Raw genomic sequence first — 121,801 nt, 5'->3', positions numbered from 1 at the left:
TGAATTTCATTCATTTCTTCTGGAAGACTATTTATCATTTCAAATAGATTAATTACTTTTTTTTTTGTCGTATGCTCCAGTAACATTTTGATGAATCTTAATTTATCTAACTGCGTAAATGCTTGAACAAAGTGATCAGCATTATCAATTAAGATATCATCATTAAATTTACATTCCAAGGTTGTTAAATTTTTACAATGATTACCAACAAATGGCATGATCCTTGAATCGAAAATATCTGAGAGAGACAATTCGTTTAGGTATTTACCACATCTTAATAATATTTTCTTGAGGTATGATTGTGTCAACAAACGGTTATCATAACAAAGTCCAATTGATGGTTCACATTTGTATTTCTTAATGTCATACCAGGCTAGTTGACATGCTTCGTTCCATTTGGTACAAACTAGAATAAAACGTATATCAAATTTAAAAATTAATAATACAAACATTGATATTTTATCAACAAAAAAGAAACTTTCTTTCGATGATAATATATACCTTTCTCCATTTCCATCCTTTCTGGTATTGGCAACAGCATAAATATTTTTGCTAATGAGTCGTTAGTCAGTGAATTGATGACAACTTTTTTTTTATTCTTGTCACTATCATCATCAGAGATTCGTTGGTCTTTCACAACACATCTTCTTTTTGGTCCTTTTTTATTATTGTCACCGTCATCAGAGATTTGTTGGTTTCTTGCAACACATTTTCTTTTTGGCCTCATTTTAATTGAATTCTAAAAAATGTATATTTAAAAAACTAATGATGTATACTTAAATTATTTTAACCAGATAATAATAAAAATAAACTAAAAACTTGAATAAAAAATGGAATCAAATAATAATGGTGACTTCACCAAAGTAAATTACTAAGAAAAATTAACATCAATACGTTAACATATGTATTAAATAATATTAAATGTCATGCAACAATTGAAACACGTGTTTATTTTATAAATTTACTTAATATTGTTAAAATCATAAATTTTGATTTACCTCAATTGATCCTTGATTTTTTATATTTTTAAATAAATGTTTTAATTTAATGATGAATTTTAATTAGACAATTTCGTTCGTTTGACCGCTAATTTTGCTATTGTTATCCTTGATCATACAAGTCTGATATAAGGATTGATATTTGGATAATATATCAGGTTATCTCAATTCACTTGTTATATCTATATGTATCTATACATGTATAGGTATATGTATTTTTTATATATATAATTTATCAACAAAACAAACGCACATGGATAACATTGACGTAGCGTGATCGAAGCGAGATGTCTACGTTACCAACATGGTTTTGATGACGGTTTTGTTAACTGTAGTCTTGAGTTTTGTTTTTTATAAACAATTATTAAAATAATATAATTATTGTTAATTGATATTGTTGATGAATAATGGATGTTGTATAATTATTATAAATCTTTAATGGGAAATATTATTATTTATCACGGAACACGGCCATTTTCCCCCCACTCGAAATTGACAAAAACTACTAGAGTCAAGAAAAAATATATATCCTCCAAAATTCGAATCATGCATATATTTGTAGAATTTTATGTTTAGAAGTTATAGTTGATTTTAAATGTTTCTTTTGTCATTTTTATTTTACTAATAACTTATCGTTATTAACGATCATAAGAACGTCCAATTGATGATTTACATTTGTATTTTTTAATGTCACACCAAGCTAGTTGGGATGCCTCTTTCTATTTGGTACAAACTAGAATAAAGCGTATATCAAATTTAAAAATTAATAATACAAACATTGATATTTTATTAACAAAAAAGAAACTTTATTTCGATGATAATATTTACTTTTTTCCATTTCTATCCTTTCTGGTATTGGCAACAACATGATGATTTTTGCTAACGAGTCATGATCCAGTGAATTGATGACAACTTTTTTATTATTGTAACCGTCATCAGAGATTTGTTGGTCTTTCACAACATATTTTTTTGTGGTATCATTTTAAGTAAACTCTGAAAATATATTGTATTAAAACTATAATGATAAATACATGTATAAAATGTATATATTACAACCAGAATAATAAAATAAACTAAAACATGTTCCAAAATGTAAATTAAATAGAGGTTGATGATTTGCCAGTAAAATTATCATCAATAAAATTATATTTAATGTTAAATAATATGTGATATCACAACAAAAGAAAAAAAAACTAAGTTAGATATGACACTAAAAATTCAAGAAAGAAATATATATTTTAGACGCATGTAATTAAGTCTGAACCAATTAAAAAAAAAAAAAAAATTAAACTTGACCCCACCTGATGTAAAATATATGTCTTAACTATTGAAATCTTATGTCAATTGTCGGCTAACTGATTACAACCATTTGAGATTTATTTAGAAAAAAAAATGAGCATTGTTTTCTATTGTATCACTAACTTATTCAAAGCCAAGTATTCAAATGCATCTAAGATAATAAATTGTTGAAAATTACCAAATTGATCTGATATATACGCCGAAAGGTTTGATAGTTTTAATTATAAATTTTAATTAATTCCAGGTGTTTAATTGGGATGATATTAAAATAGCTGAAATTTATAAAAATCAAAAAGTCCATTATCATGAATGTTTGTTGAAAAATAAATATAAATAAATTTAAAAAATATTTTTAATTTTATAATTATATTTTTTAAGATAAGAGCTGGTTTTTTTTTTTTTTTTTTTTCCAAAAAAGTAACACTTACCAACGTCTATAATCAGAAAATAATTTTGTCATAGCCTATGACTCATGAAGATAAGTCATGTCTATTATTATTATTAACAAAAAAAAAAATTTATTGTAGTTTTTTCATTTAGACTATGCGATCATAGCTTACATATCTGGCTATCGGCATTCTGGGCTCATATACCTACTGCACGTGGTTCCAAAAGGTTCATTTTATTGAGATTGGTGCAAAGATTAACCATACATATAATAATCAAGTATTATCAATTAAATTATCAGATTTTTTTTAACTGAAAATCACAAATGGAAAATAGTCCGAGAGATACAATGAATATTTACCAAAACCTGAAAAGATTAGTAAGTGAAAATTTATATATATTGTAGCAAGATCAAGTGAATATTGTCAAATTAATTAAGTTTTTAGCTAATGCAATTATTTATTGTTGATTATAATTTATAATCAATAATAAAAAGCCAAATTAAAAATTCTATTCATCAGTACATCAGTATTAAATATTAATAAATTAAAAGTTTTCAAAGTAATATATTAATAAATTTATTTCAGCTGATTAATATTCAAATTAAAATAAAGAATAACGTCATTAATGTATAGTCAAACTTGTAAATTCTAGCTATAAAAATTACGAAAAAAATAAGCCAAATTTATAAAATAAATATTATTTTTTTTTTATCTTATATAGCCTCTTGAAAATGACTGGGAGGATTCACGCAATTATATCAATATTGGTAGTGATAAAATTTCCGTTTTAACTAATGACAATCATCACAAAGATATAGTAAATAATAATTTAGATAAATGCAAAATGAATCGTCTACACAAAGCAATGGAATTCATATATTGGCTGGGGCTTGAAAATGATGGACTACGGATTAGTGAACCACGACTCAAAGAAAGTAAGAATATAACGACACCTTAATTTTTTATGATCAAAAAAAAAAAAAACTTTGTAATATATATTTTAAATATACTCATGATAATATTTAATTAATTTTTCAGTATGCACAGATGACCAGAATCATTTTTTCTATTCCTGTTTCAAATCATATAGATTTAAAAAGGGTAAAGCTCATTCGGATAATAAATTACATGAAAAAGTAAATGATTTTAAATACTTAATTAATCTTCATGGATCTCGCCTTAAATTTCTGAATGTACAAGAATATCCTTTTTCGCAAATAATGCCATTTATTAATACTCATTGTTGTAATCTCAAAGAACTCGTATTACAATTCAAAGAATTTGAAAATCAAGATTTTGAAAATGTTTTTTCTAACATGCCTCATCTTGAAATACTGAGGATTCATTGGCAATGTGAAAATTCAACTTTATCATTGACTTTAGTCAAGTCATTGAAACAATTTGGTGGAACTTTGAAAGAGTTATGTCTTTCACGTAATCAAAATAAAAAATATCTCGGCTTGCCAGATTCATTGGCTGAAGTAAGTTTAAATTTTTTTAAATATTATATTCCAGTTAATAATTTTATTGGATTTTTAATTAATAACTTATTTGTTTTTACAGGTACTACCTCGATTAATCACTTTGAAAAAGTTAAATATAATTAATTTTGAACCAAGTCAATCATTAGTCCAGTCGATAGGTGGAATAAAAAATTTGGTACATCTAAGATTCATGTGTTCCTGGCTGAACAATCATCCAGTGTTTGATAAAACAATCAACATGTATCCAGTTGGGAATTTGCAACATCTTGAAACGCTGTATATTGATTTTGATTGTGGCGTTACAGATGAATTTTTAATTAATCTTTGTAATAATGCTACAAAATTGACACATTTAGACGTAATTGGTAAAAATATAACAGATAATGGTATGATTGCACTTAATAATTTAAAACAATTAGAATCACTGAAATTTAATTTAAATGGATTAGAAAAAAATGACTTTATCACTGATCAATCAGTTCAATGTTTAGTTTATGCAAAATGTGAATACTTGCATTTATCTAATTGCACTTGTATCACCAATACATCAGTAGTTAAACTATTTAAAAATTTGCCAAATTTAAAAATTTTATATGTTAGAAATACAAACGTAACTTTCAAAATTGTCACAGATATTTTAGAATCAACTCGGGATCATAAAAAACCAATATTTGTTTATGTATCTTTTGAAGATCGTGATGATATTTTTAAATCATTAGCGTTATCAGATGTTTTTTTCAAGTCTAATTTTAATAATTATAAATATATCGATATACTGATCTAGATATACACTATTTTTAAAAATAGAAAAATAAAATATTTCGTCTATTTACCGTGTATTTATAAACAATGTATTTATATGTCTACAATTTTTTTCTTGTAAAAAAAAATAAAAAACTTACAATGATTTGTTTATAAATGTAAAATTATTTTTTCAACTGGTTAAAATTTATTTGTTTAATTTTTTGGGTAGATTAAAATTCTGTAAAAGATTAGTCCTAGAATCCTTTTCTCAGCTATAATTGATGAATAGACAAGCTGTTGGCTATTGTTTTCAAGAAAAGGATGTAACTAAATAAAATTATTCGTAGTCTGAATTCATTACTCGGCAATATTTTCTCAAATAAATAAAAAAAATTTTGTTTCTACTTTCTATTATTTAAAGTGTTTAAATGCATTGATAATATGTTCATACAAAAAATGTTCAATACAAATAATTATTTAAGAAAGTATTTTTATTATTGAACTTTGTTTTACAAAAATATTAAAATTAACAGTTGAATTTTAATGATTTCATGTAATATAGAAAACAAGTTATAATAATAGTTTTAATAATAATAATGATAATAATAATATTCTTTTACAATGTCTTTGACTTGGTAACGTATTTTGTATGTGTTTGTAAAAATACATTATAGAAAGACATTAAGCGGATCAAATAAGAAAGATATACGATAAATTTAAATTAATTTGAAGAAGAGATCTAGATAGATCTATGCTCTAATCAGTAACAGTCAACCATTGTGATGTAACTATTGACTTAGAAGCTTCAATTATTGACGAATCATTTATTTCTATGTGTAAAATTATACCAGTGGTACGATTTTTAGTCGCCTGATCAGCACCACTAACCAAGTTAGTTGTAATATTATCTATATCGTTGACATAAATATTTTCAAGATCTGGGTTATTTTTTATAAATTGAATAACACCAACATCAGTAAGTTTTTCGCAATTATCACAATTAAATTTTTTTAATCCTTTTAACCTGATAATGAAGTTGTCTGAAATATCACGAGAACCTACGTTTAGTATTTCCAATTTTTCTAAATTTGTCAAAGCAACGAGAGCTGTTTCAGAAATCGTACTGCCTCCTTGGATACCTAAACTTTTTAGGTTTTTACAATAATTAGCAATAGCAAGAATTGTATGATCATCAATATTTTCTACATCATTCAAGCTTAGATGTTCAAGATATTGTAATTTTGATAACTCATTTAAAACAGATGGAGAAGAAAGTTCCTCACCATCAATAGTTGATAATATAGTGCAACCATCAAGTTCTAAACGTTCAAGTTTTTTACAATTGTCTGAAATTGAGATTATTGCCTCCTCACTGAGCTGGCAACTATTATTCATCTCTAAACTTTCAAGATTTTCCAATTTTGATAACTTTTTTACAACATTTGCTTTTATAATATCGCGTACAGGTTTCACGCACAAGTGTTTTAAATTTTTGCAATATTCAACAATTGTATCTGCTAAGTCAGGTGATACTTCATAACAAGATAAAGTAAGATATTCTAAATTTTTAAAGTTTTTCCATTCTTCTAAAGGAATTTTAGCAAGATCATAAAAGTAATTTGAAATATCAAGATGTTTTAGATTTTTGCATTTACAAAAAATAGTGTTGAGTACTTTTGTAGAGCCTTTCGTCTTTTTACCGGCTCTTTGAATCTCTACTTCAATATATTCCAAATTAACGAGTTTATTGAATAGAGGAAACATTATGTGTGTATTATAGAATTCAATTTTAAGATGAACAAGTGTTGTTGCTTCTGCTATTTCTTGAAGAATTAGCTCGTCTACGCAGAAGCCATGCAAAGTCAGTTTTTGAAGATTTTTGAATCTTTTTAAAGTCTGAAAATAATAGAAATTTATTAAAATAATTTGTATTTATTTGATTGATGGTATTGTTCGTCACTGATGATAAACAACTAGTTGGTATTCAGTAACAACTTACAAAAAGAACTGCTCGTTCACAATGAAACCAATATTCATAAAGTATATGAATTTCATTAATTTTTTCTGGAAGACTATTAATTATTTCAAATAGATTAACTGCTTTTTCCGCTGTCGTCTGGTCCAGTAACATTTTAATGCATTTTAATTTATCCAATTGTGTATATGCTTGAACAAAGTGTTCAGTATTATCAATTAAGATATTATCATCAAATTTACATTCCAAGGATGTTAAATTGTTACAGTGGTCACCAACAAATGGCATGATACTTGAATCGAAAATATCTGAGAGAGACAATTCTTTTAGATAATTGCCACATCTTAATAATATTTTTTTAAGGTATGATTGTGTCAACAAACGGTTATCATAAGAACGTCCAATTGATGATTCACATTTGTATTTTTTAATGTCATACCAAGCTAGTTGACATGCCTCTTTCCATTTGGTACAAACTACAATTAAAAGTATCAAATTTAAAAATTAATAGTACAAACTTTGATATTTTATTAACAAAAAAGAAACTTTATTTTGATGATAATATATTCACCTTCCTCCATGTCTATCCTTTCTGGTATTGGCAACAGCATAAAGATTTTTGCTAATGAGTCGTTATTCAGTGAATTGATGACAACTTTTCTATTATTTTTGTCACTATCATCAGAGATTTGTTGGTTTTTTGCAACACATGTTCTTTTTGGTCTCATTTTGAGTTAATTCTAAAAAATATATATTTAAAAAACTAATGACAAATTTGAATGTATATTACAACTAGAATAATAAACAAAAACATGTTTTAAAATGTAGATCAAATAAAGGTTGATGATTTACCACTAATCACCAGTAAAATTAACATCAATAAAATTATATTGAATGTCAAATAATATTGAATGTCATGCAACAATTGAAACAAGTGTTTATTTTTGCTAAATGTACTTAATTGTTAAAAATTTTGATTTACCTCAATTGATCCTTTGATTTTTTTTTATTTTTAAATAAATGTATTTATCTATTAATGAATTTCAATTAGACAATTTTGTATATTTGACCGTTAATTTTGCTATTGTTATCCAAGGATTTTGTTATGACACGAATTACCCAAGTTAGTTTTTAGACAACGGAATAAGCTTTCTCCTACTCTTCCTTAAAAACATCTGATGCCGTGTCCCCTTCTTCCAGACTAACTTTGGTAAATTTTGCTTTATCAAATCTGATAAGGATTAATTTTGATAATAAGTATATCAGATTATCTCAATTCACAGTGATTCACAGGTTATACCCATATATATAAACAAAAAAAAAAACAAATAACAAACCCACATGCCCACATGGAATAACGCATCAACGTGATCGCAGCTAGATGTCTACGTTACCATCATGGTTTTGATACTTATCAAATAATTATATAATTATTTTTTCTTGATAAGCAATTATTAAAATCATATAATTATTGTTAATTGATATTGTTGATGAATGTTAAATAATTATTATGAATATTAAATGGAAAATATTATTATTTAACTCGGAACACGGCCATTTTCCCTACTTGAAATTGACCAAAACTACTAGAGTCAAAAAAAAATATATATCCTTCAAAATTCGAATTATATATTTGTTGAATTTTATGTTTAGAAGTTAAAAGTTTAGACGATTTTCAAAATTTCTTTTGTCATTTTTATTTTCTTAATAAGTCATCTCATATTCTGAAAAATATAAGGAACATAAAATTGTACCTTATAAAGCAATAATTTTGTTGGTAACTCTAATTATTGATCATTGTACAAATAAAAAAATTAATGATTTATTTATAACATTAATAGAATAATATTTACGACAATAAAAAATTCTTGTTACAAGTAAATATTTTAATCATCACTTTGCAATACATATTCAAATCCAGATTAAAAGTTTTATATTTATTATTTAGTCAAAAATAATATTGATTAATTTATCAATTTTATATCATTCAATTTGGGATATTTTAATAATTTTTCAGTCAACGAAAATAGTGTAAAACTTACAACTTTAATTTCACTACACATAATTTGAATTAAAGTATAAAAATTGTACTCTTACAAAAAAAGTTTTTGTTTATAATTTTTTCTATTGAACTTCTTTTTTATAAAAATATTAACAATGACATTTAAGTTTTTATGATTTGAAGTAAAATAGAAAACAAGTTATAATAATAATAGTCTTCTTTATAATGTCTTTGACTTGATAACGTATTTTGTACGTGTTTATTTTAAGAATACATGATGGAAAAATATTAAGCGTATGAATAAGAGAGGAAGAGATCCAATAAACTTAAATTAATTTGAAGGATAAATCTATGCTTTAATAAGTAACAACCAACCATTGAGATTCAATTATTGACTTATAAGCATCGATTATTGACGAATCATCTGTTAATATGTGTAAAATGATACCATTTGTACGACTTTTAGTTGCCTTATCTGCACCAATAACCAAGTCCATTGTAATATTATCTATACAGGCGACATTAATCTCTTCAAGATCTGGGTTATTTTTTATAAATTGAATAATACCAGTATCAGTGAGATCCTGACAATATTCACAATCAAATTTTTTTAATCCTTTTAACCTGATAATATAGTTGTCTGAAATATCACGAAAGTCTACTCGTAGTATTTCTAAATTTTCCAACTTTGTTAAAGCAAGGAGAGTTGTTTCGGTAATATCACTATTATTACCACCAATATCTAAACTTTTTAGGTTTTTAAAATTATCAGCTATAGCAATAACTGTATTTTCTCCAATATTCTCTGCATTATTTAAGCTTAGATGTTCAAGATATTGTAATTTTGATAGCTCACTTAAAACAGATGGAGAAGAAAGTTCGTCACCATCAGTACCTGTTGATAATATAGTGCATTCATCAAGTTCTAAACGTTCAAGTTTTTTACAATTGTTTGAAATTGCGATTATTGCTTCCTCACTAAGCTGGCATCCCTTATTCATCTCTAAAATTTCAAGATTTTCCAATTTTGTCAACTTTTTTACAACATTTGCTTCTATATTCTCGCATACAGGTTTCACGCACAAGTGTTTTAAATTCTTGCAATATTTAACAATTGTATCTGCTAAGTCAGGTGATACTTCATAACAAGATAAAGTGAGATACTCTAAATTTTTAAGGTTTTCCCACTTTCCTAAAGAAATTTTAGCAAGATCATAAAAGTTATTTGGAATATCAAGATGTTTTAAATTTTTGCATTTACAAAAAATAGTGTTGAGTACTTTTGTAGAGACTTTCTTGTCTTCATTTCCTTCATTAATTATTATTTGAATATATTCCAAATTAACGAGTTTATCGAATAGAGGAAACTCTATGAGTCTATCATATATTTTAATGTTAAGATGAATAAGTGTTGTTGCTTCTGCTATTTCTCGAAGAATTAGCTCGTCTACGCAGAATCCAACTAAAGTCAGTTTTTGAAGATTATTAAATTTTTTTAAAGTCTGAAAATAATAGAAATTTATTCATATAATTTGTATTTATTTGATTGATAGTATTGTTTGTCACTGGTGATAAACATAACTAGTTGGTATTCAATAACAACTTACGCAAAGAACGGTTCGTTTGCCGTACCACCAACGTAGATTAAATATATGAATTTCATTAATTTCTTCTGGAAGACTATTTATTATTTCAAATAGATTATATACTTTTTTTCTTGTCGTAATATAGTCCAGTAACATTTTAATGCATTTTAATTTATCCAATTGTGTAAATGCTTGAACAAAGTGATCAGCATTATCAATTAAGATATTATCATCAAATTTACATTCCAAGGTTGTTAAATTTTTACAATGATCCCCAACAAATGGCATGATCCTTGAATCGAAGACATCTGAGAGAAACAATTCGTTTAGATATTTACCACATCTTAATAATATTTTCTTAAGGTATGATTGTGTTAGCAAACGGTTATCATAACAACGTCCAATTGATGGTTCACATTTGTATTTTTTAACGTCATACCAAGCTAGTTGACATGCCTCTTTCCATTTGGTACAAACTAGAAATAAACGTATCAAATTAAAAAATTAATAATACAAACATTGATATTTTAATAACAAAAAAAAACAATTCATTTTGATAATAATATTCACCTTTTTCCATTTCTATCCGTTCTGGTATTGGCAACAGCATAAAGATTTTTGCTAACGAGTCATGATCCAGTGAATTGATGACAACTTTTTTTTTATTCTTGTCACCATCATCAGAGATTTGTTGGTCTTTCACAACACATCTTTTTAGCCTTTTTTTATTATTGTCACCTTCATCAGAGATTTGTTGGTTTCTTGCAACACATTTTCTTTTTGGCCTCATCTTAATTGAATTCTAAAAAATGTATATTTAAAAAACTAATGATAAATTTACATGTATATTACAACCAGATAATAATAAAATAAACAGAAACAAGTTCTAAAATATATTAGATCAAATAATAATTGATGATTTACCAGTAATTACTAGTAAAATTAACATCAATAAAATTATATTCAATGTCAAATAATATTGAATGTCATGCAACAATTAAAACAAGTGTTTATTGTATAAATTTACTAAATTGTTAAAATTATAAATTTTGATTTACCTCAATTTTTCTTTTGATTTTTTTTATCTTAAAATAAATAGATTAATTTATTGATAAATTTCAATTAGACTATTTTGTACGTTTGACCGTTAATTTTGCTATTGTTATCCTTGATCATACAAGTCTGATATAAGGATTGATATTTGGATTTACAATAATATATCAGGTTATCTCAATTCACTTGTTATATCTATATACATATATGTGTATATTTTATATGCAATTTATCAACAAAAACAAACGCACATGTGACATGGATTACATTTACAATAGCGTGATCGCAGCTAGATGTCTACGTTACCAGCATAGTTTTTATGACTGTATTGTAGAGTACTCTTAAGTTTTGTTTTTTTATAAACAATTATTAAAATAATATAATGAATAATTATTGTTAATTGATATTGTTTATAAATGTTAAATAATTATTATAAATTTTCTATGGGAAATATTTTTATTTATTACGGAACGCGGCCATTTTTCCTACTCAAATTTGACAAAAACTACTAGAGTCAAAAAAAAATATATATCCTTTAAAATTCGAATTATATATATGTTGAATTTTGTGTTTAGAAATTATAGTTGATTTCATTTTAAAAGTTTCTTTTGTCATTATTATTTTTCTAATAAGTCATTTTATTTTCTAAAAAATATAATGAACATAGAAATGAATTATAAACACTAATATTGTTAGTAACTTTCTACTTATTGATCATTCTGTTAAATAAAAAATTAAATATTTATTTATAATATTAATGAAATACAATATTTACGACAATAATAAATTTTAGTTACAAGTAAATATTCAATTCATCACTTTGCAATATATATTAAAATCCAGATTAAAAGTTAAATATTTATTATTCAATTTGGAATATTTTAATAATTTTTCAGTCAACGAAAATAGTATAAAAATCATAATTTGTATTTCACTACACATAATTTATATTGAAGTAATAAAAATTGTACTCTTACAAAAAAAGTTTTTGTTTCTAATTTTTATTATAGATCTAATGTTTATTGAAACAAAAAATTATTTAAGAAAGTATTTTCATTATTGAACTTTGTTTTACAAAAATATTAATGCATAGCTATGTCTAGACATTTAACTTGTTATGATTTAAAGTAAAATAAAAAAAAAGTTATAATAATGATTATAATAATCTTTTACAATGTTTTTGACTTGGTAACATATTTTGTATGTATTTTTAAGGATACATTATGAAAGAATATTAAGCGTATAAATAAGAAAGATATAAGATAAATTTAAATTAGTTTGAAGGACAAATCTATGCTCTAACAACCAACCATTGAGATTTATTTATTGACTTAGAAGCTTCAATTATTGAGAAATTATCCATTATTATGTGTAAAACGATACCATTTGTACGATTTTTAGTTGCCTGATCAGCACCAATAACCAAGTCAATAGTAAAATTATCTATATCGTTGGCATAAATATTTTCAAGATCTGGGTTATTTTTTATAAATTGAATAATACCAACATCAGTAAGCTTCTTGCAACTATCACAATCAAATTCTTTTAATCCTTTTAACCTGATAATGAAGCTGTCTGAAATATAAAGAAAACGTACGTTTAGTATTTCTAAATTTTTCAACTTTGTTAACGCAACGAGAGCCGTCTCAGTAATCATATTGCATCCATGAATATCCAAACTTTTTAGGTTTCTACAATTATTAGCAATAGCAATAATTGTATCATCATCAGTATTATCCGCCCCACTTAAGTTTAGATGTTCAAGATATTGTAATTTTGATAACTCATTTAAAACAGATGGAGATGAAAGTTCGTCACCATCAATAGATGGTACTATATGACAATCAGCAAGTTCTAAATGTTTAAGTTTTTTACAATTGTTTGAAATTGCAATTATTGATTCCTCAGTGAACTCAAAGTACTGATGATTTATTATGAAACTTTCAAGATTTTCTAATTTTGTAAACTTTTTTACAACATTTGTCTGTATAAAATGACATATAGGGTTCACGAACAAATGTTTTACATTCTTGCAATATTTAACAATTGTATCTGCTAAGTCGGGTAGTATTTCATAACAAGTTAAAGTAAGATATTCTAAATTGTTAAATTTTTCCCATTCTGCCAAAGGAATTTCAGCAAGATCATAAAAGTAATATGGAATATCAAGATGTTTTAGATTTTTGCATTTACAAAAAATAGTGTTGACTACTTTTGCAGAGGCTTTCTTGTCTTCATCTCCTTTTTCAATCTCTATGTGAATATATTCCAAATGAACGAGTTTATCGAATAGAGGAAAGTCTATGTGTTCGTCATGTAGTTCAATGTTGAGATGAACAAGTGTTGTTGCTTCTGCTATTTCTTGGAGAATTAGCTCGTCTGCGCAGAAGCCACGTAAAGTCAGTTTTTGAAGATTTTTAAATTTATTTAAAGCCTGAAAATAATAGAAATTTATTAAAATAATTTGTATTTATTTGATTGATAGTATTGTTTGTCACTGGTGATAAACAACTAGTCGGTAGTCGATAACAACTTACGAGAAGAACTGCTGGTTTACTGTTAAACCACCAATATTTATAAAGTATATGAATTTCATTAATTTCTTCTGGAAGACTATTAATTATTTCAAATAGATTAACTGCTTTTTTTTCTGTCGTATAGTTCAGTAACATTTTAATGCATTTTAATTTATCTAATTGTGTAAATGCTTGAACAAAGTGGTCAGCATTATCAATTAAGACATTATCATCAAATTTACATTTCAAGGTTGTTAAATTTTTACAATGATCACCAACAAATGGCATGATCCTTGAATCGAAAATATCTGAGAGTGACAATTCTTTTAGATAATTACCACATCTTAATAATATTTTCTCGAGGTATGATTGTGTCAACAAACAGTTATTATAACAACGTTCAATTGATGATTTACATTTATATTTTTCAATGTCATACCAAGCAAGTTGACATGCCTCTTTCCATTTGGTACAAACTAGAATAAAACGTATCAAAGTTAAAAATTAATAATACAAACATTGATATTTTATTAACAAAAAAAAAAATTTATTTTGATGATAATATTTACCTCTTTCCATTTCGATCCTTTCTGGTATTGGTAACAGCATAAAGATTTTTGCTAATGAGTCGTTATTCAGTGAATTGATGACAACTTTCTTTTTATTTTTGTCACCATCAACAGATATTTGTTGATCTTTCACGACACATCTTCTTTTTGGCTTTTTTTTATTATTGTCACCATCATCAGAGATTTGTTGATTTTTCGCAGCACATCTCCTTTTTGGCCTCATTTTAAGTAAATCCTAAAAAATATATATTTAAAAAACTAATGTTAAATTAAAATGTATTATAACCAGAATAATGAAATAAACAAAAACATGTTTTGAAATGTACATGTATATTTGACGTCAAATAAATTGAATGTCGCATGCAACAATTGAAACACGTATTTTTATTTTATAAATGTACTTTATTACTTTTCAAATGATATAAACTTTGATTTACCTATTGATCCTTTGGTTTCTTTTATTTTTAAACAAATGTATCAATTTAATGATGAGTTTTAATCAGACAATTTTGTATGTTTGACTGTTCATTTGGCTTTTGTTATCCTCGCTCGTATCAAGTTTGTTATGAATTGATGATAAATATTTGATATGTTTAATATGGATATATTAGATGCAATTAGATGTATCAGGCTATCTCAATTCACAAGCTATATATGAAAAAAAAAACAAAAACAAAAAACAAAACATATGTAACGTATCCACATGGAATAACGCATCAACGTGATCGCAGCTAGATGTCTACGTTACCAGCATGGTTTTGATACTTATCAAATAATTATACGGTATTTTTTCTTGATAAGCAATTATTAAAATAATATAATTATTGTTAATTGATATTGTTGATGAATGTTAAATAATTATTATAAATATTTAATGGGAAATATTATTATTTAACCCGGAACGCGGCCAATTTAACCCAACTTGACATTGACAAAAACTACTAGAGTCAAAAACAAATATATATATACTTCGAAATTCGAATTATATATTTGTAGAATTTTTATGTTTAGAAGTTATAGTTTGAAAGGTTCTTTTGTCATTTTTATGTTTCTATTAAACCATTTCATTTTCTGAAAAATATAATAAACATAGAAATGTACTTGGACTCCTCATAAATCACTAATTTTGTTGGTAACCCGATTCATTGATCATTGTTTTAAATAAAAAAATGAATAATTTATTTATAATATTGATGGAATAATATTCATGACAATAATAAATTTTAATTACAAGTAAATATTTAAATCATTACTTTGCAAAACATATTTAAATCCAGAATAAAAGTTTTATATTTATTATTTAGTCAAAAATATTTCTTGATTAAATTTATCAATTTTATATAATTTAATTGCGAATATTTTAATAATTTTTCAGTCAACGAAAATAGTATAAAAATCATAGTTTATATTTTACTACACATAATTTATATTGAAGTAATAAAAATTGTACTCTCACAAAAAAAGTTTTTGTTTATAATTTTTTCTATTGAACTTTTTTTTTACAAAAAAATTAACAATGACATTTAAGTTTTTATGATTTAAAGTAAAATAGAAAACAAGTTATAATAATAATAGTCTCATTCACAATGTCTTTGACTTCGATTTTGTATGTGTTTATTTTGATAAATTTAAATTAATTTAAAGGATAAATCTATGCTCTAACTAGTAACAACCAACCATTGAGATGTAATTATTGACTTAGAAGCTTCAATTATTGACAAATTATCTATTTTTATGCGTAAAATAATACCATTTGTACGATTTTTAGTTGCCTGATCTGCACCAATAACCAAGTCCATTGTAATATTCTCTATACCGTCGACATTAATCTCTTCAAGATCTGGGTTATTTTTTATAAATTGAATAATACCAGTATCAGTTAGATCCCGACAATAAGAACAATCAAATTTTTTTAATCCTTTTAACCTGATAATGTAGTTGTCTGAAATATAACAAAAGTCTACTCGTAGTACTTCTAAATTTTCCAACTCTGTTAAAGCAAGAAGACCTGTTTCCGTAAAATCACTATTGACACCACCGATATCTAAACTTTTTAGGTTTTTAAAATTATTAGCTATAGCAATAACTGTACTATCTTCAATATTTTCTGCATTATTTAAACTTAGATGTTCAAGATATTGTAATTTTGATAACTCACTTAGAACAGATGGAGTAGAAAGTTCGTCACCATCAATACCTGTTGATAACATAGTGCAACCATCAAGTTCTAAACGTTCAAGTTTTTTACAATTGTTTGAAATTGCGATTATTGCTTCCTCACTGAGCTGGCTTCCATTATTCATCTCTAAAATTTCAAGATTTTCCAATTTTGTCAACTTTTTTACAACATTTGCTTCTATATTATCGCATAGAGGTTTCACGCACAAGTGTTTTAAATTCTTGCAATATTCAACAATTGTATCTGCTAAGTCAGGTGATACTTCATAACAAGATAAGCTAAGATATTCTAAATTTTTCAAGTTTTTCCATTCTGTCAAAGGAATTTTAGCAAGATCATGAAAATCATTTGGAAGATCAAGATGTTTTAGATTTTTGCATGTACAAAAAATAGTGTTGAGTACGTTTGTAGAGTCTTTCTTGTCTTCATTTTTCCCTTCAATCTTTATTTGAATATATTCCAAATTAACGAGTTTATCGAATAGAGGAAACTCTATGTGTTTATCATATAGTTCAATGTTAAGATGAACAAGTGCTGTTGCTTTTGCTATTTCTTGAAGAATTAGCTGGTCTACGCAGAATCCAACTAAAGCCAGTTTTTGAAGATTTTTAAATTTTTTTAAAGTCTGGAAATAATAGAAATTTATTAAAATAATTTGTATTTGTTTGATTGATAGTATTGATTGTCACTGATAATAAACAACAAGTTGGTATTCAATAACAACTTACGCAAAGAACGGGTCGTTTGCCGTACCACCAACGTAGATTAAGTATATGAATTTCATTAATTTCTTCTGGAAGACTATTTATTATTTCAAATAGATTAAATACTTTTTTTTCTGTCACATGGTTCAGTAATATTTTGATGTATTTTAATTTATCTAACTGTGTAAATGCTTGAACAAAGTGATCAGCATTATCAATTAAGATATCATCATCAAATTTACATTCCAAGGTTGTTAAATTTTTACAATGATCACCAATGAATGGCATGATCCTTGAATCGAAAATATCTGAGAGAGACAATTCTTTTAGATAATTACCACATCTTAATAATATTTTCTTGAGGTATGATTGTGTCAACAAACGATTATCATAACAAAGTCCAATTGATGATTTACATTTATATTTTTTAATGTCATACCAGGCTAGTTGACATGCCTCTTTCCATTTAATACAAACTAGAATAAAACGTATTGAATTAAAAATTTAATAATACAAACATTGATGTTTTATTAACCAAAAAAAAAAATTTATTTTGATGATAATATTTACCTCTTTCCATTTCGACCCTTTCTGGTATTGGCAACAGCATAAAGATTTTTGCTAATGAGTCGTTATTCAGTGAATTGATGACAACTTTTGTTTTATTCTTGTCACCATCATCAGATATTTGTTGGTCTTTCACAACGCATCTTCGTTTTGGCCTTTTTTTATTACTGTCACCGTCATCAGAGATTTGTTGGTTTCTTGCAACACATTTTCTTTTTGGCCTCATTTTAATTGAATTCTAAAAAATATATATTTAAAAAACTAATAATAAATTAATATGTATTACAACTAGAATAATAAAATAAACAAAAACATGTACTAAAATGTAGATCAAATAATGATTGATGATTTACCAGTAATTACCAGTGAAGTTAACGCATCAATAAAATTATATTTAATGTCAAATAATATTAAATGTCATGCTACAATTGAAACACGTATATTTTTATTTTATAAATTTACTTAATATTGTTAAAATTATAAATTTTGATTTACCTCAATTAATCCTTTGACTTTTTTTAGTTATAAGCAAATGTATTAATTTAATGATGAATTTTAATTAGACAATTTCGTATGTTTGACCGTTAATATTGCTGTCAAACGATATTGTTATGACACGATTTATCAAAGTTAGTTTTTACTTTTTAGCCAAGGGAATGTAAGCTTTCCTCTACTCTTCCTTAAAAACATTTGATGCCGTGTCCCCTTTTTTCAGACTAACTTTGGTAAATTTTGCTTTATCAAGTCTGATAAGGATTGATATTTGATATATAGACAACAAGTACATACCTATATCAGATTAATGATCATCTCAATTCACAGTGATTCACAGGTTATACATACCTATTATAAACAAAAAAAAAAAAAAACAAATAACAACAAACCCACATGCCCGGGTGGAATAACGCGTCAACGCACGTCAACGTGTTTGCAGCTAGATGTCTACGTTACCAGCATGGTTTTGATAACAGTATTTCAGACTGTAGTCTTAAGTTTTGTTTTGAAGGGTTTTTTCTTTATAAACAATTATTAAAATAATATACATAATTATTGTTAATTAATGTCGTTGATGAATGTTAAATAATTATTATGAATATTTAATGGGAAATATGTTAATATTATACAACCCGGAACACGGTCATTTGACAAAAACTACTAAAGTCAAAAACAAATATATATACTTCAAAATTCGAATATGTAATATATTTGTAGAATTTTTATGTTTAGAAGTTAAAAGTTTAGTTGATTTTGAAAGTCTCTTTTGTCATTTTAATTTGTTTAATAAGTCGTTTTTTTTTTAAGAAATATAATGAACATAGAAATGTACTTGTACTCTTCATAAAGCACTAGTCTTTCTAGTAACTCTATTTATTGATCATTGCTTGAAATAAAAAATAAATTATTTTATAATATTAATGGAATATAATATTTACGGCTATAATAAATTTTAGTTAGAAGTAAATATTTAAATCATTACTTTGCAATACATAATCAAATCCAGATTAAAAGTTTTATATTTATTATTTAGTCAAAATAATATTTCTTGATTAAATTTATCAATTTTATATAATTAAATTTGGAATATTTTGGTAATTTTTCAGTCAACGAAAATAATATAAAAATCATAATTTGTATTTCACTACACATAATTTATATTGAAGTAATAAAAATTGTACTCTTACAAAAAAAGTTTTTGTTTATAATTTTTTCTTGTGAACTTTTTTTTTCACAAAAATATTAACAATGACATCTAAGTTTTTATGATTTAAAGTAAAATAAAAAAAAATTTATAATAATAATAATAATAATAATAATAATAATAATAATAATAATAATAATAATAATCTTTCTTTACAATGTCTTTGACTTGGTAACGTATTTTGTATGTGTTTTTAAGAATACATTATGAAAGAATATTAAGAGTATAAATAAGAGAGAAAGATATTCGATAAATTTAAATTTATTTGAAGGATAAATCTATCCTCTAACAACCAACCATTGAGATTTAATTATTGACTTAGAAGCTTCAATTATTGACTTATCATTTATTAATATGTGTAAAATGATACCATTCGTACGATTTTTAGTTGCCTGATCAGCAGCAATAACCAAGTCAGTTGTAATATTATCTATTCCAAAGGCATAGATTTTTCGTAGATCTGGGTTATTTTTTATGAATTTAATAAAACCAGTATCAGTAAGATTCCAACAATAACCACAATAAAATTCTTTTAATCCTTTTAACCTGATAATGTAGCTGTCTAAAATATTATGAAAGTTTACTCTTAGTATTTCTAAATTTTCCAACTTTGTTAAAGCAACGAAAGCTGTATCAGTAATATCCTCACTGTTACCACCGATATCTAGACTTTTTAGGTTTTTACAATTATTAGCAATAGTAATAATTGTATTATTTCCAATATTTGTTTTATTCAAGCTTAGATGTTCAAGATATTGTAATTTTGATAACTCATTTGAAACAGATGGAGAAGAAAGTTCGTCATCATCAATATTTGTTGATATTACTGTGCATTTAGCAAGTTTTAAACGTTTAAGTTTTTTACAATTGTTTGAAATTGCGATTATTGATTCCTCACTGAGGCATCTATTATACATCTCTAAACTTTCGAGATTTTCCAATTTTGTTAACTTTTTTACAACATCTGCCTTTATATCAAGGCATATAGGGTTCATGAACAAGTGTTTCAAATTCTTGCAATATTTAACAATTGTATCTGCTAAGTCAGGTAGTATTTCATAACAAGATAAAGTAAGATATTCTAAATTTTTTAAGTTTTTCCATTCTGCCGAAGGAATTTTAGCAAGATCATAAAAATCATTTGGAATATCAAGATGTTTTAGATTTTTGCATTTACAAAAAATAGTGTTGAGTACTTTTGTAAAGACTTTCTCGTCTTCATTTTCTTCCGTAATCTTTATTTGAATATATTCCAAATTAACGAGTTTATCGAATAGAGGAAACTCTATGTGTTTATTATACAATTGAATGTTAAGATGAACAAGTGCTGTTGCTTTTGCTATTCCGCGAAGAATTAGCTCGTTTAAACAGAGGCCATGTAAAGTCAGTTTCTGAAGATTTTTAAATTTATTTAAAGTCTGAAAATAATAGAAATTTATTCAAATAATTTTTATTTATTTGATTTATAGTATTGTTTGTCAATGGTGATAAACAACTAGTTGGTATTCAATAAAAACTTACGAAAAGAACGGCTTGGTTACCGTACCACCAACATTCATGAAGTATATGAATTTCATTAATTTCTTCTGGAAGACTATTAATTATTCCAAACAGATTAATTGTCTTTTTTTTTGTAGTATAGTTCAGTAACATTTTAATACATTTTAATTTATCCAAGTGTGTTAATGCTTGAACAAAGTGATCAGCATTGTCAATTACGGATTTATCATCAAATTTACATTCCAAGGTTGTTAAATTTTTACAGTGATCACCAACAAATCGCATGATCCTCGAATCGAAAATATCTGAGAGACACAAGTCTTTTAGATATTTACCGCATCTTATTAATATTTTCTCAAGGTATGATTGTGTCAACAAACGGTTATCATAACAACGTCCAATTGATGATTCACATTTGTATTTTTTAATGTCATACCAAGCAAGTTGACATGCCTCTTTCCATTTGGCACAAACTACAATAAAAAGTGTATCAAATTTAATAATAAAAACATTGATATTTTATTAACAAAAAAGAAACTTTATTTTGATAATAATATTTACCTCTTTCCATGTCTATCCTTTCTGGTATTGGCAACAACATGATGATTTTTGCTAACGAGTCATGATCCAGTGAATTGATGACAACTTTTTTTTTATTCTTGTCACCATCATCAGAGATTTGTTGGTTTTTCGCAGCACATCTTCTTTTTGGCCTCATTTTAATTAAATTCTAAATAATATCCTATATTTAAAAAATTAATGATAAATTAAAATGTATTTACAAACTTTAAAATAAAATAAACAAAAACATGTTCTAAAATGTACATCAAATGAAGATAATTACCAGTAATTACCAGTAAAATTAACAACAATAAAATTATATTTAATGTCAAATAATATTAAATGTCATGCAACAATTGAAACACGTGTTTATTTTATGAATTTACTTAATTGTTAAAATTATAAATTTTGATTTACCTCAATTAATCCTTATTGACTTTTTTTAGTTATAAACAAATGTATTAATTTAATGATGAATTTTAATCAGACAATTTTGTACGTTTGACCGTTAATTTTGCTATTGTTATCTTTGATCATACAAGTCTGATATAAGAATTGATATTTGGATAATATATCAGGTTATCTCAATTCACTTGTTATATCTATATATATGTGTATATTTTATATGCAATTTATCAACAAAAACAAACGCACATGGATTACATTTACATGATGTCTACGTTACCAGCATAGTTTGTATGACTGTCAATGACTGTATTGTAGACTGTAGTCTTAAGTTTTGTTTATTATAAACAATTGATAAAATAATATAATTATTGTTAATGATAAAGTTGATAAATGTTGAATAGTTATTATAAATCTTTAATAAGAAATATTATTATTTATCCCGGACACGGCCATTTTTCCTACTCAAATTCGACAAAAACTACTAGAGTCAAAAAAAATCTATATCCTTCAAATTCGAATTATATATTTGTTGAATTTTATGTTTAGAAATTATAGTTGATTTTAAAAGTTTCTTTTGTCATTTTTATTTTTCTAATAAGCCATTTTTTTTTCTAAAAAATATAATGAAGATAGAAATGAATTATAAACACTAATATTGTTAGTAACTTTCTACTTATTGATCATTCTTTTAAATAAAAAAATTAAATATTTATTTATAAGTTTATAACATTAATGGAATATTATTTACGACAATAATAAATTTTAGTTACAAGTAAATATTCAATTCATCACTTTGCAATACATATTCAAATCCGGATTAAAAGTTTTATCATTATTATTTAGCCAAAAATATTTCTTGATTAAATTTATCAATTTTATATAATTAAATTTGGAATATTGCAATAATTTTTCAGTCAACGAAAATAGTATAAAAATCATAATTTGTATTTCACTACTACTTACAAAAAGAGTTTTTGTTTCTAATTTTTATTATTTACTTGCAGACTTGTACACGTTTTAATGCATATTGATAACATGTCCACACAAACATTAATTAAAATTATTTTAAGTTATTTTTTATTAATATTAAACTTTCTTTTACAAAAATAGTAATACATAGCTATGTCTAGACGTTTAACTTTTTATGATTTAAAGTAATATAGAAGAAAAAGTTATAATAATAATAACAATAAACTTTCTCTACAATATCTTCGACTTGGCAACGACGTATTTTGTATATGTGTTTTTAAGAATACATTATTATGAAAGAATATTGAGCGTATTGAATGAGAAAGATATACGATAAACTTAAATTAGTTTGAAGGATAAATCTATGCTCTAAGTAGTAACAACCAACCATTGAGATGTAATTATTGAAATAGAAGCTTCAAGAATTGATAAATCATCTATTGTTATGTGTAAAATGATACCATTTGTACGATTTTTAGTTGCCTGATCAGCACCGATAACCAAGTCAGTTGTAATATTTTCTATATCACAGGCATTGATCTCTTCAAGATCTGGGTTATTTTTTATAAACTGAATAATGCCAACATCAGTAAGTTCCGTGCAACTTTCACAATCAAATTCTTTTAATCCTTTTAACCTGATAATGTAGCTGTCTGAAATATCACGATAACCTACTTTTAGTATTTCTAAATTTTTCAGCTTTGTTAAAGCGAAGAGAGCTGTTTCAGAAATGGTACTGCATCCTTGGATACCCAAACTTTTTAGGTTTTTACAATTATTAGCAATAGCAATAATTGTATTATCATCAATATTTTCTACATTATTCAAGCTTAGATGTTCAAGAAATTGTAATTTTGATAACTCATTTAAAACAGATGGAGAAGAAAGTTCGTCACCATCAATATCTGTTGATACTACTGTGCATTCGTCAAGTTCTAAACGTTTAAGATTTTTACAGTTATTTGAAATTGCGATTATTACTTCTTTTTCAAGGCTTCTATCATTAATCTCTAAACTTTCAAGATTTTCGAATTTTGTTAACTTTTCTACAACATTTGCATCTACATCGGATAAAGGATTCATGCTCAAGTGTTTTAAATTCTTGCAATATTTAACAATTGTATCTGCTAAGTCAGGTGACACATCATGACAAGATAAGCTAAGATATTCTAAATTTTTAAAGTTTTCCCATTTTGTCAAAGGAATTTCAGCAAGATCATAAAAGTCACTTGGAATATCAAGATGTTTTAGATTTTTGCATTTACAGAAAATAGTGTTGACTACTTTTGTAGAGACTTTCTTGTCTTCATTTAATCCTTTAATCTTTATTTGAATATATTCCAAATTAACGAGTTTATCGAATAGAGGAAACTCTATGTGTTTATCAGATACTTCAATGTGAAGATGAACAAGTGTTGTTGCTTCTGCTATTTCTTAGCTTCGTCTAAAGAAGGCCAGTCAGTTTTTGGAGATTTTTAAATTTATTTAAAGTCTGAAAATAATAGAAATTTATTAAAATAATTTGTATTTATTTGATTGATAGTATTATTTGTCACTGGTGATAAACAACAAGTTGGGTATTCAATAACAAGTTAACTTACGAAAAGAACTGCTCGTTTATTGTCCCACCAACGTTTATTAGTTATGTGAATTTCATTAATTTCTTCTGGGAGACTATTTATTATTTCAAATAGATTAATTACTTTTTTTTCTGTAGTATGGTTTAGTAACATTTTAATGCATTTTAATTTATCCAATTGTGTAAATGCTTGAACAAAGTGGTCAGCATTATTAATTAAGACATTATCATCAAATTTACATTCCAAGGTTGTTAAATTTTTACAATGATCAGCAACAAATGGCATGATACTTGAATCACAAACATTTGAGAGAGACAACTCTTTTAGATATTTACCACATCTTGATAATATTTTCTCGAGGTATGATTGTGTCAACAAACAGTTATCATAACAACGTCCAATTGATGATTCACATTTGTATTGTTTAATGTCATACCAGGCTAGTTGACATGCCTCTTTCCATTTGGTACAAACTAGAATAAAACGTATATCAAATTTAAAAATAATAATACAAACATTGATATTTTATTAACAAAAAAGAAACTTTATTTTGATAATAATATTCACCTTCTCCCATTTCTATCCTTTCTGGTATTGGCAACAACATAAAGATTTTTGCCAATGAGTCGTTATTCAGTGAATTAATGACAATTTTTTTTTTATTTTTGTCACCATCATCAGAGAATTGTTGGTCTTTCATAACATATCTTCTTTTTGGCATTTTGTTATTATTGTCATCATCATCAGAGATTTGTTGGTTTCGTGCAACACATTTTCTTTTTGGCCTCATTTTAATTGAATCCTAAAAAATATATATTTAAAAAACTAATGATAAATTTAAATGTATATTACAACCAGATAATAATAAATTAAACAAAAGCATGTTCTAAAATATATTAGATCAAATAATAATTGATGATTTACCAGTAATTACCAGTAAAATTAACATCAATAAAATTATATTTAATGTCAAATAATATTGAATGTCATACAACAATTGAAACACGTGTTTATTTTATAAATTTACTTAATTGTTAAAATCATAAATTTTGATTTACCTCAATTGATCCTTTCTTTTTTTATTTTTAAATAAATGTATTAATTTATTGATAAATGTCAATTAGACAATTTTGTACGTTTGACCGTTAATTTTGCTATTGTTATTCTTGATCATACAAGTCTGATATATGTAAGGATTCAGGATTTGATTGATATTTGGATAATATATCAGGTTATCTCAATTCACTTGTTATATCTATATATGTATATATGTATTTTTTATATACATATATAATTTATCAACAAAACAAACGCACATGGATAACATTGACGTAGCGGGATCACAGCTAGATGTCTACGTTACCAGCATAGTTTTTTTTTTAAAGTTTTGTTTTTTATAAACAATTATTAAAATAATATAATTATTGTTAATTGATAAAGTTGATAAATGTTAAATAATTATTACAAATCTTTAATGAGGAATATTATTATTTATCCCGGAACACGGCCATTTTTCCTACTCGAAATTGACAAAAACTATACTGGAGTCAAAAAAAAATATATATATCCTTCAAAATTCGAATTATATATTTGTTGAATTTTACGTTTAGAAATTATAGTTTATTTTAAAAGTTTCTTTTGTCATTTTTATTTTTCTAATAAGTCATTTTATTTTCTAAAAAATATAATGAACATAGAAATGAATTATAAACACTAATATTGTTAGTAACTTTCTACTTATTGATCATTCTTTTAAATAAAAAAATTAAATATTTATTTATAACATTAATGGAATAATATTTACGACAATAATAAATTTTAGTTACAAGTAAATATTTAAATTATCACTTTGCAATACATATTCAAATCCAGATTAAAAGTTTTATATTTATTATTTAGTCAAAAATATTTCTTGATTAAATTTATCAATTTTATATAATTAAATTTGGAATATTTTAATAATTTTTCAGTCAACGAAAATAGTGTAAAACTCATAATTTGTATTTCACTACACATAATTTATATTGAAGTAATAAAAATTGTACTCTTACAAAAAGAGTTTTTGTTTCTAATTTTTATTATTTACTTGCAGACTTGTACACGTTTTAATGCATCTTGATAACATGTCCACACAAACAATGTTTAATACAAAAAATTATTTAAGAAAGTATTTTTATTATATTAATATTAAACTTTCTTTTACAAAAATAGTAATACATAGCTATGTCTAGACGTTTAACTTTTTATGATTTAAAGTAATATAGAAGAAAAAGTTATAATAATAATAACGATAAACTTTCTCTACAATATCTTCGACTTGGCAACGACGTATTTTGTATATGTGTTTTTGAGAATACATTATTATGAAAGAATATTAAGCGTATTGAATAAGAAAGATATACGATAAACTTAAATTAGTTTGAAGGATAAATCTATGCTCTAAATGGTAACAACCAACCATTGAGATTTAATTATTGACTTAGAAGCTTTAATTATTGACAAATTATCTATTATTATGTGTAAAATGATACCATTTGTACGATTTTTAGTTGCCTGATCAGCACCAATAACCAAGTCAGTTGTAATATTTTCTATATCACAGGCATAGATCTCTTCAAGATCTGGGTTATTTTTTATAAACTGAATAATACCAACATCAGTAAGTTCCTTGCAACCTTCACAATCAAATTTTTTTAATCCTTTTAACCTGATAATGTAGCTGTCTGAAATATCATGAAAACCTACTTTTAGTATTTCTAAATTTTTCAACTTAGTTAAAGCGAAGAGAGCTGTTTCAGTAATCGTACTGTGTGCTTGGATATCTAAATATTTTAGGTTTTTACAATTATTAGCAATAGCAATGATTGTATTATCATCAATATTTTCTATTCTATTCAAGCTTAGATGTTCAAGAAATTGTAATTTTGATAACTCATTCAAAACAGATGGAGAAGAAAGTTTCTCACCATCAATATCTACTGTGCATTCGTCAAGTTGTAAACGTTTAAGATTTTTACAATTCTTTGAAATTGAGATTATTACTTCTTTTTCAAGGCTTCTATCATTAATCTCTAAACTTTCAAGATTTTCCAATTTTGTTAACTTTTCTGCAACATTTACCGTTATAACATGGCAAGTAGGTTTCATGCACAAGTGTTTCAAATTCTTGCAATATTTAACAATTGTATCTGCCAAGTCAGGTGACACAAAATAACAAGCTAAACTAAGATATTCTAAATTTTTAAAGTTTTCCCATTTTGTCAAAGGAATTTTAGCAAGATCATAAAAATCACTTGGAATATCAAGATGTTTTAGATTTTTGCATTTACAGAAAATAGTATTGAGTACTTTTGTAGAGTCTTTCTTGTCTTCATTTAATCCTTTAATCCTTATTTGAATATATTCCAAATTAACGAGTTTATCGAATAGAGGAAACTCTATGTGTTTATCATATAATTCAATGTGAAGATGAACAAGTGTTGTTGCTTCTGCTATTTCTTGAAGAGTTAGCTCGTCTACGCTGAAGCCAGCTAAAATCAGTTTTTGGAGATTTTTAAATTTATTTAAAGTCTGAAAATAATAGAAATTTATTTAAACAATTTTTATTTATTTGATTAATAGTATTGTTTGGCACTGATGATAAACAACTAGTTGGTATTCAATAACAACTTACGAAAAGAACTGCTCGTTTATTGTCCCACCAACGTTTATTAGTTATGTGAATTTCATTAATTTCTTCTGGAAGACTATTAATTATTTCAAATAAATTAATTGTTTTATTTTTCATCGTATAGTTCAGTAACATTTTAATGCATCTTAATTTATCCAATTGTGTAAATGCTTGAACAAAGTGATCAGCATTATTAATTAAGGAATTATCATTAAATTTACATTCCAAGGTTGTTAAATTTTTACAATGATCAGCAACAAATGGCATGATACTTGAATCACAAACATCTGAGAGAGACAACTCTTTTAGATATTTACCACATCTTGATAATATTTTCTCGAGGTATGATTGTGTCAACAAACAGTTATCATAACAACGTCCAATTGATGATTCACATTTGTATTTTTCAATGTCATACCAGGCTAGTTGACATGCCTCTTTCCATTTAGTACAAACTAGAATAAAACATATATCAATTTTAAAAATTAATAATACAAACATTGATATTTAAATAATGAAAAAACTTTATTTTGATAATAATATTCACCTTTTTCCATTTCTATCCTTTCTGGTATTAGCAACAGCATAAATATTTTTGCTAATGAGTCGTTATTCAGTGAATTAATGACAATTTTTTTTTTATTTTCTTCACCATCATCAGAGAATTGTTGGTCTTTCACAACATACCTTCTTTTCGGCATTTTTTTATTATTGTCACAATCATCAGAGATTTGTTGGTTTCTTGCAACACATTTTCTTTTTGGCCTCATTTTAAGTAAATTCTAAAAAACTAATGATAAATTTTAATGTATATTACAACCAGACTAATAAAATAAACAAAAACAAGTTCTAAAATATAGTAGATCAAATAATGATTGATGATTTACCAGTAATTACCAGTAAAATTAACGCATCAATAAAATTATATTTAATGTCAAATAATATTGAATGTCATGCAACAATTAAAACACGTGTTTATATTTGCTAAATGTACTTAATTGTTAAAATTGTAAATTTTGATTTACCTCAATTGATCCTTTGATTTTTTTTTTATTTTTAAAAAAATGTATTTATTTATTGATACAATTATTTGTATATATTTTTGATTAATTTTGCTATTAATTATTGTTATGACATTGTTTGACTGTATAAGTTATCTTATAAATGTTATGCACTAGATTGAGTTAAATTATTATTATGTGTAAGGAATGAATTGTAATTTTTACATTATTATTTACAGATATACTGTCATACATTTTAAATGTATTTTTTTTTATGATATGATAATAAAATATCATAACATGCGTATACACCATATATTTTCAAATAGCTAGTAATTTTAGTAGATTTTATAAATAAAAGTTTGCCTTTTCTCTTATAAATAAAATATTAATATTCATTTTATAAATATATATAATCGTAATCAATATTATTAAAAATAATATATGTTTTTATAAATTGATTTCTTTGATTGATTTTGAATAATTGAAAATCAGAAGTTAAATCAACAATTAAAAATCTCAATGGGAAATATTATTTCTACTAAAATATTAACAAAACTACCATAGATTACCCACTAAACTAAATACTAAATTTAGTAAAAACTAATCTATGCAAACACTATGAATGATTTACTAATATAATTTTGAACAAGAATAGATTGTCGTTTCTTTAATACATATAGTTTTTAACTAACTTTTATTTTATTCTGATATATGATATTTGAAATAACAATATATCAATTCTAATTAATACATTAATTATACCTATATATGAAAAACAAATAAAAATACATATAATAATAATATTAATAATGTCTATTATATGTTAATATACGGTATTTTTGATACAATTATTAAATAATTATATATTATTGTTAATTGATATTGTTGATGAATGGTAAATATTATTATAAATTTAATGGGAATAATATATTAACAACATATTACTAGTTAGTCAAAAACAAATATATATATACTTCGAAATTCGAATTATATATTTTTAGAATTTTTATGTTTAGAAGTTATTTAAAGGTTCTTTTTGTCATTTTATGTTCTATTAAACCATTTCATTTTCTAAAAATATATAAACATAGAAATGTACTTTTCCTCATAAATCACATTTGTTAACTTATTTATTGATCATTTTTTAAATAAAAATTAAATATTTATTTATAATATTAATGGAATAATATTTACGACAATATAAATTTTAGTTACAAGTAAATATTCAAATCATTACATATAAATACATAATCAAATCCAAAAAGTTTTATATTTATTATTTAGTCAAAATATTCCTTGATTAAATTTATCAATTTCATATCATTTAATTTGAAATATTTTAAGAATTTTTGTCAAGGATATAAAACTCATAATTTGTATATCACTACACATAATTTTATAAAAGTATAAAAATTGTACCTTACAAAAGTATTAACAATGACATTTAAGTTTTTATGATTTGAAGTAAAATAGAAAACAAGTTATAATAATAATTATTATTATAATAATAATAGTCTTCTTTACAATGTCTTCGACTTGATCACGTATTTTGTATGTGTTTATTTTGATAAATTTAAATTAATTTAAATCTATGCTCTAACTAGTAACAACCAACCATGGAGATTTAATTATTGACTTAGAAGCTTCAATTATTGAAATATCATTTATTCTTATGCGTAAAATAATACCATTTGTACGATTTTTAGTTGCCTGATCAGCACCGGTAACCAAGTCAATTGTAATATTTTTTATACCACAGGCATAAATCTCTTCGAGGTCTGGGTTATTTTTTATAAATTGAATAATACCAACATTAGTAAGTTCATTGCAACTATCACAATCAAATTTTTTTAATCCTTTTAATCTGATAATGTAGCTGTCTGAAATATCACGAAAACCTACTTTTAGTATTTCTAAATTTTTCAACTTTGTTAAAGCAAAGAGAGCTCCATTAATCGTACTGTATCCTGGTATATTTAAACTTTTTAGGTTTTTACAATTATTAGCAAGAGCAATAATTGTATTATTATCAATATTTCTTACATCAAACAAGCTTAAATGTTCAAGATATTGTAATTTTGATAACTCATGTAAAACAGATAGAGTAGAGAGTTCTTCACAATCAATACTTGTTGATAATATAGTGCAATCATTAAGTTGGTAATGTTTGAGTTTTTTACAATTGTTTGAAATTGCGATTATTGCTTCCTCACTGAGGCATTTATCATTTATCACTAAACTTTCAAGATTTTCCAATTTTGTTAACTTTTTTACAACATATGCTTCTATAATATCGCATATAGGGTTCATGCACAAGTGTTTTAAATTCTTGCAATATTTAACAATTGTATCTGCTAAGTCAGGTAATACTTTAAAACAAGATAAACGAATTCGTATCTTAAGATATTCTAAATTTTTAAAGTTTTCCCATTCTGCCAAAGGAATTTGAGCAAGATCACAAAAGTCATTTGGAATATCAAGATGTTTTAGATTTTTGCATTTACAAAAAATAGTGTTGGGTACTTTTGGAGAGGGGTTTTTGTCTTTATCTCTTAATTCAATCTCTATTTGAATATATTCCAAATTAACGAGTTTATCGAATAGAGGAAACTTTATGTGTTCATCATATGATAGAATGTCAAGATAAACAAGTGTTGTTGCTTCTGCTATTTCTTGAAGAGTTACTTCGTCAAAAAAAAGGGGTTTTAAAGTCAGTTTTTGAAGATTTTTAAATTTTTTTAAAGTCTGAAAATAATAGAAATTTATTAAAATAATTTTTATTTATTTGATTGATAGTATTGTTTGTCACTGGTGATAAACAACTAGTTGGTATTCAATAACAACTTACAAACAGAACTGATCGTTCACTGTCCCCAAAGTTAAATTAGTTAATTTTATTAATTCCTTCTGGAAGACTATTGATTTCAAATAGATTAATTATTTTTGTCCTGTCGATTCAGAAATTTTAATGCATTTTAATTTATCCAGCTGTGTAAATGCTTGAACAAAGTGATCAGCATTATCATTAAGATATTATCATCAAATTTGTTGTTGTTGTTACAGTGATTGATCAAGAAATGGAATGATACCTGAATCGAAGATATGAGAGAGACAACTCTTTTAGATATTTACCACATCTTAATAATATTTTCTCAAGGTATGATTGTGTCAACAAACGGTTATCATAACAACGACCAATTGATGTTTCACTTTTGTATTTTTTAATGTCATACCAGGCTAGTTGACATGCTTCTTTCCATTTGGTACAAACTAGAGTAAAACGTATATCAATTTTAAAAATTAATAATACAAACATTGATATTTAAATAAAAAAAAACTTTATTTTGATGATAATATTCACCTTTTTCCATTTCTATCCTTTCTGGTATTGGCAACAGCATAAATATTTTTGCTAATGAGTCGTTATCCAGTGAATTGATGACAACGTTTTTTTCATTCTTGTCACCATCATCAGAGATTTGTTGGTTTTTCGCAGCACATCTTCTTTTTGGCCTCATTTTAATTAAATTCTAAATAATATCCTATATTTAAAAAATTAATGATAAATTAAAATGTATTATAACCAGAATATTAAAATAAACAAAAACATGTTCTAAAATGTACATCAAATGAAGATAATTACCAGTAATTACCAGTAAAATTAACAACAATAAAATTATATTTAATGTCAAATAATATTAAATGTCATGCAACAATTGAAACACGTGTTTATTTTTATAAATATTTATTGTTAAAATTATAAATTTTGATTTACCTCAATTAATCCTTTGACTTTTTTAGTTTAAAACAAATGTATTAATTTAATGATGAATTTAATCAGACAATTTTGTACGTTTGACCGTTAATTTTGCTATTGTTATCTTTGATCATACAAAAGTCTGATATAAGGATTGATATTTGGATATACAATAATATATCAGGTTATTCAATTCACTTGTTATATGTATATCTATATATGGTAGTATATTTTACATATAATTTATCAACAAACAAAACACATGGATTGACATTGACATTAAGTGATCGCAGCTAGATGTCACGTTACCAGCATGGTTTTCATGACGGTATTGTAGACTGTTCTTAAGTTAAGGTATTTTTTTCTTGATAAGCAATTATTAAAATAATATAATTATTGTTAATTGATATTGTTGATGAATGTTAAATAATTATTATAAATATTTGATGGAAAATATTATTATTCAACCCGGAACACGGCCATTTGACAAAAACTACTAGAGTCAAAAACAAATATATATATACTTCGAAATTCGAATTATATATTTGTAGAATTTTTATGTTTAGAAGTTATAGTTTGAAAGGTTCTTTTGTCATTTTTATGTTTCTATTAAACTATTTCATTTTCTAAAAAATATAATAAACATAGAAATGTACTTGGACTCCTCATAAATCACTAATTTTGTTGGTAACTCTATTTATTGATCATTGTTTTAAATAAAAAAAAAAATAATTTATTTATAATATTAATGGAATAATATTTACGACAATAATAAATTTTAGTTATAAGTAAGTATTCAAATCATTACATTGCAATACATAATCAAATCCAGATTAAAAGTTTTATATTTATTATTTAGTCAAAAATATTCCTTGATTAAATTTATCAATTTCATATCATTTAATTTGAAATATTTTAAGAATTTTTCAGTCAACGAAAATAGTATAAAACTCATAATTTGTATATCACTATACATATAATTTATATTAAAGTATAAAAATTGTACTCTTACAAAAATATTAACAATGACATTTAAGTTTTTATGATTTAAAGTAAAATAGAAAACAAGTTATAATAATTATTATTATAATAATAATAGTCTTCTTTGATAACGTATTTTGTATGCGTTTATTTTGATAAATTTAAATTAATTTAAAGGATAAATCTATGCTCTAACTATCAACAACCAACCATTGAGATTTAATTATTGACTTTGAAGCTTCAATTATTGAAAAATCATCCGTTATTATGTGTAAAATGATACCATTCGTACGATTTTTAGTTGCCTGATCTGCAGCTATAACGAAGTCCATTGTAATATTATCTACACCGCCAATATCAATCTTTTCAAGATCTGGGTTATTTTTTATAAATTGAATAATACCAACATCAGTAAGTTCCTTGCAATCATCACAATTGAATTCTTTTAATCCTTTCAACCTGATAATGTAGCTGTCTGAAATATCACGACAACCTAACTTTAGTATTTCTAAATTTTTCAACTTTGTTAAAGCAAAGAGAGCTATTTCAGTAATTGTACTGTATCCTTGGATATCTAAATATTTTAGATTCTTACAATTATTAGCAATAGCAATAATTGTATTATCATCAATATTTTCTACATCATTCAAGCTTAGATGTTTAAGATATTGTAATTTTGATAACTCATTTAAAACAGATGGAGAAGAAAGTTCGTCACCATCAATACCTGTTGATAATATAGTGCATTCATCAAGTTCTAAACGTTCAAGTTTTATACAATTGTTAGAAATTGCGATTATTGCTTCCTCACTGAGGCGTTGATAATTCATCTCCAAACTTTCAAGATTTTTTAATTTTGTTAACTTTTTTACAACATTTGCTTCTATAATATCGCATATAAGGTTCATGCACAAGTGTTTTAAATTCTTGCAGTATTTAACAATTGTATCTGCTAAGTCAGGTGATACTTCATAACAAGATAAAGTAAGATATTCTAAATTTTCAAAGTTTTTCCATTCTTCTAAAGGAATTTTAGCAAGATCATAAAAGTAATATGGAATATCAAGATGTTTTAGATTTTTGCATTTACAAAAAATAGTGTTGAGTACTTTTGTAGAGTCTTTTATCTCTTTACCTGCTCTTTGAATCTCTATATGAATATATTCCAAATTAACGAGTTTATCGAATAGAGGAAACTCTATGTGTTTATCATATAATTCAATGTGAAGATGAACAAGTGTTGTTGCTTCTGCTATTTCTTGAAGAGTTAGATCGTCTACGCTGAAGCCTAGTAAAGTCAGTTTTTGAAGATTTTTAAATTTATTTAAAGTCTGAAAATAATAAAAATTTATTCAAACAATTTTTATTCATTTGATTAATAGTATTGTTTGGCATTGATGATAAACAACTAGTTGGTATTCAATAACAACTTACGAAAAGAACTGCTCGTTTACTGTCCCAATAGTTATAAATTATATTAATTTTATTAATTCCTTCTGGAAGACTATTGATTATTTCAAATAGATTAACTGCTTTTTTTTCTGTCCTATGAATCAGAAACATTTGAATGCATTTTAATTTATCCAACTGTGTAAATGCTTGAACAAAGTGATCAGCATTATCAATTAAGATATTATCATCAAATTTACATTCCAAGGTTGTTAAGTTGTTACAGTGATCACCAAGAAATGGAATGATCCTGGAATCGAAGATATCTGAGAGAGACAATTCGTTTAGATATTTACCACATCTTAATAATATTTTCTTAAGGTATGATTGTGTCAACAAACGGTTATCATAAGAACGTCCAATGAATGATTTACATTTGTATTTTTTAATGTCATACCAGGCTAGTTGACATGCCTCTTTCCATTTGGTACAAACTAGAGTAAAACGTATATCAATTTTAAAAATTAATAATACAAACATTGATATTTAAATAAAAAAAAACTTTATTTTGATGATAATATTCACCTTTTTCCATTTCTATCCTTTCTGGTATTGGCAACAGCATAAATATTTTTGCTAATGAGTCGTTATCCAGTGAATTGATGACAACGTTTTTTTCATTCTTGTCACCATCATCAGAGATTTGTTGGTTTTTCGCAGCAGATCTTCTTTTTGGCCTCATTTTAATTAAATTCTAAATAATAGCCTATATTTAAAAAATTAATGATAAATTAAAATGTATTCTAACCAGAATATTCAAATAAACAAAAACATGTTCGAAAATGTACATCAAATGAAGATAATTACCAGTAAAATTAACAACAATAAAATTATATTTAATGTCAAATAATATTGAATGTCATGCAACAATTGAAACACGTGTTTATTTTATAAATTTACTTAATTGTTAAAATTATAAATTTTGATTTACCTCAATTAATCCTTTGACTTTTTTTAGTTATAAACAAATGTATTAATTTAATGATGAATTTTAATCAGACAATTTTGTACGTTTGACCGTTAATTTTGCTATTGTTATCTTTGATCATACAAGTCTGATATAAGGATTGATATTTGGATATACAATAATATATCAGGTTATCTCAATTCACTTGTTATATGTATATCTATATATGTGTAGGTATATTTTACATATAATTTATCAACAAAACAAACGCACATGGATGACATTGACATAAGCGTGATCGCAGCTAGATGTCTACGTTACCAGCATGGTTTTCATGACTGTATTGTAGAATATAGACTGTAGTCTTAAGTTTTGTTTATTATAAACAGTTGTCAGTTATTAAAATAATATAATTATTGTTAATTGATATTGTTGATAAATGTTAAATAATTATTATAAATTTTCCATGGGAAATATTTCTATTTCTTACGGAACGCGGCCATTTTTCCTACTCAAATTTGACAAAAACTACTAGAGTCAAAAAAAAATATATATATCCTTCAAAATTCGAATTATATATTTGTTGAATTTTATGTTTAGAAATTATAGTTGATTTTAAAAGTTTCTTTTGTCATTTTTATTTTATTAATAAGTCATTTTATTTTTTAAAAAATATAATTAACATAGAAATGTACTTGTTCTCTTTATAAGGCACTAATTTTTGAGTAACTCTATTTATTGATGATTTTTTTTAATAAAAAATGAATAATTTATTTATAATAAAATTGATGGAGCACGACAATAATAAATTTTAGTAACAAGTAAATTTTTAAATCATCACTTTGCAATACATATTCAAATCCAGATTAAAAGTTTAATATTTATTATTTAGTCAAAAATATTTCTTGATTAATTTATCAATATTTTATATAATTAAATTTGGAATATTTGAATGATTTTTCAGGCAACGAAAATAGTATAAAACTCATATCTTTTATTTCATTACACATAATTTATATTGATGAAGTATAAAAATTGGACTTATACGAAAAAAAGTTTTAATTTCTAATTTTTATTATCTATCTAATGTATATTAATACAAAAAATTATTCAAGAAAGTATTTTTATTATTGAACTTTTTTTTACAAAAATATTGACAAGAACATTTTAATTTTTATGATTTCAAGTAATATAGAAAACAAGTAATAATGATATAATGTATACAACGTATTTTGTATGTGTTTGTGAGAATACATTATGGAAGAATATTAAGCGTAATAATACGAATCAAAAGTAAATAAGAAAAATATACGATAAACTTAAATTAGTTTGAAGGATAAATCTACGATTTAACAACCAACCATTGAGATTTAATTATTGACTTTGAAGCTTCAATTATTGAAAAATCATCTATTATTATGTGCAAAATGATACCATTTGTACGATTTCTAGTTGCCTGATCTGCAGCTATAACGAAGTCCATTGTAATATCATCTATACCGTCAATATCAATCTTTTCAAGATCTGGGTTATTTTTTATAAATTGAATAATACCAACATCAGTAAGTTCCGTGCAACTTTTACAATTAAATTCTTTTAATCCTTTCAACCTGATAATGTAGCTGTCTGAAATATCTTGATAACCTACTTTTAGTATTTCTAAATTTTTCAACTTTGTTAAAGCAAAGAAAGCTTTTTCAGTAATCGTACTGTATCCTTGGATATCTAAATATTTTAAATTTTTACAATTATTAGCAATAGCAATAATTGCATTATCTTCAATATTTTCTACATCATTCAAGCTTAGATGTTCAAGATATTGTAATTTTGATAACTCATTTAAAACAGATGTAGAAGAAAGTTCATCACCATTAATACCAGCTGATGCTACTGTGCAATCATCAAGTTCTAAACGTTTAAGTTTTTTACAATTGTTAGAAATTGCAATTATTGCTTCCTCACTAAGGTGGCATCCAGTATTCATCTCTAAACTTTCAAGATTTTTCAATTTTGTCAACTTTTTTACAACATTTGTTTCTATATTATCGCATACAGGTTTCACGCACAAGTGTTTTAAATTCTTGCAATATTTAACAATTGTATCTGCTAAATCAGGTAATACTTCATAACAAGATAAACTAAGATATTCTAACTTTTTCAAATTTTTCCATTCTGCCAAAGGAATTTTAGCAAGATCATAAAAGTTGTTTGGAATATCAAGATGCTTTAAATTTTTGCATTTACAGAAAATAGTGTTGAGTACTTTTGTAGAGTCTTTCGTCTCTTTAACTCCTCTTAGAATCTCTATTTGAATATATTCCAAATTAACGAGTTTATCGAATAGATGAAACTCTATGTATTTCTCATATATTTCAATGTGTAGATGAACAAGTCTTGTTGCTTCTGCTATTTCTTGAAGAATTAGCTCGTCTACGGAGCAGTCAATTAAAGTCAGTCTTTGAAGATTTTTAAATTTATTTAAAGTCTGAAAATAATAAAAAATTTATTTAAACAATTTTTATTTATTTAATTGGTAGTATTGTTTGTCACTGATGATAGACAATTAGTTGGTATTCAATAACAACTTACGAAAAGAACTGTTCGTTCACAGACCCAATAGTTACAGAGTATATGAATTTTATCAATTCCTTCTGGAAGACTATTAATTATTTCAAATAGATTTAATGCTTTTTGTTTTGTCGTGTTGTTAATTAACATTTTGATGCATCTTAATTTATCCAATTGTGTAAATGCTTGAACAAAGTGATCAGCATTATTAATTAAGAAGGTATCATTAAATTTACATTCCAAGGTTGTTAAATTTTTACAATGATCAGCGACAAATGGCATGATACTTGAATCACAAACATCTGAGAGAGACAACTCTTTTAGATATTTACCACATCTTGATAATATTTTCTCGAGGTATGATTGTGTCAACAAACAGTTATCATAACAACGTCCAATTGATGATTCACATTTGTATTTTTTAATGTCATACCAAGCCAGTTGACATGCCTCTTTCCATTTGGTACAAACTAGAATAAAACGTATATCATTTTATAAAATTAATAATACAAACATTGATATTTTATTAACAAAAAAGAAACTTTATTTTGATGATAATATTTACCTCTTTCCATTTCGACCCTTTCTGGTATTGGCAACAGCATAAAGATTTTTGCTAATGAGTCGTTATTCAGTGAATTGATGACAACTTTTTTTTTATTCTTGTCACCATCATCAGAGAATTGTTGGTCTTTCACAACATATCTTCTTTTTGGCATTTTTTTATTATTGTCACCATCATCAGAGAGTTGTTGGTTTCGTGCAACACATTTTCTTTTTGGCCTCATTTTAATTGAATTCTAAAAAATATATATTTAAAAAACTAATGATAAATTTAAATGTATATTACAACCAGATAATAATAAAATAAACAAAAGCATGTTCTAAAATATAGATCAAATAATAATTGATGACTTCACCAGTAATTACTAGTAAAATTAACATCAATAAAATTATATTTAATGTCAAATAATATTGAATGTCATACAACAATTGAAACACGTGTTTATTTTATAAATTTACCTAATTGTTAAAATCATAAATTTTGTTTTACCTCAATTGATCCTTTCTTTTTTTTATTTTTAAATAAATAGATTAATTTATTGATGAATTTCAATCAGACAATTTTGTACGTTTGACCATTAATTTTGCTATTGTTCTCCTTGATCATGCAAGTCTGATATAAGGATTGATATTTGGATAATATATCAGGTTATCTCAATTCACTTGTTAATTGTTATATCTATATACATATGTACATATATATTTTACATATAATTCATCAACAAAACAAACGCACATGGATGACATTGACATAAGCGTGATCGCAGCTAGATGTCTACGTTACCAGCATGGTTTTCATGACGGTATTGTAGACTGTAGTCTTAGTTAAGTTTTGTTTTTTATAAACAATTATTAAAATAATATAATTATTGTTAATTGATATTGTTGATAAATGTTAAATAATTATTATAAATTTTCCATGGGAAATATTTTTATTTATTACGGAACGCGGCCATTTTTCCTACTCGAATTTGACAAAAACTACTAGAGTCAAAAACAAATATATATATCCTTCAAAATTCGAATTATATATTTGTTGAATTTTATGTTTAGAAATTATAGTTGATTTTAAAAGTTTCTTTTGACATTTTTATTTTTTTGATAAGTCATTTTATGTTCTAAAAAATATAATGAACATCGAAATGTACTTGGACTCCTCATAAAGCACTAAGTTTGTTGGTAACTCTATTTATTGATCATCGTTTTAAATAAAAAGATAAATAATTTATTTATACCACTAATGGAATAATATTTACGACAATAATAAATTTTAGTTACAAGTAAATCATCACTTTGCAATACATATTCAAATCTAGATTAAAAGTTTTATATTTAGACAAAATTATTATTGATTGATTTAAATTGATAGTTATCAATTTTTTATAAATTAATTTGGAATATTTTAATAATTTTTCAGTCAACGAAAATAGTATAAAAATCATAATTTGTATTTCATCACACATAATTTATATTGAAGTAATAAAAATTGTACTCTTACAAAAAAAGTTTTTGTTTCTAATTTTTATTATAGATCTAATGTTTATCAAAACAAAAAATTATTCAAGAAAGTATTTTTATTATTGAACTTTGTTTTACAAAAATATTAACAATGACATTTTAATTTTTATGATTTCAAGTAATATAGAAAACAAGTTATAATAATATAATATTTTTTTACAATGTCTTTGATTGGGTAACGTCTTTTGTATGTGTTTTTGAGAATACATTATGGAAGAATATTAAGCGTAATAATACGAAATAAAAGTAAATAAGAAAGATATACGATAAACTTAAATTAGTTTGAAGGATAAATCTATGCTCTAAACAACCAACCATTGAGATTTAATTATTGACTTAGAAGCTTCAATTATTGAAAAATCCCCCATTATTATGTGTAAAATGATACCATTTGTACGATTTTTAGTTGCCTGATCAGCACCAATAACCAAGTCCATTGTAATATTATCTATACCGTCAACATCAATCTTTTCAAGATCTGGGTTATTTTTTATAAATTGAATAATACCAACATCAGTAAGTTCCTGGCAACCTTCACAATGTAATTCTTTTAATCCTTTTAATCTGATAATGTAGTTGTCTGAAATATTACGAAAACCTACTTTTAGTATTTTTAAATTTTCCAACTTTGTTAAAGCAAAGAGAGCTGTTTCAGTAATTGTACTGTATTCTTGGATGTCTAAATATTTTAAATTTTTACAATTATTAGCAATAGCAATAACTGTATAATCATCAATATTTTCTACATCATTCAAGCTAAGATGTTCAAGATATTGTAGTTTTGATAACTCTTTTAAAACAGATGGAGAAGAAAGTTCATCACCATCAATAGTTGATAATATAGTGCAACCATGAAGTTGTAAACGTTTCAGTTTTTTACAATTGTTTGAAATTGCGATTATTGCTTCCTCCTTGAGACTTCTATTATTCATCTTTAAACTTTCAAGATTTTCCAATTTTGTTAACTTTTCTACAACATTTGTCGCTATATTCTCCCATATAGGATTCATGCACAAGTGTTTTAAATTCTTGCAATATTTAACAATTTTATCCGCTAAGTCAGGTGATACTTCATTACAAAATAAATTAAGATATTCTAAATTTTTTAAGTTTTCCCATTCTGCCAAAGGAATTTTAGCAAGATCATAAAAGTTATTCGAAATATCAAGATGTTTTAGATTTTTGCATGTACAAAAAATAGTGTTGAGTACGTTTGCAGAGTGTTTCGTCTCTTTATCTGCTCTTTGAATCTCTACTTGAATATATTCTAAACTAACGAGTTTATCGAATAGAGGAAACTCTATGTGTGTATCATAGAATCGAATTGCAAGATGAACAAGTGTTGTTGCTTCTGCTATTTCTTGTAGAATTAGTTCGTTTACGCTGAAGCCAGCTAAAATCAGTTTTTGGAGATTTTTAAATTTATTTAAAGTCTGAAAATAATAGAAATTTATTTAAACAATTTTTATTTATTTGATTAACAGTATTGTTTGGCACTGATGATAAACAACTAGTTGGTATTCAATAAAAACTTACGAAAAGAACTCCTCGTTGACTGTGCAACCAATATTTATAAAGTATATGAATTTCATTAATTTCTTCTGGAAGACTATTGATTATTTCAAATAGATTAAGTGCTTTTTTTTCTGTCCTATGGTTCAGTAACATTTGAATGCATTTCAATTTATCCAACTGTGTAAATGCTTGGACAAAGTGATCAGCATTATCAATCACGAAATTATCATCAAATTTACATTCCAAGGTTGTTAAATTTTTACAATGATCACCAATAAATGGCATGATACTTGAATCACAAACATTTGAGAGAAACAATTCCTTCAGATAATTACCACATCTTGATAATATTTTTTCAAGGTATAATTGTGTCAACAAACGATTATCATAAGAACGTCCAATTGATGATTCACATTTGTATTTTTTAATGTCATACCAAGCTAGTTGACATGCCTCTTTCCATTTGGTACAAACTACAATAAAAAATATTAAATTTAATAATTAATAATACAAACATTAATATTTTATCAACAAAAAAGAAACTTCATTTTGATAATAATATTCACCTTTTTCCATTTCTATCCTTTCTGGTATTGGCAGCAGCATAAATATTTTTGCTAATGAGTCGTTATCCAGTGAATTAATGACAACTTTTTTTTTATTCTTGTCACCATCATCAGAGAATTGTTGGTCTTTCACAACGCATCTTCTTTTTGGCCTTTTTTTATTATTGTCACCGTCATCAGAGATTTGTTGGTTTATTGTAACACATTTTCTTTTTGGTCTCATTTTAAGTAAATTCTAAAATATATATATTTAGAAACTAATGTTAAATTAAAATGTATTATAACCAGAATAATAAAATAAACAAAAACATGTTTCAAAATGTACAACAAATGAAGATTGATGATTTACCAGTAATTACCAGTAAAATTAACATCAATAAAATTTAATATCAAATAATATTGAATGTCATGCAACAATTGAAACACGTGTTTATTTTATAAATGTACTTAATCATTGTTAAATAAATTATAAATTTTGATTTACCTCAATTGATCCTTTGATTTTTTTATTTTTAAATAAACGTACCAATTTATTGATGAATTTCAATTAGACAATTTTGTACGTTTGACCGTTAATTTTGCTTTTGTTATTGCTTGATAACCTTGATAATATCAAATATTAATTGATATTTCATCACTTGGAATAACGTGATCGCAGCTAGATGTCTACGTTACCAGCATGGTTTTGATGACGGTAATCGTGGGTAATCGGTATTAAGCCTGGATGACCGATGACGTTTGTTTATGATGATGAATGATGAATGATGATGATTCTTCAACTCCACCAAAATATTTAACTCGAGTCTTCTAGAGACAATCAAATAAACATAATTGACATTTTTTTTTTTCATCAATAAGATTCATTAATATTAATATTTTAATCACTAGTCTCCAGGATGTGGGTTACCATTTTTTCTTGTTGTGATGTACCACTTGATTGTTCATCAATAGTACTCAGTTATGATAGAACTATCAATGATTATTGCAACAAAAAATTTGAAAATTATTTATTATTACTATACATAACACACATAAAATTTTGAATGTTATAATTAATACCAAATAAATAAATTTTGCTGTAATTCATTGTCAGCTGTTAAAAGTTAAACCCAGTGTATCATCAAACTACATCAAATAACTTGACTAATTACTTTATTTGTTCAATTCAATCTTCTTGTATTTATTTTTCCATTATTTTAATTAAGATACTCAACAAGATAATTGTCATGTTCATGAATTTACTTTACCTATACAAACTTATAAGTATCTACAATAACTGACATATTTATCAAAAAAATATAAAATGATTTTTTAAGCCATTTTAAAATCATCAAAGCTGTAATGTCATATGTACGATTAAATGTAAAAATAATTGTCTGATTCGAAAAATTATTTAAAAAAGTATATTCATTTTTTAACTTAGTTTCACAAAATTATTAACATATTGACATTCAAATTTTAGATGATTCCAAGTCATATAAAAAACTAGTTATAAAAATAATGTTCTTGTACCATGTTTTCATAATGTCATTTGAGATTAAATTATACGATATCCAACATTTAACAATTGAGATTTATTTATTGATGTAAAATACGACGGATATCCTGAATTTATGTGTAAAATGATACCATTTGTAATATTATCTATGCCAAGGAGTAATCGAATTGTAAATTTTCCAAGCTTGTTAAAGCAATGAGAACTGTTTCAGTAATATTATTTCCGGCACCATAGATTTTTAAACTTTTTAGGTTTTTACAATTATAAGCAATAGAAATAATTGTACTATCTTTGAAATTATTTGTCCCACTTAAATTTAGATGTTCAAGATATTGCAATTTTGATAACTCATTAAAAACAGGTGTATAAAAAAGTTGCCGACCACTAACAGATGATACTATCTTGCAATCGATAAATTCTAAACGTTTAAGTTTTTTAAAATTGTTTGAAATTGTAATTATTGATTCTTCAATGAGGCTCATGCAAGGAAGCAATATTAAACTTTCAAGATTTTCCAGCTCTGTTAGCTTCTTTAAAGCAGTTTCATTCATTAAGTCATCAGGATTATGTAATTTTAAATGTTTTAAATTCTTGCAATATTCAACAATTGTATTTGCCAAGTCAGGCATTATGTCACAAGAAATACCAAGATATTCCAAGTGTTGAAAGTTTATCCATTTTTCAAGAGGAATTTTAACTAGATCATAAGGACCAGGTGGCATATCAAGATGTTTTAGATTTTTGCATGTACAACAAATAGTATTGAGTATTTTTGTAGAGAGTTTATTCGCTTCCTTCCTTGCAACCATCGTTAAATCGATGTATTCCAAATTAATGAGTTTATTAAATAGAGGAAACTCGTGGTTTATATCACATGGTTGAAGGCTGAGATAAACAAGTGTTGTTATGTCTGATATTTCTTGAAGAATTATGTTGTCTAAATTGAAGCTATGTACTGTCAATTTTTGAAGATTTTTAAATTTTTTAACACTCTGAAAATAATAAAAATTTATTTAAATAATTTATATTTATTTAATAGTATTGTTTGTCATTATAGTGATGATCAACAACTAGTTGGTATTCAATAACAACTTACCATAGAAATATTTTGTTTTTGATTTAACCGAGGTTCAGAAATTAAATGAATTTCATTAATTTCTTCTGGAAGACTATTAATTATTTGAGAGAGATTAATTGTCTCATTCGAGTAGTTGTGATCCACTCTTATTTTGATGCATTTTAATTTATCCAACTGTCTAAATGCTTGAACAAAGTGATAAGCACGATCAATAAAGGAATTATCATAAAATTTACATTCCAAGGTTGTTAAATTTTTACAGTGATCACCAATAAATGGCATTATCTTTGAATTGCAAACATTTGAGAGAGACAATTCTTTTAGATAAACACCACATCTTAATAATATTTCCTTGAGGTATGATTGTGTCAACAAACCGTTGTCATAAGAACGTCCAATTGATGGTTCACATTTGTATTTTTTAATATCATACCAAGCTAGTTGACATGCCTCTTTCCATTTGGTACAAACTACAATAAAAAGTATCAAATTTAAAAATTATTAATAAAAACATTGATATTTTATCAACAAAAAAGAAACTTTATTTTGATGATAATATATACCTTTTTCCATTTCTATCCTTTCTGGTACTGGCAACAACATGATGATTTTTGCTAATAACTCGTAATCCAGTGAATTGATGACAACTTTTTTTCTATTCTTGTCAACATCATCAGAAATTTGTTGATCCTTCTCAACACATATTTTTTTTGGCCTCATTTTAAGTAAATTCTAAAAATGTATAATTAAAAAACTAATGATAATTTTAAATGTATCACAACCAGAATGATAAAATAAACAAAAACATGCTCCAAAATGTAGATCAATTAAAGATTGATGATTTACCAGTAATTACCAGTAGGTAAAATGAACATCAATAAAATTATATTTAATGTCAAATAATATTAAATGTCATGCAACAATTGAAACACGTATTTTTATTTTATAAGTGTACTTATAATTATTGTTAAAATTATAAATTTTGATTCACCTCAATTGATCCTTTGATTTTTTATTATTATGGAAATATGGAGTAAGTAACAACGTATTGATTAACGTGATCGCAGCTGGATGTCTAACATGGTTTTGATAACAGTATTGTAGTCTGAATGACGTTTTAAAACTGTTTTGTTATGATGATTCTTTTTTAAAACAATTGTTTGTGATGATGATTCTTCAACTCCACCAAAACATTCAAATCGAGTCTTCTCGAGAGATAATTAAATAAACATAATCAAACATAATTAATGGTATCTTTTGATCAATAATAGATTTATCAATAAAATCCCTCTAAAATCTTCTTATCACTATAGTACTCCAAAATGATGATTACCATTTTTTCTTGTTGTGATGTACCACTTGATTGTTCATCAAGAGTCCTTCGTTATGATGGAACTATCAATGATTATTGCAACAAAAAATTTGAATATGATTTATTATTACTATATTAATCAGATTAATTACTCGAAGAAAAGGTGAAAAATTTAATTTTTTATTAATAATTGTTAATAATTATTAATAAAAATATTTAGGTATTAACAGCTAGTATACCTAGTGATCGAAATTAGTATTAATAATTTTTTCAAAAAGCCTAAAGAGGTCTCTAGTCTTCTTTGAATTTGCCTCGTGGTGTCAGCCTGAAATCTGAATTCCCCTTTTCAGCAAAAACACTCCATCAAGATGGTTAGTTTGTAATTTTTTTAATAAAAAAGTTTGGTTATGTTTCATTGACATGTATGTAAAATATGGTATTAATTATGACATAAATTATTTTCCAGGGTAAAGTTAAGTGCTCAGAACTCCGCACCAAGGACAAAAAAGAGTTGCAAAAACAACTTGGTGATTTAAAAACTGAATTGACCAATTTAAGAGTTGCCAAAGTAACCGGTGGTGCTCAATCAAAATTATCAAAAATGTTAGTATCATTAATTAATTTTGATTATTAAATTAATTATTAATTATTTACTTTGTTTAATTTTAGATGTGTTGTACGTAAAGCAATTGCCCGTGTAAATATTGTTATGCATCAAAAACAAAAAGAAAATATTCGTCTTCTTTATAAAAATAAAAAATACAAGCCTCTTGATATTAGACCAAAAAAGACAAGAGCAATCCGCAGAAAATTGACTCCATTCCAAGCTGGTCTTAAAACACTTAAGACTGTCAGGAAAATGTCAGCCTGGCCACAAAGAAAATTTGCACTCAAGGCCTAGGTTAACAATTATTTCTTAATTCAATAAAGAAATATTAAAATATATTTCTCTTGTTTATTTATTTATTTAACAATCCAGTTTATTTTATACATTATTACCCAACCTAAAAAATAATATAAATGTTGATAAGTTTGAATGACAGATCTATTTAAATTGCCGCCATATTGTTTGTTGTTTATAAAAAAATAAAAAAGATAATTAATAGAAATATTAATTTATTTAATAATCATCAACTAGCTAAATGCAATCTCCAACATTTCTGATACATCAACAATTTTTTCTCTTGGTTTACCGACATCTTTACCACGACTTATTTCGATTTTATCAATTTTTTCCCAATCATCAAAACTAACAGATCTTATATTTTTAGCTTCAAGTATTTTTAATATTTCATATGAACCAGATTTAGCTGTTGTTAAATCAAGATCTTTTGATATTTTACCACCAACATAAATAGCATCATTCATAGTTGACAATATAACACCAACTGGTCCAGTTGATAACCATCCAGCAGCATATAAATTATCATTAACAAAACCATTTGAACTAATTATTTTACCTTTTTTAATATCAAATGGTATTGATTGATCAATTTGTCTTGATTTATAACCAATACTTCGAAGAACTAAACCACAATTAATATCTTCAATATCAAGTGTATCTTTAGCTTGTTGATTTTTGTAATCAGTACCTTCAAGTACATTAATAGATAGACGTATTTTTTCAACAAATTCATTACCAATAATTTCTTTAGGTCCTCGTAAAAATATTGGAGCAAATTCTTTGCTCAAATTATCATGATTATTTGTTGAATCATTCAAGTTATTAATCATCAATTCAGTAAGACGTTTTCTTGGTCTTGGAAGATTTGGAATCATTTCTGAAACTCCATTAAAATCATCCATTCGCCAAGATGTTTTGCAATTTTTTAGCTTTGTCATTTCACGTAATTCAGCAATTGTAAATGCTGCTTGAAGTGGTCCTCTTCTACCAATCATCCATACTTTTTTAATTTTACTTTTAGATAATTGTTCCAATGAATGAGCAGTTATATCTGTTTTCTAAAATTAATCATTGTTATTTAAATAAAATTTATGTCATTTATTTTACACTTTTTTTTTACTTACTGCAAGTTCATCAATTGGAGTTAATAACATTCTTGCAACATCAATAGCAACATTTCCTTGACCAACAACAACAGCTTCTTCAACATCTAAATTTATTTTTAAATTTTTATCACTAGGAAGTCCATTGTACCAGCCAACAAATTGACGACTTGATAAAACATTTGATAAATTTTCACCAGGTATACCAAGTGATCTATCTTCTTCAGCTCCATATGTCTACATTAATAAAATAAAAAAAAGAATTAATCATCTTGTTTTAATAAATTTATATCAATTTTTTTTTACCAATAATACAGCATGATAATTTTCTTGAAGCTGCTTAACAGTAACATCTTTTCCAATATCAACATTTCCTAAAAATTTAACACGTGAATTAACAGCAATTTTTTTGAATGTATTTATAACATTTTTAACATCTGGATGATCTGGAGCAACACCAAAACGAACAAGTCCATATGGAACTGGAAGTCGTTCATAAATATCAACATGAACATCACTCGATGACTGTATAAACAAATTTATTTTTCCATTAATTAACAATCATATATTATTTTTTTTTTGATTAATTACTTTTAATAATTGTTGAGCTGCATAAAATCCAGCTGGTCCAGATCCAACAATGCAAACTTTTGGTGTAACTGTCGACGTACAATAATTACTAATAAATTTTAATAAATTTATTCCATTCATTGTTCCACCTGTAACATTTTTATTAAAAAAAAAAAAACAAATAAATATATATTTTCTAAATTAAATTAAACAGTTTTATAAAAATAATATTTGTCATAAAATAATTCAAGTATCATTAATTTATAAATATTATATTGATAAAAATACAATTAATACAATTTTTTTGCATGTATTAAATTATGTTCAATGAATTTTTTAATTATCCAGTGATTAATCTGCATTAGACTGTGATACATCTTGCAGTCTGAAAAATAAAAAAAACAATTAATTTTAATAATTTAATAATAATATTTTAAATTAAGAAATTTTAATAAACTTACCACATAATTCTTTAATTGGTACAACAGACAAAATAGTCTGTTTATTTTGTTCAATGCTATTTGATGTATCAAATATAATTTTAAAATAATCAATAATATATTCATTATTATTAAAATTGGACAATTTAATAATACATCCTAAATAATCATTTGTTTTCATGATAATATTATCAAATGTATGAGCAAGTAAATACAACAATCCAACATTAAATTGACTCAACAATGAATAGCCAATTAAAATAAGTTCATTATTTTTTTTTAATGTCTTTAATGTATCATATAAATTTTTAATTATCAAATTATTATTAGCCATTGTTGTATATTGAAATAGTAAAAATTTAGTATCATCATTTTTATTTTCTTCAATGTATTTATTTGTTTGTTCAATGAAGGGATAATCAATGACAATTGATAGTTCTTTTTGTATTTCAAATGTTGAATTAAATGCTTTTAATAGTTTTGTTATACAAAATCTTGAGCTTTGTATTATTTCATATGACAATCCAAGTGTTATTTTAATATCTTCTAGCTTATCAGTAAACTAAAATAGAAAATAAATTGATTAGAAAAAAATATATAAAATAATTATGATTAAATTTCTTACTTGATAATTAAATTGTATTTCATCAGATGTTATAATTGAATGTAATTCTTCAGAAATAATTGTCAAACGTTGAATTGGTGATATATATTCTTTTTTTTTTCTATTATTATATGATTCATGTGAAAATTTTGAATCTAATGTTTCACAATGTGATTGTGCAACATTATTACCAATAATTTGTTTTTCATTATCTAATTTATTTAATTTATATATACGTATAAAATTATCAGCAACAGAACGTCTTATTTTTTTAATTTCCCAATCATTATCATTTGTTTTAAATGTTCTAATATTATTTGATATAACTTCACATTGATGTGATTTAAAAAATTCTGATATTTGTATTAATTGTTGTAAAAAGCTATTTGGTATATCTTGTAATCTAAACATTGTAAATTTTGATTGTTTTTCATAATAATAACGTAATTTATTAATATACAATGATATAAAATTTTGTCCTTTAAAATCAAGACATATAAGATATATTTCTGAATTACCTTCTTTACTTGTAACTGGTTTATTAAATATAATACGTTTAAATGTACATGATAATAAATATATTAAACATATTGTTTGATGTTCAAATATTGTAAATAGTTTTAATAAATAACTACCACCAATATTTAGAATATTAAGTGCAGCAATTGTTTCACAATAATGTAAATGTGATACAACTAATTCTTGTTCATCTGGTGAATCCATACAATTAATACTACCATCAGCTGTTACTAACATAACATCATCACCAACACGTTCAATAAGACCATCTAAATTATTTAATTTCATTAAATCACCAGTATTATCAACACCAAAATACCAATTATTCATTGTATGTAATATAAAACGATCATCTTTAATCATTGTTGATAATGAATTACCCTCATAATGAGGATTTAATGTTGTACCAATCCAATTCCATTTTATATTTGGTGAATTTAATTTTAACCAATGATTTAATGATGCAATAAATGCACCTGGTGCTTCACATAAATGTAATGATTTAAATTTTTCATTACTTATTGATACATCTGGTACTAATGGAAATGATGATACATTTTCATAAAATTTACACCATGCTTGTGTTAAAAATTCTGGTGATATATCACGTCTTAAACGCCATTGTACATCACCAGCTTGATTACGTTTACGTGTATGATATTGCCATTCCATTAAATTATAATCATTTAAACGACTTTTCATTTCATTTAAATTTTTTTTTATTAATTTTAAATCATTTATTTCCCATGGTTCTTCAATAAACATATTATCACATAATGGTAATTTATAATTATCATTATCAATTATTAATTCATAATATTTTGTAAATAATTTATTAACTGTTATTGATACTGTTGCACTTGGACGATCAAAATTTTTCCAACTACGTGGATAATTTAATTGTTTATAATACATTTGTTGTTTTTCTGGTGACAAATGACGTTTTTTACTATCTATTTTTTTATTATCCATGATTTATTTTTGTCAATATTATTAATTTAATTATGTTATTATTTTTTACCTTGTTGGATTCGTTGATCCACTCTTCGATAATTGAGTTTGCCACAAACTAATTTATCTCTTTTTTTTTTTTTTAATTTTTAAATATTATTGTTGTTTTTGTTGTTGTCATTTTACTATTGTAATTATTTTTTTTTCGAAACATAACCTCAATTACGATTGAGACTTGAGAGAGTGTGTATGAATTTGTGTGTTAGAAACATTGACCTATTTTTTTTTTTTTAACCAGCTGATTTATTTATTGCATGATCAACATTATACTCCATCAAAACAGTAAGTAATCTTTTATTTTTTTTTAATTATCTTATTTTATATTTATCATGTAACTTTAATAAAATTATAAAATTTAATTGTTAAATTTATCAAAGTATGGTGTAACCTACATTTGTTTTTTCATCATCAGGTACAACAACAACAAGGTGGAGTTATAAAAAAACAAAAAATAAATTTAAAAATAAATAATAAGACATGTTGGGACTTGTTATTGGAGCTAAATTAATTAATCCAAGTAAAAATTGCATTTGGACATCAAGAAGATACTCAATATCACATTCAATAATCAAAAAAACGATTAATCATCATAAAATTATATCATCACTTGGCATTAGGGTAATTTGTTAAATTTTTATTTACATAATTTATTAATATTAATAACAAAACAAATAAAAACATGGGTCGTACATCAAGAAAACGTCAAAAATTAAAAACCCAATTATCATTAAAATTACAAAAAAATCATGTTAATTTAATAGAAATGGAAAATTGGATGAAAAGTTTAGGTTGGTCACCAGTATGTAAATTAATTCCTCATATATTTAAAGATACAGGAAGAGGTTTAATGTGTTTAGAAAAAATCGAAACAAATACAAGTATAATTAAAATACCTAAGAAATTATTGATAACAATTGGTCTTGTTTGTCAAACAAGCATTAAAAATATATTTGATAAAAAATTATATTATGATTCACAAACAGTACTTGCTGTATTTTTATCATATGAAAAACATATTGGTATATTATCTGATTGGAAAATATATATTGATAGTTTACCTTTATCATATACTGTTCCAGATTACTGTAGTTATAAAGAAAAATTAAAATTACCAAATTTTATAAATGATGAATTACAGCCACAATCAAGAAATCTTATTAATCAATATAAATTAATTATTAAATCAATTAATAAACTTGATGATGCAAATAAAATTTGTAATCATTGTGGTGAATTATTGATAAATATATTGAATTTTAATTTATTTAAATGGGCATTTTATACTGTTAATACAAGAGCAGTTTATATTGACTCTTTAAAAAGTACAAATAATTATATTAATATTAAAAATTCTGATAATCTTGGACTTGCACCATTCCTAGATTTATTTAATCATTCTTATGATGCATCTGTTGATGTAGATCTCATCATGGATGACAGTGATAATTCTGAATATTATCAAATTATAACATTAAAATCATTTGATAAAAATTCACAAGTCTTTATCAATTATGGTTCACATTCTAGCTTAAAATTATACTTGGAGTATGGTTTTTTTATTCCAAATAATTCACTTGATGAAGTTTACATTGATTATGATGATGTCAAAGAAATCCATCATGTTAATAAGAATGATAATGAATTTATTATTACAAATGGTTTTCATAAAAACATTGGATTTACCTGTAATAATTTAAATTACAATGCTAAAATTTTATTATTTATATTGACAAGTAACAGCAAAAATTATGATAATATTAAAATTAAAATATACAGTAATGAGGAATTTAATAATGATGAAGTTTTTAATATTAATCAATTAGCTAATAAATTAATTGTTTTTAAAAAAAAAAATTTAATTGATACATTAAATAATATGAGTTGTATAATTAATAAAACTGAGAGTTTTAAAATGGCTATTAATTTAATTAATGAGCATTTAAAAATCCTAGATAATTGTTTAAATTATTTGGAGAAAAAATTAGATTAGCTTCTTTAAGATTTGTAAATATATTTTCCTTTTTTTTTTCATTTTTTTGTTAAATAAAAATAATGTTTTTCGATTGATAGTTGATTTGTTGATTTAATAATTTCCATTTTTTTTATTTACATTTTTAGAGTTGCAGTGGAAATGTCATTGATCGTGCACAAAAAAAGAAAAATGTACCACAAGCAAAAGTGTGTATTACACCAATTAAAAATCAAATGGTTACTGATGGTATGACTGGTAGTAAATTGGGTCAACAAAAACGTAATTGTTTTCATCCAGGTGGTTTATCAATGAGCAATGAGCCACTAAATTTAAAAGAAAATATAACAGTTACAAGTGGAGATATGATTAAAGCAATGTTATCTTACATATGGCCAAAGGTAAATAAAATAATCTATATTTAAATTATTATAGTAAATTGAATTACAATACTTTTCAGGATGATCCAAGTATTAAAAATCGTGTTAAACTAGCAGTTGGTTTACTTGTTGGTTCAAAAGTATTAAATGTCAGTGTACCATTTTTATTTAAACATGCTATTGATCATTTAAATGAAGCAGCAATTGCTGCTAATGGAGCACCAATTTTAGCAATGGATACAGCACCAGAAACAATAACAACAGTTGCAACATCATTATTAATTGGATGTAAGAAAAAAATAACAAATTATATTTTCATTTAACAGATAATTTTATTTATTTCTTTTGATATTTTTATAGATGGTGTTGCTCGTCTTGGTTCAGCTGGTTTTAATGAATTGCGAAATGCAGTATTTGCAAAAGTTGCACAAAATTCAATAAGAAAAATTGCAAATAATGTATTTTTACATTTACATAATCTTGATTTAGAATTTCATCTAGGACGTCAAACTGGTGCATTATCAAAAGTAAATTTAACATCATTAATTTAAATTATATTTACAGCAAAAAAATGTAAATTAATATATATTTTTAATTACAGATGATTGATAGAGGAAGTCGTGGAATTAATTTTGTATTAACAGCAATGGTATTTAATGTTGTACCAACTGTATTTGAACTAGCATTAGTTAGTGCAATACTTGGTATTAATTGTGGTCCAGAATATGCTGCTGTTGCATTTAGTTGTGTTGGTATTTATGGTGGTTTTACACTTGCTGTAACTCAATGGAGAACAAAATTTCGTGTTTATATGAATAAAGCTGAAAATGAAGCTGGTAATAAAGCCATTGATTCACTTATTAATTATGAAACAGTTAAATATTTTAATAATGAAAAATTTGAAGCACAAAAATATGATGAATCATTAAAAAAATATCAAGCAGCATCATTAAAAACAAGTACAAGTTTAGCTATGCTTAATTTTGGACAAAATGCAATATTTAGTGGTGCATTAAGTTTAATTATGGTTATGGCTGCTAAAAATATTGCAAATGGTAATTTATTTAAATTTTTTTAACATATTTTAATTACAAATTATTAATTATTTATTTATTTAGGCACAATGACAGTTGGTGATTTAGTAATGGTCAATGGATTATTATTTCAATTATCAGTACCATTAGGATTTTTAGGATCAGTTTATAGAGAAGTTAGACAAGCACTTATTGACATGCAAACAATGTTTTCATTAATGTCAAGACCACCAACAATTGCAGTAATTAATTAAATTATAATATATTAATCATTATTTTATCTGGCATTAAATGATAAAGCTTTTTTTTCTAATTTTTAGTCAAAAGAAAATGCAGTTCCATTTGTTATTACACCGACAACATCAGATATTTTCTTTGAAAATATAAACTTTCAGTATATTCCTGGAAAAGCAATTTTAGATAACATGAGTTTATCAATTAAAAGTGGTAAAAAAGTTGCTATTGTTGGAGGTTCTGGTTCTGGGTAATGATAAATATATAAATTTAATAATTTTATTAATAATATGAGTATTTAATTCACGTTTTTTTTATAGAAAATCAACAATTGTTAGATTATTATACAGATTTTTTGAACCACAAAGTGGTAATATTTATATAAATGGACATAATATTCAAGACGTTGATCTTGATGATTTAAGAAAATCAATTGCAATTGTTCCTCAGGTATAGTTAAATAATTTCATTATGATTGAGATGATGTATAATAATTTTAATTGATTATTTAACAAAATATAGGATTCAGTATTATTTCACGAGTCAATTTTTTATAATTTACATTATGGAAATTTGGAAAGTAGCAAAGAGGATGTTTATGAAGCAGCAAAAATGGCAAATTTACATGATTCAATATTGAAATGGCCACAAGGATATGATACACCTGTTGGTGAAAGAGGATTAAAATTAAGTGGAGGTGAAAAACAACGTGTTGCAATTGCAAGAGCAATATTAAAAAATAGTCCAATATTAATATTTGATGAAGCAACATCATCATTAGATTCAATAACTGAAAGTGTAAGTTATTTTTATCAAATTGTACATTTATTCTTTTTATATTTTATCAATGTATAATGTTTTTGTTAATTGTTGTTTTTTAAAGAATATATTGGAAGCTCTAAGACGAGCAACATGTGGTCGTACATCAATTGTAATTGCTCATCGTTTATCAACAGTAATGGATGCTGATGAAATTCTTGTATTAAATAATGGTAAATTAGTTGAACGTGGTAGCCATGAAGAATTAGTATCAATACCAAGTTCAATGTACAACAAACTATGGGAAGCTCAACATTCAGGAATGAAAAAATTAATTGAACAAAAAAAGAAAGTTTTTTAATTTAAAAAACCAGTTTGTTTTAGTTTTTAAAAAATTCAATTTTATTTTTTTTTTTTAATTGTAAATATATAATACGTAAATCACTGCAGGTGACAGTACTTACGTGATGTATATAAATTTCACCATAGAAAAAAACAAAATAATAATAAAGAATAAACAAAGATATATACACAAAAAAAGATGCACGAATAAAAAAATAGTATTCAATTGAATTTTCATTTGAAATTTGTATGATAATAATAAATTTTATTGATTAATTATATTTGTTTTTATGTAATTTAAATGTTACGTTGTCATAGTTACCATTTTAAAACAATCATGGATACCACACATTCACGATAAACTAAAAAATATTTATATCATTAAAATAAATAAATAATGAATAATTTAAAAGAAATATAATAATTGTTTATATAATTATAAAATGCAAACTGATGTGACAAAGTTACCAGTTGTTAATTGTGATTCAAAAAAAAATAATAAAAATAGGTAAAATAATAATATCAATTGATTTGTATATATTTAAAATTAATAATAAATTTAGAATATTTTGATAAAAATAATACGAAATTTTGTGAAGGATTTTGAATTATTTGTTTTAGAGAAATTTTTGAAACACCAATTGAAATTAGTAATCATACAAAATGCAAGGGTACACTGTTACTTCAATCAAATCAAAAAAAATTAAATCCATTACTTGGTTTGTAAAGTTATTTATTAAAAGTAATTGTTTAATTTATTTTATAAATATTTATTTTAGCTGGTGGACCATATAAAACAAGTATGAAATCAGCAAATCATTTAATTGGTGATTCTAAAAAATCAACAACTAAAAATCCAGTTGGTCAAAGAATAATATCAGCTAAAAGTTTAAGAGTCAAAGAATTACAAAATCAACTTGCAGATGCTCATTATCATTTAAATGTAATTAAAAAAAATATAAATTTTATATATTAATTTGTTTAATTAATATTTAAGTATGAAATTAATGTTTTTTTCTTTTTTGAAAAAAAGGAATTAGCAAGTGAAAATAGATTATTAAGATCAATACAAAAAAGACAAGACTCTGCATTAAAAAAATATGAAGGAACAAATGCTGAATTACCAAGAATAATAAATTCTCATCATGAAGAATTAAAAGTATTACAAATAAAATATAAAAGTTTAAGATTACAATACAAACAAACATGTGATTTATTAAAAGAAAAAGAAAATGAAATTCGTTCATTACAGGTAATTAAAATTACTTTAATAATTAATCATAAATCATTAATTTTTTTATAATTATTTTAGAGTCAAAATAGACATTTATTACAATTGAGTAAAGATCGTCATTTAGGTGAAAGAGAACAATTAAAAATGCAAGTTTCAGATTTAAATTTAAGGCTTGAAAAACAACAAGAAAAAATTCAGGTAAAATATATTAATTAGCATATATTTATTAAAAAAATTTTTGATACTTAATTATTTAAATTTATTTAGATGTTAAATAAAAAATTAACACTAGAAACAAAAAGTTTAAAGCATCAACTTAATAGTGAAATAGCAAAACATAAAATAACAGAAAAACAATTATTTGATTCATTGGAAAAATTAACAGCAATGGAATATTTAATGGATAATCGTGAAAAACGTTTATATCATAATAATGGACAAATTCCAACAGGTATTAATAAAAAAAAATCAATGACAAGTCAATCATTGACAAATTTACAAACGACAATTAAATCTTCCACTAAAAATCGTGATACAATAAAAAATGATTTTAAAAATCAAAGTTTGCCAAAATTAATGATTAATGAATCAAATGATTTAAAATTATCAAATAAAAAATCTGAATTACCAATTAAAAATGAAATTGAAAAACCTAAAACTGAAACAATGACAAGTTTTCAACAAGTTAGAAAATTTAAATTACAAAGATCACCATTAAGTCGTCACAGTTCAGCTCGTGCAATGTTAACTGATTATGATAATAAATCATCAAGAATACAGTATAATAAAAATTTTAATAATTCAACACCTGATGATATTAATAGGCTAAATGATTATCAAGATGGTGCTGATGAAGAGATACAAAATATCATGAAAAATTATAATTCAAGTCAATTTGATGATAAAAGAATTCATCAAATATCAGATGATGATTTACTTAAACAATATAATTATTCATCAAGTGAAGATGATGTTGAGGAAGATGCTAATGATGATGATGATGACGATGATAATGACGATGATAATGATGATCCAGTTGATCCAGTTGAAAAACATGAAATAGCAATGTCAACAAGTAAATCAAGACAACTTCATGCAAGGTATGTTTATAAATTTGTCTTTCTTGATGAATTATATTAATTTATTATTGTTTTTCAGACTGATTAATGGTAGCATTGAATCATTGAGCCAACAAGTATCATTTAATCATGAAAAGATATCAAATAATTATCATAGAAAAATTACAAGAATAAAAAATAACACAAGTCCATTAACAAATGATACAGAAAATCGTGATAATATTGATGATATATTGCTGAAAAATAAGCTAACTGATAATATTGATGATAAAAAATATCCATTGAATTATGAACATGAAAGTAGTCGTGAGAGATTATTAAATTTAACAAAATCATGGACAGAAATGAAAGAAAATATAAAACGAGAACGTGAAATATCAGAAAAACAATTACAATTACTTGATAATCATGATGATCATGATGATAATAGTAATGATAAAGATGATCAAAAATTATTACGTTATTTTGAAAGAGACATTGACAATGATGATGTTATGTATGAAATACATCCAGCTGTTAAAAATTCAGATGATAAATTAAAAAATAATAAAGTTTTACGTGATGATAATGATGATAATTTGAGTATTGATAGTTCATCAAAAGAAGGCAATACACCAGAAACAGTTATTGAAAATAAAAGTGCAATAAAAACTGATGATAATCATGATAATTCAATAATTAATTTTGATAAAAAAAAATTATTAGATGCTATGAAAGCCATTGATAATAATGAAAATGTTGAATTAATTAATAATCAAAAAATACGTAATGATAATATAACAACAAGATCACAAGTTACTGAAAATCTTTATCGTGGATTACCAACACATGTTAGAAAAAGAGATGATATTATCAAAGATATATTTGGTGAGACAAATAAAATTGATAATAATCATAATAAAATACGTAATCGATGTAGTAAATTACATTGATATTATTTATTTAAAAATAATTATTTTTTATTAATTTAATTTGTGTCAATTTTGATTATTTATATTTTATATTTACTGAAAAAAAAAAACAAATGATTAAGTAAGAATAAAAATTAACAATTAATTGACAAGGTTTTATCTAATTTTGCTTTTTTTTTTTGTTAAAAAATAATTAATTAGAGATTTTTATTTTCTACAAACAGTATAAAATTTATTAATCAAATATATATATTTTTTTTTAAATTTATCTACAAATAACATTATTGTTTAATTAAATTTTTTTAATCAAAAGTTTAATCTTTCATAATTGACAAACCAGTGTCAATAATAAAATTAAATTTTGTACAAATATTTGTGGATTAAGTGAAGAAAAAAAATAAACCAGTTAAATAAAAATTAATATACAAATAATATATATTTATATAAAATTAACTGGTTTTATTTAACAATGATGATTAATTTTTTAAAATAAATATGACAATAAAATATCGTGAATTTAAAAAAAATAAAAATTTAATTTTAAACATATTTATTTTTAAATAAGTCATTTTAAAAAAAAAGAAAAGAATTTTTAACTAGTCAATTATTATAGCTGCCAATTAACAGATAATTAAATTTTATTTGTGTATAAAATCAAAAGAAAAAAATTTAAAAAAAAATTTAACTGGTTATACCTCGCAGCCCCCGAATTTTTGACCTATTAAAAAAAAAAAAATAAAATTACAATGCTAATGGTAAGTTTAAAAATAAACTAACAATAGTTTTTTATTTAAAAAAAAAAATTGAGCACTTGTTTAAAAGTTAATCGAAATGAAAATATATTGAGTTAACAACCTACTAAAAAATTCCCAACAATAATAATATAAATTTAATAATAACAAACAAATATATATGTTAAATATAAAATCAACAATAAGTACACTTTGAAATGTTGAACTGAATGATGATATGAAACTCGTTCATTAATTATTCTACTCACGTAAATAAATATTAACGTCAGAAATCTCCCATTGCAATAATAATATTTGTCAATGCTTGTCTAGCATCATTGTCATCAAATACACTCAATACCTCCAAAGCTTTTTCTGCATGATCTCTTTGTAATTGTTTTGTAAGTTCAATACCAGGACCATCAATAATTATGTCATGTATCTAAAAAAAACAAATCATTATTATCATTAAAAAAAACAATCAATCAGTTGTAAAATTTATTTAATTTACCTTTTCATAATCAACATTATCAATTGATTTTAATCCTTTGTTTATTTCAATTAATATTGATGGATCATGTTCAATATGAAACATAACAGGTGCTGAACAAAGATTGAATGATAAATTTTGTGTTTGTACATTACCAATAAATGGACTAAGGTCCAAACATGCCTTGAAACAACAAAAATAATATTTAAATTAAAAACAATAACAAGATAATAAAAATAAATTAAATAAATGATAATTAATTTACCTGCCAAGCAAGTGCTAAATTTTTACCAAATCTAAAACCTTGTCTTTGCATTTGTTTATCATGTCCAGCAAGTATCAATGTACCTTGACATGATTTACCAAGTAATGCAGCACCACTTAATAAATTTTGTATTGTCCATTCTCTAATAGCATAACCATCAATATTTTTTGGTGGTATTGATGGTAATGGATTATTTTGTAAATCTCTACGACCCATAAATTCAGCTTCAGATAAATCTCTAACAGAACTTGACATTAATTCAATCAATTCTTGATTTCTTAAATTTGCCAATTCAGCACTACTATTACCCAATAAATAATCACCACTTAATAGTGCAATTTTATTACCAAATGTTAAATCATCAATTTCATTATTTGTTTTTTTTGTATTTGATTGAATATTAACAAGTCCTTTATGTACTAAATGACTTGTTCTAATCATTTCAGTAACTTCAGCAAGACCACGTTGTTTATTTAATACACCAGATGATTTATCATCATCTAAATCTGTTGAATTTAATTGTCCAGCTGCTTTTGATACAAGCAATACAACAAGACCCCATGCTTGCATATTATTTCTTCCATTGTACATCAAGCTTCTAATGAAAAACAAAAAAACAATTGATCAATTAATTAGTTAATAAATTAAGCTAATAATATTAAAATTATTTTATTACTTTGCTGTTTTTAATAGTGGATGATGTGAACCAACTAGTTTACGCAAATGTAGAGCAACATTTGCTATTTCATCACTCAGTAACCATCTTAAACTTAAAAATGATGTTGGATATCCAACAACTTTTTCAGCTTCAGTTACAGCACGATTCCAATCTGGTTTATCATTTGTTAATTTTGTACCATATAATATTGGATATGTTTTTGAATAATCAATTTCACTTTTACTTTTAGCTGTTGAATAATTACAACTTTTTTTTTTAAATAATAATGAATATTTATCATTTAATATTAATAATTTATTATTAATTATATTTGTTTTTTTAACAATTGAATAAACTGCATTATTTATTGACATTTTTATTTATTTATTGAAAACAAAAAATTATTAAATCAATAAAATAAAATTAGTGGTTTTTATTTATATTAAAAATTGTTACTCTTCACTGACACTTGTTTAATGAAAGTGGTTAAATTATACTTTACAATCAACAACATCAAGGAATTTTTATATATGTTATAAAGAAATTTCTGTGATTTCAAAAAACTTTCACCTTTGGCCTGAATTTCTATATGAGTTTTGTGTATATATAACCAAAAACTCTCGTGCTGCAATTCATGGATTATTATTTTTTTTATCATTATTATGATTTATTTTTAATTATTATTGTTGTTGTTATTTTAATTATTATTGTTGTTGATGCGCAATTATAATAATCATTAAACGCCATCTCAATAACCTTCCCTGAATTTTATTTTGTTTAATTATCAAAAGATGGTGACACTGGCTAATTTTTTGTTTAAATAAATAATTTTTTTTTTACTTAAAATTAATTATTTTACGTAATTTTAGGTGATTTTAATCAATAAAATCTATGTAAATAAATAATAAAAAATATATTTATATTAATTCAATTGTTAGAAATTTATTTTTATTATTAATTTAATTAATATTGTAATTTATTGATAAAAAAATAGAAAATGGCGGCAATAGAATGACGGTTACCGCCCGGCTTTTTCCCGCGCCTAATTATCAAAGTGCCGGCGAGTGACTGTGTGCACACACACACTGAAAAGGAGAATCAAGCAATCAAGTTGATACTCGTTAAAAGCAAGCAAGCAAATCAAGATAATATTAATAATAATATATTAATTTTATTAAATATATATTACGCGATATTATTTAATTAATCAGCCTAATTAAAGTATTTAAAATACTCATTTTATTAAAATAATTGAGTTGCTATTTTTTTTCTTTAAAATTCAAGCAACATTATTTGAGAATACAAAATGGCCAAACCACGACAAACAAAGGTTAGTAATTTTCATTTTTTTTTTTTTTTTTTTTTTTCTCTCTTGAAAATACATTGAAAAAATTAATTCATTTATTTAATAATTATTGGGGAGATGGATTGATTTTAATATGTGAATATTTTAATTAAAATTTCAAAAAAAAATTATAATTTATATTAATTTATTTTTCCACATTGTTTCGCCCGCCAAAAAAAAAAAAAAAAGGTTACTTTGATAAATGCGTTTTATTTTTTGTTTTATTATTATCTCCATATTTTTACTAATGCATTTGCTTTATAATTTAATCTGTTAAATAGGCAAACAAGGCTGATAAAAATACTGAAGCTGAAAACGACAGTGAAGCAATGGAAGTTGAAGTAAAAAAGCCAGTTGGACGTGGTCGTCCACCTAAACCAAAAGAAATTGTACAAGATGATGTTGTTGAGGAGGGTCCATCAAAGCCAAAAAGAGCTCGTAAAACCAAAGCTGATGAGACTGAAGAGCCAACAAAAGCACCAGTTGTTACAAAAGGCAAAAAAAAAGTTGCACAAAATAAAAATGAAGATATTGATGTAGATGATGAATCAACAAATAAAAAAACAACCAAAGATGATGTAATTAAAAAAACTGGTCCAAAGAAACAAGTTGTTGCACAAAAAAATGATGTTTCAGCTGATGATGAAGAAGAAGTTGTTGATGACGACCAAGAAGTTGATGATGACCAAGAGGAAGAAGCACCAAAAGCTAAACGTGGTGCTAAAAAACCAACAGTTAAAGAACAAAAAAAAATTATTAAAGAAAAAACTCCAGAAGAAGATGGTGATGAATTAACACCACCAACATTACCAACACAAAAAGTTGCAGGTAAAAGAGGTCGTAAAGCTGCAACACCAGTTGTTGAAATAGAAAATGTAGATGACGAAGTTGTTGCAAAAGTAATTCCAAATAAAAGAGGAAGAAAACCTGCAACACCAGTTGTTGAAATAGAAAATGTAGAAGACGAAGTTGTTGCAAAAGTAATTCCAAATAAAAGAGGAAGAAAAGCTGCAACACCAGTTGTTGAAAATGTTGTTGATGATGATGCAGAAGAAGAAGAAACTGTTGCTAAACCACCTCCAGCTAAACGTGGTAGAAAACCAAAAGAAACAAAAGTTGAAGAAGAAAAAGAAGTTGTTTCTAAACCAGTTGCTAAAAGAGGCAGAAAACCAGCAGCAGCAGCACCTGTTGAAGAAAAAAATGAAAATGATGATGAAGAAGAGGAAGAAGAAGAAGAAGTGGAAGTTATTAAAAAGCCAGTATCAAAAAGAGGCAGAAAACCAGCAGTAGTAGTTATAGAAAAAAATGAAAATGATGATGAAGAAGAAGAAGTTATTAAAAAGCCAGTATCTAAAAGAGGCAGAAAAGCTATTGTAACTGTTGAAGCTGTTATAGAAAAAAATGGTGATGATGATGAAGAAGAAGAAGAAAAAGAAGTTGTTAAAAAACCAGTATCAAAAAGAGGTAGAAAAGCTGCTGTTGTTGAAGTTGTAGAAAAAAATGAAGATGAAGAAGAAAATAAAACAGTAGAAAAAAATGAAGAAAAAAAAGAAATTGTCGAAGAAAAAGAAGAAGAAGTTAAATCTGCATCAAATGAATCATCAAATACAGATGAAAAAATTGAATCAACTAATGAAACAAATGGTACATCAGAAAATAATGTTGTTGAAGAAAAAGAAAAAAATAAAGAAGAAGAAGTAGAAAAAATAGTTGAAGAAACAAAAGAGCCATCAGTAACTGAACCAATTGAAGATAAAAATGGTAAAACAGAAGTTGCTGCAAGTAATGATGTTGATGATGATGATGACAATCAAGAAAAAGAAGACGAAGAAAAAGTAGAAGAAGTTAAAAAACAAAAACGTGGACGTAAACCTGCTACATCAACAAAAACATCAAATAATGATGATAATAATTCAACAAATGATAATGATGAAAAAACAACAACAACAGCAACAAAAAAAAATAAAACAGAAACAGATCTTTCATCAATTAATTTTACATGTGAAAAACTAAATAAAAATGGTGATAAATATAATATTAAAATATGTACATGGAATGTATCTGGTGCTCGTGCTGCAGCTAAAAAACAAGCACTTCCATATTTCATTGCTGAAGATGCTGATATAATATTATTACAAGAAATTAAATGTACAAAAGATGAATTAATTGAAGCAATGACAATACCAAATTATAATATTTATACTGAAGGTGCAACAAAAGGTTATGCTGGTGTTGCATTATATTCTAAAAAAGAACCAATAAGTATAAAATATGGTATTGATAATTATGAATTAAATAATGAATCAAGATTAATAACAGCTGAATATGATAATTATTATGTTGTATGTTCATATCATCCAAATGCTGGAGCAAAATTAAAATCATTAGATAAAAAATTAGAATGGAATAAAGTATTTAAAGATTATATTAAATTACTTGATGCTAAAAAACCAGTTATTATTTGTGGTGATTTAAATGTTGCACATAAAGAAATTGATTTAAAAAATCCAACAACAAATTCACGTAGTCCTGGTTTTACTAAAGATGAACGTGATAATATGACTGAATTATTAGCTGCTGGTTTTATTGATACATATCGTAATTTATATCCAGACAAAGAGGGTGCATATACATTTTGGAATTATGTTAGTAATGCACGTTCAAGAAATGCTGGATGGAGACTTGATTATTTTCTAACATCAAAACGTATTGTTGATAATGTTTGTGATAATGTTATTCGTAGTGAAGTATATGGAAGTGATCATTGTCCAGTTGTACTTTATTTAAACATATAAACAAAAAAAAAAAAAATAAAAACCACTTGGATGGTACTACATCAACGTAATTCTTTTATTTTTATTTTTTTTTTTGTTTCTTAATTTCATTCCAAACATTATTATTTTGTTTTTCATTTTAAATTGTCTTTTTTTATTTTCTATAATTATTAATAAATCAATTTGAATTAACAAGTGTTCTCCAGTTAGTTGTACACAAGGCTTTTTGATTTTATGTTTTTACGATTTGTTCAATAACATGTTTTATTATTATTTGTATTTCTTTCTTTTTTTCATTCGAAATATAAACTTGTAATTACCATTATTATTATTATTAATTATAACATCAAAAAAAAAAGAAGAAAGAAAAAGAAAAAAAAAAAAAGAAGAAACTGTTTTGTTGGCTGGAACCATTGATGATTTCATTGATTAATATAAATAAAAATAAATAGTTTTTCAACAATTTGTTGTGTTTATTTTTTGATTGTTATTAAGCTAATATTAGTAATGGATTTTAAAGGTATTAATTGATCAAGCAATAGCATCATTTTAAAGGTGGTACTGCTGTTGTTGATGACGATGTTAAAACTTGAGGTGTTGATGGAATTTCTTCACTGATATTATTAGCTTTAAATGTGTTATCAAAACTATGCCATTCTCCATCAAATAACCATAAATAAAATGTCGTGTTGGCAATTAAATCATTGAGTGTATGAAAATCAGTACCATATTCAATATCAATTTTTTCTCTTGATTTTAAAGGCACTAATTGATCAATCAATAGCATCATTTTACATGTGTTATTATTTTTCCATTTGATGATTGCACTGGTGTCATTTAGAGGCTCTATTTTCAATTTTAAATCATCTGAAATTTCATTGTTTTTTTTTCTTCATTTTTAATTAACTTTGATAATTTTTTTTATTGTTTTTGATTAAATAATATAATTTAATGAATTTATAAAATATTTTAAATAATTATTTATAAAAAATTGCAATTTAAATTGATAAAATTAAAAAGAATTTAGTTATTTTTTTTGAAATATAATAATAATTAATTACCTTGTTCATCAGCACTCAAAAATAACAAATGAAAAAAGAAATATTTTTATAAATTTAGCTGAAAAATAAAACAACTGTAAATTGATAATTCCATTGATTATTTTAACTTAAAAATAAATAGTTTTTTAACAAATTGTTGGTGTTTATATTATTAATTTTTAATTATTATTGGAATTATTACAAGATTATTATTACATTTATACAATACAAGATAATATGAATGATTTGATAACAATTAATCTTCACCAGCTGGTATTGCATCTTCTAATCTTTTGATAAATTTAATTCTCAATTCAGTTATACTGTCATTTTTCAATTGATCTTGTACAAACCATGATTGTACTTCCATTTGTACCATTTCACATGCACCTCTTAATACACCAGTTAATATATTACAATATTTAAGATTTAAACAATTATCTGGTAATTCAACAAATTCAGTTAATGGATTTGATTCAAAACATAATGAAAATTCATCACCAGCAGCACTCCAATTTGTTATTGTTGGTGTTATACCAAGAAATATTTTAAAACCAGTTTGTATTTTTTCAGCTGTATCACGAAAATCATAACAACGACCAGATCCAGTTCTTGCTAAAAAATCTTCAATTAAACGTATTCCCATATTATAACCCATTCTTTCCAATTGTTTATTAACATCATCAACATTTTCATAATCTTTCAACAGCTGAGAAACCAGAGCACCATAAGTCAATGTAAATAATTCAGAATTCTAAAACAAATTAATTTATTTATTAATTTATCTATAAATATTTATTATTGTTTTTTTTAAATAATTACTTACAACTTTTTTTGAATCAAGTCTCGTTCCTGGTCTTGACATATTTTCAATTATAATTCAACAATTAATTTATGTTTTAGTTGATTATTTATGTCAAAAAAAATATATAAATTCAGTTGTCAAAAGAGGTGTGTGTTGACATTTTATTTTTATTATTATTATTGTTGTTGTTATTAGGATGGTATTATAGTTTTCTTCACAAAGATATTCGATAGAAATGATAGAAACAACCACGAGATGACTTTTTTTTTTCTTTGGAGAAAAGGAGAAAATTAATAATAATAAAACACAATATTATTGATAAAAAATTATTAAAACAAACAATAATTATTGACAATATTTTATTGTTATAAATTAAGAATAACATGTAAGTAATTTAAACAAAATAAATTAACAATTAATTATTATTTTTTTTGATAAATTTATTGACAATTGAAGGAAAAAAGTAATTTAACTTTTTGTAAAATTAAATAAAATTAACAAACACAATATCTTGCAAATAGAATTAACATGATTAATAATTGTTGATATTTTTTTTTTCAATAATTAAACTATTTTTTAATGATAGTAATTAAAAATTTAACGAATAAATTGCAAATGATAATAATTTCTATAGGTTATGTTACATTTTAAGCCAAGAAGAGACCTTCTTGGTTTTTTTTCAACTTGTTGATGAGATAAAATTAAAATATTAAATTTTGATAATTACACTGGCAGGTTTACTGATGACATTACCAGAAATAGTTTGAACATTTATCTCATAAATTTCATCGATAATAAGATTTTCGAATTGACAAAAATTCATTGATGAATTTAATTGTTTAGTTTGACTAAAATAATCTTTTTCAATAAATTGTTGACTCGTTATTGTTACTAAATAATAATCAAACAAACATTCATCTTCAAATTCATTCCATGTTATTTTGATATTATTACTTGAATATTTTTCAATTGTTATATTGAAAGGCTGTGGTGGTACTGTTTGAAATTTTATTTCTTGTATAACATTAAATTGTTCATTGTTAATGAAATTTTTAAATAATAATGTATAATTTTTGCCAGGTATTAATGGACTAAATATCAATGATGAATTTGATTTATCATTTAATTGATATCTTTGAGTTGAATATTTTGCATCAGGTGGAATTATTGAGACTACTTGAGGAATTAAATTTCTTATTTTAGGTAATTTTGATGATTGATGATAAATTTTAACTGCTGTTTCATTTGCATCAGTAGAAAATGGTGATCCAAGAGATTTTGTTGAATTTTTCAAGTCAAAATAATTTATTGTTGTTGTTGCTGTTGCTGTTGTTGATAATGTGTCTTGAGTAACTGGTACTGGTGGTACTGCTGTTGTTGATGATGGTGTTAAAACTTGAGGTGTTGATGGAATCTCTTCATTGATATTATTAGTTTTAAATGTGTAATCAAAACTATTCCATTCTCCATCAAATAACCAGAAATAAAATGTCGTGTTGGCAATTAAATCATTGAGTGTATGAAAATCAGTACCATATTCAATATCAATTTTTTCTCTTGATTTTAAAGGCACTAATTGATCAATCAATAGCATCATTTTACATGTGTTATTATTTTTCCATTTGATGATTGCACTGGTGTCATTTAGAGGCTCTATTTTCAATTTTAAATCATCTGAAATTTCATTATTTTTTTTTTCTTCATTTTTAATTAACTTTGATAATTTTTTTTTATTGTTTTTGATTAAATAATATAATTTAATGAATTTATAAAATATTTTAAATAATTATTTATAAAAAATTGCAATTTAAATTGATAAAATTAAAAAGAATTTAGTTATTTTTTTTGAAATATAATAATAATTAATTACCTTGTTCATCAGCAGCAATTGCAACAGCCAAAAATAACAAATGAACTAAAAATATTTTTATAAATTTAAAAATATTATTCATTGTGTATTTATTTTATTTATTTGAGTATTTTTAAAACAAATATATTTGAGAATAAATTCAACTGACGAAAACGTGGTAGAATTATTTTATTGTTTGTCTGTTTTTTGCTAGCAGTCTTTCATCAAGTAGCTCTAATCGAAAACTAATCACTTGGTTTTTCCAGTCTTCTAAATAAATATATATAAAAATAAAATTTAATGACTTTGATTACATAAAAACCATTGAATTTTATTAATTACAGTTCATCAAGTTTTAAAGTTTAAAATTAAAAAAAATAATTATGTAAAAAAAAATTATTTTAAGACAAGAAAAACTGCTCATTTTAGACCACCTGTCCATTTTAGACAACTCTCCCTATATATAAAAAAAAAATTTAACGACTTTGATTACATAAAAATCATCCGATTTTATTGATTATGATTTATCAAGTTTTAAAGTTTAAAAATAAACCAATAAAAAAACCTTGATGACAAAAGAGATGATAATTGTTAAATAAAATGTATGAAATATTTTTTTTGTTACAGAAAAATAAAAATATATTAAAAAATGTCTTCACCTGAACCAATGATGCGTTGGAAAGGAAAATTTATAAAGAAAAAAAAATATGATCAATTAATGACTTTGATAAATGTTAATAAACGTCGTGCTGAAGAGAGAGCTGAAGTAAAAGTTGAAGAAAAAAAAAATCAAGAAATCAAAGAACTGGAAGATTTTGAAAATGATGATGAACGAATTGTATCATTGAAAATACTTGGACGTCAATTATGGTGTACATCATGCAAAGAAGCATTGACACTAGAAAATATTGAGTCAGAAAGACGTCGAGGATTTGGATCATCATTGCTTATTAAATGTCATAAATGTTTATTAAATAATGAAATTGTAACTGGTAGACAAAGTCGAAAAAATCTATTTGATCGTAATTATCTTGCTGTTAAAGGTAACTTGTTATTTTTTTAATTTAAATTTTTATAATTTCATTTGGTTTTAATTAATATTTATATTTTAGGTGCAGTTGAAAGTGGAATAAAATGGTCACAGTTGTATAAATTTTGTTCAATAATGAAATTACCATGTCCTGAAAGAACAACATTTAAAAAATATGAAAAAACTATTGTAACAGATCGTATTAATACTGAAGTTAATCCACTTGAAGTAGAACATAAATTATTACTTGCACAATTAGCACAATCTCAATCTCAAATTGCTGTTGAATCATCTGATAATCCAGCTAAAAAAGTTGTTTTAGGAAATGAAAATACACCAGAAGAAGACGATGAAGAAGATGAAGAAGAGGAAGTAACTGTTTATAGAAAAACAAATGCTCAAAATGAAACAGAAAAAATACAAGAAAATGATAAAATTTTTGATAAAGAAAATAATAATTAAACTTGAACAACAAAAACAACAAATTTCTGCTGTTGAACAAGATCCACTTGATGTTGATCTAAACATTAATAATTAATCATTACATTATTTTTAAAACATTGATAAATAAATATTTTAAAACTTTAAACAAAACATAGTTTTAAAAAATAATAATAAAAAAGCTTTTTAAATGTTATTATCTGTCTTGATTTCTTTTTTAATTTAAAACAAACAATTATGAATTATTTACAGATTGAGTCTCTACTCTTCTTCATGGTTTAATGTTCGCTCTATTTAAATTTTTCCCTCGTAAATAAAAAATTTATACGCATGTGTAATTTACACATTAAAAATGGCTGATTGATCAGCTGTTGTCAAACTCTGATGAAATGTAAATAAACAAATATAAAAACAGCATTGATATTATATTTTTTAAATACAAAATTATCAAATAAATAAATGATTATAAATAATAATGGGTGTAACAGGACTTTGGAGATTGATTGATGCATCTGGTAAAGCAGTACCTGTTGAAAGTCTTGAAGGAAAAGTACTTGCAGTTGGTTAGTAATAAAAGTTTAATAATAAATCAGACTGTAATATTTAAATACAAATATTTATTAGTTTTTCAATTATTTTTTTAGATATATCAATATGGATTCATCAGGTCTTGCAGGGTTATCAAGACAAACGAGGTAATGCTGTACCAAATGCTCATTTATTGGGTCTATACACAAGAATATGTAAATTATTATACTTTAAAATAAAGCCAGTATTTGTATTTGATGGTGGAGTACCTTTGTTAAAAAAAAATACAATTGTAAGTATTTAATTTTATAAAAAACAATCTAATCACTTGTACGTTTATTTATTTATTGTTAATTTTTTTCAGGCAGCTCGTAAAAAACACAAAGCAATTGCAGCTAATAAAACAGTTCAATTGAAAAATGATCTTCTTAATAATTTATTAAAACACAGTTTAATTAAAGGTGTATTGGGCAAGAAGACTGGTGATTCATCTGATGTTGATTCATCAAATTTAGATGTTATAAAAAATGATAAAACAATCAGTGATATGTTTAAATTACCTCAGCTACCAATTGTTAATAATAATGATCCTGATGATGATGAAGAAAATAATTCAGATGATCAAGATTTACCGGATGAAACAAGTCCACGTAAACAACAAAAATGGAAAGGTAATATTCATAATGTTGATGTAACATGTGATGAATTTAAATCATTACCAGCTGATGTACGTTTTGATATATTAACTGATTTAAAAGAAACAAGAAAACAAAATTCATGGAGTAAATTACATGAAATACCAGAAGAATCAAATGAATTTTCAAATTATCAAATGAAACGTTTATTAAAAAGACGTCAAGTACAAGAATCACTTGAAGCTGCTGAACAAGAAATGGGTGGTAAAACATTAACAATTGATGAATTAGAAAAATTAATGACTGAACAAGGTATTGATACTAAAAGTAGACATACAGCATATAGAATTGCATCAGATAGTACAACAAGAATGATTTATATTAATGATATTAATGCATTAAAAACAAATGATGAAAATAATAAAAAAAATAATGATGATGATAATAATAAACCTGGTTGTTCAAAAGATATTTCTAATAATTTAATTGATTCAATGACAATTATTTCTGATGATAATAAATCAACTTGTAATAATGGTGATGATGATGTATCATCTGTTTTATTTAATATCAGTGATTATGATCTTGATGATGAATGGGATTCTGATATTGAATTTATTGAACAAGCTGTAGCATCACCAGCAAGAAAAAAATTATTTGGTAAAATAACAAATAATCCAGCATTAGCTTATATGCTTGAAAATACAGATCTAAGTCAATCACAAATACTTGAATTAATTGAACAAAGTAAAACAAATATTAATAATGCAAAAAAAGAAAAACGTAAAAAAAAATTATTAGATTTTGATGATAATGAAAAATGTTTTAAAAAAAGTAAGCTAGAATATGATTTACAAACATTAGAGTTTGTTAAAGTTAAAGAAGAAATTATTTCTGATGATGAAGATGATGATATTATTAAAAAAACTTATGTTAATGATAATAATTTACAAATTGAAAATAATGAATTGGTAATTAGTGATACTGATTCTGATGATTTTGTTGAAGTTGAAGATGTTAATTTGAATAAAAAAATTGAAATAACTGTTGATGAAAATAAATTTACTGATGAGGATGATATATTTGCTGATATTTTTACAAGTAAACCAGCTGTTTGTACTTCATCATTGAATTCCTCATCAAGTATTGAAAATAATGATGAAAAAAATGATTCAATACCTGATGAAGTGCTTAAAAATGATGAATTATTATCAGATCATATTGAAGTACCAGTTGCAATATCAGATGAAAATAAAATTGTTATTACAAATGAAAAAGAAAATAAGGAACAAGACAAAGAAATATCTTCAAATATTCCAGAGGTTGTAGATGAAATTAAAATAATTCATAAAACACCGGAAAAACAAATTGAAATAACTGAAAATATAAATAAAGATATTGAAAATATACCTGAAGCATCAAAAATATCAGAAAATTTAAACAAATTATCACCTCAGCCATCAAATAAAAATGATAAAAAAGAATTACTATCAAATTCAATCAATGAAAATGAATGTGAGACACCAAAAGTATCAAATAGAGTAACAAAATTAATATCACAATTAGAAAAAGATCAAGAAAATATAATATTAAATTTAACAAATGAAAATAATTTAATATCAATGGAATCACAACTTGAGAGTGAGCATCAATCATTACAATCAAATATTGGAAAATTTGAACGACAATCAACTGAAATAACAGCACAAATGAGAAATGATGCACAAGAACTTCTTCGTTTATTTGGTATTCCATATGTTGTAGCACCACAAGAAGCTGAAGCACAATGTGCATATTTAGAAAATTTATCATTAACTGATGGTACAATAACTGATGATTCTGATATTTGGTTATTTGGTGGTAAATGTGTTTATAAAAATTTTTTTAATAATACTAAATCAGTTATGGAATATAAAGCTAAAGATATTGAACATCATTTTAAATTAACACGTAATGAATTAATACAACTTGCATTATTAGTTGGTAGTGATTATACTGTTGGTGTTAATGGTATTGGTCCAGTAACAGCTTTAGAAGTTATTGCTAATTTTCCAAGTCAAACAGATGATTTATTACGTGGTTTAAATAATTTTTCATCATGGTTAAATGGTGGAAGAATTGTTGTTGGTCCTGGTAAAGCAAAATTACGTACTAAATTAAAAAATGTTAATATTGAACATGGTTTTCCAAGTCAAGCTGTTGTACAAGCATATTTATTTCCAATTGTTGATGAAAGTCGTGATATTTTTACATGGGGTAAACCAAATCTTGTATTGCTTGGTGATTATACAAGAGAAAAATTTGGCTGGACTAGAATGAAATTTGAAGAAACAATGACACCAATTATGAAAAAATTTGAAGAGGGTAAATCACAAAAAAATTTATTACAATATTTTAAAATTAATAATGTTCCAAAATCAATTGAGGATAATTTAAGTAAACGTGTACAAAAAGCTGTAGAAAAAATTGGTAAAAGTGATGATGTTGATGATGATGATTTAGCCAGTTGTAATGATACAAATAATTTATTTAAAAAGGGTAAAAAAGGTATTAGAAAAAGTAAAAAAAATGATAATTCTGATGAAATAATTGAGCAAGTTGATGAAAAAAAATTAGATATTATTAATAAAAAAATTAAAACTGCTGAAATTATACCACAAAAAGTACATGATAAACAAATGGCGCTGAAAAAAAAATTAAAAGCAATTGAAATATTTAGAAAATCTAAAAAAGGTCCAGGTAAAAAAAATACACGTTCAGTTAAAAAAGTCATAACAAAAGTAGCAAATTTATCTGAAAGTAGTAGTGATGAAAATTAAATAATTAATAATTTAAATAACAACATTGTATTAATAATTATTAATTACTATTAAGTTAATAAAATATATTTTTTAAAAATTAAATATCATAAATAGTATTTTTATTTCAATCCAAAGTTTTAAATTTATTCAAAAAAATTTTATTTGTTGTTGAGCAATCAGTCTATTTAAAAATAATATATATATTTTTAATATTTGATATAGATTTTTTAGAAATATTCACGTATCAATGATAAAGAAAAAAATATTCTATTCAATTTTTGTTTATTTATTTAATTTAATTCATTATTTTTCAATAGAATCAAATTTAAAAGATAAGTTCTAATAATGTTTTTTAATAATCGTGTCTTGTTAAAAAGAGTTTCATTTTTCAATTGAAATATTTCCTCATTACGTTTGTTTATTGTACGTGTTTATTATTAAAAACAATAAATAATAAAACATATATAAGCCAACGTAAAAACTCAAAATGCAAAGTGTCTTCATTCAGTGTATTACGAAAAATTCATTGGTCAATTAATTGTGTCTTGAAAGTTTCGAAACATTAAACGTATTGAAAATAATAATAATGAATAAAAAGCTATTCATTTTTATTTTATTTCTTCAATTGTCTGGACTTGTTCAGGTAAAATTTATTTATTTGTATTATTATTATTGTAAAATATTCTAAAATTAATGAATTGCTAAATTAAATTTCAGTCATATTGTCTTTATAAAAAACATGAAGCGGAATGTGGCTGTGAAGAAAATAATAACATATTGAGCAACGTGATGACCAATGCTATGAGCCAGATTTCATCATTGTTTAATGCTGTATATAGTGTTGGAAATTGGATCAATTACATGGCTGGTAAAAATAAATTAGCTACAATATTTATCTTGTATTTTGATGGGTTGTAAACAATATTATTGAGATATATTAAATGTATTTTTATTTTATTTAGATGTAGCTGGGGTTATTGCTGAAGAAAGTGTTAATGCACTTGATAGAATTCTTTCAGAATCAATAATAATAGGTATGAAGTATAATAGTATTGAATAAATGATTCAACTTGAAATTTAATTTACGAAATAATAAAAAAATCATTGATATTTTTAGAACCAGAAATTAAAATTGATACACGTATGGTGCAAACTGATAAAATAGGCCAAACTGATGAACCAGATGAAGTTGATAAAACTGTTGTTATAGTGGATAAAGTAAAATCGAAAAAGCAAGTTGATCAACGGAAGAAAATTGAAAAAATAGTTGAAAATAAAACTGAGCAAACTGAAAAACTTATAAAGGAGCACGAGGACCCAACTAATAAACCAGATGAAACTGATGAAGAATTTGGAAACAATCAAGAAGAGCAAACTGAGCAAACAGAAGCAAAGACTGATGTAACAGTTGAAACTTATACCACTACTTCGGAAATAACAATAACAGGTACAGTATAATTTTTATTAATATTATTATAATGGAAATAAAAACATTATTATTTTTTGATATAGAAATGACAACTGAATTCAGCGAGATGCTGAGTGGTAGAATGCCTGAAAATTATGAACAAATTACAATCGATGAAGGAGCCATAGTTAATCCAGAAAAAGGTAAAGTTACGAGTCAATACATGGATCAATAAATTTAATTTATTTTTATTTCATTCATTGCTGATTAACCAGTTACAACTGTTAAAGGAGTTGAAAACGAGCAAACGATGCAAACTGGTAAATCAAGGGAAACTGTTGGAAAAGTTAAAAACAAGCGAATGAAGCAAACTGGTAAATCAAATAAAACTGTTGAAAAAGTTGAAGACAAGCAGGAGATAAAAACTGATAAACCAAAGGAAACTAGCCCAGAAGATGAGAACAAGAAAAAGATAACAACTGATAATCCAAGTGAAACTGGTGGAGAAGATGAAGACAGTAAAAAGATAACAACTGATGAACCATATGAACCTGTTGAAAAACTTATAAAGGAGCACGAGGAGCCAACTAATAAACCAGATGAAACTGATGAAGAAATTGGAAACAATCAAGAAGAGCAAACTGAGCAAACAGAAACAAAGACTGATGTAACAGTTGAAAATTATACCACTACTTCAGAAATGACTACAACAGGTACAGTATAATTTTTATTAATATTATAATGCAAATAAAAACATTATTATTTTTTGATACAGAAATGACAACTGAATTCAGCGAGATAACGAGTGGTGAAATGTCTGAAAACTATAAACAAATTACAACCAATGGGCCAGTTATAGTTAATCCAGAAAAAGGTATAGTTACAATAGTCATTTTAGTTTATATTTTTTAATAATTATAAAAGTTTCAGTTAGAGTGTTGATAAATATTGATAAATAAGCATTAATAATCAAACTTAACTATATAAATACATAGATCAATAGAATTAACTTATTTGTATTTTATTCATTGCTGATCAACCAAATAAAACTATTCAAAAACATGAAGACAATCAAGAGGAGGACACTGATGAATCGCGTAAAATCGATGAAGGACTTGGAGCTGGTCAAGATGAGCAAACTGATGGACCAGATAAAATTGATGGAACACTTGAAGACAAGCAAAAGGTAACAACTGTTGAATCAGGTAAAACTGGTGGAGAAGTTGACGAGGAGAAAAAGATAACAACTGATAAATCAAGTGAAACTGGTGAAAAAGTTGACGAGGAGAAAAAGATAACAACTGATAGACCAAGTGAAACTGGTGGAGATGATGACGAAGAGAAAAAGATAATAACTGATAAACCAAGTGAAACTGGTGGAGAAAATGAAGACAACAAAAAGATAACAATTGATAACCCAAGTGGAACTGGTAGAATAGATGAAGACAACGGAAAGATAACAACTGATAACCCAAGTAGAACTGGTGGAGAAGACGAAGACAAGAAAACGATAACAACTGATAAACCAAGTGAAACTGGTCCAGAAGAAGAGAACACGAAAAAGATAACAACTGAAAACCCAACTGAAACTGGTGGAGAAGTTACAGACAATAAAAAGATAACAACTGATGAAACGAGTAAAAGTGGTGGAAGAGTTGAAGACAAGAAAAACATGAAAACTGATGAACCAAGTGAAATTGGAGGAGGAGTTAAAGGCGACGAAGATACGCCAGCTGATCAACCATATAATGAACTTGAAAACAAGCAAACTAATGATCAGGATAAAACTCTTGGAGAAAATAACGACAAGTTAGACATACGAACTGGTCAACCAACTGTTGAAGAAGATAAAGACAAGGCACATATAAAAGGTGATCAACAAAATAAAACTGAACGATTGTCAATGGACGACGGGCTTAAAGTCGAACGTAGTGGCAACAATTCTGTCATCATCAAATGGTCAACGGTATCTGGAGCTGGCTGGAAACTAAAGATTGACAGGCTTTCTAAAACACAAGAGATAAAAGAGCTTGCGCTTGGTACAACTTTTTATAATATTAAAAATGTCGATGAAGGTGATGTTATTCATATAGCTCTATTTGATGGTAAGCTATGGCATGACGCTTCCCCATATGAGCATCGTGAAACTGAAAACTCCACTTCATCAAGATCAGCAGCAACAGGTAAAATACATTTATGATTATCAACAGCAAGAAATTAACGTCAAGCTGAATGTAAAAATTAATATTTGTTTATTATTATTTGTAAAGGGTCTGCAGCTTCGAGTCCTGGGTTTGAAGTTGAACGTAACAACAGCAATTCTTTCATCATCAAATGGACAACGCCAAGTAAAGCTGACTGGAAACTGAGTATTCACAGACACAATCCTGATGAAAAAGAAGAAATAAAAATTCTGCTTGGTACCACATTTTATGAAATTGAAAATGTCAATGAAGATGATATTATTGATATAGCGTTCTTCGATGGTTCGTGGCATAAGTCTTTCAAATATAAGCATCGTGAATCTGAAAGCTCAACTTCATCAAGATCAGCAACAGGTGAAATATATTGATATTTATCAACAGCAGGAAATTTACTTTAATAGCAATAAAAAAAATAATTATGTTTATTATTTATTGTTTAGAATCATCGAAAGACAACTCGTTCAAAGTCGAACGTAGTACCGACAATTCATTCATCGTCAAATGGACAAGGGGAAGTGGAGCTGACTGGAAGATATTGATTGACGGTGTTAGACCTTCTAGACAACGGGAAACAATACAAATCCCGCTTGGTACCACTTTTTATAAATATGAAAATGTCAATGAAGGTGATATTATTGATGTCACCTTCTTTGATGGCTCGTGGCATGAAGGTTTTCGATATGATCATCAAGATTCTGAAAGTTCAATTTCATCAAGATCAGCAGCAACAGGTGAAATATTCTTATGATTATCAACAGCAAGAAATTTACGTCAAGTTAAATTTTAAGATTAATTTTGTTCATCATTTTTTGTTAAGGGTCAGCTTCAAGCCCTGGATTTGAAGTCGAACGTAGCACCGGCAATTCTATCATCATTAAATGGACAACGCAAAGTAAAGCTGACTGGGAACTGAATATTACCAGACACAATAATCCTGAAAAACAAGAAACAATAAAAATTCCGCTCAATACGACATTTTATAAAATTGAAAATGTCAATGAAGGTGATATTATTGATATAGCTTTCTTCGATGGTTCGTGGCATAAGTCTTTCCAATATGAGCACCGTGATTCTGATAGCTCAACTTCATCAAGATCAGCGGCAACAGGTGAAATACATTTATAATTATCAACAGAAGGAAATTTGCGTCAAGCTGAATGTAAAAATTAATATTTGTTCATTATTATTTGTAAAGGGTCAGCCTCAAGCCCTGGGTTTGAAGTCGAACGTAGCACCAAAAATTCTGTCATCATCAAATGGACAACGCAAAGTAAAGCTCACTGGAAACTGAATATTACCAGACACAATCCTGATAAACAAGAAGAAATAAAAATTCCGCTTGGTACCACTTTTTATAAAATTGAAAATGTCAATGAAGGTGATATTATTGATATAGCTCTATTTGATGGTGAGTGGCATGATGCTTTGCCATATGAGCATCATGAATCTCAAAGCTCGGCTTCATCAAGATCAGCAGCAACAGGTGAAATATATTGATATTTATCAACAGCAGAAAATTCACTTTAATGTGAATAAAAAAAATAATTTTGTATATAAACTATTGTTTAGGATCCTCGAAAGACAACTCGTTCCAAGTCGAACGTAGTACCGACAATTCATTCATCGTCAAGTGGACAAGGGCAAGTGGAGCTGACTGGAAGATATTAATTGACGCTATAGAACCTTATAGAGCACGAGAAGAAATAAGTATTCCGCATGGTACCACTTTTTATGAATATGAAAATGTGAATGAAGGTGATATTATTGATGTCACCTTCTTTGATGGTTCGTGGCATGAAGGTTTCCGATATCAACATCAAGATCCTGAAGGTTCAATTTCATCAAGATTAGGAGCAACAGGTAATATATATTTATGAATATTGACAGCATATAATTCACTTCAATATCAATAAAAAAAATAATTTTGTTTATTAATTATTGTTTAGGAACAGCGAAAGACAACTCGTTTAAAGTTGAACGCAGTACGGATAATTCTCTCATCGTCAAATGGACAAGGGGAAGTGCAGCTAATTGGAAGCTATTAATTGACGGTGTTAGACCTTGGAAACAACGAGAAGAAATAAGTATTCCGCTTGGTACAACATCATATAAAATTGAAAATGTCAATAAAGATGATATTATTGATGTCACTTTCTTTGATGGTTCATGGCATGAGACTTTCCGACATGAGCCTTGATATTCGGAGTGTACTGAACAAGCAGATTAATAAATTATTATTTCTGTGATATTAACATCGACAATCGGATAAAATTGTAACGTTTCCATATTAATCAACAATAAATATAATATATATACATATACAGATTTATCTTGCTATTATTATTTTATATCTTTTTATTGTGTTTAAAATATGAGTATCTGTAAATTCATTCAGTTGAGCCTCGAGGCTAATTTATATGTAAAAATCAATACAAAAAGCTTTAAAAAATCGGGAAAGGTATGATAATGATGTTGATGATTTCTATCAGTATTGTCAAAAGATACTGAACTATCTAGAAAAACAAAAAAAAATCTTTTTAAAACAGGTAAAAAATTACTCGAAGCGTTGAAAATATTATTTAAAAAAAATAGCAAACTCATCTGAAAGCAGCCGTGATAAAAATAAAATAATTATAATAATTTTACAAATTATCGAAAAAACAAATATATTTATAATATAAATGTATTGCCAATTTTTTTTTATCTTTGAAAGTATATATAAATTCAATTTTCATCATTAAATAAAAGATATATTTTTTCAATTTAAAAATCATAAATTTACATTTTATTTTATAAATTTATTGAAAATTCATTGTTGCTAAATAAACAGTCTATTTACAAAATATATAAATTCTTTTTTTATCTCAAATATTTGATTTTCATTTTTTAAATATTCACGTACTATTGATAATGAAAGAATTTTCTATACAAATTTTGTTTTAGCTTTATATCTAAGCAAAAGATAATTTCTAATCATGTGTTTAGAAATCGTGTCTTGTCAAAGGTATTTCAAATTTAAAAATTTCCTTATTACATGTTTGTTTGTACGTGTTTTTTTATTAAAAACAATTAATAGCAAAAGATATATAAGCGCAGTGCTAAGTGTCTCTACTCATTGTATTACAAAAAATAAAATTGTCGCTTTATTTTATCTTGAAAGATTCGAAACGTTGTATTAAACGTATAAAAAAAAAAATAAAAATGAATAAAAAAATATTCATTTTTATTTTATTCATTCAATTGTCTGGACTTGTGCAGGTAAATTTAATTTATTTTTATTATTGTCGCAAAATATTCTACAGCTAGTGATCAATTAATTATAAAATAAATTAAATTTCAGTCACAGCCTCTTGACAAAATATGTGAACGAGAACCTTGTGAAGAAAAAAATGATAGTACATCAGGAAATGTAACTAATGTTATAAGCCATGCAAATAATGTTATTAGCCGTTTTTCGTCTTTGTTTAAAGCTGTACGTTCAATTGGAAATTCGATTTATTACATTGCTGGTAAAAAAAAATAAATTTGCTATAATATTTATATAATTGATAGCTTAATGTTAGTGGGAAGTAAAACAATATATTATTGAAATATATAAATAATTTCTTTTAATTTTATCCAGATGTAGCAGTGGATATTGCTGAAGAAAGTACGGTGGATCTTTTCTCAGGTATAGTATATATTAAATTTCAATGAATCAATTACGGTAAAATTTAAAGTAACGAAAATAAAATTTTAATAATTTTTGATACAGCAATTAAAAAAGATCTATCCGAGATGCAAACTAATAGAATGTCGGAAGAAACCCATGACTTGATTACACATAAAGAAATAGCTAAACCTGATAAAGAAGAAGGTAATTTACATTTCTTAATTATTATTAAATTTTCCATTTTAATATTATTAATAAATATGCATGAATAATCAAATAGAAGATGGAGACAAGAAAAAGATAACAACTGATAAAACAAGTAAAAGTGGTGGAAAAGTTGGAGACAAGAAAAACATGAAAACTGATGAACCAAGTAAAATTGGAGGAGGAGTTAAAGACGACGAAGATACGCCAGCTGATCAACCATATAATGAACTTGAAAACAAGCAAACTAATGAACAAGATAAAACTCTTGGAGAAAATAACGACAAGTTAGACATACGAACTGGTCAACCAACTGTTGAAGAAGATAAAGACAAGGCACATATAAAAGAAGATCAACAAAATAAAACTGAACGATTGTCAATGGACGACGGGCTTAAAGTCGAACGTAGTGGCAACGATTCTGTCATCATCAAATGGTCAACGGTATCTGGAGCTGGCTGGAAACTAAAGATTGACAGGCTTTCTAAAACACAAGAGATAAAAGAGCTTGCGCTTGGTACAACTTTTTATAATATTAAAAATGTCGATGAAGGTGATGTTATTCATATAGCTCTATTTGATGGTAAGCTATGGCATGACGCTTCCCCATATGAGCATCGTGAATCTGAAAGCTCAATTTCATCAAAATCAGCTTTCTTCGATGGTTCGTGGCATAAGTCTTTCAAATATGAGCACCGTGAATCTGAAAGCTCAACTTTATCAAGATCAGCGGCAACAGGTGAAATATATTATGAATATTGACAGCATATAATTCACTTTGATAGCAATAAAAAAAATAATTATGTTTATTATTTATTGTTTAGAATCATCGAAAGACAACTCGTTCAAAGTCGAACGTAGTACTGACAATTCTTTCATCGTCGAATGGACAAGAAGAAGTGAAGCTGATTGGAAAATATTAATTGACAGTGTTAGACCTTATAGACAACGAAAAACAATACGAATTCCGCTGGGTACCACTTTTTATAAAATTAAATATGTCAATGAAGGTGATATTATTGATGTCACCTTCTTTGATGGTTCGTGGCATGAAGGGTTCCGATATCAACATCAAGATTCTGAGAGCTCAATTTCATCAAGATCAGCAGCAACAGGTGAAATATTCTTATGACTATCAACATCAGAAAATTTACTTCAATGTCAATAAAAAAAAATAATTTCGTTTAACAATTATTGTTTAGAATCAGCGAAAGACAACTCGTTCAAAGTCGAACGTAGTACTGACAATTCTTTCATCGTCGAATGGACAAGAAGAAGTGAAGCTGATTGGAAAATATTAATTGATGGTGTTAGACCCTATAGACAACGAAAAGAAATAAGTATTCCTTATGGTAGCACATTTTATAGAATGGAAAATGTGAATGAAGGTGATATTATTGATGTCACCTTCTTTGATGGTTCGTGGCATGAAGGTTTCCGATATCATCATCAAGATTCTGAAGGTTCAATTTCATCAAGATTAGGAGCAGCAGGTAATATATATTTATGAATATTGACAGCATATAATTCACTTTGATATCAATAAAAAAAAATAATTTTGTTTATGAATTATTGTTTAGGAACAGCGAAAGACAACTCGTTTAAAGTTGAACGCAGTACGGACAATTCTCTCATCGTCAAATGGACAAGGGGAAGTGCAGCTAATTGGAAGCTATTAATTGACGGTGTTAGACCTTGGAAACAACGAGAAGAAATAAGTATTCCGTTTGGTACTACATTTTATAAAATTGAAAATGTCAATGAAGATGATATTGTTGATGTCACTTTCTTTGATGGTTCATGGCATGAGACTTTCCGACATGAGCCTTGATATTTAGAGTCCACTGAACAAGCAGATTAATATCAATATTAACAACTAAAGATGTGTTTTCTTTTTCAACGAAAAATCTCAAATTAAAAATAAAATTATCCATTTTTTAAAATTACTTTGTAACATTATTGAAAATTTATTTAAATTGTAATATTATATTATATAATAAATATATATTAATATCAATCGTTTCGTCATTATCAATTTTTACATTTTATATATTCCAAAAAATATTAATAATTAAAAAACAATAAAATATTGAGGTCAAAATTGGCAATCGTCATGTTCTCTTTCCATTATAAATAGCTTCAACACATTAATACATTTCTATTAATTTGTTTCCACGTCAAGTAGATCAAAAAATATAAAACTGATATAGTTATTCTAATATTAATAACTCAAAAAAAGTCATTAGCGTGATATCTCTCGACCTGGTTTGATCAATCTTTCAAGCCAGCGATATTAATATTATAAAAATCACCTCCACTTTATCAAGTATATTCTTAAAATTATTTAAATAAAATAAAAAAACTTGATAAAAATGTCGAAATTAATTTTATCAACATTACTCTTCATTGTTGCAACTTCATTGACTGCATCTGGTAATTATTAAAATATTTTTTTATATTTTTTACACATTATTATTCATGTTGATGTGATTGTAATTTTAATTTTTAAATTTTTTTTGTTCTAATCACAGCTTATGAGCATCGACCAGAGGAGCCTTATGATTTTGTTGTACAATATACAGACAGAAAAAGTGCAAAAATCACCTGGCATCATCCAGAACGTGGTAGTTATACAAATTTTTGGTTGAGAATTTCTTCACCATCTGATGACTTCGTACGAGGAATTGATATTCCCAGTAATATCAAGGAATTTACTGTACAAAATTTAAAAGCCAATACGACATATGAGCTGGAATTTTATACAATGAATGGAGATCTTCGAAGCTCTGGTTATGCACCAGCAACATTTACAACATTGCCAAATGATCCACAAGAAATATACACGAGCATTATTACTGAGACCAAGTTGACTGTTCATTACAATACTTCATATCTGCCTAAAAATGATAATAATAAAACTCATTATTATTTTGATATCACTCCAAAGGATAATGATGACGTTGTGGATTATGTTATTTTTGATCCAGTTAGAGAATATTCAAATTTAATACCAGGAAAACTTTATACAATTTCAGTGGTAGTTGTTCATTTAGAAGAAGATCGTGTATCAAATGCAGAAATTATTCAAGTTCGAACAATACCAGCTGCTCCATTACAATCACCAGAATTTGTATCACATTTTATAAGACCAAAAAATTTTCATGTCAGTTGGTTGGCACCAAATGAACCTTGTGAGTTTAATCATTATCATATTTCTACTTTTTGGTATGATAATGATAATCGTGAATATCCTCATCAAGTTGCATCATTTTATACAACTCCTGATAAATTATCACACAAATTTCTTGATTATTCAAGCGATAAAAAATATACAGTTGAAGTTAGAACTGTATCATTTGGCAAAGAAAGTAAACCATTAATTTTACAAATTACAAAAGAAATGAGTTTAATTAATTATTATAAAAAACTTGAATAATATATTAATATAAAATTGTTTAATTTTAAATTTGGTTTTAGTATAGAAAAATAAATGTTGAGAATATATTTATCAAGAGTATGATTTAAAAAAAAATGTCTGATAAAATAATAATGTCAACTAATCAATGCTATAAATGAATTAATTTTTTTTGATGTAATTTGTCTTTAAATAAAAATACTTGAATATATTTGTTGTTTCTTTTATTTTTATTTAGTCATGCAAAAGAAGATATGATAATATTTATAATCTAATCTTCTTCTTCTTCTTCAGCAGCTGCTCCACTTGTTCCCTTTTTCATGTTCTTCCTCTTTACACGACCTGGACGACCACCACCGAATGGTGATTTCAATGAGAAATCAATGTGTTTTTGTGAGTCCAAACGTACAACAAATGATGGAATATTAACAACTTGTTTACGAACACTGTAAATATAAAATACAAAAAAAATTATTATTAATCAAAGCAGTGATTGATAAATATATTATGTTTTTTCTTTGATACATAATTAATGTAAGGAACATATTAATTTTTATTTCAAGCGTTTAATCAAGCTTGATTTTAATTATAACAAATTAAAACTTGTAGACGTTGAGTGTCACAAAGAAAACTCAAGTAGTCATACAAAAAATTAAATCAACTGTTGCCTTGGCAGAGATCAAGTCATAAATCAAATAAAGAATTATTTAATTTATAATAATCAAACAGACTTGGTCTCTGAAGAATCAAATAGTAAATTTTTAAAATCACAGGTAAAATAAAATTAATGTATCCTGATCATGTAAAAAGAAAAAGATAATTGCCATTTCATTTTGATTCAACCAGGCAAATATTTGTTGTTGCCTCAATGATTATAAACATAGTAAAAAAATCTTGAGGCATTTTTAATCAATAAAAATAATTTTAACTAACCGAATGTGTCTTTGACGAATAAGAACACGTGCATGATGAATTGATTTAGCTAATCCAAGTTTGAATACTTGAGTTTGAAGACGACGTTCCAAGAAATCTTCAATTTTCAAACCCAAAACGTAATCGAGCTTCATTCTTCCTTCATCCAATACTCCAATTCTTACCAAACGACGTAAGAGTGCATTACCTAAATGACAATTAATTGCATTAATTTTTTGTTGACAATTATAATGATTGAATAATTATTATGTTTAATATTTCAGATAAAAATTAATAGTCAACAAGAATGTATTCAGACAAGAGGTGTCAGAATCATTATTAAATGAATCATCATGATAATTTATTTACTTCTTAACAATAACAAATTTCTAATTTATTATTTACCTTCAAAAAGACGTTTTGGTTCTTTCTCATCAAGAGTAAGAAGTTCTCTGGCAGCTTTACGAATTTTAGCAAGAGTGTATTTGACTCTCCATACTTCACGTTTGTTACGAAGACCATATTCACCAATGACCTTTAATTCTTGGTCAAGACGAGCCTTCTCGTATGGTCTACGTGGTGTAACAGAGGTCTTGGAGAAGACTTGGGGGATTCTATGGTTTACCATGATGAATGATCGTTACCTAAATTACAACAAAAAAACAATATAAATAAATTTTCATTTTTTTCTAAGAACAACATAACCTTGAAATATATTTTTCTATTTCAATGGTTTTCATGGGTTAATTGGGAAAAAAGGTTTCGAAAATTTCATCTGGATTATTCATTAATTGTTTAACATAATAATAATGATAATGGGAAATTATTTTAAATGATAAATAATAATTTAAAGTTGCAAGACACGTGGTTGAAATGATGTGATTTCTATGAGCGTTTTAGTTGGGAATTAATTGACAATTTTTGGAAAATTATTGCTCTTGTAAATAGAGAATATGCGAGAGATAATTATACATGGGTTTTAATTGAAAAATATATTATAAATTGTTAATAATTATTTAACTTACGCCTTGATGACAAGTGCAACGATCTCGATACAAAAAGAAAATGGACGATTTTTGGAGCAACAAACATCAACAAAAAATAAAATACACCAGAAATAACTATAAAAAAGAACAAGTCCCTATAATTTTTAAAATGGCGAAGTTTCAGCGGGAAGGTTTTTAAAAATATACTTTTAAAAAAAGAAAAAGATTATTTATTTATTAATAATGTATTGTAAATTATTAGTTATATTTTTAAACAACCGGATTTACTAATGATGGGTTTTTCCTTATTTCAAAAATAAAATAAATTTTAGGTCATTTTATAATAGCATGTGTTTATAAATAAATATAAAATATAATGATTAACAATAAAGTATATTTTAATATCAAATGTATTATTTGGAAGGCGTGATATTTTTTTTATATGACATTAATAATACTAATTTTATTTTAGTAAAAAAGAGCTGATAATATTTAAGACACAGTGGAAATTTAGAAATTAAAAATTCAACTGTAAATGATGCTGAAAATTATACATGTTATTTAATTTAAATAATGACTAAGGAAAATTAATTGTTTGACAAGCATAAGCCAGAAAAGTTTTCTTTAAAAGTCTTCTGTGCATATGCATCTCAATGTCAATAATCTAAGATCTTGTGCCCCATAAAAAAAAAAGAAAAGCAATGTCGTTGGTAAATTATCTTGATAAAAATTAATCAACATTTTAATAGTCATTTGCTTCAAATTTTAATTGTCACGCTTTTATGTTAATGAGATTATGTTATGTTATGTTTCACCAGCTATTAAATTGATTTCATTCTTTAAAAAAGTAGTTGGATTAAAAAGACTAGTAGTATGTCAATTAAATTTAATATATTGTTAATTAAGAATCAATAATTAAATACGAAAAGAAATTAAATTCCATCATTTATTTTAAGATATAATACTTTAAATGTATTACTAATATTAAAGTTAATACAAATAATTTATTTAAATAATAATAAAGTTAATATAAATAGTTATTTTAATAATTATTATTTTAATTTAAACCATTCTTGAAATAAGTTCATTTATTTCATCTCCTCGATCACCATAACGTCCACCTTTATTAAAGTGCTTGAGCTTTTCTCTCCAGCCATTTGCTGGTGTGTTTAACTACAATTAACAAAAAAAAAATATCCTCATTATTATTTTATCAATGAAATATATTATTTAAAAAATTGATAGGTAAAAATAATTGTAAATTCCAATACTATGATCAAAGTCTCAGTACAATGATCAACTCTCTGGAATTTTTAATATAAAACAACAAATAATAACAATTAAAACAATTGTTAATATTAAATTTTATATTTACATTAATCTACCACTGACGTAACGCCTTGATGATTAAATTAAAAAATATATTTACCCTAAATGGCCACAAGAAAGTGTTGACTTTTTGGAAATTACTACCAACAGTAAATATTTCATGAACCAAATCTTCAATACATATGATGCCAAATTGACCTAAAAATTAATTAAAAAACATAATAAATATATTGTTATTGTATGCATAAATAAATAATAAAATATAGGCATAATTATTTACCAAGTTTTTCTTCAATAAGAGTGTTTCCATTAATTGGTAAACGTTTTTTATCAACATTTGCAAAACCTCGTTTAAAAATAAGATCACGAACAGACTTGAGATCTGGACATCCCCAGGTAACATATGGCTCAACAACACGTAGCATGTTTACTGTGGCTTCTGTTAACAAAATAAATCGTCCACTATTTATAACTTTAAGGTTGAGGCGAATCAAAATGTTCTTGGCAATTGACGCCATTTTATTTTCTCTGAACAAAAAAAAAAAAACAATCATTAATTAAAATCTTATCAAGTATTACAATTATTTTTGAAATAATTACCCTTTGGTCCTTATCACAAAGGCAACGCGATTGTTTGCAGTGTTGGTGTTGTCATTTTTTCTGATTTGTCTTTTTATTCTTCTCTCATCTCGCTCTTTCAACCGAAAAGTTTTAACTAAATTTTCAGCCCGTTTAAAAGTATTGGTTCTTTTTTTATACCCTGCTGCACGAGCCTATAATATATTTATGAAAAAGAAAAAAAATATTATAATAATTGTATTATTAAAATATTATAATATAAAAAAAATATTACCTTTAGGGAAACTTGAATCCTTGTGGATTTGTATTTGTTCCGACGAATCCTCCTTTTTAAAACAGCTTCAGGAACTGCTGGAAGTTTTGTTGGTAATTCTGTATCACTATGACAAAAAAATAAACAATAAATAATTAAACAAACAATTTAAAAAAAAAACTATTATTTTAAAAAATTGTTAATTTTGAGGTTATACTCACGTGTTCATTTTGGCTTTTGCAATCAGCTGACAGTTCAGGTACTTGGTGGAATGTTGTGAAATGCAAATTGCAATTTGCAATTGAGTGCAATTGAGGTACTGGAAGGGGCAAAGCTCGGACGGAGCCGAATAGAGCCGAAAAGCGCCATTTTTTTTTTAGTACGAAGAGCCAATAAAAGCGCCAAATTTCAAATCACTTAAATTTTGCCATAAATAAATTTTTAGTCTATTATTGGTAACACATAATAATAATATGATTATATCAACATAATATTGAAAATTCGAATCAACAAGAAGAGATTTAATTGTTATTAATATTAAAGAATATAATATATGTAAAACATTTTTTAGATGACGAATCAAATAAAATATATATAGTTGTTAAAATAATTTTACAATAGACTTTTAAAAAAAGAAAAAGATTATTTATTTATTAATAATAAGGTATTGTAAATTATTAGTTATATTTTTAAAACAACCGGATTTACTAATAATGGGTTTTTCCTTATTTCAAAAATAAAATAAATTTTAGGTCATTTTATAATAGCATGTGTCGATAAATAAATATAGAATATAATGATTAACAAAAGTTCATTTTAATATAAAATGTATTATTTGGAGCGCGTGATATTTTTTTTATATAAATAAATGCTGAATAAAGTCCAAATGTATCGTTAATTACCTAAACTATTAGCTCGCATATATAAGGTCTCTTAATCATCGCTTCTCAACATCATTTAGTCCAAAGCATTCACAGGCATTGTCATTTTGGAGACAGGTATTTATTTTTATATATATTTCTATACTTTATTTCTACGTCAATTGATTATTGATAAATAATTTCGTCCAATAAAAAAACAAACTGTAATGAATATTTAAAAATTGAGTGATTAAAAAACAATTCAATGTAAAAAAAAAAAAAAAAAAAAACAATAACGTATAATAAATACTTGTCTATTAAATTAGTATTTTTTTTTTGTATTTAAAATAAATTATTAATGTATCATTTGCACGTGTAGATAATTTTATTTTTATCAAAATTTTTCAGACTAATAAATATCAATCGAAATAAAATGGGAACATCATTTCTATTATTATTATTTTCGGTGGTTTTCGCTGCCTGCATTTCGAGTAAGTAAAATAATAATTTAAATTAATAAAAATTAAAAAACTAAAATTCATTTATACCTACAATTAATGCATAATTGTATTTTCAGTGTCAATTGGAAAACACATGAGTAATAGATTGACTACACTCAAAGAAAATGAGCCAGCTTGTGAAAAATATTTTTGTAATCAAGCATCAATTTTTTTCAACATTGATGCTGTATGTTCAAGATCACACAAAATAATCACCAGAATATCAGTAAGAAAACAAAAAATACCTAATCTTCCAAGTGACATATTCAATGGATTTATTCATCTTGAAAATTTAAGATTGATAAATATAAATTTGGAAAAATTAGATGAAAATATTTTTGAAAAATTGAGTGAACTTTTAATTCTGTCTTTGAGAGAAAATCAATTAACAACTCTATCAAATAACACTCTCAAAAATCTCGTTAAACTTGAAATATTAGATTTAAGTTTTAACAAACTGGAATATTTAGAATTTACAATTTTTAATAATTTAAAAAATTTAAAATTTTTACATTTAAACAACAATAATTTAAATTATTTAGAAGATAATATATTTCTCGAACTTGTTTCTCTAAAATATTTAGATTTAAGTTCAAATGTTTTAACAAATATTGGCATTGATAGTTTTGATAATTTAAAAAAACTAAAATTTCTCAATTTAAATTACAATAATTTACAAAAAATTCCTGAGACAATATTTGGTGAATTAAAATCATTAGAAAATTTGCAATTAAGATCAAATGAATTAGCTAATATAACATCTGGAATTTTTTATGGTTTAGTAAATTTAAAAAGACTTGATTTAAGTGAAAATAATTTAACAACATTGGGAGAAACATTTGTCGATAATGAGCCACTTTTTAATGTTGAAATATTAAATTTAGATTCAAATTTTTTAACGACATTAAACACAAATGATTTCGATAGTCTTGTTAATTTAAAAATGCTCTATTTAAATAACAATGATATTGAAAAAATAAGAAATGATGCATTTAGTGAAAACAGCAATCTCAAATATTTATTAATGAATAATAATGAACTTGAAAGAATTGAGATAAATGCTTTTAATAATTCTACAATGCTTGATTTATTTTCAATTATTAAATGTCAATTAAAATGTCATACAAAAGAATGTTTTAATGGTCTTAATTCCGTTAAATATTTTTCATCAAGTGACAAAACTAAATAAGATTTTTAATATATATTCATTAAATTTGTTTAATGTAAACCGAAAAAAAAATTTCTACATGACAAACAATTAAAAAAAAATTCAATAATTATACAGTCAATTTGTTTATGGCCATAAAAATAATTCAATAATTTGTAAAATAAATATTAAAAAATAAAAAATTATTCAAATTATTTATTGTTTTTTTGTTTTTCTATTATTTTATTGTTAATATTATATCCGGCTGTCGAAAATCGAAATAAATGTCAAAAAGTCAAGGACACTCAAGAAGCTGATGATCAACGTGATTTTTCATCAAATAAAAATGATGATATTAATTTAGAATTATTTGTTCACGATCCAATCACGTGATTAACAAAAAATGACTATAATTTTTAAATATATTTTATTATTTATAAATTTACAAAGTGTTATCATTAAAAAAAAAAAATAATAATTTATTTTTAAATATAGTCAAGTTTAAAAGATAAGTTTTACCGATTTATTATTCTGTTCTCCTAATAGTTTCAGTGATTTTTTGACCCTATGAGCAAACCACCACCACATCATGTCGTCGTCGTCATCGTGGTTCACCACCACCACCTTCACCACCGCTACCAGCAGCAAGTGTAATGAGACTAATAAAAATAGATAACGAAAAATAATATATTTCTTAACTTGCAAGTACTACTTACAACAACAACAATATGATAGTTGGTGCCGTGATGGCAAAATATTACTGATTTATACTCGAAAAACATAACAACAAAGAAGGTATTTTTGCATAAAGTAAACTTCTTGATAGATTATGTTATCCTGATAATTGTGTAGCTATTTAGTCACCAAAGTTGACGACTATCTAACTGTTCAGTCAGTCAGTCAGTCGCTGTTATTTTTTAATAAAGTTTTTTAGCTGAAAATAAATCGTCAGTCGCACCAAAGTCGTGGTGGTCCAACCGTCCGACCAATCGACCATCGTACAACTGTACGAACATATAAAACCGTATTCCGGACTAAAGTATAGGTCGGACGTGTATCAGGATAACAGAATAACCAAGGAGTTATTTTAAAATGTATTATTGTTGATGGTAAAATAGATCACTCAGTTGATAAAACAGTTGATAAATACATCTCTATTTGTATTTTGTTATCCTGATACTGTCTGAGGTTTTACAACGCTCAAAGACACTAAAATGACTCAAGCAAAATCAACATTATCGTCACAATGAACTTGTTAATTTTTGTATTAAAAAAATCCATCAACTATTAGATAATATTTATATTAAATTAAAATTTGTTTTTTATTATTAAAATTAAAATTTATTTACATTAAAAACCAGAAACAGTACCCTGCCGCCTGTAATCTGAATTTGCTGTTATACCATTATAATTTTTTCTTGATACTGCTGTTATTGCACTACCAATACCAGAATAAAATGTTGTATTATGACCAATTCCAATAAGATAATCAAGAATTGATTGATTAAAACCAGGCTCAGCTTCAATAGTCATTGGTAATAACTAAAAAAAAATTAATTAATCAATAATTAATAAACAAAAACTTGAAGATGATAATTATATTAAATAATTATACCTGATGATGAAGACGACGTGCATCAACAGCTTCTTTGATATTATATCCTTTCCAAATATTTAATATTATTGCTAATGCAACAGATGTTGTTATTTTTGTTCCACCAGCTGCACCAATTACCAACTGAACTTGTCCTTCATCATCAACCTGTTATTAATAATATAATGATAATTTTTCATTCATTAAATGTAAAATATAATTACTAATTTAATTACAATAATTGTTGGAACCATTGAACTCAATGGTCTTTTTCCTGGTTCAATAAAATTTGCTGGTGATGGTGGAAGATCAAAACCATTTGTTATTCCAGGTGCACTAAAATCATCCATTTGATCATTAAATATTATTCCAGTTGATTTTGAACGTATCATTGCACCTAAACTGATCAAACATTAAAATTAATATTATATTTTATTATAAAAAATAAATAAATATACTTACACTTGATTTATTGTTGATGTTACTGATACTGCTGATCCATCATCAGCCAAGACAGATACATGTGATGTACCAGAATCATCTGGTGTTGCAAATACAGCACCATAATATTTTGGATCTTTACTTGTCCAATTATCAACAATTTCTTGACGTATTTCTTTAGCATATGTTGGTGATGTTAAATTTTTTAATAATCCATTTATATCAACAAAATTATCATCACCTAATTCTGTTCTTTTTGCATATCCCCATTTAAATGTTTCAACTAAACGTTGACAAAATATTGACTCATCTTTTGTTGATGTTATACCATATAAAATATTCATTATTAAATTTAATATTACTCCAGAGCCTGGAAGTGGAGCTGTGTACATTGTTAATTTATCAAATTTCGATGCTATTGGTGAGCTCCATTTGATACTAAAAATAATAACAAACTAACATTATTTATTGTTTTGTTTATATAAAAATTAATTATCATACCGATAATTTTTTAGGTCATTCATATCCATGATTCCTCCAACTTCTTTAATTTCTTTAATCAAATCTTCTCCCATTGTGCCATTATAAAAAATACCTGGTCCATCTTCAGCAATACGTTTTAATGTCTCTTTTAATATTGGACGTTTTATTCTATCACCTATCTTTAGTGATATAAAAACAATTAATTACTAATAAGTATAAATTTTTCAATTCGAAATTCACTAAAGTTTATATACAAAAAGAAAAAATACCTACGATCCAGGTTTCATTTGTTTTTTTATCAATTAATATGTCTTTTAATGTTGGCTCATTGATAATTTTATTTTGAAATCTTCTCAATGTATTTGCTAAATATTCATTAACAACAATTCCATTTTCACAGAGTTCAATTGTTGGTAAAAATAATTCTCTCCATGGTAATTTACCATAATATTTATGAGCTTCCCAATAGCCAAGTAATTCACCAGGTATACCAATTGCTTTTCCACCTTTTAACATATACAAAAAATATAAAAATTTATTTATTAAAAATATTATTATTATTTAAATAATAAAACAAACCAAATTGTGATAAAGTCGCGTTTCCTTCAAACATATTTTTGTGTGATGCTGCTGGTGCTGTTTCTCTGGCATTTAAAAATACAGATTTTTTTTTACTTGCATCCCAAATTGTCATTAGAAATCCACCACCAAGTCCCATACTGTAAATAAATATTAATATATTAAAAAATGATAATGTAATAAAAATCATTTTTATATTTCTTTAAATAGATTTTTTAAATTGATAAATAAAGATGATGATGTTGTTAAGAAATTCTGGTTCATTCATTGAATTTATAAGCCAAAGAATAGAAAAAAATTACAGTTATCGAATAGTAACAGAGATTACGTGTAACGGAAATATTGTTGGATTGAAATAAATTAAAATTAATGATGAATGAATATAATAATAGTGAATGATGATACCTGTGCAGTGAAGCAACGCCTTCACAAAGTAATGTCGCAATTGCAGCATCAACTGCTGAGCCATTTTTTTTCAACATATTCATACCAATTTCTGAACATTCAACTCCATTTGATGCAACAGCTGCCTAAGAAAAAAAAAATACAATTAATATAATTTATCAACTTTATTATTTAATATAAAATATTACCTTTTTAAATTTTCCCAATATTGATTTACTGATAAATTTATCTCCCCATGATTTATCATGATCATCATCATTATTTGTTGTTTTAATAAAAGTAAATATTATTAAAATTATTAATCCAATACCAATACAAAGTCCAACAAAACTTCCAATTAATGTACTTTTTTTAAGTCTGTAAATAAATCATTATAATCAATCTTAAAAAAATAAAAATATAATTAATTTATACATGTATTTAGGTTTAATTTATTAATTAAAATTATTTGTTTATATATTTTATAATAATTTATGATTAATGTCACGTGTTTATTATTAATTTTTATTATTTATTTTTTATTTATTACATGTAGTCAAGGTTTTATTATATTTTTTTTTCATGACCCAGTGCCTTGATACAAATACTCAATGAATTGTAATAAGTGTTGAGAAAGTGAAACATGTACTATTTGAACAAATGTATATAAATTTATACATGCACAAACAAACCAGTCACTAAACTATCTCTTTCAAGTACCATACATAATTGAGGACATTTGTAAAGATAAAAAAAAAAATAAAAAAAATTTATGTCCACACGTGACTGACATGTTGCATATAAAATAAAACAAGTTATTATCAACAAAACGTATAAAAATAACTACATTGTTATCTAAAATTATCATAAATTAATTTTTATTTTAAATAATAATTGTTTTTTTTTTTTTTTAGTATTTATTTATTTTGTCATTTAAGATCAAATGTTAAATACTTTTTATAAAAATTAATCAAACAAATTGATTGATTAATTGGGTCGCTTTGTAATTATTATTTCAATTGTTTCGTATTGTTGATGATTTGTTAATAAAACAATACTCCAATTTATATTTTTTATCGTGTAATTTATTTTTTTATACTTGTTTTTTGTTGTGGAAAAATTAAATAATATTTTGATTGAAAAAAAAAATTAAAAGAACAATGATTTTGTTGAGTAATGTTTCTATGAATTATGAGGAATTTATTTTAGTTATTATGTTTAACATCATGTTACGTGATACTATCAAGCTGTTAATTATTTTTTAAATACAATATAATTTGTTTTAAACAAACATGATTAAATGTTGTATATTTAAAAATTATAAATCTCAAATATTTTTATATTTTTATTGACAATGTAATTTATTTTTTTTTAATAATAAAAATGATGATAATTAAATTGTATTTATAATTAAATATTAGGCAATTGATAATTATAATTTAAACAAAGAAAATTAAATTTTTTTTTTCAAATAATCATATGAAAAAAAAAAAAATTTTTATTCAGTTATCGATGTATGTTGAAATATCGATACAAAGAACCAAAGTCAATATTGATAAAAGGAAAAAAAAATTGCGCCTCGAATATTCATCGTTGACACAATGAAAAAGAAAAAAAAATAAAAAATTTAAAATCTTATTGTTTGATTAATAAAATATGTGTTTCAATGTAAAAAAAAAATTTGATAAGATTACATTTTTTTTTTATGTAAACTGTCATTCATTTTTGTTATCAGCGTTATCAATAATCGCGATTAAAATAAGATTAAAAAATTTTGAAATTGATGCTTTTTATTATAAATTTACAAAAAAATATTTATCAATGAAATTATTTATAATAAATAAAATTAATTTATTAAAAAAGTTGATTAAAATAATTAATAAATAATTTTAATTATCACTTTAAAGTTTAACATACTCAATGTTTATAATTTTTTTTTATAATAAATTTTAAATAAAACTTACCCAAACATAATTTATTTAAACAACTTTGATGTAATTTTTGGTTTTTTTTATTTTTTTTTTTAGTTTATTGTTGTCTCAACGAGTATTGGGATCACAACTAAGTATGTTTTACCGGTTACAAACGTTTATATGTACTTGGTTTTTATAAGCATTCACGTTTAATCATAAATATTCGACTCTCTCCTTGGCTCTCCTCCTTCCCGCTGCTATTGCATTTTAAAAAATAAATATCACAATCTACCACACACATTCTTACAATTTTATTTAAAAATTATATATTTTTTCCTTATTTAAATTCCTTTTTTTTTTTGTATAATTTTTTAATTCATTTAAATATATTCAAATATTCGTAGAAAAACGAAAAGATAATCCGTCAAAATTTTCAAATAGAAAAATTAAAAAAATATTATTTAAACAATTAAATATTTAAATAAAACAATTTTTTTTTTAAATTATTTATTACACTTTGATGAATTTTATAAACCAATTACTTCGATTAATTTTTTTTTTGATTATTATATTTTTTAAACTACCTCTGTTGATAAAACAGACAATGTTGATAAAGTAGAAATTCTCGTTTGGCGGGAATTAATTGTTTATTTTTTTTTTTTTCTCCGCGTCATTGTGTAATTGTGTGTGTAACTGTCACAACCTAAAATTAAACAAAAATAAAAATCAATTATCATTTTTCTCTTGTATTATTATTGTTTATAAATAATAAAAAAAAATAAATAATGCAATCATTTTTAAAAACAGGTAAAATTGGTAATAATGATGGTAAAAAACCATCAACATCAAAAGATAAACCAAAAAAACCAGCACCATCACCACCATGGGTAGAAAAATAGTATGTATATTGTTTACATTAATTAAATAAATAAATAAATGATATAAATTAATTAATTTACAGTCGTCCAAGAACTGTTGAGGATGTTGTTGAACAGGGTGAAGTTGTTGAAGTATTACGTCAATCAATGAGTGGTGGTGATTTTCCAAATTTATTATTTTATGGACCACCTGGTACTGGTAAAACTAGTACAATATTAGCAGCTGCTAGACAATTATTTGGAAGTATGTATAAAGATAGAATACTTGAATTAAATGCATCAGATGAAAGAGGTATACAAGTTATCAGAGAAAAAGTTAAATCATTTGCTCAATTAACTGCTGGTGATAAAAGACCTGAGTAAGTTGTTGTTGTTGTTGTTTGTTTATATTATTCAGTTACAAAAAAATATAGCTAATGATGATGTAGTGAAAGGTTTGATGATTTATAAAAATACTTAATTATTAAATATCCATTGATAAAGCCTCTTTGTACTCGAGAGAATAAAAAAAGTAATTTTATTCTTTTATTTTCCCAAAGAGACATCAATACATATACTATTTAATATAACTGACTTTTTAATTGTCATATTTTATTGAGTTTTTATGTATGACAATAATGTAAATCAGTTGACATTTGTTTGTTTTTTTAATTTTTAATTTTAAGCTTATTCAATGGAATTTAAAATTTAGTTTTGATTTTATAAATTCACTGATGTTACAATAATTCTGAGGCTATTGTTTATTCAACATTTAAAATGTTGTATTAATTTATAAAATATTTATACATTAATATGGTTTTTTTGTAGTGGTAAACCATGCCCACCATTTAAAATAATAATTCTTGATGAAGCTGATAGTATGACTGGTAAAGCACAATCAGCACTACGTCGTACAATGGAAAAAGCATCACACAGTACAAGATTTTGTCTTATTTGTAATTATGTATCAAGAATAATTGAACCATTAACATCACGTTGTACGAAATTTCGTTTTAAACCACTTGGTCAAGAAAAAATAATTGAACGTTTAGAATCAATATGTAATGCTGAAGATGTTAAAGCTGATAAATATGTTTTAACAAAACTTGTTGATGCATCAGGTGGTGATCTACGTAGAGCAATAACATCATTACAATCTGTAACTAGATTAAAAGGTGTTGGTATTGAAATAACCTTGGATGATGTACTTGAAGTTACTGGGGTATAAAAACAATTTTTTTTATTATTTACTCAATTTTTAATTTAATTATATATTGATTATTAAAATTTTTTTAATTACAGGTTATTCCAGATCGTTGGATAAATAAACTATTAGAAGTTTGTGAAGGAAAAGATTACAATAATGTTACTAATTTTATTGATGATTTTTTATTGGAAGGATATGGAACTGGTCAAGTTATTGAACAATTGAGTGAAAGAATTATATTTTCTGATGATTTAACTGATAAACAAAAAGCAATTATTGGTGAAAAACTTGGTGTAAGTAATGTTTATTAACTTAAAAATTAATTATCATAATTAATTTGTCTTTTATTTTTATTATTTCCATAGGTATGTTCATTTAGACTCTTAGAAGGAGGCAGTGAATACATTCAACTTCTTGATTTATGCATAACAATAATGCAAGTTAATCAGCAAAATTAATTTTTTTCATAATTTATTTCTCTTTTTTTTTTTTTTTTTCTTTATATAATAATAAATCATTTTTGTAAAAATATTACATGAAAAGGCTCGTCATTGAATTCATTTAAATTATGAAAATTAATTGATTTATTTTTTTTCAGTTAATAAATTAATTAAATTCATTGTTACAAATTAATTTCCAGATAATTTATTAGTTAATTTCATAAAATTCATAACTAGCTATAGATATTTTTGTTTAATTTAAGCTAAAAATTATTTTCGTTATATATTATTATTAAAAATCTACAATATTTAAATTATTTATTTTAATAATTCTAAACTTGATTAATTTTCGTGATTATTTTTTTACCATTTTAATTCTTATTTGATATTTTTTTTTATAGTCAATTTCTCCCCGAGATGAGATTTAAATAGGTACGATTGCCTTTACAAACATAATTACCTAACTAATTGATTAATAAATTGCGAATAAATTTACACCTAAAAATAATTTATAAATAGTATAATTAAATACTTTTTAACTTGTTTTTTTTTTTTACACTGGAGTATCTGAAATTGAAACGTTAAAATTGATTGTTATATTATATTCGTGTTAGAAAGAGTACGAAAATAAAAAAGTAGTTTTTCTTTTACTTTTTTAATACGGTGGTGGTTGATGCTGATACGGATGCTGAGGTGGTTGTGGAATATGTCTCTGTAGATGTGCAACCAATTGTGGATTTGTCTGTTGTCCAGTATTTTCATGTGTCCTGTTATCAAAAGCAATTAGAGCTCAATAAACTTAGATAGTTCATCATTGATAATTATTCCGTTTTCTAAATTTTTATAAAACGAATTTTTTAAGAGATAAAACAATAAAAAATTTCAATTATACATACTGTTGTCGAAGTTGTTGTTGTTGTTGCTGCTGCTGCTGTTGTGCTTGTTGTTGTTGGGCTTGTTGTTGTAGAATCATTTGTTGACGTAATCTTTGTTGAGTCAATGTTTGCTAAAATATTAAATAATTATTAATAAAAAATTTTACTACTATAAAAATAAATTTATAAATAATAAAAATTACTTGTGAAAATTGTGAATTTGGTTGTAGAGTAACACCACCAACACCAGCACCACCACCAACGCCACCAGCATTTACACCAACAGCTGTTGGTTTACCACCAGTTTGTCTATATGGTGGAGCTGGTTGATTTTGTACACCACCACCAACACCACCACCACCTCCACTCATTGCACCCATTGTATTCATTGTAACATTTGGTGCTTGTAAACCATATGGTGGTCTTGGTCCCGCATTTTGTAACATTCTTTGTTGTGTCATGTAATCTTGTCCACCACGTCCAGCCATCATTTGTGCTGGATTTTGGAACATATTTTGTTGTTGTTGCTGTTGTTGTTGCTGTTGCTGTGACAACATTCCTTGTTGTTGTTGTTGTTGTGCTGCTGCTGCCGCCGCGGCTGCTGCAGCTGCTTGTTGTGCCTGTTGTTGTAATAATTGTTGTTGTTGGGCTTGCTGTTGAGCTTGTTGTTGTTGTTGTTGCTGTTGTTGGGCTTGTTGCTGCTGGGCTTGTTGTTGTTGCTGCTGCTGAGCCTGTTGTTGAGCCTGTTGCTGTTGTACTTGTGCTTGATTTTGTTGTTGTGCAGCTTGTGCTTGTTGTTGTTGTGGTGTTAACATTTGTTGTCCACCATAGCCAGTATAATTTTGATTCATTCCTCCTTGCATACCAGCATATAAATTTTGTTGTTGTTGTTGTTGCTGCTGTTGCTGTTGTTGTTGCTGTTGTTGTTGAGGTGTAAACATTGCTTGTTGTGCTGGATTAATAACTGGTCCACCATGTTGTGCACGTAATTGTTGACGTATAAATTGTCTACCTCCCATAACTGGAAATGCACCAGGACCAGCAACTTGTGGATTTAATTGTTGTCCACCCATAAATTGACTTGCTGATGGTTGACGTGATCTTAACATATTTGATAATGCATGTTTTGTTTGATGTTGTGATGATGGACGTTCATATCGTGGACCAACTGGATTTGGTGGTAATTGTTGTCCATAAGCAGCAGCATATTGTTGTTGTTGTGGTGTTGGTCCTTGTTGATTTGCATACCACTGTTGTTGTTGCTGTTGCTGTTGTTGTTGTTGCTGCTGTTGTTGTTGAGCTTGTTGAGGCATTGCTTGTCCTGGAAACATACCAGCTTGTTGTGATAACTGTTGTTGTTGTTGTTGTTGTGGATTACCATATGGCATTTGTTGCATTGACGGTGGTTGTATTGATTGTTGCATTTGTTGCTGATGATGTTGTTGCTGTTGTACTTGTTGTTGTTGTTGTTGTACTTGCTGTTGTTGTTGTTGCTGTACTTGTTGTTGTTGATGTTGCTGCTGTTGTGGCATTGGTGCTGTTGGTGTTGCAACTTTATTTCTACGATGTCTTCTTGGTGCTTTCATAGCTTTACCTTTACCAGCACCAATAGCATTAATACCACCAATACCACCAATACCACTAATACCACCAACACCACCACCTGCACCAATTCTATTTGGTGAATCAATATTCATTGGTGTATCTGTTAATTTATTAATAATATCAGAATCTTTTTTATCTGGTTCAAGATCTTCTGGTGGTAATGGTGGTGGATCAAGATAATAATTTGATTGACGTATTTGACTATGTGTATGATAACGTAATAATTTATGAGCTGATTGATATGTTAATGGTTTACGTTCAATTTTAACAGCACGAAACCATGCCCATGATAATGGTGCTGGATTTTTATGTCCTTCAAGTAATTCCCATGCTGATACACGTTGTGAATCACATACTTGTAGGCCTTGTTTTTTATCAATACTATCAAAACCAGCAATTTTATTACCTTTTGTATCAGTTAAACAACCAACTGGTTCACATGTTATAACTTCCATTGTTAGTTTTTGTAATGGTAATAATTGACGTATATATGATATACTTAATGAATTTTTATCACCTAATTCTTTTTTTAATTTTTTCATTAAATTTTGATAATGTTTTTTATTTTCATCTTTTTCTGATAATGAATCAGATACTAATGTTGAATGTATTAATGTTGATAACATATCAATAACAGTTGTAAATAATTCATTATTATTAAATAAATCAATAACACCATAACTAACTAATTGTACAAATAATATTGCCCAATCAGTTGTAACTGTTGTATTTCTTTGTATTGTATCAAATACACCACCAACTAAACTAAATCTAAGTTGTAATGCATCTTGTAATATTTCACGTGTTTTTGGATCATCTGTACAATTATTTTTTTCTTCTTTAGTTGTATTTAAAAATTGTGATAATTGTGAATGTAATGATGTTAATAAACCTTCTCTTTGATCATCTTGTCCTTTTAAACATGTTAATACAAGTGATAAAAATGGTTGATGATTAAATAATGATGGTGATTTTAATCTACCTCTATCACGTCCATTTGTTTTTGACCAATTACCAGATTCTAATACTTGTCCAGCAACTTTTAATACTCTACCTTGTACTGCTGATGGTAACTTTGATACAAGTGGTGCAACAAGCCATATTGAATCATTTTTTTTATTATTATTACTATTATTGCTATTATTATTATTATTACTATTATTATTATTATCACAACATTTATTTATATTTAATGTATTTAATTGAAATACATCAATTGCTGCTTTAGCAACAGTATCAAGCCATTGTGATAAATCATTTGAACCAGATGATAATTGTTTATACATTAATTGTAAATCAAGCCATGACATACGTAAACTCCATTGTTCTAAATTTTCTAATATATTTGTAATATGTTTACGTTGATCGTGTGTTGAATCTGTTGGTAATTCTGGATAACATATCATATGTAATAATCTTTGTGCTTGTCTTGGTGTTAACATATTATCAAGTAACATATCACAATGACATAATTCTTCTGGATTTTGTAAACAACGTTCTAATACCCATTCTTGTGAACATATTTGACGTAATACATGTTGTGCAAAATCAGATAAACCTTTAACATTATCTGTTGATAATCCAATACTTGAATTTGATGATGACATACCAATATCAATACCAATATCATCACCACCACCAAGTATATCACTTGTACCAAGTATATGACTTATTGATAATTCACCAGTAATATTATTACCAATTGAATTATTTGTATTATTATTATTACCAATAATAATATTAGTATTGTTAATATTACCAACACTTGCTGGACCACTACCACCACCACCACCACCACCAGTAATAGCAGTAGAAGTAGAAGTAGTAGTTGCACTAGTAGTAGTAGGAGTATTACCACCTGCACCACCACCACTAGTACTACTACCAGTACAACCAACACCACTACCAATATTACCACTTTTATTTATTGAATGTGATATTGATAAATTATTATCTAATTTTTTAGACAATTGTTTACCAACAGTTGCATCACCAACAACAAGTGTTGCTTTTAATACAGCAAGTACTGGTCCAACACGTATATTATTATGTGCTGCAGCAAGAAGATGACGATCACAACTTAATTTAATATTATAACCACGTGAATTACCATTATTTGGTAATGGATGTGGACTTGTACTAACTGAATACATTGATGGTTGTGGACATTCAATTGCTTTAAATAATCTTAATAATAAATGACATGTTAATCTACCTCTTGATTCAGCATCAGTATCAGCATCACCTCTACCTTCATTACATGCTTCAACTAATGATGGTAATGCAATATGTACAACAAAATCTTCAAGTGAAAAACAATGACGTGCTATTAATATTGATGTAAATACAGCAAGTGAATTATGTATACTTAAATCTTGTATATCAATTTGATTAATAACATCAATATAAAATGGTGTTGTTGTTGATGATGAACAACATAATGCAATTAATACACCTAACCATTCAGCACTTAATGCATTACAACATGCTGTTAATTCAGCACATGTTATTGCAATATCATTTAATTTATCATTATCATTTTCATGACATACAGCAACAATGGCATTTGTTACAAATGAATAACGATTTGCTGGTGTTTCATTTAATAATCTTGCCCATTGTAATTCAATTTTACCACCACGACGTGTTAAATTAAATACATCATTCATAAATTGTGAATTATATAAATGATTTGATGGTGTTGGTTGTAATGTATTATATAATGCTGTACGTATTTTTGGATATGCATTACTAAATGCTTCAACACCATGTGATTTTGTTTTTAATAATGAACATGATGAATATAAATCATATAAATGTGCAAGTATACAACGTTCAGATGAACTACAATCACTTGGATTTGATACATGTTTTACAACTTTACATAATATATCAAATACAGATGTTGTTTGTTCTGGTGATAATAATAAACAACAATGATATCTACGTAATACACCAACAATATATAAACTTAAATTTGTTGTATAACAACGTATTAATTGACTATTACGTATTGATAATTGTTGTTCAACTTCTGGTAGCTCTTTTAATATTTGTATACATATATCAATTAAACCATAAATATTAAATGCAAGTTCCATTAAATCAAATAAAAATGCAACATGTTCTTGTACTGGTAAATATGATGAACCAGATAATGAAAATGAATTTAACATTTCAATAACTTGTGTTGAACATTGCCATGTTACAACATGTTGATCAAAAAAACTTAAATTTTGAAATTTTTGTGTTATTGATTCAAAATTAAATTCATTACGTGAATGTTTTTTAACTTTACCACCTTCAGCAACATCAATACTAAATTTTTTACCAAATAATTTACATATTTCTTTTGTCATTTTTTTAACAACATGACGTGCATCATCACGTACACGTCCAACACCATATAATAATACATGACGTTGATTACAATCATGTTGACTACTTGTTTCATCTTGTGGTAATGGAAAATGTGTTGTATATAATAAATGACGTGTTGGATTTATTGTACCATTACTATTACCACTATTTGTAATACCAGTTATTGTATTTGTATTTAATAATGATGATGATGATGATGTTACTCCAGCACCAGCACCACCAGCTGATACTGATGATGTTGTTATTTTATTTGTATCAATTGTACCATCATTATTACCATGACCAACAAGTGCATCATCTTTTGGACTATCTGGTGCATCCATACTATTTTGTTGATCTTCTTTAATATGTTGTAATATTTTATCTAAATCATCATCAATTTTACTATCATCATAATCCATTGCTGTTGTTGAACCTGTACCAGTTACAACTGTTGCTGATACTGATGATGATGATGATGCTATTGCTGTTGTTGTATTTGTTGTTGTTGATGATGATGCTCCTCTATTAACATCATTAATATCAATTTTTGTTGGTTTTAAATCAATACCACTAAATATATTATTATCATCATCAATTATTGGTGTATTTGGTTTACTAATACCTTGTCCTTGTATTAAATCACCACGTGATATTAATGTACACATATATGCATCATGTGAAAATACATCATGACGTATTAATTCAGAAAATAAATGTACTAAATTTGTAAATTGTATTTTACTTTGATGATTTGTATTATCTAATATTGGTGCATCATTATCAAGAAATTTCATTAATAATTGTTGAAATATTGGTAATGATGCTGGATTACCATTACTACATATACTATCTTTATCATCATTATCATTTGTTTCACCAGTAACTTCACATTGTCGTTTTTCTAATAATTTTGCAACAGCCATTGCACGATGTTCACCCCATCTTTCAGCACTAACTGCCCATTCACATAATATATTAATAATTGCTGAATCTTGCTGTGGTGTATATTCATTTTTATTTGTATCACGTTCATTTGTTAATGTTGTTGCTGTTATTGTTGAAGATGATGATGAAGCAGTTACAGCTGTTGCTACTGTAGGTGTTGTTATTGTTGTTGCTGTTACTGTTGATACTGATGACGACGATGACGATGATATTGATGATGATAGGGTTGATAATAATAATGATGATGATGATGTTGCTATTGTTGATGATGATGATGATGTTGTTGATATTGTTGTTGTTGTTAAATCTTTTGTTGTTGTTGTTAATGTAAATATTTTTGAATATAATGTATCAAGTGAATTTGTTGAATCCATACGATTAAAATGATGACGATCTAATGCATCAAGTGCTGCTAATACTTTTGTTGTTGTCATACCAGCACTTGATTGTTGCCATTTATCACATGACCAACGTCCTTCAGCAGCTTGTGAACGTAAACGTATATTTTCTTGTGCAATTTTTAATTGATTCATTGTTGGATTTGCTGCTGTTGATGGTGGACATGGTAAACTTGCTGGTGGACATGGTAAATGATCAAGTGGTGAACCATTTAATACAGATGGTGCTTTACCTTCACCAACACAATTCCATACTAATGCTGATGGACATTCAAGTGTTATAACTTGTATTATTGTTGATAATGAATATATTAAATCACGATGATGTGGACAATTTAAATAATCATTAAATATTAATGTTAATTGTTGATTTAATGATTGTTCTTTATTTGTATTATTATTATTATCAGCAGCTTTTAAATGTTGTTGTTGTTGTTGTTGTTGTTGATGATGATTTAATGATGGACTTTGTGGTGATATATTTGTATCAATATTATTTAACATATGTGATAATTTTTTACAACATGCATATGCTAATCTTCTTGCTAATACTTCTGATTGTACAAATTCTTCAAGATATTGTAATGTTAATGGTAATAAAAGTTTTAATATACCATCTTCAGCTGGTGCTGATCTCATTTTATCTAATAATTCTAATATCCATTGTAATAATTCTTGACGATCAAGTAAACCTTCTTCAAACATATATTTTGATAATTGTATACAATAATGCCATTGTTTTAATGCTAATTTATGTTCATCATTCATTGATGATACTGTTTGTTGTACAGATGGATTTGGTGTTAATGGTTGCATTGTTGTATTACTATTATTATTTGTTACTATTGCTGTTGTTGATGACGATGATGATGATGATGTATTATTATTTGGTGTTAAATTACCAGATGAATTATTACATGTACCATTTAATATTGTTGATGTATTATTACTATTATTATTTAATAATTGATTACTAGAATGATAAAATTCTTGTATTTTTGTCAATTGATCTTTTAAAAATTTTATTAATGTACCAGTCCATTCAGTTGTTGGATCTGGTAGCTGACGTTTTTTAATTTTAGCTTCTGATACAGCAACAGTATATGCTGAACTTAATTTAATAAACCATGCAGCACGTAACATTGGTACTTGATATTCACATAGCATCATAAATATTTCATCTTTTTTATTAAAATTTGGTGCACGTTTAGCAAGTGTTACAAGTGGTTTACAACCAGATAAATCTTTAAACCATGCTTCAATTTGATTTTTAGATCTAGCAGTTACTGGCCAAAAATTATCTTTTGGACTTATTTGTTGTTTTTTACGTCCAGTATCAGGCATTGTTGCTAATTCTTCTTTTTTTGATAATATTGCATTAAAATATGCTCCAACTTTTGCTGCTGTTACATTACAATGTCTTGCTGTACCAAATTCATCAGATAATTGTGGCATTGTTGCAAAACCATGTTTAACATTTATTGATGTTAATTCATCTTCTTTTTGTTTTGGCTCTTGTGGATAAACATCTGGTGGTCCAAGTCTTGGCCTTTTTAATGGCCGTTTTTCATACATTATACCCATCATTTTGATTTATCTTATTTTTTCCTCTTTTTACCTCAAAAACCTTCAACAAAATGCTTGTTAATATTATTAATAATAATTTAATTATTATAATGTTTATTTAATTTTTATTATTAAAATATAATAAACATCTAAATAAACAAATTCAAGTGTCAAATAGTCCGAAATTTACAGTGAGCTTCAAACACAATTCGACTGAAATGATTATCAATCGTTTCAGCCAACACTACCTCTTCTATCATCCTCTAAAATCCATTTATTATCAATATAATTTTTTTAATTTATTATCCACCTATTGTTATCGTTCTTCTTATTAATTAAATATTATTTTTTTCTAACAATCAATGATTGTCATTTATATTTTTTTTTTGTTTGACATAACCTCATTTATAAACAATACACTATAATTTTCATTTCGACAATTTAAAACACTTTTATAACATCACTTGTAACACAAAAAAAAAAAACAATACATTATAACTGTTTACAAATATTTAATTACAAAAAAAAAAACAACAAAAAAAAATTGAGTTAATTTAGGAGAAATTGTTTAGCCAATTCATGATTATGTTTGGCAATTTGGCATGTGAATGGTTATTGGCAGAGAGAATTTAAGAGAGAGATAAATACTCTCTTTTTTTTTTTTTTCAAATAGTTGATCTTTTTTTTAATCATTCAGAGAGAGTTTGTAAAATAGTAATGCAACTTTTCCTTGGAATCACTGTTAGCGCCATTGTGGTGGTGTTGGAACGCATCTGTCGTTGTGTCATGGATTAGAATTTAGATTTTAGAAGCATCTTATAGGTCCATTTATTATTATTATAATTATTACTATTATTATTGTTGTTGTATGCAGTTTGTTAACATGAAATAGTAGTAATTTATAACAACGAGGGAGCCACATTCTGGACCTTGATTTTGAGAGAAAAAAAAAAAAAATCAGTGTGTTGTGTTTTGATGATAAATATCTATTCAAAAAAATAAATAACAATAAGTATGAAGTAATTATTAATAATTTATAAATAACGTAGATATTTGTAGATTAATAAACATGGCATTTAGAACATTGATAAACTATGGACAAACTGGAAGATGGTAAATTAATATTTTTATTTGTTTTTATTTTTTGTTGATGAGGTTATAATTATCAAATGTTACATCATTAATTATTGTTTTTAGTATATTTACAAATGTAAATTGTCAGAGAAATTATTTGAATGTAAAAAATACAACAAGATTTTTCAAGACATTCAGAGATTCATCAAATGGAAATATTAAATCTAGAAATTTATTTGATACAACAATTCCATCAAGTGGTAATTATTTGAAACCAATTGGTTTTGCAATTCTGGTGAGATTATTTATTGTTTTTTTTACTTATGTTTAACTATTGTTTTTTAGTTTAATTTATATTTTTTGATTTTTAGTTTGCTGGTGTTACACATGCTGGTGCAACAATATGGGAATATGAAAAAATCAGAAATAGAGCATGGAAAGTGATCAATCGTTATCAAGAACGACAAGTTCCTGTAAGTATTTATAAATTTAAAATAAAGCAATAATAAAATGTTGTTTTATTAGCAAACAAATCAACTATTTCTTTTCATTTTTTATAATTTATTTACAGCGAACAGGATGGCGATTACAAGCTGAAACTTGGTGGCGTAGTTTAACAGAAGGACAACGTATATTTGTACCAATATGTTTTTTAAATATTCTTGTTTTTGGTGCTTGGAGGATACCAGCTTTACAATCAACAATGTTACGTTATTTTGTTGCAAGTCCTGGTTCTCGTTAGTATAAATTTAATGAATAATCAACAAAAAACAAATGAAATTTAGTTACAAAGTTAAAAATTCTTTAATATTTCAGGCTCAGTTTGTTTACCAATGATTTATTCAACATTTTCACATTCTTCATTGGTACATTTAGGTTTAAATATGTATGTTTTACAAAGTTTTATAACTCCAGCTGTTCAAACACTTGGAAAAGAACAATTTGTTGCACTTTACTTAACAAGTGGTATGATGGCTAGTTTATTAAGTCATTTACATAAAGTTGCATTTAAGATGCCTTCTCGTTCACTTGGTGCTGTAAGTATTTGAATATATATATTTTAATTAATTAAACTAATTGCAATTAATTAAAACAATTATTTTTATTTTAGTCTGGTGCTATAATGGGAATTGTTGGATTTATATGTTTAACTTATCCTGATGTACAACTTGGAGTTGCATTTTTACCAATGATTACATTTTCAGCTGCTAATGTAAGTAATTTTATTCAACTAATCCTCATCAGATTAATAATCATTTAATTAATTTTAACAGGCTCTTAAAGGCTTAATTGCCATGGATACAATTGGCTGTGTATTTCGTATGAAATTAATTGATCATGCTGCACATTTGGGTGGTGTATTTTGGGGAATGTAAGTCAATTTTTTATATTTAAATTAATTAACTAATTAATAAAAACAAATATAATCATTTTAGGTTTTGGCAAATGTGGGGAAATTCACATATTTGGGGAGGACGTGAACCATTATTAAATTTATGGCATCGTTATCGTAAACCACCACAAAAAGAAGATTAAATTTTTCATATTTTTTTTTTTTTATTTTTCATCTTACACATATATAAGGTTTAAAATATGGTCAATTTGTTAATGACAATATAGACCAAAATAAATATAAGAAAATAATAATAAAAGTATATTTATTTATTAAAAAAAAACATCAAAATTATTATTTATTTTTTATTTTTAATATATTTAATATGATGTTTAATATGATCTTTAATAAATGTAGAGATAAAAAAATAACTATGATCATATCCATCATGATTTCTCAGTGTTACTGTTAAACCTTTAGTTTTTGATGAACTTTTACTGCTACTACTGCTGCTACTACTACTTTTACTAGCAGCAACTAATTTATCAGGCATTAATTGTTCAATAAAACTATCCTTTTTACCCTGATCAATAAGTATATCAAGAAATGGTCCATTATATTTTTTAGCAAGATATGTTGAATCATATCCTTTCCATAAACTCATTGAATCTTTATCTGTTCCTAAATATCCACCAAATGCTTTTTTACCCCATGGACATTCAATTGGATTACAAATTGGAGCAAATGCTGATACTGATTTAAACATTCCTGGATTTTTTAATGCAATCATAATTGCACCATGACCACCCATACTAAAACAATCAAAGTTAAAGATCATTTAACAATATTAAATTGTTAATTATTATTTCGAAATTAATACCTGTGTCCCATTATTGATTGTTGACTTGTTGAAACTGGAAATTCACGATTAATTAATCCTCTTAATTCTTTTGTTATGTATGTGTACATTTTAAAATTTTCTTTCCATGGTTCTTGTATTGCATCAACATAAAAACTAGCTCCAATACCAAAATCATATTCTGAATCATCTGGTATACCTTCACCTCTTGGACTTGTATCAGGATTAACAATTATAACACCATAATCAGATGCATATTTTTGTATTCCAGATTTTTGAATGAAATTTGCTTCAGTACATGTTAAACCAGATAGAAAATAAATAACTGGTAATTTTGAAGTTTCAGCTTGTTGTGGTAAATAAATACCAAAATTCATTTTACATTTTAACTCTGAGCTAAATTTTCGAAAAAACAATTTCATTATAATAACTGTTAATTATTTTTTTTCTTTGTGTAATTTATTTACCTTTCATGAGAGAAAACCTTTTGCCATCCTTTGAATGCTTTGTTGTTGGAAACTTCAGTCAACTTGCTCGACATCTTGAATCTTGATAAATAATTGGAAATAAAATAATTGATATACTTAGGTTAGGTTATTGATAAATAAATAATTTATTATTTTTTAATTTATTTATTTACTTACTTTTGTTTGATTATAGTGGACAAAAAACTTTTGGATTAAATGAAGATTATAGTTTTAAATAAAGCTGATGTGTTTGGAGCAGTTTGATGACAAATGACAAGTGAATTTTTAGCAAAAAATAAAACAGCCTTGAACACTTTGACATAGCATTATGATAAAAATAAAAAAAAAAAATCACAGATATATTTAATCTGACATCATGTGATCTTTAATATTTTGGGATCATCATCATCAATGAAAAAATAAATTAACAAATAATTAATGAATATTTTTTAATTCATCAAAATAAAATAGAAATATATTTACAAAATTGATATATTGATAAAAAATTATTGTCTAGTTGATGATGTTTGACTTGTGTTAAAATTGGATTGTAATTTTTTCTTTGAACTTGTTTCTTTATTGACAATTGTTGATGAATTTTTAAAATTAAATTCAGGCTCAATTGTTTTAATTTTAGAATGAATTTCTCTTGTTGTTGATAATTTACTTCTTGATGATGATGATGAAGCAATTGATGGCTTAAAACTTTCACATAGACTTGGTGATGGTGATGATTTTAAATACTGTACACAAGGAATTGATATATTTTTATTTGTTAATAATTTTTTAACATAAATTTCAGCTTCAACATGACGTATTATAAATTCAGTTATTCTATGAATTGCTAAATTATTTTGTTCTTGAAGTTCACGTGTTGCAATATCTTTTTCTTGTAATAATATTATATTAGAATTTGAATTTTCATACATTAATTGTATATCTTTGTATAGTTTTTTTAAACTTTTATCAGCTCTTAATATTTTTTCTATTTGATCAAATATTTGTTTATCTAAATCATAAATATTTTGATTTTTTAACTCTTTTTCATCTTCTAATTTACTCAAATTATCATTAAATATATTTTCATTATTTTTTAATAATTGTAATTCATTTTCAATTATTTCAAATTTATTTTTTTGTATTTTTAAATTTTCTATTGCAATTAACATATCTTGATTAATTTTTTTTTCTTCATTAATATCATTTTCATTGCTATTATTTAATGGTTGTAATGTATTTTTATATTTATCATTACATGCATTAACAATTCTTAAAGTATTTTCTAAACTACAAATTTCTTGTTCTGTTTTTCTAATTGTTTCATCTAATTTATCACCTTGTTGTTGAAGTGAATATTTTTCTTGTGCATTTTTAATTTTAATAAATGTTGTTGTCATTGGTTCACCATCATATTCATTATTACCAAGTGTTGTTATAACATTATTATAACGTAATTGTAAATGTTGAATTTGTGTATTTTTATCAACAATTGTTGATTTTAATTCTGAGCATTCATTTAGTGCTAATCTTTTTTCAATATTTAAAGCTTCTTTTTGTACTTTTATCTCTGCCATACGTTCTTTCATTGCCTATTTTAAAAAAAGAATATATTATTATTACATTTTTATTGTTAAATAATTATAAATAATTAGCAATTTTTACAGCATCAATTTGAAGACGATAAAGCTCTAAATTATATAATTTATTTCCAATATTTTTCATCATCTTTTCAGCTTGTGTTACTCGAAGAAGCAATATATTTTCAGCAACTTGTTTTTCTTCATTTAAATTTTGATATATTTTCAATTGTTTTTCACCACCTTCAATAAGTGATGATAAATTTTGTTTTTTATTTTTTAAAATTAACAGCTCTTCATTATCATTGTTTAAATTATTTTGAATTTTTCTAATATCTTTCTGTAATGTTAAAAAAAACAATTAAAAATATTAATCAAAATTAATAACAAATAGAAAATAATATTTTTTCATTACTTGAAGATTTAAAATATGATTTTGTAATAATTTATTTATTGATAATTTATCAGCCATTGTTTTTTCAAGTTGTTCAATTATTTTTTTTTTTCTTTCTAAATCACTTTTATCTGTTTCATTATTATTATTTTTATTTAAATAAATTTCACATTTTTGTATTTCAATATCAAGATTACGTATGATATTATATTTTTCATTTAATTTTTTTTCTTCTTTCATTTTATTTAATGAAAATATTTCAATTTTTTTATATTCACTTATTTTTTGTATATTTATTATTTTTTTTTCATTTTCAAATTCAATTATATTATTTGTCCAACGAAGTATTAAATCTTGTAGACGTTTTTTTTCTCTTTTAATTAATACTTTTTGTTTTTCTTCATTCTGTATTAAATTAACAAAATATTATTATTAAAATTTAATTAATAATTCAACTAGAAACATAATTTTTTCTTTTACCTCAATCATTGACTCAAGCTGCTTAACCCTGTCATCAGTATTTAAACTTTTATTATCAATATCATTGATAAATATTTTTAAATCATCAATTTGTTTTTTACAATCATGTATTTTTTTATTTTTCATTATTATATTATTATTTGTTATTTTAATATCATTATTAAGCTGTTGAATTTTACGACTAAATTCTTGTAAACTCTTTTTTCTTGTTTTATACTGTAAAATTAATATTAATTTAATTAATTAACGGTATTCATAATTTACCTTAATTTAAATATAAATTACCTCAGTTTCAAAAATAGCAATGTTATTAACAATTTTACGATGTTCTTCTTTATCAAAGAATAATTTTTTTTCCATTGATTTTATTGTATACTCAATATTTCGATTATTATTCAATTGAACTTGTAGAAATTCTTCAGATTCATCAAGTATATTCATTTGATCTCTTGAAATATTTTTTAATATTTCAATTTCACGTATTGTTTCTTGTATACCATTATCTCTTTGTTTTAATACTTCAACACTTTGTGTCCATCTGTCAATTAATTGACGTCTTTCTTCAAGTGATTGTACATAAAATTTTGATGTTCTATCAAGTACTATTTCTAATTCACGTATTTCATTTAGTAATTTATCCATTGAGCCTTTATACAACTCAAGATCACTTGTTAATTTTTGTCTTTTAAGTTCAAGTTCCTAGATTAAATAAATTTTATTAATATTTAATTTATTTAGCAATTTTTTTAATTAACTTACTTTCCATTTTTTTTTATCAAGCTGCATGTATTTATTTAATATTTTTTCATTATCTTCATCACGATTTAAATCTTGTTCAATTTGTAATAGTTTTGTTTTATCAAGTAACACAGTAATTTTAGATTTATCAATTTTAATATTTAGCTTATCAATTTCATTATTGAAATATAATATTTTTTCATTTATTTCTAATTTTTCTTTTTCGAAATTTTTTATTTCTTGGTTTATTGATATATCCTCATTTTCAGCAATTTTATTTAAATTTTTTTCAGCATCAATTTGAGATAAATATGCTGTTATCAATTTTTGATTTTCATTGTGTTGTATTTTTATGTTTTTTAAATAATCATCAATTGATTTGATACGATCTTCTGTTATTACTAAATCTTGATGGAGATTATTTTTTAATTTAATGTTTCTTTGAATCTAAAAATATAAATAATATTAAACAAATTAATTATTTAAATTTTTTTATTGATATAATTAAATATTTTACCTTTTCTTCGAGTAATTTATTATCCTCATTACTAACTGGAATTCGAAATCCATTATCCCATCCAAGTTCATTTAATATTTCTTCAATAGAACCTTTCATTTTGTATTTTTTATTTATTCTGAAAATTATGAATAAATATTAAAACAACAACCTCAATATTATTTGACAAATTGTCATTGTTTTTTTCTTTTTTTTTTTCATTTATAAAAATAACAAACCTATTAAAATGTATGAAAATTGATCAAACAAATATCAAACAGCTGGGGCAGACTCTGGCCACTCATATGGCATTCCCACTCTTTATTTTTTCAATATCAATTCGGTTTTTATAGAATAAAAATAATAATCCTTGTTAGAAACTTTCGTTGATATTAGGGGGTTAATTTGCGTTGCTATGCATATTTTTTGAGACCCTAATTCATAGTTTTAAGAAATATAATTCATTTTTCATTGTAATACATAAAAATATAAAATATATTATAAAAAAAAAGCCATCTTATTAATTACAAGTGTTATAAATAGTAATAATAAATAATTTGCAAATTTTTCAAATTGGTAGTTCCATCGTAACTAAGTACTCTTGATGAACAATCAAGTGGTACATCACAACGAGAAAAAATGGTAATCCTCATCCTGGAAAATTAGTGATTGAAATATTAATATTAATAAATCTGATTAATAAAAAATACTATCAATTATGTTTAATAAACATTGTATATTTAGTTGTCTCTAGAAAACTCGAGTTAAATGTTTTGGTGGAGAATCATTATCAATTATTAATCATCATCATCTCATCATCACAAACAAAACGTCATCCAGGCTTTAGGACTAAATTTAAAATACCGATTACCGTTATCGAAACCATGCTGGTAACATAGGCAATTAGACATCTAGCTGCATTCACGTTATTGTGATGGTGTTTTTTTTTTTTCATGTCAAACTTGATATATTAATTACATATCAAGGTTATCAAGGATAACAATAGCAAAATTAACGGTCAAACATACAAAATTGTCTAATTAAAATTCATCATTAAATTAATAAATTTATTTAAAAAAAAAAAAAATCAAAGGATCAATTGAGGTAAATCAAAATTCATAATTATATAAGTACATTTATAAAATAAAAATACGTGTTTCAATTGTCGCATGACATTCAATATTATTTGACATTAAATATAATTTTATTGATATTGATTTTACTGGTAATTACTGGTAAATCGTCTTTATTTGATCTACATTTTGGAACATTTTTTTGTTTATTTTATTATTCTGGTAATATATTTTTTAGAATTTACTTAAAATGAGGCCAAAAAGAAGATGTGTTGTAAATGACCAACAAATCTCTGATGATGGTGACAAGAATCAAGAAAAAGTTGTCATCAATTCACTGGATCATGACTCGTTAGCAAAAATCATCATGTTGCTGCCAATACCAGAAAGGATAGACATGGAAAGAGGTAAATATTATTATCAAAATAAAGTTTCTTTTTTTTTTTTTGAATAAAATATCAATATGTTTCTATTATTAATTATTAAATTTGATATGTTTTATTGTAGTTTGTACCAAATGGAAAGAGGCATGTCAGCTAGCTTGGTATGACATTAAAAAATACAAATGTGAATCATCAATTGGACGTTGTTATGATAATCGTTTGTTGACACAATCATACGTCAAAGAAATATTATTAAGATGTGGTAAATATCTGAAAGAATTATCTCTCTCAAATGTTTGCAATTCAAAAATGATGCCATTTATTGGTGATCACTGTAAAAATTTAACAACCTTGGAATGTGAATTTGATTATACCTTCTTAAGGTATTATAAAGATCACTTTGTTCAAGCATTTACACAGTTGGATAAATTAAAATGCATTAAAATGTTACTGGACTATACAACCGAAAATAAAACAATAAATCTATTTGAAATAATTAATAGTCTTCCAGAAGAAATTAATGAAATTCATATACTTCATAAATATTGGTTGTGGGATAAACCAGCAGTTCTTATCGTAAGTTTTTATTGAATACCAACTACTTGTTTATTACCAGTGACAAACATTACTATCAATCAAATATTTGATATTATATAGGTAAATAAAATTATTTCAATAAATTTTTATCATTTTCAGACTTTAAAAAAATTTAAAAATCTTCAAAAACTAACTTTACATAGTCTCTGTTCAGACGAGTTAATTCTTCAAGAAATAGCAGAAGCAACAACACTTGTTCATCTTAATATCCAATTATATAATACACACATAGAGTTTCCTCTATTCGATCAACTCGTTAATTTGGAATATATTCAAATAAAAATTAAAGAAGAAAATGAAGACAAGAAAGTCTCTACAAAAGTACTCGACACTATTTTTTGTAAATGCAAAAATCTAAAACATCTTGATATTCCAAATGACTTTTATGATCTTGCTAAAATTCCTTTGGCAGAATGGAAAAACTTGAAAAATTTAGAATATCTTTGTTTATCTTGTCATGAAGTATTACCTGACTTGGCAGATACAATTGTTAAATATTGCAAAAATTTAAAACACTTGTGCGTGAATCCTGTATGTGATAATATAGAAGCAAATGTTGTAAAAAAGTTGACAAAATTGGAAAATCTTGAAAGTTTCGAGGTGAGTGCTAGAAACCTCAGTGAGGAAGCAATAATCGCAATTTCAAACAATTGTAAAAAACTTAAACGTTTAGAACTTGATCATTGCACTGTAGTATCAACAAGTATTGGTGGTGACGAACTTTTTTCTCCATCTGTTTTCAATGAGTTATCAAAACTACAATATCTTGAACATCTAAGCTTGAATAATGCAGAATATATTGAAGATAATACAATTATTGCTATTGCTAATAATTGTAAAAACCTAAAATATTTAGATATCTGTGGTATCAGGGATGATATTGCTGAAACAGCTATCGTTGCTTTAACAAAGTTGGAAAATTTAGAAAAACTAAGTGTAGACTTTCATAATATTTCCGACAGCTTCATTATCAGTTTAAAAGGAATAAAAAATTTATATTGTGAATATTGTCAGGATCTTACTGATACTGGTATTATTCAATTTATAAAAAATAACCCAGATCTTGAAGAGATCTATGCCATGGAAATGAAAAATATCACATATGACTTGGTTATTGGTGCTGATCAGGCAACTAAAAATCGTACAAATGGCATAATTTTACGCTTACGAATATCTGGAGCGGAAATAGCAAGACAAGCTTATAACTCAATAATTAAATCTCAATGGTTTGTTATTACTGGTTAGAGCAGATTTATCCTTCAAATTAATTTAAAATATCTTTCTTTCTTATTTATATGCTTGATATTCTTCCATAATGTATATTCTTAAAAACACATACAAAATACGTTACCAAGTCAAAGACATTGTAAAAGATTATCATTATTATTATAACTTGTTTTCTGTATTACTTTAAATCATAAAAATTTAAATGTCAATGTTAATATTTTTGTAAAACAACAGTTTAGTTTTAGTTGTAACAAAACAAAGTTCAATAATAAATATACTTTCTTAAATATTTTTCTGTATGGAACTAATTAATTAATTTCTTTTGTATTTTTTATTTATCCTGAAAATTATAAATATTAACAAATCAATAATTATTTTTTATCAGTTTTATTTGTTTACAATATGTTTCATGTTAAATAGATGATTTTTAAATGGCTTCTAAGGCAATAATTAAATCTCAATGGTTGGTTGTTAGATCAAGATTTTATCCTTAAAATTAATTTAAATTTATCGTATATCTTTCTTTCTTATTTTATATTCTTGTAAAACAAAGTCCACTAATAAATATACTTTCTTGAATAATTTTTAGTATGGAACAATTATTTTTACCCTCAATTGTACATATATGTCATACAGGTTTATATAACTGTTGAAATGTTCTTTATTATTTTTCCTATAGAAAGTAGATTCGTTTGAAAAATAACAAACAACAAAAAAAAAAAAAAAACAATTAGTTTCAATTATTATATTTATAATTTTTATTACTTTGCAACGTCAATACTTATCATTAAATTGATGAATAAATTAATTAATTTAATGACGGCTGATTTTTTTTTTCTCATAATTGTCATTGTTTTTTTTTTTTTTTTCATTTATAAAAATAACAAATTTTTTAAAATGTATGAAAATTGACCAAACAAATATTAAACAGCTAGAGGTGAATGGCCACTCATATGGCATTCCCACTTTTTATATTTCCAATATCAATTTGGTTTTTGTAAAATAAAAATGATCATCCTTATGTAAGTAGACCTCGTTATTAACTTTATCGATGATTCATTTGCGTTGCTAAACATTTTTTTTGATAGACGCTATTAATTCATAATTTTAATAAATATAATTCATTTTTTATTGTAAAACATGAAAATACAAAATAGATTATACAAAAAAGAGCCATCAAATTAATTACAAGTGTTATGTATAGTAATAATAATTAATTTTCAAATTTTTTGTTGCAGTAATCATTGATAGTTCCATCATAACTAAGTACTCTTGATGAACAATCAACTGGTACATCATAATGTAACAAAAAGAAATGGTAATCCTCTTCCTGGAATATTAGTGATTGAA

General features: G+C 25.2%; 22 protein-coding genes and 2 long non-coding RNA genes across 32 annotated transcripts; 11 read left to right on the top strand and 13 right to left on the bottom strand.

Moving 5' to 3' along the window:
• Positions 1–5,557: 5,557 nt before the first annotated feature.
• Positions 5,558–11,186, bottom strand: LOC122847684. Of its 2 annotated transcripts, XM_044145498.1 has the most exons (3): positions 11,048–11,186; positions 6,914–7,365; positions 5,558–6,810 (listed from the first exon to the last, which is right to left on the bottom strand). In XM_044145498.1, exons 1-3 carry the CDS (start codon positions 11,085–11,087, stop codon positions 5,671–5,673), a joined length of 1,632 nt encoding a protein of 543 aa, XP_044001433.1. In that variant the 5' UTR covers positions 11,088–11,186; the 3' UTR covers positions 5,558–5,670. The 2 variants fall into 2 exon arrangements, 1 of the variants encoding a protein (XP_044001433.1); XR_006373396.1 differs by lacking the exons at positions 5,558–6,810; positions 6,914–7,365 and adding an exon at positions 10,917–10,953.
• Positions 11,187–12,237: 1,051 nt separating this feature from the next.
• LOC122854644 (F-box/LRR-repeat protein 2-like) lies at positions 12,238–14,202 on the bottom strand. The gene is made up of 3 exons (XM_044155910.1): positions 14,068–14,202; positions 13,128–13,964; positions 12,238–12,249 (listed from the first exon to the last, which is right to left on the bottom strand). Exons 1-3 carry the CDS (start codon positions 14,200–14,202, stop codon positions 12,238–12,240), a joined length of 984 nt encoding a protein of 327 aa, XP_044011845.1.
• Positions 14,203–28,873: 14,671 nt separating this feature from the next.
• LOC122847681 (F-box/LRR-repeat protein 2-like) lies at positions 28,874–47,364 on the bottom strand. Of its 3 annotated transcripts, none has more exons than XM_044145494.1 (5): positions 47,191–47,322; positions 43,766–44,088; positions 43,282–43,516; positions 42,737–43,188; positions 37,817–39,035 (listed from the first exon to the last, which is right to left on the bottom strand). In XM_044145494.1, exons 3-5 carry the CDS (start codon positions 43,502–43,504, stop codon positions 37,893–37,895), a joined length of 1,818 nt encoding a protein of 605 aa, XP_044001429.1. In that variant the 5' UTR covers positions 43,505–43,516; positions 43,766–44,088; positions 47,191–47,322; the 3' UTR covers positions 37,817–37,892. The 3 variants fall into 3 exon arrangements, 2 of the variants coding, with proteins under 2 accessions (XP_044001429.1, XP_044001431.1); XM_044145496.1 differs by lacking the exons at positions 37,817–39,035; positions 42,737–43,188; positions 43,282–43,516; positions 43,766–44,088 and adding exons at positions 44,272–45,771; positions 45,876–46,327; positions 46,421–46,589; positions 46,849–47,062 and having other exon boundaries at positions 47,191–47,363; XR_006373394.1 differs by lacking the exons at positions 37,817–39,035; positions 42,737–43,188; positions 43,282–43,516; positions 43,766–44,088 and adding exons at positions 28,874–28,907; positions 46,421–46,589 and having other exon boundaries at positions 46,849–47,364.
• On the bottom strand, positions 39,541–40,393 carry LOC122847683. The gene is made up of 3 exons (XR_006373395.1): positions 40,173–40,393; positions 39,684–39,918; positions 39,541–39,588 (listed from the first exon to the last, which is right to left on the bottom strand). It is a non-coding gene; the product is annotated as an uncharacterized LOC122847683 (long non-coding RNA).
• Positions 47,365–47,426: 62 nt separating the features above from the next.
• Positions 47,427–48,114, top strand: LOC122847682 (60S ribosomal protein L35-like). The gene is made up of 3 exons (XM_044145497.1): positions 47,427–47,540; positions 47,636–47,772; positions 47,839–48,114. Exons 1-3 carry the CDS (start codon positions 47,538–47,540, stop codon positions 48,068–48,070), a joined length of 372 nt encoding a protein of 123 aa, XP_044001432.1. The 5' UTR covers positions 47,427–47,537; the 3' UTR covers positions 48,071–48,114.
• A 157-nt stretch (positions 48,115–48,271) lies between these two features.
• Positions 48,272–52,450, bottom strand: LOC122847677 (NADPH:adrenodoxin oxidoreductase, mitochondrial). 4 transcript variants are annotated; one of them, XM_044145491.1, is made up of 6 exons: positions 52,331–52,431; positions 51,309–52,235; positions 49,768–49,895; positions 49,483–49,701; positions 49,198–49,413; positions 48,272–49,131 (listed from the first exon to the last, which is right to left on the bottom strand). In XM_044145491.1, exons 2-6 carry the CDS (start codon positions 52,222–52,224, stop codon positions 48,304–48,306), a joined length of 2,307 nt encoding a protein of 768 aa, XP_044001426.1. In that variant the 5' UTR covers positions 52,225–52,235; positions 52,331–52,431; the 3' UTR covers positions 48,272–48,303. The 4 variants fall into 4 exon arrangements, 2 of the variants coding, with proteins under 2 accessions (XP_044001426.1, XP_044001425.1); XR_006373393.1 differs by lacking the exons at positions 48,272–49,131; positions 49,198–49,413 and adding exons at positions 50,044–50,131; positions 50,208–50,748 and having other exon boundaries at positions 49,588–49,701; positions 50,812–52,235; positions 52,331–52,450; XM_044145490.1 differs by lacking the exon at positions 52,331–52,431 and having other exon boundaries at positions 51,309–52,284.
• A 39-nt stretch (positions 52,451–52,489) lies between these two features.
• LOC122847680 (iron-sulfur clusters transporter ABCB7, mitochondrial) lies at positions 52,490–57,451 on the top strand. The gene is made up of 11 exons (XM_044145493.1): positions 52,490–52,602; positions 52,733–52,938; positions 54,439–54,690; positions 54,750–54,957; positions 55,030–55,196; positions 55,271–55,724; positions 55,788–55,945; positions 56,024–56,187; positions 56,258–56,387; positions 56,460–56,735; positions 56,821–57,451. The coding sequence occupies exons 2-11, from the start codon at positions 52,798–52,800 to the stop codon at positions 57,055–57,057; spliced, it is 2,187 nt and encodes a 728-aa protein (XP_044001428.1). The 5' UTR covers positions 52,490–52,602; positions 52,733–52,797; the 3' UTR covers positions 57,058–57,451.
• LOC122847679 (protein PFC0760c) lies at positions 57,385–60,414 on the top strand. Its single transcript, XM_044145492.1, has 7 exons — positions 57,385–57,546; positions 57,660–57,757; positions 57,818–57,981; positions 58,072–58,290; positions 58,351–58,470; positions 58,540–59,372; positions 59,431–60,414. Exons 1-7 carry the CDS (start codon positions 57,482–57,484, stop codon positions 60,281–60,283), a joined length of 2,352 nt encoding a protein of 783 aa, XP_044001427.1. The 5' UTR covers positions 57,385–57,481; the 3' UTR covers positions 60,284–60,414.
• A 52-nt stretch (positions 60,415–60,466) lies between these two features.
• LOC122847676 (all trans-polyprenyl-diphosphate synthase PDSS2) lies at positions 60,467–63,055 on the bottom strand. 2 transcript variants are annotated; one of them, XM_044145488.1, is made up of 5 exons: positions 62,425–63,036; positions 61,749–62,346; positions 61,505–61,666; positions 61,263–61,435; positions 60,779–60,980 (listed from the first exon to the last, which is right to left on the bottom strand). In XM_044145488.1, the coding sequence occupies exons 1-4, from the start codon at positions 62,778–62,780 to the stop codon at positions 61,280–61,282; spliced, it is 1,272 nt and encodes a 423-aa protein (XP_044001423.1). In that variant the 5' UTR covers positions 62,781–63,036; the 3' UTR covers positions 60,779–60,980; positions 61,263–61,279. The 2 variants fall into 2 exon arrangements, with proteins under 2 accessions (XP_044001424.1, XP_044001423.1); XM_044145489.1 differs by having other exon boundaries at positions 60,467–61,435; positions 62,425–63,055.
• A 418-nt stretch (positions 63,056–63,473) lies between these two features.
• LOC122847675 (recombination repair protein 1-like) lies at positions 63,474–66,746 on the top strand. The gene is made up of 2 exons (XM_044145487.1): positions 63,474–63,736; positions 64,033–66,746. The coding sequence occupies exons 1-2, from the start codon at positions 63,713–63,715 to the stop codon at positions 66,544–66,546; spliced, it is 2,538 nt and encodes an 845-aa protein (XP_044001422.1). The 5' UTR covers positions 63,474–63,712; the 3' UTR covers positions 66,547–66,746.
• Positions 66,747–67,722: 976 nt separating this feature from the next.
• On the bottom strand, positions 67,723–68,536 carry LOC122847674 (trafficking protein particle complex subunit 3). The gene is made up of 2 exons (XM_044145486.1): positions 68,392–68,536; positions 67,723–68,319 (listed from the first exon to the last, which is right to left on the bottom strand). Exons 1-2 carry the CDS (start codon positions 68,428–68,430, stop codon positions 67,822–67,824), a joined length of 537 nt encoding a protein of 178 aa, XP_044001421.1. The 5' UTR covers positions 68,431–68,536; the 3' UTR covers positions 67,723–67,821.
• Positions 68,537–68,619: 83 nt separating this feature from the next.
• Positions 68,620–71,886, top strand: LOC122847673. The gene is made up of 3 exons (XM_044145485.1): positions 68,620–68,755; positions 70,847–71,262; positions 71,332–71,886. The coding sequence occupies exons 2-3, from the start codon at positions 70,869–70,871 to the stop codon at positions 71,709–71,711; spliced, it is 774 nt and encodes a 257-aa protein (XP_044001420.1). The 5' UTR covers positions 68,620–68,755; positions 70,847–70,868; the 3' UTR covers positions 71,712–71,886.
• A 185-nt stretch (positions 71,887–72,071) lies between these two features.
• LOC122853862 (DNA excision repair protein ERCC-5) lies at positions 72,072–75,672 on the top strand. The gene is made up of 3 exons (XM_044154643.1): positions 72,072–72,253; positions 72,335–72,510; positions 72,583–75,672. The coding sequence occupies exons 1-3, from the start codon at positions 72,166–72,168 to the stop codon at positions 75,670–75,672; spliced, it is 3,354 nt and encodes a 1,117-aa protein (XP_044010578.1). The 5' UTR covers positions 72,072–72,165.
• An 843-nt stretch (positions 75,673–76,515) lies between these two features.
• On the top strand, positions 76,516–81,519 carry LOC122852981. The gene is made up of 14 exons (XM_044153568.1): positions 76,516–76,522; positions 76,617–76,688; positions 76,772–77,101; positions 77,167–77,265; positions 77,353–77,775; positions 77,838–77,936; positions 78,130–79,245; positions 79,333–79,431; positions 79,707–79,997; positions 80,084–80,158; positions 80,270–80,374; positions 80,462–80,749; positions 80,836–81,126; positions 81,213–81,519. Exons 1-14 carry the CDS (start codon positions 76,516–76,518, stop codon positions 81,461–81,463), a joined length of 3,546 nt encoding a protein of 1,181 aa, XP_044009503.1. The 3' UTR covers positions 81,464–81,519.
• Positions 81,520–86,744: 5,225 nt separating this feature from the next.
• LOC122847672 (40S ribosomal protein S9-like) lies at positions 86,745–88,552 on the bottom strand. Its single transcript, XM_044145483.1, has 4 exons — positions 88,475–88,552; positions 87,855–88,093; positions 87,471–87,657; positions 86,745–86,983 (listed from the first exon to the last, which is right to left on the bottom strand). The coding sequence occupies exons 2-4, from the start codon at positions 88,075–88,077 to the stop codon at positions 86,809–86,811; spliced, it is 585 nt and encodes a 194-aa protein (XP_044001418.1). The 5' UTR covers positions 88,078–88,093; positions 88,475–88,552; the 3' UTR covers positions 86,745–86,808.
• A 945-nt stretch (positions 88,553–89,497) lies between these two features.
• On the bottom strand, positions 89,498–90,896 carry LOC122847671 (60S ribosomal protein L7-like). The gene is made up of 6 exons (XM_044145482.1): positions 90,818–90,896; positions 90,618–90,723; positions 90,365–90,537; positions 90,045–90,292; positions 89,865–89,962; positions 89,498–89,608 (listed from the first exon to the last, which is right to left on the bottom strand). Exons 1-6 carry the CDS (start codon positions 90,823–90,825, stop codon positions 89,498–89,500), a joined length of 744 nt encoding a protein of 247 aa, XP_044001417.1. The 5' UTR covers positions 90,826–90,896.
• A 382-nt stretch (positions 90,897–91,278) lies between these two features.
• On the top strand, positions 91,279–92,298 carry LOC122847670. The gene is made up of 3 exons (XR_006373391.1): positions 91,279–91,594; positions 91,865–91,947; positions 92,034–92,298. It is a non-coding gene; the product is annotated as an uncharacterized LOC122847670 (long non-coding RNA).
• A 2,100-nt stretch (positions 92,299–94,398) lies between these two features.
• Positions 94,399–98,677, bottom strand: LOC122847668 (glutathione hydrolase 1 proenzyme-like). Its single transcript, XM_044145481.1, has 10 exons — positions 98,549–98,677; positions 96,794–96,962; positions 96,606–96,730; positions 96,201–96,340; positions 95,895–96,127; positions 95,640–95,800; positions 95,160–95,576; positions 94,934–95,099; positions 94,719–94,865; positions 94,399–94,645 (listed from the first exon to the last, which is right to left on the bottom strand). Exons 1-10 carry the CDS (start codon positions 98,554–98,556, stop codon positions 94,454–94,456), a joined length of 1,758 nt encoding a protein of 585 aa, XP_044001416.1. The 5' UTR covers positions 98,557–98,677; the 3' UTR covers positions 94,399–94,453.
• A 528-nt stretch (positions 98,678–99,205) lies between these two features.
• On the top strand, positions 99,206–101,027 carry LOC122847665 (replication factor C subunit 4). Its single transcript, XM_044145478.1, has 5 exons — positions 99,206–99,395; positions 99,459–99,734; positions 100,183–100,576; positions 100,657–100,854; positions 100,927–101,027. Exons 1-5 carry the CDS (start codon positions 99,283–99,285, stop codon positions 101,017–101,019), a joined length of 1,074 nt encoding a protein of 357 aa, XP_044001413.1. The 5' UTR covers positions 99,206–99,282; the 3' UTR covers positions 101,020–101,027.
• A 73-nt stretch (positions 101,028–101,100) lies between these two features.
• On the bottom strand, positions 101,101–110,126 carry LOC122847664 (mediator of RNA polymerase II transcription subunit 12). 2 transcript variants are annotated; one of them, XM_044145477.1, is made up of 4 exons: positions 102,080–110,126; positions 101,898–102,007; positions 101,653–101,768; positions 101,101–101,568 (listed from the first exon to the last, which is right to left on the bottom strand). In XM_044145477.1, the coding sequence occupies exons 1-3, from the start codon at positions 109,772–109,774 to the stop codon at positions 101,657–101,659; spliced, it is 7,917 nt and encodes a 2,638-aa protein (XP_044001412.1). In that variant the 5' UTR covers positions 109,775–110,126; the 3' UTR covers positions 101,101–101,568; positions 101,653–101,656. The 2 variants fall into 2 exon arrangements, with proteins under 2 accessions (XP_044001412.1, XP_044001411.1); XM_044145476.1 differs by having other exon boundaries at positions 101,101–101,768; positions 102,080–110,119.
• Positions 110,127–110,695: 569 nt separating this feature from the next.
• LOC122847666 (presenilins-associated rhomboid-like protein, mitochondrial) lies at positions 110,696–112,591 on the top strand. Its single transcript, XM_044145479.1, has 8 exons — positions 110,696–110,866; positions 110,951–111,122; positions 111,199–111,300; positions 111,399–111,564; positions 111,644–111,864; positions 111,939–112,040; positions 112,102–112,199; positions 112,264–112,591. The coding sequence occupies exons 1-8, from the start codon at positions 110,823–110,825 to the stop codon at positions 112,361–112,363; spliced, it is 1,005 nt and encodes a 334-aa protein (XP_044001414.1). The 5' UTR covers positions 110,696–110,822; the 3' UTR covers positions 112,364–112,591.
• LOC122847667 (S-formylglutathione hydrolase) lies at positions 112,475–114,009 on the bottom strand. Its single transcript, XM_044145480.1, has 4 exons — positions 113,664–114,009; positions 113,487–113,567; positions 113,041–113,415; positions 112,475–112,972 (listed from the first exon to the last, which is right to left on the bottom strand). The coding sequence occupies exons 2-4, from the start codon at positions 113,558–113,560 to the stop codon at positions 112,519–112,521; spliced, it is 903 nt and encodes a 300-aa protein (XP_044001415.1). The 5' UTR covers positions 113,561–113,567; positions 113,664–114,009; the 3' UTR covers positions 112,475–112,518.
• LOC122852234 (coiled-coil domain-containing protein 39) lies at positions 113,922–117,340 on the bottom strand. The gene is made up of 7 exons (XM_044152323.1): positions 117,193–117,340; positions 116,697–117,122; positions 116,223–116,636; positions 115,938–116,048; positions 115,479–115,862; positions 115,149–115,403; positions 113,922–115,075 (listed from the first exon to the last, which is right to left on the bottom strand). Exons 1-7 carry the CDS (start codon positions 117,289–117,291, stop codon positions 113,993–113,995), a joined length of 2,772 nt encoding a protein of 923 aa, XP_044008258.1. The 5' UTR covers positions 117,292–117,340; the 3' UTR covers positions 113,922–113,992.
• A 1,160-nt stretch (positions 117,341–118,500) lies between these two features.
• LOC122847663 lies at positions 118,501–120,542 on the top strand. Its single transcript, XM_044145475.1, has 3 exons — positions 118,501–118,651; positions 118,752–119,203; positions 119,324–120,542. Exons 1-3 carry the CDS (start codon positions 118,612–118,614, stop codon positions 120,467–120,469), a joined length of 1,638 nt encoding a protein of 545 aa, XP_044001410.1. The 5' UTR covers positions 118,501–118,611; the 3' UTR covers positions 120,470–120,542.
• The last annotated feature ends 1,259 nt before the right edge of the window (positions 120,543–121,801 follow it).

Source organism: Aphidius gifuensis, linkage group LG1 (assembly GCF_014905175.1).
Source record: "Aphidius gifuensis isolate YNYX2018 linkage group LG1, ASM1490517v1, whole genome shotgun sequence".
Taxonomy (NCBI): Eukaryota; Metazoa; Arthropoda; class Insecta; order Hymenoptera; family Braconidae; genus Aphidius; species Aphidius gifuensis.
Note: the sequence above shows the minus strand (reverse complement) of the source record. Positions and strands in the feature narration are given on the sequence as shown.

Excerpts from the sequence above, each read along its gene's own strand:
- LOC122847679 (XM_044145492.1), top strand. The coding sequence starts at position 57,482 with ATGCAAACTGATGTGACAAAGTTACCAGTTGTTAATTGTGATTCAAAA. Across the intron at positions 57,547-57,659 it reads AAAAAAAATAATAAAAATAG|AGAAATTTTTGAAACACCAA; the intron begins GTAAAATAATAA and ends TATTTGTTTTAG. Across the intron at positions 59,373-59,430 it reads TCAAGACAACTTCATGCAAG|ACTGATTAATGGTAGCATTG; the intron begins GTATGTTTATAA and ends ATTGTTTTTCAG.
- LOC122847684 (XM_044145498.1), bottom strand. The coding sequence starts at position 11,087 with ATGCTGTTGCCAATACCAGAACGGATAGAAATGGAAAAAG. Across the intron at positions 7,366-11,047 it reads ACGGATAGAAATGGAAAAAG|TTTGTACCAAATGGAAAGAG; the intron begins GTGAATATTATT and ends TTTTAATTGTAG. Across the intron at positions 6,811-6,913 it reads GTGAACGAGCAGTTCTTTTT|ACTTTAAAAAGATTCAAAAA; the intron begins GTAAGTTGTTAC and ends TATTATTTTCAG.
- LOC122847664 (XM_044145477.1), bottom strand. The coding sequence starts at position 109,774 with ATGATGGGTATAATGTATGAAAAACGGCCATTAAAAAGGCCAAGACTT. Across the intron at positions 102,008-102,079 it reads CAAATTCACAATTTTCACAA|CAAACATTGACTCAACAAAG; the intron begins GTAATTTTTATT and ends TTAATATTTTAG. Across the intron at positions 101,769-101,897 it reads CAACAACAACTTCGACAACA|GACACATGAAAATACTGGAC; the intron begins GTATGTATAATT and ends TTTTGATAACAG.
- LOC122847666 (XM_044145479.1), top strand. The coding sequence starts at position 110,823 with ATGGCATTTAGAACATTGATAAACTATGGACAAACTGGAAGATG. Across the intron at positions 111,565-111,643 it reads TGTTGCAAGTCCTGGTTCTC|GCTCAGTTTGTTTACCAATG; the intron begins GTTAGTATAAAT and ends TTAATATTTCAG. Across the intron at positions 112,200-112,263 it reads GGTGGTGTATTTTGGGGAAT|GTTTTGGCAAATGTGGGGAA; the intron begins GTAAGTCAATTT and ends TAATCATTTTAG.
- LOC122847668 (XM_044145481.1), bottom strand. Across the intron at positions 95,801-95,894 it reads AAACAAATGAAACCTGGATC|ATAGGTGATAGAATAAAACG; the intron begins GTAGGTATTTTT and ends ATATCACTAAAG. Across the intron at positions 94,866-94,933 it reads CAATGGTTCCAACAATTATT|GTTGATGATGAAGGACAAGT; the intron begins GTAATTAAATTA and ends TATTAATAACAG.
- LOC122847676 (XM_044145489.1), bottom strand. The coding sequence starts at position 62,780 with ATGTCAATAAATAATGCAGTTTATTCAATTGTTAAAAAAACAAATATA. Across the intron at positions 61,667-61,748 it reads ATTTAGCACTTGCTTGGCAG|GCATGTTTGGACCTTAGTCC; the intron begins GTAAATTAATTA and ends TGTTGTTTCAAG. Across the intron at positions 61,436-61,504 it reads ATAATGTTGATTATGAAAAG|ATACATGACATAATTATTGA; the intron begins GTAAATTAAATA and ends TGTTTTTTTTAG.
- LOC122847665 (XM_044145478.1), top strand. The coding sequence starts at position 99,283 with ATGCAATCATTTTTAAAAACAGGTAAAATTGGTAATAATGATGGTAAA. Across the intron at positions 100,577-100,656 it reads ATGTACTTGAAGTTACTGGG|GTTATTCCAGATCGTTGGAT; the intron begins GTATAAAAACAA and ends TTTTAATTACAG. Across the intron at positions 100,855-100,926 it reads TTATTGGTGAAAAACTTGGT|GTATGTTCATTTAGACTCTT; the intron begins GTAAGTAATGTT and ends TTATTTCCATAG.
- LOC122852981 (XM_044153568.1), top strand. Across the intron at positions 77,776-77,837 it reads TTCAGAAATGACTACAACAG|AAATGACAACTGAATTCAGC; the intron begins GTACAGTATAAT and ends TTTTTGATACAG. Across the intron at positions 77,937-78,129 it reads TATAGTTAATCCAGAAAAAG|ACAATCAAGAGGAGGACACT; the intron begins GTATAGTTACAA and ends AAAAACATGAAG.
- LOC122847667 (XM_044145480.1), bottom strand. The coding sequence starts at position 113,560 with ATGTCGAGCAAGTTGACTGAAGTTTCCAACAACAAAGCATTCAAAGGA. Across the intron at positions 113,416-113,486 it reads AAGGTTTTCTCTCATGAAAG|CTCAGAGTTAAAATGTAAAA; the intron begins GTAAATAAATTA and ends TCGAAAATTTAG. Across the intron at positions 112,973-113,040 it reads CAATCAATAATGGGACACAG|TATGGGTGGTCATGGTGCAA; the intron begins GTATTAATTTCG and ends TGATTGTTTTAG.
- LOC122847680 (XM_044145493.1), top strand. The coding sequence starts at position 52,798 with ATGTTGGGACTTGTTATTGGAGCTAAATTAATTAATCCAAGTAAAAAT. Across the intron at positions 56,188-56,257 it reads GTTGGAGGTTCTGGTTCTGG|AAAATCAACAATTGTTAGAT; the intron begins GTAATGATAAAT and ends TTTTTTTTATAG. Across the intron at positions 56,388-56,459 it reads CAATTGCAATTGTTCCTCAG|GATTCAGTATTATTTCACGA; the intron begins GTATAGTTAAAT and ends AACAAAATATAG.
- LOC122847671 (XM_044145482.1), bottom strand. Across the intron at positions 90,538-90,617 it reads GGATTCAAGTTTCCCTAAAG|GCTCGTGCAGCAGGGTATAA; the intron begins GTAATATTTTTT and ends AATATATTATAG. Across the intron at positions 89,609-89,864 it reads CTTTCTTGTGGCCATTTAGG|TTAAACACACCAGCAAATGG; the intron begins GTAAATATATTT and ends TGTTAATTGTAG.
- LOC122847682 (XM_044145497.1), top strand. Across the intron at positions 47,773-47,838 it reads CAATCAAAATTATCAAAAAT|ATGTGTTGTACGTAAAGCAA; the intron begins GTTAGTATCATT and ends GTTTAATTTTAG.
- LOC122853862 (XM_044154643.1), top strand. The coding sequence starts at position 72,166 with ATGGGTGTAACAGGACTTTGGAGATTGATTGATGCATCTGGTAAAGCA. Across the intron at positions 72,254-72,334 it reads AGGAAAAGTACTTGCAGTTG|ATATATCAATATGGATTCAT; the intron begins GTTAGTAATAAA and ends TTATTTTTTTAG. Across the intron at positions 72,511-72,582 it reads TGTTAAAAAAAAATACAATT|GCAGCTCGTAAAAAACACAA; the intron begins GTAAGTATTTAA and ends AATTTTTTTCAG.
- LOC122854644 (XM_044155910.1), bottom strand. The coding sequence starts at position 14,202 with ATGTTACTGAACTATACGACAGAAAAAAAAGCAGTTAATCTATTTGAA. Across the intron at positions 13,965-14,067 it reads GTAAACCAGCAGTTCTTCTC|GCTTTAAATAAATTTAAAAA; the intron begins GTAAGTTGTTAT and ends TATTATTTTCAG.
- LOC122847674 (XM_044145486.1), bottom strand. The coding sequence starts at position 68,430 with ATGTCAAGACCAGGAACGAGACTTGATTCAAAAAAAGTT. Across the intron at positions 68,320-68,391 it reads GACTTGATTCAAAAAAAGTT|AATTCTGAATTATTTACATT; the intron begins GTAAGTAATTAT and ends AATTTGTTTTAG.
- LOC122847673 (XM_044145485.1), top strand. The coding sequence starts at position 70,869 with ATGTCTTCACCTGAACCAATGATGCGTTGGAAAGGAAAATTTATAAAG. Across the intron at positions 71,263-71,331 it reads TAATTATCTTGCTGTTAAAG|GTGCAGTTGAAAGTGGAATA; the intron begins GTAACTTGTTAT and ends TTTATATTTTAG.
- LOC122847681 (XM_044145494.1), bottom strand. The coding sequence starts at position 43,504 with ATGAGACCAAAAAGAAAATGTGTTACAATAAACCAACAAATCTCTGAT. Across the intron at positions 43,189-43,281 it reads AAGGATAGAAATGGAAAAAG|TTTGTACCAAATGGAAAGAG; the intron begins GTGAATATTATT and ends TTTTTATTGTAG. Across the intron at positions 39,036-42,736 it reads GTCAACGAGGAGTTCTTTTC|ACTTTAAATAAATTTAAAAA; the intron begins GTAAGTTTTTAT and ends TATTATTTTCAG.
- LOC122847675 (XM_044145487.1), top strand. The coding sequence starts at position 63,713 with ATGGCCAAACCACGACAAACAAAG. Across the intron at positions 63,737-64,032 it reads CCAAACCACGACAAACAAAG|GCAAACAAGGCTGATAAAAA; the intron begins GTTAGTAATTTT and ends TCTGTTAAATAG.
- LOC122847663 (XM_044145475.1), top strand. The coding sequence starts at position 118,612 with ATGTTGCTGCCAATACCAGAAAGGATAGACATGGAAAGAG. Across the intron at positions 118,652-118,751 it reads AAGGATAGACATGGAAAGAG|TTTGTACCAAATGGAAAGAG; the intron begins GTAAATATTATT and ends GTTTTATTGTAG. Across the intron at positions 119,204-119,323 it reads ATAAACCAGCAGTTCTTATC|ACTTTAAAAAAATTTAAAAA; the intron begins GTAAGTTTTTAT and ends TATCATTTTCAG.
- LOC122852234 (XM_044152323.1), bottom strand. The coding sequence starts at position 117,291 with ATGAAAGGTTCTATTGAAGAAATATTAAATGAACTTGGATGGGATAAT. Across the intron at positions 115,863-115,937 it reads AGCTTGAGTCAATGATTGAG|AATGAAGAAAAACAAAAAGT; the intron begins GTAAAAGAAAAA and ends AATTTAATACAG. Across the intron at positions 115,076-115,148 it reads ATCGTCTTCAAATTGATGCT|GCAATGAAAGAACGTATGGC; the intron begins GTAAAAATTGCT and ends TTTTTAAAATAG.
- LOC122847677 (XM_044145490.1), bottom strand. The coding sequence starts at position 52,281 with ATGGATAATAAAAAAATAGATAGTAAAAAACGTCATTTGTCACCAGAA. Across the intron at positions 49,896-51,308 it reads ACCAGTTACAAGTAAAGAAG|GTGGAACAATGAATGGAATA; the intron begins GTAATTCAGAAA and ends AAAATGTTACAG. Across the intron at positions 49,414-49,482 it reads ATTATCATGCTGTATTATTG|ACATATGGAGCTGAAGAAGA; the intron begins GTAAAAAAAAAT and ends TTATTAATGTAG.
- LOC122847672 (XM_044145483.1), bottom strand. The coding sequence starts at position 88,077 with ATGGTAAACCATAGAATCCCCCAAGTCTTCTCCAAGACCTCTGTTACA. Across the intron at positions 87,658-87,854 it reads ACCAAAACGTCTTTTTGAAG|GTAATGCACTCTTACGTCGT; the intron begins GTAAATAATAAA and ends ATTGTCATTTAG. Across the intron at positions 86,984-87,470 it reads ATTCGTCAAAGACACATTCG|TGTTCGTAAACAAGTTGTTA; the intron begins GTTAGTTAAAAT and ends TTATATTTACAG.